This window comes from Pteropus medius, unplaced genomic scaffold (genome assembly GCF_902729225.1).
Source record: "Pteropus medius unplaced genomic scaffold, Ma_sr-lr_union100, whole genome shotgun sequence".
In the NCBI taxonomy this organism is placed as follows: domain Eukaryota; kingdom Metazoa; phylum Chordata; class Mammalia; order Chiroptera; family Pteropodidae; genus Pteropus; species Pteropus medius.
The window spans coordinates 118,282-262,460 of record NW_024340700.1 but is presented as its reverse complement, the minus strand read 5'-3'; the positions used below and the strand labels follow the sequence as shown (position 1 = coordinate 262,460).

Genomic DNA, 144,179 nt, shown 5'->3' with positions numbered 1-144,179 from the left:
GTGAAAAAGGTGAAGGGATTAAGAAGTACAAATTGACAGTTTCAAAATATTCATGGGGATGTAAATTACAGCATAGGGAATATAGTGAATAATGTTGCAATAACTAAGTATGGTTTCAGCTGAGCACTAGACTTACAGGTGGGACCATTTTGTAAATTATATAAATGTCTAACTACTATGCTGTACACCTGAACTAATAAAATATTGAATATAACTATAATTGAAAATATTTTTTAATTTTTTTAAATCTATTTTAAAAAATCACAACTCCTTAATTATATTTCTCCCAAGAATTATCCCTGGGTTGGCTTGAAGTTTCAATTAACCAGAATAATGTTTTTATTCAGTGAGCTATCCTGTGTGCTCTCACATTTACCTACAACTTGCTTAGGATGAGACGAGTGGATAGATTTTGTGTTAATGCTGTATTTGTTGAGAGATGTTAATGACATGTAAGACCCTGCTACAATGTAATAATATTAATATAACTTGCTTAAAATTTACATTTTTATACTTAGAAAAATATTGTTTAATATAAACAACAACCTAAACAAAATCATTATGCAAGAAAAAGAAATTATCTTACTACCTCTTAAGAGAATAAATTACAAAATTTAAAAAAGGAACCTGGTAGAAGTCTTTCCACTTTTTCATTGCCTTAGGGAAAGATGACTGACAAGTAGCAACAGAAAGACAAAACTTCTTCTGATCTTTAGGTGGTGGCAAAAGTAGGACTTGGTCTGATGATATCCCCATTATTCCAGAATCAACCGCAGCAAGGAAGGGTAACGCACAGAGAAAGTAATTTAGGTCTGTAAAAGCAAAATACCTATTATTACTACAAGTACTAATAAATGTGATAGAGGATATTTTTAAGTGATCTGTAAACTGTTAAGCAAAAACTCACAGATCAAGAAATATATGAAAACAATTACTGCCAAAAGAATTGAAAATCTCCATAAGGATTATATATGAATATAATTTTAACATGGTTTGTTAATAAACCTATAATCATAAATAAATATGATTAAAGTAGTTGACTACGATATTTTAAAACAAAAGTAATTGCAATAGATTTAGTAATATTCATTTTTCAAAGTATTAACTAAAAAAGGAAGGTAGGTATCTACCTGTATACAGAATGATACAACACCTCTAACTGAGGTTCTACCGTGAAATGTGATTTTTAAAAAATATTTTAATGTGGTTATAGCATTGACATTTTATATTTTATTTAACCAAGTTTAATGTGCAATCATAATGTCACAAAGTCCTTGTCTTATAGTAGGTCATTAAAGCAAAAATGTTGGATAAATGTTTACAATAGACTTTTGGATAACTAAATTGAAAATGAATTAAGTTTTTAAAAATTTCTCTCTACACATATTCTACTCCAGCAGATTTAAACATTATAATATAGTTGGTTATAACGATTATATTGATTCCCACTGGTAATGCAGAACATTCTTCATTATTAGACATGTATTCATGAATACAGTCCCACACCCCGGAGTAGCAGGCTAATACTTCAAACCACTAAGTCAATCTGAGAATAAAGAAACTGGTGGCCATGACTATCTGTGGGTCTTTGAAAAGAACCAATCAATGTCTTATTAGAAAAAGATACGTAAAGGTATATATGATGTGTGTCACTCCAAGGAAGAGAAATTTAATGTGGTCTTGTTTCTAATTGTTGAGACTCTCTCTAAGACATTGTCTATACATTAATTTCACTACTGGAACATGAAATAAAATTAAAGTATTAGAAAATACTTTCTGATTATTTTAATATTAAATATCTGAAGGCTTAAATTACTGATTGACAAAATGATTTGTGGTAGATTAATCTCATATTTTTACAGGTTTAAAAGTTAAACACATTTGCTCTGAGAAAAAGGAAAAAAAGTATTTTCTTGTTCTCTTACTTCTCACATTTTCTCATTCTGAGACTCTCCATCACTAGTAGGACCTCCCACCTAACTGCCAGTGCTGGTCTGTCAGAGGCCATCATCCTTAGCAGTTCCTTGTTTCAGTCCTTCTGTGAAAAGCAGATTATGTCCTAAGGAATTATTATTGATATTGTGGCTGTTAAGTCCTAGAATATGACGTGAAGGCCACAAGGTACATGATGAAATAGATTCTTTTTTACAAAGAAACAGAACTGTTTTTATTTTGTCTCTTTCCATAAGATTTTATATTGAAACTTTTGTGGAGAGTTGGATAAAAATTATCATCTATTTCACTATTTAAATCAACCTACCAGCCCACCAGCTGTCCACAGAGATGCACAAATGATCTCCAGATTCGTAGCCACAGTCTGTGCTCTGGCTGGGATCAGCTAATCTGCCTAGAAAAGAGAGGATGCACACATTATTTATTATGCACATTTTGAAACTGGTTATAATTGTAACTTAATTTTGTACATTTTATTTGCAAAGATACACAAACATTTATCTTTTTTTTTTATTTTTCAATTACAGTTGATATTCAATATTATATTAGCTTCAGGTGGAAAACATAGTGGTTAGACGTTTATGTAACTTACAAAGTGATCTCCCCCAAGTCTAGTACCCATCTGACACCATACATAGTTATTACATTACTGGCTATATTCCCAATGTGGTACTTTATATCCCTGTGACTATTTTGTAACTGTCAGTTTGTACTTCTTAATCTCTTCACCTTTTTCACCCAACCCTAAACCCCCTCCCATCTGACAACCATCAGTCTGTTCAAACATTTATCTCCTGATTTCTTCTGATTTGTATTTATCTTCCTATCACTCTTTATATCCTTCATTTCTTGTTTCTGAACCAGTTTTTTTCGTCCTCTAGTATCACCACAATTTTCTGCTTTGAATTATTTGTCTTGAATATTATCTACTTTTGTATTCTTCTCTCTTCTACTACCTTCTCTTCTTCCCTTCGAAATTAGGGAGGCAATATGCACACATATTAAAAGAGGTCTACTGTCAAACCAAATCTCTGCTCTGTCATCTACTAGGTACATCTACACTAAATAACTTCGCACTTATGCCTTAGTTTCTTCATCTATAAAAGAAGGATAATAATATTAACTACAGCAAAAGGTTATGTTTCAAGTGATAATGAACATGAAAAGTGTTTCTTCCAATGAATATAGTCTTTCTTTTCCTCAGTAAAAGATGATTGATATTTTCTCAGTCCCTCTCTTTGCCTTTTCGAATCAATTTCGAATCCTACCTCCCTTGCTCATTCTTTGTTCATCTTCCTGATTCTCTATCATATTTTGCTTCACCTTTTCAACTGACTTCCAGTCCAGTTTTTTGTTTTGTTTTACTTTGCCTTTGCTCTTTTCTTTCTTTACTCATCTACAACTTATTCTCTCAGTTCTGCTAACGTCTTCTTTTCCCTGGCTCCCAGTAAGTCAGTCAAGGACTCATTCTCATTGACTTTCTCCATCTGTTCCCTTGCCTTCATGCCTCTACTGATCAATATGTTGTATCTTCTACTTTTGTGTCTACGCCTTCTCTTGTGCACTCAATTTCTTTTCCTTCCATTTCTCTACAATTTCATCATCTTTATTCTTTGTATGTGAGTGTGTGTATGTGTGTGCGTGTGTGTGTGCGCGAGTTCTGCTCATCTTTTTTTCAGTTATATCTTTGGGTTTTTTTTTCATTTATTGTTCTTTATTAACTAGTTTTTCTTAAGCTGCTCATTCTCAAAGCAATGATTGATAAAGAACTTGTCAATGCTATTAACCTGGATGAATTTTAGAAGTGTGAAATTTTTTGACTGTTCCCCAGACTGTTAAATATAAGTCTATAAAATTCCTCTGTTTCTTCTCTTTCATTTCCTTTGGGAGTTGCTCTGCCTCCTCTTTCCATTACTCCATCTCCTTTGGATGTCACTTACTCTCTCAAACAATTCACCCTGTATGACACTTTCGAATATCACCTTAATGTTGGTAACAATTATTCTTCAGCTCTAAACTCTCACTTGAGCATATGTCCTATTCAATCTCTTCTCATCTCCAACTGAACATAGCTGAAATTGTACACAGATTTTGATACCCATGCAAGGTTAAATATCTCTTTCTCTGTCAGAGGAATAAAATTTCTTATTCTTTTATTTCAACAACTCAGTTCTTCCCTTTCCTCTGTATCCAATCCGAACCCATGTCATGTTATTTTCCCCTTTGAAGAATCTTTCTAGTCTTCACCATGGACATTCACTCATCCACATTCTTTATTTTAGATCTGGATTATCTCTACATTATCTGACCCAGTGCAACCAATACCTTGCTTTAACCCATATAAACCAAATACTCAACAAGGCTTATAAAAACACTTTTAGTAAAATCATACTTATTCAAGAAACTAAAGAAGTTTTATACTTCTTAAAACCTCAAACCTAAATCTTAAGCTAAATTTACCTAATATTCCAATAAAATTAATTCTTAAATATCAGTAAATATTTTGCTTTAATTTACTCTTTCATTGATCACCCAACAACACCTTCCCCCTCAGACCCTCTCTCTGGGTCTTCTCTTCCTTTTCCTGACCCTTTAACACACATACACACACATCCACACGTACACTCAATCACACATACCTATAACATGCTGTTTCCAGGCTCTGTCCTTTAGTTTAATTTCTCATATTATTAAATCAGAAAAAATTTCTAGTGGTGGACCTAGGCACTAGTATTTTTTTTTAAATGTGAACAGTTATTTTCAATAAGCAGCAAAGTCTTCTATTTTCCCAGTGAAATTCTGTCCACATTACAAGTCATAGTTCAAATTCATTTTTTTCTGATTCCTGCAGCTAATTCCGCTGTTTCTTGTCTTGCACTTTTAACTTTTATCCAAGAATTATTATTTATTGTTCTCTGTTTAATTTTTGATATATTTCTTGTTCCAGTTGTGTTGTAAGATCTTTGATGTCAGAGAAACTGTCTGAAATATTTATTTAAAACCCTGCCACCTTTACTGCTCTTACAAAATGCTGGGCACATATAAGCCCATCACTAAGTGAGTTTAGTCAGGCTTGATCCTAATGTGTAAATGTAATAAAAGAGTAAGAAGGGCATTAATCTACCAGCCAATTCATTCTCCAACTACCACAGACCTACAGGCACCTTGGACCATGGTCTTTTTGACTCCAAGGAAAGCCAGATAAATAGGAGTAAGTCTGAGTTTCAAGACATCCCCTGACAAAGATGAATAGCTTACCAAACTCAGTAGATCCTGTGTGTGACCCCTGCTCAGATCTCAGATAAACTTGGATCTCCCCATATTTTTTTTTCCATTAGAACAGAACTAATTTATTGGTGGTATTATCAGTATGAAATGGGCAAGAGTCACACTGGAATGTACCATATTTTCAAAATGATTGAATTATTTGCAGAGAAACACCCTTATGAACATGATGTCTCTTGTTGCCATCACCCCCATGATCATGTATAGGTAATCACAATTAGAACTTCAAAGGATTCAAATTAATTTTACATCATATTCTGTTTTTAAAGTATATCTTCTTTACTGTTTTGTTCATCCAGTGCTTATAATGGAGTCTGGCATTGAGTAGAAGTCCAATAAATACTTGTACAATGCTTAATAGATTAGATGTAAAGTCTTTTGTGTTTGACAACTATACTATGTGCCCCTTTGAACTTTCTAGTTAAAACAGGCAACACATAAAAGCATTTACGGAGAAAAAGAAGGAGAAAAGGAATGGTTATGTGGGAGAAGGAGGGAAAAGAAAATAATCAATTTTCAAAAACATTGTGTGGTATATACAGAGTCCCATTTCCCAATTACTACATGGTTATACTGGTAGATTATTAGAATAAAAATAAAAGTCATTCTTACCTGAACTATATTGCCAGCCGTGCTGCAGAGGCAATCCCCATAATAGATTTAGTTCATTTTCTGGTGCAAATTTTTCAAAATAACTGGCTGTCTTGTTCAGTAGGATTCTATATGCCCCTATTCTGTCAGGATATACCCAAGGATTAATAATGTGCTTTCCATTCTCCACCCTGTAGTCACTGAACTGGCTAGGACTCTCCTCCCACAGAGGGGGATACAAGTCTGAGAGATTGGATGCTTCTGCTAAAGAAACAGAAAAGCAGCCTGCCAGTACAAAGACCCAAAGAGGAAGGAAAGCCATTATGACAAAGCTAGAAATTAAGATTGTGGCAGGGCTTTTTATTGGGAAATGGAGGAAGAAGTTTGGTATTTATTTTTTATTGTAGGCCAACATACCAACACTATGTTGTTTTCCCTGGAGACAATAGAGATAAGAATGCCTTCCCACCGAAAACAAGATGCCTTTCTTGTGGAATAACATTACAAATACAGTTTGTCATTTACATAATAGTTTTAAAAAGCAATCAAAAACTTTAATATTGAATGAGTAAATATTTTAAATACTTTTAGAAACTTATTATATTTACACTGTATTTTTATGCTTATTAAGTACACTCCTGCAGATATATCTTGACTTTATTTATCTGGAAATTTAAATATGTAGACATGTACTAATCTTTGCAGGAAAAAATTTATATAGCAGGCCTGAGGTTGCTATCGATTAAAGAAAATCTACTTGCAAGGTTGATCTTTGGCTGGCATCTGTGTGCTTGGCCTTCAAAGTTCCTAATCAACAGTTAAATGACAAGAGTAATTCACTGTTCCTAGTCTGTTCAATCAATATGGTGTATACTTAACATCTGCTTTCCTTGCAAAGTCTAAACTTTTTATATGTGATCAACTCCCAATAAACCAGAGGATGTCTACCTGATCAGTCCCCAATAAACAGCTTGAGCACTGTGTCTCTAATGGGCATCTCTGGGCAAGCATATCACACATATGTTGCTATAGTTTTATTGCTGAAAAAAATAGTGTGACCATTTAGGGGAGGGAGAGAGCATATGAAAACCTACACATGTATTTCTCCAGACTCACCTGTGTCTTTTTCCTTATGATTCTGCTATGTATCCTTGTTACAACACTGTAAAGACTCTTAACTATGAGTATGACTATATGCTGAGTCTTGTGAGTACTTCTAACGAATGTTTGAACACAGATCCCGATCAAAAATCTTCAGAGACCCGAAGTTTTGGTCAAGATGGCAGAGTAGGTAAACACTGTGCTTGCCTCCTCTCATGACTATATCAAAATTATAACTAACCTACAGAACTTAAAGTCTATTTGAAAAGAAGTCCTATAACTAAGGTTATACAGAAGAAGAAACATTGACACTGGTAGGAGTAGTGAAATGGTTGATGACTGAGAATCAGGAGGAATATCTCAGCTGTAGAGGGCCCAGCTTCACACTCAGGTCCCCAGCCCAGAGCCGGGAATAGAATTCTTCACAAACTCTGGCTGCGAAAACCAGTGGAGATTGTGGCTGAGTGAAATGGAGGTCTGTGGAAGTTCTGGGCACTCCTCCTCAAGGGCCTATGCATGGATTTACTTGCTGACAGGCTCACTCACTCTGATCTCCAGCTCTCAGGAAGCAGCTCAAAGGTACCAGGTCATCTGGGAAGAAAGTGAATTGTCTGACTTCAGGGTGAGGGCTAGGAGTGGCAGCTTTCTGCCACAAAAGTCCTGGCAGAGGACATTGTTCCTTTGTTGCACCCTCCCTCATCCCATCATGAAGATCATGCAGACACCATATCTGAATTTCCATCAACCTGGTTAACACCATTAGCCCTGCCCTGGTGATTCCCTAAGATCCTGACCTACCCAACTTGTGGGCACACCAAAGCCACTTCCAGTGGCTTTTCCATACAAGCAGACTGTCTTGGATCATGCTGCGGACTTTTCTATAATCTCTCAAAGGTTCACAAACCCTAAACAAGTAGCATGTGTCCTTGGTGTGCCTCATACCTCTTGCTAAGCATCCCCAAGCCCAGTACTAGTGGCAGCTGGCCTTAGTTTGCAAGTGTGCCTCTCCCAAGCACCTTCAAGCTTAATGCAGGTGGAAGACATCTGCAGATCACTTAATGGCTCATGCCAGGTGGCTCCAAGCAGGGCACAGGCAGTGGCTGAACTTAGTCTGCAGCAAGGCCCCTCCCAGAAGGCCCCAGGGCCAGACCACCCAGTGGCCACTTCTGACTGAGCTGGAACACCACCTGGCCACCTCCATAAATGACACACCCAAAAGTCAGACTCATCAGGCACCAGAGCCTTGTTAAAGTGAATCCTGCTCTGTAGAGTCAGCCCCTTCACAACAGCTCCTTCAGTATAGTCATGGCCAGTCCTCACAATCAATCAGCATGTGGGTCAATTCTTCTCATTGACATGCAAACAACAACCAATATGAGGCCATTCACAGCCCGCAAAAGGAGGACACACACCAGGTGATCTGAGATACTGCACCACTGGGCCTCATAGAACACCTACTACATAAGACCACTCTAAGACCGGGAGACATAGTAGCTCTATCCAATACATAGGAACAAACACAGGAAAACAGCCAAAATAGAAAGACAAAGAAATATGTCCATAATGAAAGAACAAATCAAAGCTTCAAATAAAGAACTAAACAAAATGGAGACAAATAATTTATCAGATGCAGAGTTTAATACACGGGTTATAAGGATGCTCTATGATCTCAGTGAGAACTTTAACAAAGTTAGGAAACATAAAAATGGAGATTGAAAACATAAAAGAACCAATCAGAAATAAAGAATGCAATAACTGAAATAAAGATTACATTAGAGGGAATTAACAGGAGATTAGAAGAAGCAGAGGGTTGAATCAGCAATTTGGAAGCTAAAGTAGTGAAAAACATCCAATCAGAATATCAAAAAAAAAAAAAATCCAAAAATATGAGGTTAGTTTAAAGAGCCTCTGAGACGACATCAAGCATACCAACATTCACACCATAGGAATACCAGGAGGAGAAGGGAGAGCACAAGGAATTGAAGAGAGGGAGCAATGAATTGAAAATCTATTTGAAGAAATAATGACAGAAAACTTCCCTAATCTAGTGAAGAAAATAGATAGATATACAAGCCCAGGAAGCACAGAAAGTCCCAAACTAGATGAACTCAAAAAGGCCCACGCAAAGACACATCATAATTAAAATGCCGAAGTTTAAAAAAAAAAGAGAGAACCCTAAAGGCATCAAGAGAAAAGCAGTTAGCTACCTACCATAGAGCTCCCATAAGACTGTCAGCTGATTTCTCAGCAGAAACTTTGCAAGCCGAAATGGATTGGCAGAAAATATTCAAAGTGATAAAAGAAAAAAAGGACATACAACCAAGAATACTCTACCCAGTAAAGCTATTATTTAGAACTGACGAACAGGTAAAGAGCTTCCCAGACAAGAAAAAACTAAAGGAGTTTATCACTACGAGAACAGTATTACAAGAATGTTAAAGGAATTTCTTTAAGAAAAAAAAGAAAAAAGTAAAAAAATGTGAATAATATTTATGTAAACTCAAATAGAATCTGAGTCAACATCTTATAATCAAACATATTAAAGTTTGTGCAGTGAAATGTATGAGCATTCACACATAAGTTAAATAAAGACTATTAATAGTATTGTGGTTTATTTATATAATATTAGACCATTAAATGAAATGGTAGGATAACTATTGATTATAAATATTCTAGTACTTCTTATTTTTTTAATAAAAAACATAATTCAGGTTTAATCTAAGATCTTTAAATATGTGTAGGTTTGATGAATATTTAATGAATAAATACTCATTAAACATAAAAATTTATCTAAAATACTCATTAAATCTTGATGTTTGAGAACACTGAGAAATAGAGTTCACCAACGTTGACATAATCATTGTCGTTAGATTGTTATTAGATATCTGACGATATACCAGAAACAGGACTTTCAGGTATGGAACAGCACTTGATAGGCAATCTTCTTAAAAACTTCTTTCAGTGCCCTCTATTTATTGATCAACACAGGTTTATATCTATGCTGTCTCTCTTCAAATAAACTTCTGAAACTATTTTCTTACTAAAAGCATATTTTTCAAGGTCAGCAATTAAATTATTATACATATTCACAATATAATCTATTCAATTTTTCCAGTGTTTTAAAAAAAATCATCATCAAAACTATCTTCATAATTATCTATATTAACATTAACATTTTTTCAGAAATTTTTCTGTCAGTCAAAGAATTCAAAATAGGAGTGTGATTGCAATCTTTGTTTTGTTATTATTGAGGTATATTTATCATGTAACATTATGTTAGATTCAGGTGTGCAACATAATTCAATATTTGTATATATAGGAAAATGATCACCACAATAAATCAATTATTTATATATGTCACATTATCTTTATTCATTCATCTATCTTTAGTATTTTATATTTACATTAAACAATTAAACCAAGTTCACATAATAACAAAGCTGCCTGGATGAATCAGTCTTTTCATATATATTATATTCTAGAGATAATGCAATAAGAAAAGAACCTAATTCAGACTAAGAGTCATGAAAGACTTCTTTGCAGAATATTCAAGAATAAGTAACTAAGCATTTTGGAAACATGGCGAAGAATAAGTAACCAAGCAAAATTAGAAAGAAAACATTCCAAACGAGAATTCTGAAAACTGCAAAACCCTAGGATATTAAAGACTGAAACACTACTGAGATTTATTAATTTTTCACCATTAAGGTAACTATAAGGCATTTGGAAAAGAGGAGAAAGAATTCCTAGTGAGTCAGTTTGGGACCATTCTACAGAATCATGATTTCAAAGTCACTTTTCTTAGGATTTCAAGATTTTTAATCAAACTTCTTTAACTCTAATGTTTCAGTTTGGTATTCAAGAATGCCATATTCTGGGCTTTAACACTTTTTGAAAAGTACCTCTCTCAATCAAAGTAAGCATTATGTTTCCCATACATGCTGAAGGAATGCTTTCCTTTTGATTAGGATACTTTTCTTTGCGGGACTTAGCTTCCTTTCTGCTCACCATTTTAAAATGTTAACCTACCTTTAACACACACCACAATCAATTCTCCTCTCTGAAGCTTCTCATGTCTACACTGGGAATTATTCTCCTTTTAAGCTCAAGTAATTTTACCACCATTTGGCAACTTTGAACATACATTGTTACAGTGCCATTTATGTTCATATAAGGTCTGGCTTTCATGATGTTGAAATATAAACAGAATTCATAAATAAATCAATCCATATTCATATGCAACCTAAAGTATATTATAAAGTGTCAATGTATACAAATTCGTTCCATTACAAAACTATTATATGTAGTGTATTTCATTATTTTTAAGACTTAGTTAGATTTAATTATGTCTGATTATTACCATTCCATATATGAAATGTGTTTTCTGCTGTTGTGTGTAGTGTTCTGTAGACTTGAGTTATGTTCAATTGGTTGATAGTGTTGATTAATTCTTCTGGGTTGTTCTTAATTTTCTTTCTAGTTTTTGTACCCATTATTGAGAGTGTGATATTGAAATTCTAGCTAATATTGTTGAATTGTTAATTTCTCCCTTTAATTTCATTACATTTCGTTTCACATGTTTTGGTGCTCTATAAATATGTGCATATTTATCATTTTAAATTAATTTCCATTTCTTTCTAATAAATTCACTCTTTTGTAGTTTCTAGGAAAAGTCTGCTGGGATTTTTAATTAGGACTGCATTGAATTTGAGAATTGAAATTTTAACCTTACTGAGGTTTCATTCCAATTGATAATTATGAGAGATCTTTTCATTTATGACTTCTCTGATTTTCTCAGCAATACTTATCATTGTCAGTATTTATAGTTTGCATATATTTTAATAAATGTATCTCTATTTGACATCAGGGATACTAATGTGAATAGATTTTTAAAATTAATATAATTCTACAATTGTTCATTGTTAATATATAGAAATATAATTCACGATTGTGTATTGCTTTAATATCTTTTGGTCTTGTTAAATTTATGTAACAGCTTCTTTTTAAATTTTCTTAACATTTTGTGTATGAAATCCTATTGTCTAAGAAGAAGACAATTTATTTTCTATTTCCAGCCTGCACAATTTTATTTTTGTTATTTTATTATACAACTTCCAATAAAATATAGATTAGATGTAGTAAAAGTGAACACTTTTGCTCTGATTCTGGTCCTAAGTAAAATATAATTCTTACCCTTAAATATAATGTTACCTTTAGATTTTTCACAGATCTACTTTTTCACAATGTGAAAGTACTCTTCTATTCCTAGTCTCCTTATGTGCAAAATTTTGTTAAGTGATATTTCTAAACCTATGAAGATAATCTTACTTTTTTCTCCCAAATCCTGTTAATACAGTGAATTATATTAATTTCAAAGATTAAATTAAGCTTCTATGCTGGAATGAGCCGTATTTGTTCATAATGTAGGACCCTTTTTGTATATTGCTGGATTCAGTTTGCTATCAATACAATTAGTGTTTCTATATCTGTTCAGGAAGCACACTGGTTTGCAATTTTCTGTTCTTGTTTTTGGCGATGATAACGGGATAATGTAGGCCTGATAAATGATTTGAGAATTATTGTCTCTTCTGTTATTTTCAGAACAAGTTTATGTAAGATGTATTATTTTTCCATTAGATGTCTGAGATAATTCGCTAATGAAAATATCGGGGCCTGAAAAGTTTTTATTGGGCGTAGGTGAAAAAAATTTTTTTTTATTTACTCCTTCAATTTCTTTATTTTGTATATGGCTATTCAGATTTTTTCTTTATTTTTATGCCAGTTCATGTTTTAATATTTAAATAAATGTATCAGCTTTTTTCTGTTTCAAACTTGTTGGCATAAACTTTTTCATGTTATTATTTTTTAAATGTCAGTAAAATATGTAGTGATATCCCATCTTAGTTCTGATACTGGGCATTTGTGTCCTCTTTTCTTTAACAATTAAACTGCATATTTATCAATTGTATTGATATTTTTGAAAATTACTGGTTTCATTGATTTTCTCTGTTTTTCATTCATTTTGTATTTAACTGATTTGCACTCTTTAGTGTTTTCTTTTTTTAAAAATTTACTTTGTGTTTAACTGCCCTTTTTACAGTTTCAGAAGACATTTTAGATCATTAACTTTGGAACTTTCAAAATTTTTTACATAAGTATGTATTTTCTTCTAAGCACTGCTTTAGCTTCTCCCTACAAATTTTGATATATCATGCTTTCATTTTTATTGACTACAAAATTCTTTCTAATTTACATTGTTTTTTTCTTTTGGCTTATGATATATTTAAAAGTGAGTTTTTAATTTTTTTTACATATTTGGTGAATATTACAGATATCTTTCTTGTATTGTTTTCTAATTTAATTCTGCAATCCCTAAAATTGGCTATTTTAAGGAATATATGGCATATTTTAAGTCATTTTATCTATATCAAGACTAGTTTTGTTTTGTTTTCAGTTAACTATATGGTTTATCTTTGAGAATATTTCAACAGTACTTGAAAAAGAGGTGTATTCTGACAATATTGTATGTACTGAAAAAGGACCTCACAGCAACATAACTAAGGTATATTTCAACATTAAGGGCTTCTGTTTGTTCTTTCATCCAGCTCACTAAATGTCCCAAGTATAAAATGTAATTGCTATGATTATTCACTGAAAGACATGAATGATAGGACATAGGAATTCTATATATCTCTGTTAATATTCCAAGTCTGTCTTCTGCTATAGAAGTATTAAGTGAAGTCCTCATCGTCCTTCCAGTCTGGGAACAGTTCTTCAAAAGCACATGAATTACGGCAAGCTCCTGAGAGAGGATGAGCTCCCGTTTGAGCAGCTTTCTCCACTAGACAGATGCAGATTTCCTCTTCCTGTTTAGTAGCCAATTGCATTAGATGAACTGCTGCAGAAGGCCCTGTCGGACATTTCATCTGCAAACCTCTCCATGTTCATTCCCCATAACTTGTCCTTATTCTGAGGATAAATAGTATAGTTGGGAACAACTTGAAGTTCAACAGAAGTTGAAGACTGGTTTGTATCACACAGAGGTAAATAATTTTTCTTGATTTTTAAGGCATGAAAGTACTGATATGCCAGGAAGGACACCTTGGCTAGTGGCACCCATGTGTTCATGGTAACCAGAATTCTCTAGGTTGGACACAACTGGAGGATAGTCTATGGCTTGCCACTATCACCTACACTCTCTCGTACAACCATGTTCTGGCCACCTCACTACCCTTCCATGGCCTGCAAACACACAAAGTACTGAACGGTAGACACTTTCAGTCATGCAGTGAGCAAAGAAAAAGAATTGGACTCCAAGTCCCAGAATGCCCCAGGCTTCAGGTGACATATATGGTCTACGCTTGCTTCTCATCTAGTGGTAGTGAGACTACTCGAATAGGGTGGGAGAGACCCAACATCTCTGAGCCTTTGTGCTACTCTGCTTATACATTTTACTTCTACATATGTTATAATCCCCAAACTAATTATTATTTTTGATTTAAACAGTCACATTTTAAAGGAATTTTTTTCAAATGAAGAAAAAATTGTCTGTTATAGTTTCTGCATGAATACCATGTTCAGTGCTCTTTCGTCCTGGAAATTATTAAGCTTCGGCTTTCTTCCTAGAAATTATTAATCTTCAGCTACCTGAAATTGTTTTTGCCCTGCCTTTTGTTGTTTAACCTTAGGCTTGCCTAGGTTGTATTAAGGAATAAACTCAGGAGAATACCTATGCAGATTTCTAGAGGCCTCTCTGAATAATTTCCTCCTCTCTGATACTCTGCTGTGTAAGTTCCAGCTGCCTTCTCTTCCCTGAACTCTGTCATCTGCCTCCTCTACTCAGCTAGATTGTCATAATCGGGTTCCCTTTATCTACTGTGCTTTGTGGTAGAAAACACATAAAAGCATAGATTTTAGCAATTATCCTATTATTTTATACATAGTTCTAAATGTATTTAATTATTATCAGGAATACAAAAAATCAAGGAAAATAAAAATGAACTGTTGTCAAGAGATAAATTAATCGAAACAAAGAGACTCAGAGATGGCATAGGCATTAGAGTTATCAGAGAAGGACTTTAAATATATTTGATGAATATGTTAAAGAATTTAAGATGGAAAACATTTACAAAGAAATGAGGAATTTTATCAAAGGCAGGGAATTTTTCAAAAGCTTAAATGGAAATGCTGGAAATAAAAAGCATACTATCGGAGATGAAGAATTTCTGAAATAGAACTGCTATCAGGATGAACAACGGCATAAGAAAAAATAGTAATTGAACTTAAAGATAGACCGATAGAAATGGAAAAGAAAAAAAGACGGAGAAAATGAGTTAAAAACAAACCCACGTGGCATCTAGGATAGCATCAGAGAGCTCAGAGCTTGCAGTCTCGACAATTAAATAAATAAAATTTTGGACAATAAGTCCTTCTAAGGAGACAATTTCAAATGATCCTCCATATATCTAATTGGAGTCTCAGAAGAAAAGAGATAGATAAAGAGAAATAAGAAATATTTAAATATTTAGATAATAGCTGAGAATTTTCAAAATTAGAGATACCAAATCACAGATTCAGGGAAATCAGAAATCACAAAGTAGTGTAAATACAAAGAAAAACACAATTTGGCATGTTGAAATCTAAAGATAAAAACTAAATTTTTATATGCATTTGCTGTTTTCAAACATTTGTTTTCATGATGATAGTGGTGGATGAAATAATAAACTTTTACTTTGTGAAAACTAATAATTTGAGACATTCAGTTTGTTCTTTTTTTCTGGCAGTCATACAGATATGTGAAAGAAAAATGTATCTTCTTCTGGCTCCAAAAATTACTACTTTAGTGTGGGACAAAAGAGAAATTCTAAATGTTTAAAAAGACAAGACCAATTGCCCTACTACCACAGACTGTATAAGATGAGCTCTGAATTGGGGAAAAGGTGAACAGCATTGGAGGAATATGGATAGAAAATCAGATGATGCGAAGTAGTAGCCAATCCTCCCAATATCCCAAATTTTTCTATGGGGGAAGGATAGAAACTCAAAAATTTTCTCAGTGTCTCTCATCTGTAGAAATACGCCAAGCCAGCAAGATATGAAGGAGCTACCCGTGAAGACATTTATAAGTGCCAAGTTGAGATATAAAATGATTAGGAAGCATCCCATCCATCCTATACCATTACCAGGATTTGAAAAATTTCTTAACCTAAGTAAGGAAGTCAAATTTCTCAGAGGAAGACTCATTGTGCCTGCACTGTCACTTGTTCGGTAAAGAGAATGTCAATTTAAAAAATGATGCTACTTATAATATTGGTGAATACCTAGAGGAGATTCAATATCTTCACTAAAGGAAGTTGAAGTGAGACACACACTTAACTCCCATTTACATCAAGGATTTAAGTGAGAGTTCATTTGTATAGCTACTTGCATAGGATTGACCCAGATTATAGAACTTAATTACTTCCACTAGTTTACCAGGTGTACATGGAGGGATGTGGGCTTGAAAGTTTTCAAGAATATACATTTGACCTTGAGAGGACAAGGAAGAAGAGAATACCTAGGAAGAAATTTTTAATCTGGGTATTATCAAATTGATAAGAAATTAATAAATTGGGCAGAAATAAAATCTTTGGCTTACTAAATTAATTTGTTTGCCCTTGACAAGGCAATTTTTATTCATCTCTCCAATCTTTATATATTATTTATATTTATTTATAATTATACTGATTAGAACCTCCAATAAAATGCTGAATTGTATGGGGGATATGACATTCTTATCTGGTTCCTGAATTTAAATAGAATATTTCCATTATCAGTAATCATGTTTACTATAGGCCTCAGGTAAAGGAAATTCATGTTTATCACAAAAAGGAAATTCATGTTTACTCAGTGATTGTTAAGAACACTTGTATTGTTTATTGAGGTTGAATATTATCCAATGATTTGCATCTAGTGTAAGTTATTTTATTCCTTTAACCTATAAATATAGTGAATTAAATTAATGCATTTTTTTCTAATGTTAAGCAACTTTGAACATTTAAGATGAGCCTAGTTTTTGACATGTGGCCCCATTTTACCATAAGAATATTTTCAAAAGTTATAATTAATTTTATGAACAAAAGCAACTGGTAAGATTGTTTCTAATTTTAAAAATATGATGATGTTTTTAGGCAGGACATTAGGAAAACTAAATTTAAAACAGAAAATTTTATTTAAAAAAATTTATAAGCTAAGAAAAGTGCAATACAAATGTGAAAGAGGAAATGACACAGAAAAGTATTCTGTAAGAGCAGTCCAGTTTAACTAGTGTCTTTATAATAAGATTTAATTTTTCTCTGGAAAACAGATTGTGATGGGATGAAGAAAATATAAGTAACTCTATAAAATGGGATTTTAAAACTACACGTATCAGATAAAGAACAACTTTAGTAGACTGCAAAAGGACTTCTTTTACTATATTTTATGAAATATTTAAAAATAGGTATTTTATTCATTACACAGTATATAGGTTTACGTGGAACAGCATCATATCAACTGGCAAGAAAAAATTCTGAAATGTCCTAAATTAAATTACCAGAGAGTGGAAGGAAGCCAGAGAGTGGAAGGAAGACAAAAAAAATGTTAATCAATTAACAACTGCTGTGCAAAAACAACAAAAGATTGCTCACACTCCTTCTTGCATGTTGGAATTATAAAATTTACCTCCAGGTGGCTGTTTCTGAGATTATCTAAAAAGAGAAAATAGCCAGGCGCCATCAAACCTCAGGAGGCTCCGTTTCTTATTTACACATGCGTTTATAGTCTCTGGTATAGACTCTGCTACGCCTATCCCAGGACAAACCCTGCTTCATCTTTTCTTACCCACTTTGTCCATTGTAAGTTCTTTCAGAATGGCTTACATCTTTCTCCCCACTATTTGATGTATAAAAAATGCTTGCAAAACTCCAGGACAATGGACATGTTTGTCTTCCCGCCGCCCCACCCCCAGCCACGAGCCACGCTCCTGGTAGTTTAGATGCCATGCCCTAAAACCAGTCTTCTTTTTTTTGCTAGCAATGGCCTAATAAACCCTTTCTTCTAAAAAGACTTTCAACCATGGAAGTTAAAATTTTTATTTAATACAACTATAACAATGATCTACAAATCTTTCTTTACTATCACTTTCATCGATTCACATGGTGTTGTTAGCTCAATGTCATAATGGTGACAGTTCAGGGTTTATTACAATTTTTATAGGGTAGTAATGGAAACTTAAATTATACATTTTTCTATATTTAGATCTTAATCTTCTAAGTCAGCAGTCCCCAAATCTTTGGCGTCAGAGACTGGTGCTCCTATGAGAATCTAATGCCTGAGAATCTGAGGTGGAGCTGAGGTGGTGATGCTAGTGCTGGGGAATAGCTGCAAATACATATGAAGCTTCGTTGGCTGGCTATTCACTCACCTCCTGCTGTTGGAGGTGAGTTCCTAACAGGCCATAGACCAGAACCAGTCCACAGCTTGTGGGTGGGAACCCCTGCTCTAAATAATAGGGAACAATCTTGACATTCTGGTCAAGACTGACCTGATCAAATTTTGCTTTAAAAGGAATATTTTATACTGATAAATTCAATGCAATTCCAACAAATCCAAAAGTAACCATTTGGGAATTTGGCCAATCATTATAAAATTCATGTACCAGAACAAGCATGTGAAAATAGCCGGAAGTTATTGAAATGTAAGAGTTCTAGTAGAAAGACACTGTTTTTTTTAGTCTGCAGGCTTTGAGATATATTTAGACATTCAAAGTAGAGAATATTTTTCTAGTGTGACGACAAAAGAATTGCTTGCACACAGAGTCCGGAATGAGTCTGAGTATTGGCAATGATTCATTTCATCCACTAGATGAAGGTTAATTTACATACACACTCACACACACACATGCATTCATCCTATAAAGCATGTCTATAATTGGTGATGAAACTCTATGTATGGTCTGCCTGTTAGAGAAAAATTATTCTGATACTTCTTAAAATGGTAAGGAGGACTTTCTTCAAGACTATTGCAAAGAGGTATTTCAATTGAGGAGAGAGATAAAACTCAACTTAGAATACAACTAAGTCAGCAGGAGATTTGTAGCAATTGGAATGGTGTCAATGAATAGTAAATTACTAAGAGGAGACATCATGATAGGAGGATTCTTGCTAAACTGACTTAACAAGATTCTTGCTAAAGACAGGCCTATAACTTAGACATCAGAGGAGGGAAATGATGAACTTGATCAGATTATCAAGAATAGAGGATTCTTTCTAAGCCGATTTAGGATTCTTGCTAAAATTGAACATAGCAAAGAGAGATAGATACCAAAGGCCAAGGTTAAGGCCTAGTGGGGAAGAAGGCTCAGAGGAGCCTAACTAAAGTTTGGTCAAGGGGAGAATCTTCGTCAAGCCCAATACATCATGGTTCTTCACCATTATAAAACTTCTTCACTATACTACAGAAACCTGAGCTTTCCTACTTTCAGGAGTGTACCCTCTAGTCTCTATCAAAGTAATAGTGACTAGAGCAGCTCTTATTACACTCACTGTGTCTGTCTGTGCCTCACGTATAACACTCACAAGTCTTACAAACATTATCGCAATGAATCTTCCTAAACTTTATAAGCAACGTATTTTATCCTCATTTCATGCATCATAAAACTAAATTTTAGAGAATTTAAGTAGCTTGTATAAGATCATATTAGGTGAATAAAACTGAAATTTAGAATGTCTGACCAGAAGACATATTTTCTTAATTTCAATTGACCCAATGATTTTTAAAATTTAATTATTTTAGCATACAGTCATCTCACACAATATTTTCACCATAAAGTACAAATTTAATAGGTAATACAAAATCTGTTTACCATAACATTTCACCACACTATAAGAAAACCAATGTAAAAAGTCTTTTAAAGACTTTAAAAATTAATATTAAATGCATGCACTACAGATATTTTTAAAAAGCAAGTTCATTTTAGGAGAATCTTTTATGAATAAATTTTAGTATCATGCAATTATAATATTAAGGATTAGTCAAATAATCAAGTCTAGGAAAGCTGCATCATCAGATGGTGAACAACAGATCATCATTCATTCATTCATTCATTCATTCATTCATTCATTCATTCATACCAGACTAGGTGTTAGGTACCAAGAAGAGATTGTGAACAAAAGAATTATGTACTATCCTGCCTTGGGGCACCTCACATGATGACAATCTAATTTTCTAACTAAATATACAGTTCTTCTCCCTCACCCACTCACACCTTGAAAACACATGTATCATATTTAATTTCAATAAGAGACAGCAGGAGTAATTTAAGAATTAAGATTATTAACACTGTCTTTTAAGATAAGAAAAAAACATGATTAATTGTAGAAAATATTACTATTACTGAAATTTATTCTGAAGATTGCTAATTTTTTGCTAAGGCTTTTCCAAAATTTAAAATATTTTTCTAAAACACATAGAAGTTTTATACATGATGTAGGAGTTCAGACTAGCCCCCTTCAAAATGTGCCACTTTAACATGTGAATTATTGTGAGCTGAAAGCAATCATGACCCTGCAGGCTCATAAGAAATTTACCTCTTCCTTAAAGAATTTAATTTAGAGGCTTTGCCCATAAGAGTTATCACCAGAAATAACTTTTTATGATTCATCTACAGAGCAAGGCAAACTTCTCATTACTGAACATTTGCTATTCTTATGGTCCTGCCGTGACCCTTTGAAGCCTTTACCTTTTCCTTAGTTCAGAATGTCATATATACCTCATTTTAACTTTCTGTCCCTTGAACCTCTCATGTATGTGGTGTTCCCAAACACACATAGGTATTAAATTTGGTTATTTTCCCTTTTAATCTATCTCTTGTAGATTTATTAGACCAGACTAAGAAACTTAAAGGTTGAGAAAAGTCTCTTTTTTCCCAACAATGGCAATAGGACATTATATGTTTCCTTCTGGTACAGCAGGTATTTTCATAGGAAGGCATTACACAGCACATCAGTCGTGGTACAGCAGTTTCATTTAGCCACGTCTTTCTAATCAGACTGCACCCACCAAGCTTTTGTCTAAAATTGTGTTGCCCAGGAGAAAATGAGCAGCAGTGTTCAGATGCTGCCACCATGTGGCCAGAGAGAACAGCACTGGTCTCAGGTGAAACAGGAGAAACACAGAGGCCAACTTAATTGCAGGTTTTGAGAAAGTTTTTCCTCCTCCTGCATTAAAATATCTAATGACTTTATATGCAAAGTTATTTTCATTAATAGTTTTCCTTAACATAGTTTTCTAATCATGTTATTTGGGAAAAATGTAAAGAATAATAATATTATTTAGAAAGTAGGTAAATTAAATGTTTGATCATCTAACTTTGATTAATTTATTTTCTTAATTATTTATTTATTCATTTAGGCCAGTGGTCTTAATAATGATAAAAATAAAACCCAAAATTTAACAATTTAGTAAAAAAATTTGGTAAAAATCCTTAATATTTTTTCAGATTCATATTTTAAAATTCTTTTATCAAAATGGTGTCATATTATAGTTTTTAAAATTACTTTTACATGTAATTTAACAGTATTAAATAACCCAAAGATGTTCATAAATTTTTAAAATTCTATACTTATAGGCTTACTTTGTTCTTTCTAAGGTTAACATAATACAACATTGTAAGTACATATGACCAGCCTCTTAACATGAAATTTTTCATTGATTATGATTTCTATATTACCACTTTATTCCTAGTATTTCACATACTGTCTGGCACAAAGTAGTTCACAATCAATATTTGCTAAATAAAACATGTGTATCTGCAATAAGTAACTTTCCTTTAGGTCAAAATATGTATAACTTTAAATTTTGAGAGGTGTTATCACATAGAACTTGAGAAAAGATATATTAACTTACACAACTCATTAAATAAATTTTGTGCACCCCAGCAACTCTAAGCAACAATGTTATAAAGTGTTGTAATCTTTGCCAATATAACTGATAAAATAAAAATTTAATTGCTATATTTAATTTTTTTTTTTTTTTAGTAAAATCAACAACCTTTGCAAATGAGTTTTAGCCAGTTCTCCCCTCTTGGTTTAATTGCCTATGACTTTTGTTGCCTGTTTTCTGAACTATTTTTTTTCTTAATGATTTATAAAATCCACTTATATAATATGGTCTGGATATTAAAGTTTTTCTCTGTAATGTGGAGTAAATACTTTAATTTTGATTATGTTAATTTAAATAAATATAAGGATTATTAATTTTTTCTAATAAAATTATGTCTTCATTGAAACTAGTATATAAGACAACATGAATTATCATATCACAAATGAAAGAGAGATCACCACCACTGATTCAGAGGGCAAAGAGGGAATGGCATGAATAACAGTGCCCTCAAATATGAAAACTGAATGAAATGGATCAATTTCTTGAAAGACACAAACTATCAAGATCCACTCAAAGAGAGAAGAAAAACCTTAATACCTCTGTACCTATTAAAGAAATTAACTTAATAATTTAAAACCTTTTTAAAAAGATGGTTTTACAGATGAATTATATCCAACAATTAACAAACAAATAATAGCAATTCTCTCTCTCTCTCTCTCTCTCTTTCTCTCTCTGTCTCTCTCTCTCGTCTTGGGTAGACTTACTAAAGCTTTATCTAATTTATTAATCTTTTCAAGGAACTAGCTTTTGTTTTTATTTACTTTCTATATTGATTTTTCATTTTCAACTTTTAAATTAGTACTCTCGTTTTTATTATTTGTTCAGATAACAAATTTAAAATAAGAGATTTCAGACAAAGTATGTTTTCAGGTCACAATGGAATTAAACTAGAAATAATAACAGAAAGTAGAGTAGAACCACCCCCGCCCCAAACATTTGAAGATTAAGCAATACACTTCTAAATAACACAGAGGTCAAAGAAAAAGTCTCAAAAGAAATGAAAATATATTTTGAATAAAATTAAAATAAAAATAGTTAATAAAAATTAACATAATACAGTAAAAATGGTGGTTAATAGTGTATTAACAACTTTAAACACATATATTACAAAAGAAGAAATCAGAAAAAATAAAAAATTAGTAACTTACAATTTCACCTTAGGAAAACAGAGAAAGGTGTGATCAATTAAATTTTTTAAAGAAAAGTAATAAAATAATAAAAATGAGATCATAAATTTAAACAGCAGAGAACAGTATTGAAAATAAGCAAAAACCAAAGACAGTTTTCTGTAAAGATCGCTAAAATACATAAATCTCTAGTCAGGCTAACCAAGACAAAATCAAAGAGTAAATTCTAAGCAACATCGAAAATATTTTAAAGATCTTGTATGTAACAACTTGAATAAAAAATGTTGTAACTTTGTTTTCAATTTTTAATTGAGATGAATTATGTAGAATTAAAGTGATTCCAAAAATGTTGGAATGAATTTTAGCTTTTGGTTTCTGAATTAATTACTGTTATATAAAGTGGCCTAATAGCATCAGATGAGCTCAAACAAGAAGACTCCTGGAGTAATAACAAAGGTTTCTGCTCCACTTCTGTATCCCCACCCACCATAAGAAGTTTAAGATCAACTGTTATAACAAGGTGTATTTTTGCTTCAGAAGTCTGAGCAAAAGTTTTTAGCTTCTTATGGCCTTCTATTGTCCTACCACCTTCTTCTCGTATATTTAGGTTCCTGAACTTTCCAGTGACTCAGTAACTAGCCTACTTGTCCAGTAGCTCACAGGGGCAGCCTGGGCAAAAGAGAAGATGGGAAAAAAATAGAAATTCTGCTATTCAAGTGTGGTGAGTTCCAGACAATCAAGAATTCCAGTTTGTTTTTGCATACACATTCTAGACTTGAAAAATAAATAAACTTTTCCCTGTCTGTGTTTTAACTTTAATTAAATGACATTTTTGAAAAAAAAATTTTGATACTGTCTGAATATTCAGGGATTAGATACCTTTAAATCTCCTTATTCAGAGAAACAGTAAAAAGTGAGGCACGCCAGAAATTTCTAGTCATCCAAGGATAAAGGTCTCTGTACCAAACTCTAGAAACATAGCCTTTTTAAATTCCTTTTCTAACTTCCTGGCTTTTCTGACTTTCTGGTGACCTCAGGCCTGTCATTTCCAAACGAGGTCAATACGAGGAAGATCATTCTATAATCCAAACATGATGATTGCTGTCTGGACTTGATGTTAGGAAATGGCCGAGACAGTGTATCTTTTCCCAAAGGAAATTTACATCTGGGTTTGATTAATAAAATCTTCTGGAAGGAAGAATGGGTTGCTATTTTAACTTCTAATCACCAAATAATAGACATAAATTAAATGGTCTGGAGGAGAAAAATAAAATACATATATAAGCTAGGACTTAATTTGCTAGCATTCTTGAGTTGGCAGTTACTTTGCCTGTCTTGTTCCCCATCCCAGCAGCCAATGGACCGTGAAAGTGAGTTAAAAACAAATAGAGAAGAAAGCTTGAAATAAACAAGAGTTTTAATTTTAGAATATGAAGTGACATGAAAAAACGTATAATCCAAAACATTCATTTTATGTCCTAAGGAACTGAGGTCTTGTCCAGAGACATTGATTTGCCCAAAATTACATATTGAGTCAGGAATAGAATAAGGCTTAAAACCCAGCTATTACAGCTTTTTCATGTGGCGCATTTGTTTGCAAGAGATGTGCCCCTACATTGAAAAGTCTATAGCAATGGACCAATGGAGAGAGCAAGCTGGAGATGATTCTGAAGAAATAGTTCTAGGAAACAGAGAGGCCTTTCCACCGGCAGAGTGGCCACACCAATGAGGCCATCTGCCAGTAGGGATCACACAGCTGCCTTTTTGAAAAAAATTTGTATCAGCTGAGACGTTTCTAAGATGGTAAATCTTACTAAACGTGGTCTGTGTTATTGAAGACTGCTTGTTTGGGGACTTTTTAGAATTTTAAGATATTGAGTTACTTCAATTTGAAGCTTTGGAAGAGGAAGATGACATTTGCAGACTCTTTTTCTACTTTAATAACACCTTGGTTATTGCTTCAGTATGATGGAAAGCATGGGAGTTGGTGTAAATGTCCAGGCAGTTTAGGGAAGAGACATGTCAAACCAAGAATTCTGTCCCTGAAAAATAGCACAGGTCCTTGATATTATTGCACATTCAATATAGAGTCACAATAATGAATCAATGTGAGATTATAGCATAGAGAAAAAGAAAAAGGCTATGGCTAGATTTAGAGTTAGTTTGACAAATCAGCCAGCTTTTACCTGAAAATCATGGAAATTAGAGAAAAAATAGGAGATTCTGAGCGTGCGATGATGACAAAAAGAGCAGGTTTAGATGACAAACCAAAGTGCTATTTTCCATTGAAGGAATAAAATGCAACTATAAGGTGTCTGAAGATGTCTGGGTACGAGAACTAATGTGGGGTGTAATGGTATAGATTGAAGGCAACATTCAAATTTATTTTGAATTTTGAACTATATTTAAAAGCACATAAACAAATGAGAAAAGGGTTTCTCAGTGTTATGTGGTATCTTTTTGTTGCAAGAAGCTAATATTTTTTGATGAAGCATTACAGAACTTTTTTATCTTCCTGTCACACACAGGGGCAAATTTCCTACACACAGAAACAAAAGTCAAGCATAAGCTTTATAGATTTGTCTTCCTCCTTTCTCAGCTTCCCATGATTTCCATGGAATGACACAGAACACTATCCTGCCAAAAATGTGATTCAAACAATGATAATATTTAATTGTAAAAGACACAATGAGACCTAGCGCTGTAAAACATAAATCAGAGTAGTAAATTTTTTGAACAATCAGGCATTGGCATACACAAAGTTACAGTGGCCCCACTGGAAAAATACTTGTTATTGAGAGAATAAAAGAGAAAGTTTGTTTTTTTTTCTAATTAGTATGCAGTGTTGATCTAAAATGCAACATTGTTTCTTAGGAAGTTTCTTTGCAAACATAAAAATGGAAAATAATTCATGAAATAATTAGAATAAAAAACACTTTCAATACATGTGCTTAGTGTTCATTCTTTTAGAAATAGACAATTTATTCATATTCATATTTTCACTTTGAAACTACTGTTCTTGATCCAATGTGCATTAAATTAAGCAGGGTAATAATTTTAAGAAAGCTACCACTACTGATGTGTGTTAGAAGCTGAGTTTTAATGTATTATTTCCATCTGTCTCTATTATTCCAGAAAAAAATAACTTATGTTTTGATACTTGAAAATTGAAAATGATAGATTTTATTTTTAAAAGAATCATTAACGATTTCAAGTTGGTTGGCTGAGATGATTTGTTTACTTAATTCCCAATGACATTCCAAAGGGATGTTTTAAAAAATTAAGAGAAATCAGAAGCGCGACTTAAAGCAACTTTTGGAAGATATGATACTGGTAAATTAAACTTGGCAAATGGCAAACCACCCAGAAGTTCATTAGCCCACCTAAAGGGTCAATGGTCAGTTTTCAGAAAGATCTGAAAACACAGTCAAGCTCCATGGGGCAGGGAATTGAGGCAAACCTAGCCTGAAGCTGGGCTGATGATAAATGAGGAAGGGAAAAAGAAGTTCTCAACCTACCTTGCACACCTCTTATAGAAATTCATGGAAGCTGGTTAACATGCTATTATTATTTCTATCTTGTATTTGGCACAGGTAGTATACTAGTAAGTAAATCCAACAGCAAATATTGTACTTGACTGAAAAACAAAGCAAAAGCAAGCTTAGCTGTTCCCATTCAAATCAAGAAGAATGTAATATAAATGAGATGAGATGACACCATTGGCTATTGTTGTTTGGCATTGTTGAGAATTTTAAACAAGAAAGTGTAGGGTTTCAAAATGAGTGACCCCTGTTGGAAGCTAAGCAGAGTTGGGCCTGGTTAGTACTTGGAGGAGAGACCACCTAGGAAGACCAGGTGCTGTAGGCATAAATAATAAATAAAATAAGGGATTATAAACTGACAAGGTCCTTGCAATCTGTGAGATCAACCAAGGGTTGTCTCACCTAAAAAAATAAAAAAAAATAAAAACAAAATGAGTGGCCCCAAGATATGCCACTGTGGTGTGCAAATTATTTTGAGCTGAAAGCAATTGAGACCCTGTGGGCTCTAAAGAGGCTTCTGCCCCTCTATTTACTACCGAGAAGAATTTAAATTGGGGGTCTTTCCCAGAATGAGAGTTATTACCAGAAATAAATTTTTATAATCTATTTATATGATAGAACAAACACCTTAATATTGAACATCTGTTCTTATTCTTAGTGTCCTGTGAACTGCCTTCCTCCCCATTTGAAGCCTCAGGCCTCTTATCCCATTCCTTAGCTCAAGTTGTCATGTATACTCCATTTTACCTTTCTGTCTCTGAACCTCTCATACATGTGCAGTCTCCAAGTCTCTTATGTATATGGAGTTCCTGTGTGTATAAAATAAAATAATTATTCAACCGGCCAATAAGATCATTTAACTAGAAAATCCAAGATAATCGAATAAAGAACAGTCAGTGCAAATGAGAGAGTTTAGAAAGGCGATCTGTTCCTAAAATAAAAATACAAAATTCAAAGCTTTCCTATATTTGAGAAAAATAAAAGAAATAAAAGATAAAACCAAACAAAGAAAATAGAAAAATAAACAAGACATTTGTTGATGGCTACTGAACGAAGAAATAAATGGAACAGAAAAAGAAGACCAAAAATTGTCCCAAATGTTTGAAACAATTTGGTATAGGACAAAAGAGAAATTTCAAAACCTTTTGATTTTCAAATAATATATTGATCTAAATGATAAAAATCAAGATAGACCACTACTTTCAAAAAACACATCATGAAAGAAATGAAGAGTTAATGAAAATGTATAATTATAGAAATACTGGAATGAAATATTGGTGAATAATCCCAGGTCGAGAGAAGCCTGCTGAATTATATCACCAAAGGCAGAATCCAACAATGAACTTGTAAAGATTTTTTTTATTCAAAATAAATTGTTAAATATGAAAGTGAAGTTAGAAAAATGGGATACAAAAACTCACTGAAATTCATAATTTTTTGGATATCTTTAATTTGAGATCCTTTCCACTCCAAGTGAATGAAGATTTTGTCTGTTTTTTGCTGGTGACTGAGCAGTAGGGTCATGGAACCAGTGAAACTAGGAAGTTCCACTACAGACTTTCAGATACATGTTTCTTAGCTTTGGAACAAATATGGTCCTGCTGTAATCTGCCCAAAAACACTTGGTCCAGGGGCCATGCAAGGCAGTCTAAAAGGATATATGATTTAGATAAACAGTGCTTCTGGTGTTTTAGAAGATCACACAGAATCTAGTATGTCAGCTGTCAGAAAAAAGTAGAACATAAAAATGTCACTGGGAACTTGTATTTTTCAGGAATTTCTTCAGATATGTTTTAATTCATTTACATCTTGGATATTAATATATGTTTCCTAGAGGTCTGGCTTTGTGAAGGTCAGAGCATTTAAGAGCTGATCTAGATGAAGATTGATGAAAGTCACTATTAGTCTCTTATGGCAAAGAATTAAGGATGAAGAAAACCTGTTAGAAACACAGTATCCAATTTTCTTCTTCATGGTATTCATTGGAGGAGCCCAAGAGGAGATGAATAGTACATGATTGATATATAGTTGTACAGATGTATACATATGACCCTGTACCATGTACTAACTGTGGAAGAGAAGGATGATGAAATCCCATAGTGAACAATTTGTTTCCTCATCGCACTCACTAAGAATCCAAAAGAATTTATAAAACAATCCTTTAATTCAGGTTTGAATCACATTTTTCAACCTATACACATTTAACAAATGGTGAAAAGTCAGAAGTAGTTTTTTCTGCCATATACAAATCATGCCCAAATCATTAAAGGGCCTGAGGTCTTTCATCTAGTCTTAGAACTACACAATATGACCACTATCTTTGTTTTCAGCAGGGAATAAACATTTTCCTCTCTGGGCCCACTGTCTCCTCTCTTCTCTGTTCTCAATTCTGTGTGTCTTTTGGTTCCTCTGCTACCTCTTAGGTTCATGCCTCTTCTCCTTAGCCTGTCCTGGTACAGATTGTCAAGTGTTCCATTTCATTTATTTCTAAGGACCTAGAGTTATGGGTGGATCACTGGGGAGCAAGCAGGGACCAAGAAGAGTCTCTTCCTTGCATGTCTTCTAGGGGTTATTATGCTAAATTTGTCTCTGCCTCTTCCCCTGCTTTACACTGCATTTCCAAAAGCCGACTTTGTATCCAAGATTTGGTCCCAGGAAGAAGAGTCGATATGGAAAACATGGTCACCAGGGATTGCAAAAGCCCCAATCACAGGCTCAGGGAATGAGAACAACAGTTGAGTAAAAAGGCTGTCTCCTTTGCACACTCCCCGGGTGAGGAAAGTCTTCCACCTCTTGGTAAATGGCACACTTAGAAAGTAATCCAGGTGCCTAACATGGGAGTAGTGATGTGGAATAGAAAATTACGGGCCAGCAGGAAGCATGGGAAGATGTATGCAAACAAGCAAACAAAAAAATAGTTGCAAGTTCATTTGGAGGTTTTAGATCAGGAAACTGAGGACTGAGGAAAATGTGGGAGAGTTCACTCATTTGGAATGGTCCTACATGATGGGAATAAAAAGACGACATAAAACCAGAAACTTGGTTCACAAAATGAATTAAAGCACACCTCCTTAATGGCTCCATCCCTTCTCTTTGAATTATCCTACAGAAGTTCTGGAGAAAGAGGCTTACTCTTGTTTCATCTGGTTTCCATCATAAACTAAATTAGCAAAGGCTGGGTCCCTGTCAGCATTGGCAGTGGGCTCAATCAATCTCTCTTTATAAAGACTGGCTTCAAGCAGAGTCATGGAGGCAGCTGTACTTTAAATCTTCAGCTCAGGTTAGAGGCAGAGCCAGGCACAGCTGACTCAGGCACGGACGATTTCACTCCACTAGAACTTGGAAGAAGACCCCGACAGTGTGTTGGAGATGAGCACACTCTCCCTAGCCCTTAAACATACCTGCTTGGATCCCCTTCTAGCCACACTTGAGCTGACTTGTCTCTTAGTGTCACTGAAAAATTTGCAAAACTGTTTCTAGTTACTGCCAAGAGCAGGCAAGGCACAACAAAACATGCTTATAACATGACCAGGAAACCTGTATTCTGCTTGGACACAGAGAGGCTCTCCAATACACTTCCTCCAATCAGGAGAATATAACCAAATGCCACACTTTCAGGATTCCCAAGATCTTGAGCCTAATCATGTTATACATCATGATCTCCAATGAATCTCTAAATTTCTCTATAAGGAGCGAACGATGTAGAGGGGGCAATAGTGCAGGAGCTGATGCTTTCTATCTCCCTTAGGAAACATTTTTTTTTTTAATTGATACATTTTAGAATAACTACTAGAAAGCCAGATGGTTTCAATAAATATTCCAGATATACTTGGTAAAATATATTACCCACACATTTACTATATGTGTGTGTATATCTATCTATCTATGACTACAGGTATACATTTTATAATTTAAGACACTTGCTTCCATACAAATGAGATTTACACTCAAAACCTACCTAATTTTAAATCTTACGACTCACACCATTGCATTAATCAGCCCTTAGTTTACCAATGCCACTAAAAATTGTTCCCATGATGGCGGTTAATATAAGAATTGAAAATCAAACTAATTAACAAGCTGGAATAGCAGTTCTTTTTTTTTCACCTGGGGAGAAAATAGAATGATATTTCCACAAGGGAAGAGAATATCATGTTCAAGTTATCTACTTTCTCATGATTTTTCCTTTTGTGGATTAGAACAAGATTTAAATGACCTTACTGAAGAACTGGAGAGTTATAAATATTAGCCTAATTCTAGTCTTATGGAGTATGAACTATGGTGAATTCTCTAAAGGTATACAAAATCTCTTCTTACACATCTAGTGCTACAGGGACAAATTTATTGATCACATGCACTATGAAATATCATTTCTACAGTAGAAAAATAAGTGTATACTAAAATTCATCAAATGATATTAAGCTAAGTATCTTAAAAATATTTTTATATAAGGATATCAGGTTTTCTTTACTTTAAAATTGGGGTATAGTAGAAGCATTATTCATGGTGGCCAGGACATGGAAGAAACCAAAGTGTCCTATGATAGATGATTAGATAAAGAAGCTGTGGTGGATATATAATGGAATATTACTCAGCCATAAAAAGAGATGAAATACTGCAACAACGTAGATGAATATCGAGATACTCATGCTAAGTGAAATAAGCGAAATAAGCCAGACAGAAAAAGTTGAAAATCACATGATATCACTTATATGTGGGATATAAACCTAAAAGCAACAAATGAACAGGACAAACAAACGGAGACTCAGGGACATGGACAATAGACTAGTGGTTACCAAAGGGTAGAGGAGAGAGGAGAAGTAGATGGGGTAAAAGGGGTCAAATACGTGGTGACAGAAAGAAATCTAACTATGAGAGGTGAATACACAGTATAAATATATATATGCCTTACTGTTAAAATATACAGCTGAAACTTATTGGATTTCGTTAACCAATGTCACCATAAAAAATAAATTAATTAATAAAAAAATCAAAAAATAAAATAAAATAGGGCTATAGTATATAGAATATAAATGCTAAAATTATATTATTTTAAATTACACATATATAAAAGGGAACCACATACCTATACTGTGTCCAAATGGTTGGTGGGACCAGAGTGGACATGTGGATTCAGAACCAGACTCTGCACCCTGTGGCTCCCTCTCTCGTAGCCCAGCAGCACACTGCAGAAAAGGCCCTTAGTGCTTACCTACCTTTTATTTCATTCCTAGTAGTAACTATTTGTTTCACAGAAAAAAAGACCATCTGTCTTACCAGGCTGTCTGTTTAAAACCTCAAAATTTGGCTCACTTTATACTGCATTTGAAAACAAATGGCTATTTTCTGCAAAAGAATTTATTCCAGATTTTTAAAATTTCAAAATTATTCTTGACATCAGTGCTACAAAGCTGGTTTCTCGAATATCAATTAGAATGATTCTTTAAATATGTGCTGTTCTTTTACTGACCCCATAAAAAATATAAATTTATTTTGAATACATTTCCAATTTATGATACCTTTTTAAAGATTGCTTTGAGCAACATAAAACTTCCTCAGTTATTACAGAGTAAAACATGAATAATGATGAAATCCTCTAGATCACCACTAGATGGTACTATAAAACCTATTAAATATAGCCCATCCCTCTAGTTTTGCTGTTCTTTGTTTCAGGATCTTTCCAGATGGCTTTTTAATGATTGCAAGTTCGATTATAACTAATATTTATTTAATGGCTTCTACAGAAACCAACAAATTGCATTGTGCTAGATGACTAACCTTGGACAAGTCAGTTATCCTCCTTGTACCTCAGTTTCCTCATTAATGAAATGAGCAAAAGACTGGTCCTCATGGAGAACCCCCCAACATGGCCTCTTGCCCTTGGCTGAATACACCAAGGGCAAGCCTATGACATAAAAAGAGTGACTCAATTCTTCCATTTTTTTGTTTGTTTGTTTGTTTGTTTGTTTGTTTTTTCAAATGAGAATTAGGAAAGGTAACCCAGTGACTCCCTGGTAGTGGGAGCAGCAAGATGTGGGATGCAGGTGCTGGGGAAGCAGCACAGAAAGCTGGCCTCAACTAGGAAAAAATAAAGTGGAAAGCAGAAGAGGAGAGAAAAAAAGGCCAAGATAGAGAGTCTTGGCAGTGTTCATATTCCTCATTCCCACTATTCCTGGAGTCTGTGACAGCCCTGTCCTCCTAGAGGTTGATTAGCCAGACTTCTTTAATCACATTTGAGAACAAGGCATCCCTCCAATAAATATTCCTTTTTGTCCCAGCTAGTTTGATTTGGGTTACCATCACTTTAAACAAGAGAATTCTTCCTAATCCAGGTGGTCACTCATCCTACCCATTCAAAAGTGTAGCTGAGCAGTTTAAGTCTTACCCTATATCTATTCAAGTCTAACTCCCATTGTATTTAAAAATATCAAAAGAGAAAAAATACATAGAGCAAAAGGCAAAAATAAGGAGAATAAGTTCAAATTCTTTTTCCTATTAAGACTAAGTAGTATCTTGAAGGGGATACACCTCCTCAGAAATGCCACACACTTTGCAAATGGATGTCACCTTTTATGGCCATCACTTCAGTCCTACATGTCTGAATGGCTTAGCCCTTCCACACATTCTGATACTGGTGATTTCAATAGTTTTTGGAGGGTAGGTGAGTGGTATGACTTTATTCCATTAACTTATAGTGATCTTGACTCCTCCTTTATAAACTAATAGGATGAATATGTATTTCTCAGGTACATACATTCTCAGAAATTCAAGATAATAAATTTAAGATACTAGGATTCTAGTGCAACACCTCAAAACAACAATCAGTTTGAATCTTGATCTCTCCCTCTCCCTCGCTCTCTTTCTCTTTCTCTCTATCTCAGGGTAAAAATGTAGCATCTTGAAATCAATTATGTCAGTGTGCTACCTATGAAGACAGAATCCTAAAGTGAAGACACTACTAGGAGGGTAGAGCCAGAGAGAACCTAGGGATTTACCTACTACTTTTTTTGACTATTTTAGACTCAGCAGGAATATACCCTAAATTAATTTAGAGCAGTACAGAATCACTCCTCTGCTGATTACTATTCCGGTCAAATTTCAGTTGTCAGGTATGTAGAGGAACAATATAAAACAAAAAAAAGTAAAACATGGTTTGAAAAAAAAGTCTTTTTATAACTAAAAATTTTGTTTTCTTTCATCCTTCTTTACATCATTGCAATAATGGTACATATATATATAATGAAATAATACTCAGCTAAAACAAAGTTGAAATCTTACCATTTTCAACAACATGGGCAGACCTACAGGATATTATGCTAAGTGAAGTAAGTCAGACAGAAAAAGACAAGTAACATATGTTTCCACTTAATATGTGGAATCTAAAGAACAAAATAAATAAACAGAACAAAACAGAAATAGGCTCACAGATAGAAAGAACAACTGATGATTGCCAGATAGAAGGGGGATGGGGGCCTGGGTGAACAAGGTAAAGGGTTTAAAAAAAAAACTATCGATAAGTCATAGCCCTATTTCCATTTCTTTCACCTTTTCCCTTTTTAGGAGTTGCCCAACAGTGTCTAGATCTCTAAAATGACAATATTAAGAATGTCTATGAAATGTCACTTTCCTCCACCCACTATACTTAATTCAGCCAATTCAATTTTTGTCCTATTTAAATTCATTACTTTTTCTACACTTCCATTACTATTTTCTTAAAACAGATTCCAATGACTTCATACTGGATTAGAGCATTTCCTCCCTTACCCTCTTTGTCTTCCTCAGATTTTTTTCCTCTCTCCGACCTCAGGTAACTTCTACTCCCTTCTTCAAGTATCCACAGAGTATCTCTGTTGCTTTTCATCTCAAAGCAAAACTCTGTTTTGGCATTTGAAACCTCCAGGAAATTATTTCTGATTTACTCATGTATTTATTTTTTTACTTATTCATTCATTTATTCAAATAAATAAAAATATTTTTATTTATTTGCTATATTAAAAAATATTTTAATATATTTATTAAAAATATTTTAATATATCAAATAAATAAAAATATTTTTATTTATTTGAATAAATGAATGAATATATTAAAAATATTTTTTAATATATCAAATAAATAAAAATAAAAATATTCATTTATTCAAATAAATAAAAATATTTCTAAGTGTGTCATCTGTCTGGATAGAGCAGGAAAAACAAAAACAAAACAGAAAACAAAACTCTCCTGTCTTGGAGCTGCCATTATAGAGTGAGGAGGTAGACAGGAAACAAATCAATTAACACAGAATATGTTAGGTGGAGATAAGTGCTATGAAGAAAAACATAAAGCACAGAAGGGAGAATAGAAATTGTTGAATGGGCACAAATTTGTATAAAGAGTGAGAATATTAGGATAGTCAGAAAAGGTGACATTTGAAAAAAGACCAAAGTGTGGAGATGAGATAAATGGCAATTTGGGGTGGGGAGCATTCTTAAAAGAATGGGGAAAATACTTCAAAAATCATGATTCATGAGTGTGCCCATGGTGAGTCAGAAGCATCGAAGAGGCCAGTGTGAAAGGGGAAAGGGGGAGGAGAGCAAGGCAGGGAAAGGGAGGCATCCAGATCATGTAGGGTTCTGTCATATACATGCCTTGGGTTTTGCTCTGGAAGAGGGGCCAAGACAATTTAAGGTTGAGCAGAAGAGCAACATATGTTTTGACTTATAACTGAAAAAATCAATTGGGTCACCATATGGATTTTACTTACCTAAGAGAACAAGGGTAGAAAAAGGGAGATTCTTTCAGGTAAGTGATGATTTTCCTTTGGACTGTAACTGACAGCAGCAAGAGTGGTGATATATGAGTCTATTTGGAATTTATTTTGTATTTAGGGCTGACACGACTTCCTGATTGCTTGAGGTGGTGTATAAGAAGAAAAAGACAATTCAAGGATTTTGAATTAAATAACTAGAAAAATGGAGTTTCTGTTAACAATGTAGGCAAAGTGCTGAAGATACTCAACAACTTTGGAACAAAAAGATGCTGTCTTTCACTATGGCCTCCTTCCTTGACTTCATCTTTATCTCTCATTTCTTTTGTTTAGTTTCTTCTTCCAACCACACCATTCTCATTCAAGTGAGAGAATTTATGAAGCACTGCAATAGGAACTGAGAAGGATATAAAAATATGTAACCTGTGGCCTCACACATTCCTAACTATCTCTATGAATATAATTATAATGTTATATAGAAAAAGTCTAACAGCTATATGATTGAAAAATGCATCTATATATTAATTTAAAAATGTATGCATAACACTATAAAGTCAAAGCCAAAAGATAATAATAAGAAAATATTTATGAATAGATTACAGAAAAAATTAGTATCCAGAGTATAAAATCTCCTAAAATCAGTAAGAATAATTGAATCCAATAGAAAAATAAGTAAAAAATGTGAAGAGGCAATTCAAATACAAATGATATATAAAAATATGTTCAATATCAAATAATCAGAGAAATGTATATTAAATAAAAATGATACATAACATTTATATAATATACTGATAACAAGAAGATAGTTTTAAAAAAAAGAGAAAAAAGCCTTCTTGCAGTTAGTAAGAAAATGCACTAGTAACAACATTTTAGAGAGTAACAAAGCAAGTCTTAAAAAGTTTAAAGGAACATATATTTTAATCAGAAATTCACTTCTGAATATCTACTCCACAGAAAACACAGGTGCTCATGGGCATATGTACAAAGTGGAATTTTTACATTATTATTCGTAATAAGAGTTAGAAACAATATGTTAAAATATTTTAAAATATTCATACTGTAGTGTACTAAACAGCAATTAGAAAATAAGGTAAATCCAGATGTCTTATAGGGAAATGTCCAACTCAGCATAATAACCTCTAGGTCTATCCATTTTGCTGCAAATTTCTCAGACTTTTTAATATTTTAAAAATAAGGTAAATATGATATGGTAATCTTAGTAAGTTTATTTATATTTTCTTTGTTATTAATTAGGTCAAATATATTTTCTATATTTATGGGCCATTTATGTTTGCTCTTTTATGATTACTTATTTGTGCCATTCACCATTCTTTTCTATTAATCTTTTTCTTATTGATCTGTAGGAATACTTTGAAATATTATAGATACTAATTTGTTGTTATATATTTAAAATTGCTCTTCTGAGTTTGTGACTTGTTTTTTCACTATATTTTCATTATCTTTCAATGAGCAGAAACTCATGTTTAATAAAGTCTAATGTGCTTACTTTCCCATTTGTGATATACACTTTTGAATCTTATTTTTTAATTTTTGTTATTCCAAACCAAAAAATTAAAAATATAGTCATCTAATCTTTATTTTTAAAGCATTAAGGATTTGCCCTTTATATTTTAGTCATAAACCAATTGTCAAGTGGTTTTTGTTTATGATCCAATATAGTGATCCAATTTCTTTTGTTTCCCTAGACTTAGCCATTTGTCTTACTACTATGTATTAAATAATCCATCATTTCTCCAGTGATTTTAATGCCACCTCTATTACTTACCAAATCTGTTTCTTCGGTTTCTCTAACCCCGAGCCAATAGCATACTAAGTAGTAAAGGTTAAATATCAATATCTCGTAAGGCACATTAACTTATTTTGTGTCATGGTTATTCTTGGCCCTGACACTTAATATATAAAACTAAGAATCAAATTGTTAAAGTTCAAAAAATTAATCTGTGGACTTTTTATTAATATTCTTTGAACTATTAATTTCCTATTAATCAATTAGGAAAAATTGATGTATTTACAACACTGAGTCCTCCTATTGACATTTATTAACATCAGTCTCTTAATTGATTTAGGCTTTATTTAATTTTCTAAATAAGAGTTTATAATTTTCTTTAAATTATATACATTTTTATTAGCTTGATTGATAGACATATATTTCATTGTTATAATAATACATATATCTTTAAATAATATTTTATGTTCTTTACTGGTATAATGACATGTATTATAAGTTTATCCTTTTATTTCACAGAAATAACTCCTAACTCTAGTGTCAATAATTTATCTGAATTCTTTAGGATTCTTTTTGGTGGATAATATATCAATCATCATATCATCTAACATGATGACCACTTTTGCTTCCATTGCAATCCTTAAACTTATTTTTTTCTTTTATTGTTTCACTGTAAATCCTCTAGTACAATACTGAATAAAAATAGCAATAGTAGTCTTTCATGTCTTGATTCTAATTTAAATGGAAAGTTTTTAATGAATCATCATTAAGTATGCTTTTTCTATGGATTACTGTTGAGAATACATTATATCAAGATAAGAAAGTTCTCACTTATTCTTAGTTTGGTAATATCTCATTATAACTATTTCTATTCAACATTGTACCAGAGTTCCTAGCCAGTACCATAATAAAAGAAAAAAATTAAGGCAAAGGATTATAAAGAAGGAAATTAATGTTATTTTCACATGATATAATTACTTAAAATTATTCTACAGAAAAAAATATTGGAAACGATAGAAGAAAGGTGGCAAAGTGTGTGCATATAGATCATTATACAGAAGTCCATTGTCATTCTATAACAATTAGAATGTGTTTAAAAACATGACACCTTTAGCAACAGCATAAAACTATCGAATACTTACAAATAAATCTAAAAAAGGGTGCATACGCTCTCTGGAAAAAAACCGAAAAACTCTGAGATTTAGAAAGACAATTTAATTAAATAAAAAGTTGTACAATGTTAATGTAGGGGTAAAACTGATATAAAAATGATGATCCCTTCAATCGATTACTATGCAATTCCAATGAAAATATTCACAGAGAAAATTCATCACTAGTATTGGAGAAAGAAATCAAAATGTATTTTTTTTTCTGAAAGCAGAGAATTTAATATCACCACCATACATGAAAGATGTGACTTTGTGAGAAACATAGTAATTTTAAAGTCTTTAAGTTATCGATAACATCGTTGCTTATTGTGCTAAATATCTTACATTTGACTCTTTTAGATCTGCTTTCCAGCCTGGAGACTGGACCAATCAATGGAGTCCCAGTAGGCCAGATGCACAGAGAATGAGATCATCTTACACTGACTATGTCACTCAATATAGAAAATCACTGTTTTCAAGGTGGCATGCTCTACACAAATCTCTTTTTCAGTGTTCCAATGACCACTCTGTACCCTCAGCTATTTAATACTATTGCCAATAGTGTGTTATTTTTTTTACAAAGTGTGGTAATGGGTCATCTCTGTTAGATAACACCAGGTTACTAAAATATCCATGTGGTTTCTCCTACATCTGATCTCTCTCTATCTCATAAATTATCCTACTGTAAATAAACCCTCTTCAGATTATCTTAAATTGAGTGTGCTTGAGTGAACACAAATAAATATCACTAAGTAAAGAATAAAGTCAAAGTAATCTAGAACCCTGTCAGATAAAAGAGTACTCTGATCTTTTCATAGCATATTATAATATTTAAAACTTTAATGACTAGACATTAAATTAAAACCTCACTGATATTTAATAACAATAAGAAAAAAGATATTAGAATGTAAAATGTAGGTTGCATTTTGCTTATTTTTTTCCATAACTGGATCAATTAAATATAAAACATAACCTTTGCACTTTTACTTAACAAATATTCAGTATATAATAATATTAAAAAACTACCAGCTTTATTTACAGTTAATGAAATCTTTACTTGATTATGTCTATGCAAAGAACCCTTAGACTTTTTTTTTTTCAGACAGCATGGTGGAAGGAAAGTAGTAGTAAAAATGAAAATTTGTACTAGAATTTCCTAGCGAAGTATAGAGTAACTTAGGATGCCATCCTTGTTGGTCTGGCACAATGAGAATTAGCTTACTGCACTCATATTAGAGTAGTTTAATTATTGATGAAAGAAGATTTAAAGTAAGTGAGATAAAGTATTATTAGAGCACCGCTATAAAAATTTGATGATTCTGAATTATGACACTAGTGATATTAGGGGAAATTTAATGATAATCGTAAATGTGTACAGCATTTACATAATAACTACTTGAAAACAATCCACTAAAATTAAGATAAGATTAAAAATGGGGCTAGGTTGAAATCAGACATCCAACAGCATTTTGGCGATAATGAGTGGCTAGACATTGGCTTAAATTACCAGAGTGAATATTTATGAGCATTTACAGAAGTAATGCAACATAATTTTGACTATGAAATATCCAATTGCCAACTTACACAATAGTAAAACCATGAGTCACTAAAACATCCATAGTAGGGTAATAATTTCTGTCATTCACAAAGCAACCTTAACCCATCGTATAAACTAAATAATTTGTCATAATGTTAAGTTTATAACATGTGTACATTTACTTTGGGAGATTGTAGAAGAGACATTATTGAGATGCCTGAAATAAGCTAATCTTAACGTAGCTTGTTCAGAGATAAAAAGATTAATCATAGTGTTTACAATCCACAGAGTCTATGATGCATAAATTATTATCTAAAAGGTAATCCAGAGAACAAACGTGGCTTGTGAGTGCATACATGTCATTAAAGATCAAGACAATGGCACATTTTCAAGCTAAATTACTTTCCTAAAGCAGAGAATAGACCTGAAAACATCAGATTTTCTCTGTTGCTAAAAGTCTACCAATCAATCCAGCCCCCATACTGACCAGCCTCCATGTGCCTAACTTCCTACTGGAGCTAATGAGGGAAACAGGAGTATTATTTGAAGATATTTACCATCTGGGTGAACAATTATAAAATAGCCAAGACTAACCAAGTGTTTCTAACAGTATGACATTATTTATTAGTTCTATAGAGATTCAAGAATTGTAGAATTTGGTGCAAACTAATGTAATAATATTCTTAAAATATGAATAAGTGACAATAATAGCTAACATTTATTGATAGCTTACAATGCCATGCAAATAACAATTATCACTTATCATTTGTTATGATTACTGCATGTCCATGTACTGTGATAAGAATTATCTTCATTATTTTATGATAATAATTACATAAATTAGGTACTATTAATAACACGAATTCAACAATACATGTTAAATGTATAGATAAAAGAATGAATGAGTGAGTGTAAAAAGAACTGAGGCTCAAAAAGTTTAAATAACATCATATGGCAGAAGGATTTGAAACTTAAACTGAGCCTTAGAATATGAGTAGCTTTTGGACAGAAAAAGAAGTGGAATATGACAAATATTAAAATAAGGCAAGAAGAAAAGTATGCAAGCAGAATGAGCCCCACATGCTTATGGGAAAAAGAGATAATAAATCTAATTAGGACAGAAAGTATATGTGGTGAAGTATTAGGAAGTACCTTTTGGCAAAGGATAGAGATAGTGCAGTTTCTTGAAGTCTAGGAAGAAGAGTTTGAAAATAATGCAGTGACTGCAAGCAGAGTGACATGAGGACATTTTAGTTTAATAAAGCTGTAAACTGGCAACACTGGGTAATGTGGATTTGGCAGAAAGAACTTATCTAATATAGAAAGAATTTTCAATAGTCTAAACACAGAATTATGAGGGTTTGGATTTGGGTAGTGATTGCACAGGAAATAAAAAAGAAAAGTTAGGTCTAGGAAATGTCTTGGGGGAAAAAATGGCTATAGAAAGGAAGGGAAAAGATTAAGGAATGAAGAAACCAGTGTTTAATGGAAAAATATATCAAATGATGATATCACTAAAAATAGACATAGAATGTATTATTTACCTTCATTAAAAGAAAAATAGAATCAAAATCAATATCAGTTTGAGAGAAAAGTTTCATGTGGAGTTTGAGGTGATAGTGTTATCTCCAAATATAGTCTATGCATAAATGAAAAGATCAGACTAGGATACAGATACAAAATCACCCTTAGAAATACAGATTTTTAAAGTCTTGCCATGAAAAGGAGTCACATAGGAAGAATATAAAAATCAGATTTAATGGAAGAGAGGATCCAAGTTCAAGTTGATTATTAAATTGAACTTGAGTAAGTCATGTAACACCTCTGAAACACAGTTATTCCATGTTTTATGGAGAGAAGGTAATATCTACTTCACAGTATTTTGAGCACACGAAGTGGAAGGGCCTTGCAAACTGTAAACTATGTAAATAAAGATACAGTTACACGGTTAAAGTCATGAAAATGAAAGGGTAGACATTTTAAGCTATGTTTTTCTTATAGACTTTGTGTTTCAGACGTTAACTTTCTTCTCTTGATTAAAGACTCACATCTTACTGTTAGAGTGGATGATTCATTATTACAGACACTAAAAAAAGGTTATGAGCCTGCCCACTCCTAAAACACAGTAAAATCTATGCCTTTCTAAATTCCGACAAATCACTGAATAATCATCTTTGGGGTTTGCTTAATTGGAGATATATAATTTTAACTAGCAAATAAAAGAATAAACAAGATAAATTTCCAATTAAAAAATTCTTCTTGTAGCATATTTACTTGAATAAAGAAGTACCTGAAATATTACTTATACTTATTTTTTTAGTTTTCAACCTTAAAATTGCAAATTATTAAATTATAAAGCAACATTTAAGCACACTGACTGCATGATAATCGGTTCTTCATTTTATGATTTTTATAGTTATCAATTGCATTGAAATAAATAATACTACTTTGGGAAAAATTTGAACCATAGATGCCTGAACAGTGGACAAGTTTCTAGAGAAGCAGAACCAGATATGTTTTGTGTTCTTAGATTGTTTATAATATCATTTTATTTTTAAAAATTAACCTGAAAAACTATTTTTATTCATTTTGATCGAATGAAACCTGTGGATCTTAGTATTTCTTAAGAGAATCACAACTCAAATTTGGGTACATAATGACAAATTGCCTGATATAAATTTTAAATAAGTTGTGATTACATTTTACTCTTTTAAAATTAGTTTTTGTGTGCTGGTCAGGCTCTGAGCTATTAATTATAGTTGTCACTGATATCACAATTTTACCTTCCAAAAGTATCCAAGAGATTATATGGAGATTATTCTAATTCTCACCAAAACATTTGAGCCTGTCAAACAAGGACTATTTAATTTAATTTTTTCATAACCAGGACCTTGGACAGTGCCAGGCATCAAATAGGCATTTATTATCTGCTTGGAGCAGATGAATACATGGGTGATTTTGTCGTGAACTATTGTCTTATATATCGCTGGAGATACTATTCACCAGGGTTTGAACGTCTTTTTTATTTTGCTGTGACGATATTGCTTGTGTGCAAACTCCTAACTTGTTTTAATTGTGTTTTTAATTCAAGATGTTACACTTGGAAAATAAAATCTTACGACAAAAATTCATGTTAGCATAAACAACTATTATTTCAAGATATTGATGTAAGAGAAATTTAATTTTTTAAAAAAATGCCCTTTCTAAAGCAGTTTATTTTTATTCTCATCTTCAAGTTCACTAAAGAATTCTTAGAGGTAAAAGGAAGATCTTCATGCTTGCCCCCGCACCCCAAAAAAATGAGAGAAAAAATATTTTTTCAGTCTGATTTTTAAAGTATTATTACTGTGGAACAGAATGGATTGTATACGTCTTAAAGGCATGTATTCCGAATTCCCCTTCCCCCACTTCTCTTTAAGCTCATATCATATAAATATACTCTTGATGATTCCTGTTACCCACATGCACTACTATTAAGATTCCTGTTACCCACATGCACTACTATTAAGATTATGGATTCTAACAAATTTTTCCTTGTATTCACAGTAGAAACTAGAACTTGGTAGAGAGGAAAATGCACCAAGGGCAAACAGGTCTGTAAATGATCTCTGTAAACCAGTATTTACACGGTTTGCCCTAAATTAGTCAAGGCAACACAAGAACCCTTTGTCTGTGAGACGGTGGGTCTGGCAACCATTATCTACTCGTGGAAACGACATCTGATGACTCCGCCTGGGTTGGGGGTGGGGATCGTCGTGCACCGCGTGGAGAGCCTGACTGAGAATTAAAGTGAACGAACAAAGAGAACTCCCAGCAGCCGTCCGCCAGCGCCTCGCAGCTGCATCAGGAGACATCAGTCAAGCCTGGAAGCCTGTTCTCATCCGTCTCCCCGAGAAAAGAGCTCAAATAAATAATTGATAGAGATTGATCGAGCCCAGGAACAAATCTTTGCAGAAAACCAGTGCATCCGATTTCGAGCGGTTTTGGAATCTTCTGCCAAGTACGGGATATGGGAGTGCGGCAAGGACTTTGAGCGTGGCTACTGATCTTCCATCACGGGCGTGGCTGTGGCCTTTTTGTCTTCTTGCCCCCCCCCGACTCTATCCCCATCCCCGCCTTCTTCTCTTTCCTCTTGAAAGTAGCCTCTCTTTGGTTATTTCTGCACTGCCCTTCCTTGCAGTCCCGCCCCATCCCTTGTCCAGTCCGGTGAGGTCAGCTCATGAATATCAGTGCATTTCCCGGGGAGCGTCTGGCACCTCTTGGTACTTCCCGAGTTCGCCTGTTCCGAGCCACAGCATCAGCCGAGCCGCGGACCGCTGAGAAGTAACCCGCTCTGGGGGCCGCAGAGGCCACGCGTTAACGCCATTGTTCGGGGAAATCCAGTGGGCGTGGAACTGGGACGAGTGAGTCCAAAGTCGTGCATACAATACTATAAAGTGAAACTTTCCTCGTCTCTGAAAGACTGAATAAACCCTGAGGTCGCCAGAAGATTAGAAGAAAAGAGCTATTGATTTGCGTCAACTTCGAAACATCGCCTCTGCAGAGAAGTGAGCAGTTCTTCCGGATTTCTAAAGGGATTGGGATGAGAGTTGGGGTGGGTCTATTGGCAGATTAAATTTGAGATTAAAAGTGGCTTGGGCCGTTCCGGGGTTGCTTGGTTGGCGATTTCCACGGGGGAAGCCTTGAAGAGACACAGCATCTAGTCATTTTGGGAGAACCACGCGACAGCAACCAGGTACCTTTGATTGTGGAAGCTGAGCTTTCTCCTGGGTTAGAGCTGTCTAGGGGCCGAGATTAAGCGTTCTCCGGTGGTTCTCAGCCCTGGAGTGACTCTGTCTAATTCAAAATTAAAATAAGGTTGCATTGGCAATATAGCTTGTTTGTGTGGTCCACGTTAGTGTGACCCCGGCCGATGAATTAGGCCAGACATTCCAGGAGCATGCGGCTCCGGAACAACATGTTGAACAACTTTTTTTCCCCTGTCTTCTTTTGTTCACTATTTTTCAAACTGAGTTGGAAGGAGATCCCAGAAAGAGAAAAGGAGGTGGAGAAAGAGCTGTCCAGTAATATTTCTTTACAAAATGAAGAATCACTGAACATTGGCTAAGCTATACTTAGACAGTAACAGGAATAATGCTAGTAAAGTAACTGTCAAGCATTTCCTCTCCTAATAGGAAGAATTTTTTTCTTTAAAGAAGAACTTTCTGCCTAGTCATGCCCTCTCAGTGCTTTATGAGAAATTAATTATAGTTCTAAGGAAAAGGCACTTGACTGACTGCTGACTAGCTAGCTGGATCACTAGGGAGAAAAATCCAGGAAACAGTGGCTTGCTATTTTCAAGATTTTAAATGCCAGTGATGGATTTATTTTGAGGAAAAAAATACACAATAGAAGTTGATCTTATCTCCATGAGTCAGGATGCACCAGCCTTCTTGGGTGCAGGGTCGTTCTGTCTCAGAATTTGGGTCCGTAGGATGGACTGGGCACTTAAAAATTACAACTTCGCCTATGATACATCATCTAAGAAGATTCTTAAGAATAACTATATTTTCTATCTAGCAATTACACTTAAAATGATTTGCAAGAACTATGAAATTTGGGTAAGTGTAGGAAAGTCGTCACCCGTTATTTAAGAAATTGTGCAGAACCGCCAATAAACTTTTTCAAAAGTATTTAAAAAATTATTTTCGAAAGTTAAAAAATCCTTTTAGAGTTACTGATGACTAAACTATATAGATGATTCTTAATGCCATTATTTTCTTGAAACTGAAGTTTATTTAAAGTCTTTCATTATTTACATTTTCTCTTAGTCATAGTCTAAAGGAAATTGAGTGCATTTCTTGAACCAAGAACAACATTAAGGGTTAGAGATGTTTGGGGAAAGTGCCATTTATCCATAGAAAGTTTTCTTCAGAAACCTCCATTACAACCCCTTTTCTGTAACTCACAAGGAAATATTAACTAAATAAAACTTTCTCCATCAAATTAGGCTTTAAAATGTAGATTAGAGGTGAGGAAAACCAAAGTTGAAAAATTCAGAGTATTGACAACTCTAGCATGTGGACATTTATTCCTCTGAAACTTCTTGACCTTATCCTCTTTTTTTAATCTCCCGTCCCATCAATTATTTTCTGACTCCACGACTCACGTTTGCCCGAACTCGCTACCTTGAAAATGTTCATTTCGGCTGCTTTCAGATCATCATACAGAGGCGGAGTGAGATGAAAATAGCGCCTTCCTGGGCCAAAACGAGAATTGACAATTCTGCATCTTATTCCTAAAGTCAAAGCTTCTGGTAAACGCCTTCCAAATCTCATCATTCTCTAGGGCTTTCTTGACAGGAAAATCACCCTTTGCTCTGTAACAATGCAGACATGCTGTTTGCTTTCCTTCTTTTGTTTCTGTCCCAGATTGTAAAGGAAGTTCAGTGGAGGTGTGGAGAGAAGACAATGATCTGATGATGGACCGTTCTAAATTGCAGCCGGTAGATTTTTCCTAGACAGCCATGAGTCAGCCACCGACGGGAGGCGCTGCCTCTGCCACAGCCGCAGCTTCTGCCGCCACCGCTGCCACCGAGGCTCGCCTGCACCCGGAGGGTAGCAGCAGAAAGCAGCAGCGTGCTCAATCACCCGCTAGACTGCGGGACAATACGGTCCGACAGACTACCGCGACTACCCGGTCTCCAGTAGGGGCAAGCACTAAACTCAATTCTGTTCGGCAGCAGCAGTGGCAGCAACAGCAGCAGGGCAGCAAGACTGGGTGCCGCGCGGCGCCTCCGGCCAGCGCCCGAGGAAGCGGAGGCGGGGCAGAGAAGGTGTTGCCGCTGGCTCCCAAAGGGGCTGTGCCGGGAGCTGTCCAGCCCGTGGCTGGTGCTGAAGCTACCCCCGCGGCGACCCTGGCCCCGGTGGGCGGCAGGAGGCCTTGCCCACCGGAGGAGCCGCCCCGGGAGCTAGAGCCTGTGTCCTCTAAACTTGGGGAACCCCCTCCGCTAGGGGAAGGAGGAGGAGGGGGTGGAGAAGGAGGAGGAGTCGGCGGCGGCTCGGGAGAAAAGGAGGGGGGCGCTCCTCAACAGCCGCCGCCGCCGCCCAGGGGCTGGCGAGGGAAAGGCGTACGCGCTCAGCAGAGGGGTGGCAGCGGCGGGGAGGGGGCCTCTACTTCGCCATCCTCTTCCTCTGCGGGCAAAACCCCGGGCCCCGGCAGCAGAAACTCCGGAAGCGGCGTTGTGGGGGGCGGCAGCAGTGGTGGAGGGAGCTACTGGAAGGAAGGATGTCTGCAGTCTGAGCTCATCCAGTTCCATCTCAAGAAAGAGCGGGCGGCAGCGGCAGCGGCAGCAGCCGCGGCTCAGATGCACACTAAGAACGGCAGCAGCAGCAGCCGCAGCTCCCTGGTCTCAGGCGCCTCTGCCATTTGCGAGCCTCTTACTGTCCCTTCCGCTTCCCCAATGGCGGCGGCTGCGGAGGGCCCCCAGCAAAGCGCAGAGGGCAGCGCGAGCGGCGGGGGCATGCAGGCCGCGGCGCCCCCTTCGTCTCAGCCGCACCCGCAGCAGCTCCAGGAGCAGGAAGAAATGCAGGAGGAGATGGAGAAGCTTCGAGAGGAAAACGAGACTCTCAAGGTGAGGAAGGTGGGGGGAACCGGGTGGGGGAGGGGATGTGTGGGCCTTGTTGGATTAGGGCGTGTCTCCGCAGGGGTGAGAGGCTGCTATCCTGTTAGGGAGCTTTAAAGAGGGTGGCGAACAGGAAATGAGGGGAGGGGGTTCCGAGGCCATTTCCGGATTTAAAACAGCATAATATTAGTAGTGTTAGGTTTTAATGTAAATCAAAATCTGGGCCTTCGTTTCTCTAATTGTCATGGTTTGTCCCACATTTTCATGGAAAGAGCTAGAAGGAGAGCTAGAGAAGGCCTAAAGAGGGCCCGTTTTTCTAGTTGTTCTATGTCACTCCAGTCTCCTAAAGAGGGGGCAATGAAATTGAGAATTTGGAGTTGGGATGAGATGTACACGGTGTATGTCAGAGGGGTGGGTGTGGGGCGAGGCTAATTTTGACCGGTGGCCTGTCACCTTCTCAGAACGAGATCGATGAGCTGAGGACCGAGATGGACGAGATGAGGGACACTTTCTTCGAGGAAGATGCCTGTCAACTGCAGGAAATGCGCCACGAGTTGGAGAGAGCCAACAAAAACTGCCGGATCCTGCAGTACCGCCTCCGCAAAGCCGAGCGCAAAAGGCTCCGTTACGCGCAGACGGGGGAAATCGACGGGGAGCTGTTGCGCAGCCTGGAGCAGGACCTCAAGGTCTGCGGCACTGGGGGTTCGGGTGCGCAGCAGTGGCAGTGGTTAGGACTCTGGTCAAGGGCTTTGCGCTGAAAGGTCTTCAGTGAGGACTGGTAAAGAGCTTTAGAGACACGCAGTTTCGCAGCTCTGACCACAAAATATCAGTCCTAGAAGAAGGAGAAAAACAGACAGGTGGATCTGAACAATCAAGTGTGTGTGGAAGGCCTTGCGTAGTCCGCGATCTATGGGGTCGCCTGGGAGAGTAACTGTGGCTCTTCAGAGGTGGTGGGAGGAGGGCGACTGTTTTCCTGGCAGAAATAAGGGTGTGGCAGAGCGCAGGCTCTGGCCTTGATCTGGCCTCCAGAATCTGCCTTCCAAGTGAGGGCTGGCCAGGTGAAATCAGGCAGGCACTCGAGAGCAATGCAGTGAGGACTCCTCCAGAGGAGTTGAAGGCCTGTATAGAAACAAACAGCACTGGGAAGATATCAGAGTTGAGATTTCTCTCTGCAAGTCCCCATCCCCATCTTCCAGGACCTCTTCCTTTCTGTCCAACTTGAGAACCCCTTTAGAAGTAAAGAGACAGTGAAGTAAATGGAAAAAAACATTCCACATTCTTTTTTAATGTGAAGTTGCTTCGGAATCTCCCCCAGTGGAAAATTTTCAACTTTGAAATGCATTTTTTGTTTGTTTGTTTTGTTTTTTAGGCAAGTGTGCTCTGTTTAGTTCAGTTTAACTGTAAGCAGATTTATTGACGATGTAAAACAAGTATAATCTTCATGGCCTTGAACAACCAACCAAATAAAATTTTAATTGTATTAACTTCAAGATATAAAAATCAAGTGCAATTATTCTATATTTGTTCAAAAGTAAGTTCTGAAAAAGCATTTTATGAAAGTCATTGTATTATTTTTTTCTTCCTTTTTTAACCTTTGTTGAGTACTCACAATGCACTAGGCACGGCAGCAAGCATTGTTACATATATTATTATGTCACTTAGTTCTCAAGGAAAAAACTTATAGAGATTATTGATAGCATCACTTAACAGGTGCCTAAGCTGAATCTTCTACAGAGGCGAAATGCCCAGTCTCCAGTTTTGGAACTTGGCTAGTAGGTAGCCAAGCTGGCTTCCCACCCAGTCTAAAACACAACCTGTGTCCTGAGCCACTACATTAGACTGCTCTACTTTTCTTTCAAACCCTAAAATTTCCAAGATAATCTCTAAAAAAGGATGCAAAAATGCACACTGTTATTTTTTTTTTAAAAAAAAAAACAGTCTCAAGGACTAAAATATTTCCTAAAACTAAGCATCTGGAAGTACAAGATCAAAATTCATTGCCCACACTCCACTTATGAAAACTTTTTTTCTAGTCTTTAAAATGAGTGATAGAAGTGTCCACCTCATAGTTTTGTTGCAAAATTAGAGGAGATATGTGAAATTTCTCTATAAGTAATAAACACAATTGAACATTTATTACCATGGTGTGGTGTAGAGGTTAAAGGAACAGAGTCGAGAGCCAGAATACCTGGCCACTTGTTAGCTGTGTGACCTTGAGCTTATTTACATCTCTGAGACTCAGTTTTCACATCTATAAAATAGAAATAATAGTACCTATCTGATGAGATTGTTGTGAGGATTAAATGGCTTATGTATATGAATAGCTTATATATAAAGCATCTGGAATGATGTCTGTATACAGTAAACACTGTGTAACTATCAGCTCTTAGTACATTTAATATGAATATAACTTTAGCCCACCTATTTTGTAGTCTTTAATTATACTTTGTTACAAACGTTTCAATTTAGGTTGCAAAGGATGTATCTGTAAGACTTCACCATGAATTAGAAAATGTGGAAGAAAAGAGAACGACAACAGAAGATGAAAATGAGAAATTGAGACAACAGCTTATAGAAGTCGAGATTGCAAAGCAGGCTTTACAGAATGAACTGGAAAAAATGAAAGAGGTTAGTATTCAATTATTTCATGGTGTGCTATTTATTTTTAGCTCTTTAGAAAAGAATTTTAAGGACTAATGTGACTATTAAAATAATTCCATTCTTATGATTATAAAGTTTGTTATTCTCACTCAATATAGTAATATAAATGAGTTTCTAGTAATAAATCCATAGCAAAGAAAAAGTTTTGACTTCAGCCCTGCTTCTAACTTGATATATACGAGCTATGACTGATATTTTATCCTGTGTCATCTAAATGTGTGTTAATGAAATAAATAATGTACCTGTACCAAACTCATAGGGTGCCAACAGTATGAAGGAATAAGTTTGTGTTAGAGAGGAAGAACTAGTTGTGTGAATTACTCCTGAGTTCATAGAACCACAGACTTTAACAATGAAAAAGGCCATAAAGTCCACTCATCTCATCTAATCTATGTAATCTAATCTTTGCTGGAATCTTTCATATAACAAAGCCTCCAAATGTTGAGATGCTTAGAAAATCACCAGTGACTAACCCTTAAAAAATCTTGTGCAGTAGCCAACGCTATCACAGCATACCTCTGTTTAAAGGGTTTCTTTGTTTTGAGTTGAAATCTATTTAATTGCAAATTGAACCAATTCATTTTAGTTCTACCCTTTAGGGTAGATTTTGCCATGTTTCCCCTGAATCTTCTCAAAGAACAAAATCGGTATTGGAGAAAATAATTAGAAGAGAAAAGAAACAGAAGAGGTCTATCAAGAAATAATTAGCTTTGTGATAAGTAACAACTTGAATTAAAATATTCTTTTTTGAAAACTGCCTGAGTATACAGTGCAACTTGCAAAAACTATTATTGAGAATTACCAAATAGGCATGTGGTCCTCTGAACATTTTCCTTTGCTTAAATTTGCAGAAGTTAAATAAAAATCTTAATCTTTCCATGGACTGAGTGAGATGTTGCGCTTTTCCATTGCTGTTCTTATCTCAAAATGGTATAAAATATATATACCATGTAATTGTGAGAATATCAATAGTCTGATTAAGATATGTGTCAGGAATTGTAGAAAACTGTTTGAGCGGGGTAAACTATTTTATGATCTAAGTTTCTGCTTATTCTTATATTATCCTGACTTTAAACATTTTTTAACATGACATTTTAATGATATGTAATTTTTGGCTAATAGCTAAGGATAGCTGTGCGATACAGTAGAAAATCATAGAGACTGGGAGCCATGCAACTGACTGTCTTCACTGGTAACTGAGTAACTTAAAAGGCCTCTAACTTCTCCTTGCCTCAGTTTATTCAGCTTCAGGGGTCATGGTTTTAATCATGAACCCCTGGACATTACCATTAAAGAGCAGCATAGATCTTTTCCTAAAGTTAAGAGATCAAATATGAAATTAATATAGATACATGTTTCTTCAACAGTAATGCACAGTTAAAGTGTGTCAAAAATTCAGTTTTATTTCCAGGAAAAAAATAAAGAAGGTAGCTGTATTTATTTGCTAGGGCTGCCATAACAAAGTAGTACCGCAAACTGGGTGGCTTAGCCAATATTTTCTCACAGTTCTTTAGGCGAGAAATGTTGGCAGGATTGACTCCTTCTGAGGGCTATGAGGGAAGGATCTGTCCTAAGCTTCTCCTTTTGGCTTATAGATGGCTATCTTCATGTTCACATGGCATTCTCCTTGTAGCTATCTATGTTCAAATTTCCCCTTCTTATAAGGACAGCAGTCACATTAGCTTACGGCCCATCCTCATAACTTCATTGTAGTTCAATTCCCTATGTAAAGACCCTGTATCCAAATAAAGTCATATTCTGAGGTACTTGGGATTAATACTTTAACATATGAATGGGGGGAAGACGGCGAGGGGACAAAAAGCGACCCAGAACAGTAACTTTAAATACCTTCTTATGGGCAAGCAAAAAGAAAGTTCGTTGTCAATCCCATTGGCTCCATTCTATGATCATACCTCACTTGTCTTCTCCCATAATCTTTGTTTATACAATTAAAAACACTAAAGTCAAAACAACATTTGATTACCAAGGATAAAAGAGAAACAGCTTATGATTTGATTCAGTATCATGTAAATTTTTGTCAAGTGAGTATCTGTTAAATGGGTCTTAAGAATGGCATAAGAGCTTTCTGAATTTCATCCTGTATCCAGGAAAGGAGAAAATGCCTATAGATTAGCTATACATTAGCCAAGCAGATGAGACTACTCCCATCTTAAAATAAAAGCCCAAATAATCTGGCTACCAGGAAGAAGGGCTGGAACCTGGGAATTTCTTCAGGAGAATCACTATAAAGATGCATTCCTTGATTCTGTTCCTCATACCCTTCCCTATGACTATTTCCTCCTTCAGGGCTCTAATTCTAGATTAGGAAAACACTCTTGCAGCACCAGGCAGTGTAGGTATATGTGTTCATGCCAAAGGGGTAATTCATAGTCTCCTTGGAGTTAATAAAAGCCAACTTCTAATCCCTGATTAGAAACTACAACAGTAAAAGTGTAAGGAATTTGGGAGCAGGTATGTAGCACATCAGCTTTTAAAGTAACCTTTAATTAAAAAGATAGACTCTGAAATAGTGCATATAGTTTGAGAAGATGAGATAGGAGAGAAATAGAAATAGAAAGGAAGGGCAACAGAGTGGAAAATAAAGATCTGAGAGATTCTAAATGTAATAAAGGGGAAATAAAAAATATTCTGGTAGGAAAGTTCCATAATCATTTGAGGTTGATCTTTAGTGTTCAGAAAAGTATCAGAAACAGAAAAAGTAGTTTAAAAATATGTTTAGAAAGCAGAAATGTTTCATTTAAACAAGATGTTTATAATGGTAGTTTTGTTACCCTCCAAGAAGATAAATATTAAAACTGAGCTTCAATAATAACCGGCTCACTTTGTAGGGTAGAAGCTGTGAGTTTGAAGGCTGACTTGTCCCTGTATGATTGCAACAGCTTCAGTTAACCATCTGCTTCCTTGGTTGTAAAATGAAAGCATATTCAAGTCCTTGGTGAGTGATAACCACATGTTATCCCTTTGTGGCATTCAACCAGTGGTGAAAATAGAACCAGGCCAAGCTTTCCATTATGAAGAGAAGAAACTAGTTATGGAGTAAAATCATAAAATGTTACATAGAATATATTAGAGAAAAGCAATCCTCCAGCTCTCTGATTTTAGTTTTTTTATGTAGAGTCATATAGATGTTGAATAGCACAGCTGAGACCAATAGGCCATCTGTTGGAGTTTGGAAACCATTTACTAAAGGTTTAACTGGCTTCAATGGTGTTAACCAATTGGTCTCAAGGCTGGTGGCTGCGCAAAGTCCTGTACACCTGCTCACATCCATCTGCTTATCTTGTCTTCCTGAGAGTATGGAGTAGGCACCAGGGGGTAAGAAGAGTTGAGTAGAGACAGGATGGAGGTAATTAGTTGAGTCTACTGTAGTTCATTGCTTGTATTGAAACAGCTGATATTCTGCCAACTGCAAATAAGAGGGACCTCTTATGATGCTGCCTTAGAATCTAATGGCATTCTCATCCTGATTATAAAACATTAATGTACTAGCAGTGTGCTTTCTTATAGTAGAAAAATGCCTTTACCTTTATGTATCCTGGGAAAAATGGTATTCTATCTTACAGTATCACAATCAGAGAGACAGAGGTTTTAGTAAAAGCTATTTCATGGGAACTATGACTAGTTCTTTGAATGCAAGGACAGGTTAATGCACAAATAGCATAAAGTGATGATCTGGAGAAGGCTCTCTACAATACAATACATTATCTGTGAAGGGTGAGTCTTTGCTCCATTTAATTGAGGGTCACTCCCCTTCATGAAGTCCTGTTGCTGTAGGAAGAATCTTTATTTTCAAAGCTTCGAAACTCCTGTGCTCTTTAAAAAAGAGGGGTCTTCTCATGTCATCTTTAAAGTCTGATGCTTGGAGAAGAATTGATAACAGACATTTGAGCAAGTAAGTAACCAGCAGAAGACGTTTGAAAACAGAAAGAAAAAAAGTTAACTAAGATGACAATGATAAGAACAGTTTATTAGATCTTTTTTGTTTTAGAGTCTGTACTCTGTGTTGTCTCATCCCTCACCCTCACCCAAGAGTTTCAAAAGAAAATGATTCTCTTAATTTTTCCTGGTCTTTGCTCTAGAGGGCTCTCAACTGGCCTACTACAATAGCACCATCTATCTTGGGATTTTTATTTTCTGTGTATTTAGTGAATATAGTTTATCTGTTTTCATGAACTTTCATTCTAGAATGAAAAAAAAATTAATGCTATAAATTTCAATAGTAGTGTCTCTGTTTTTTTTTTGTCTCTACTATACAGAGTATATCTGTATACTCAGACTATTACAGAACACATTAATAAACAATTGCTTGTCCTGCATGATTATAATTACCTATTTATTTTCTTATATAAAGAACTGATTGTAACTATACTTGACTTTAATAGAACATGTTTATAAAGTGCAAAAGAGAAATGATGAGTGAAAAATAGCAAAGAAGCAGCTCAAGAGACAGTTTTAATGGAGAATTTCTTTGGCATTTTGAATATTTCCTCCAGGTTCTGGTAGTTTCCTTATAGTTTTAAAAGAAAATGGAATAGTAGTCAGTGGTATTTTAAAATGAAATTGTCATAAATATTTTGAAATGCATCAAAATATTTCAGAGACAATATTTTCTTGAATAACATAGGCAGGAATAATAGAGACTAAATTAAAAACAAGGAAGAGTGTGCCAAGCAAGCATAGAAAGGCTTGTCTTTCAGGAGGTCACCATTTATTTTTAAAGATGTATTTATTTAGGAATTATAAACTTTGTTTGATGTTTTTCCGTGTGATTACATATGCAGTTGCAGGCACTGTGAAGTGATCCCCAAGACTCAGTCTTGGATAAGCGGCTGTTTTCTTTTACTGAGATGCCAAGCCCCAGCAAAAGCAAAGTAGTACACAGATCCCTGGTGGTGGATTATTTTCTGAAACGTTTAACTTTTATTATAAACTTCAAATTTTTAGATAAAAATACATGTCAGTATAATGCACCCTAAATAGCTGATTAGATCCCAGTTCCTTTCTTGGCTGGAATTTCGGACTTTATGTTCTCAAAACAGCAAGGCACTGGAAATATACAGTTTTTACCTGGTTAAGCATCTTCTATTGAGTTGCAGTTTCCAGTTGAAATATCCATTGATTTCGATGTTTGCAGCATTGTGGGCTTCATAAAAAGTATTTAAGCACCATATATTGAAAGGTTTGTTGCATTTGCTGATAAACCATATCTATGGGAGTTAAGTTTCCAACCCTGGACTCTCCCAGTTTAACAGAGGTTCTGGGGCTGTAGGCTGAACATTGAGTGATCACCCCTGAGACATAAGCAGCGTTCTTGTGTTTAAATATATGCTACCTACAGATTATTGAAGAGTCTTTTACGTCTCTATCGAACCTGCCATAAAAAGGGATTTGAAATGATTTGCAGTTAATCATAAATATTGAAGTAAGGTTTTAAAAATTTGGTCAAGTAAGAATTCTGGGAAGATGAAGGCAAATTTAATCCAAGGATGTACATTATTATGAATAGATCTGAGTTTAGTAGCAATCAAGGTAGGGAGAGAAATAATGAAAAAATTCTTTCCTAGCTGTGATCAGATATGGAGGAAACTTGAAGCTTCCTCTGAGGCCTCCAAAGCAACTATGAAGAAGATTAATTAACAGCAAAATGTTGACAATTATAAACACGTTATTTAAATAGCACCCAATGGACTGGTGAACCTTCTAACCAATTGTCAGTTCTTGTCTCTACAAGCAATAAATTAGGAATTAAAATTTTTCAGAAAATAAAAATAAAGCACTTTGTCGGTAGCTGTGAATTTGAGTATGGTTTCTTAGAAAGCGCATATCAGGGAGGCTGCAGATTGGCTTTGAACCTTACCTCTCATTCCTTGTGACCTCGAGAAAGTACCTTGAAATTTTAGGCCTCACTTTCTTTATTCATAAGTGCAGAAGTTATACTAAATGCTCTCAACGGTACCTATAAAAATGTCATTTTTTACTTTTTCAGTTGTCCATCTCTGTTCTCCCAAAAAGTTTTATTCATAGTCAACTATGCCATTCCATTTCATTATTATTATTTTATTATTATATCTTTTTTATTTATTCAATCAACACATATTTAATGAACAGTAATTTATTAACTGCTGTAGTATGGCCATATAGATACCACAGAGGATACAAAGATATAGTTATCAGAGTGTTGCATTAAACTGCGTTTGCACTCACTGAGGGCACTGCTGAAGGGTTTTGAACCACAGGGACTCACTTGCAATGCCTTCTGGTAGTTGCTACTGCTCAGTGTTCAGGGCCTGGTTTAGTGAAGAAATCAGAACTGAAGACCCAGTGGTGTGCTAGGCTAGGACAAGTGGAGATTTCTGAATAATCTGAGTCATGCTTTCAGTGTAGCCTTAGCCATCCACATTAAGCCACAGAGATCTTGTGATGACCACAGAATTCATTTTCTTTTATGATAAGAAATAAACCAGAGTATTAAATGATGGTACCTAGGCATTCTAATTTGTGCAGAAAGCCTCTGAGGTGGGTTCTTTAACTATACAGTTCTCTAGGGTGAAATCTGCCCCTGGAAGGCTGCCAGGCTCTCACCATAGGGGTTGTGGCATGTTAGTTAATGAGTGTTGGATATCAGTTAAGCATCTAAACATTTGTACTTTGTTATTATTGAAATTTAATTTATTTTCATCCCCCTCATGATTTCTCTGATATTTTTTGAAGGTGAAAGTCTCCATTTCCACAATCTAATAAGAATCTCTTAGGGGTTAATTGGCTCTGTGTATGCATGACAGAGAAAAACTTCCTGTAGAACCAAACTCCATAGAGGAACTAGTTCCTTCCTTAAGGGATTCTGAGGGTGAAGCTGTGATGTAACTAGTCCACATTATGCCTTCAGGCTTTAGGAGCAGTAATTAACATTCTCTACCACTCCTCTCCACCCTGAGCAACCTTGCTGCCTGAGAAGGGCCTTGTTCCTAGAGGGGGCCGAAAATAGCCTTTTCCTTGAGGCCAAAACCCAAAAACTTTTATCGGGCTTTTAAAGCAAACACTTATTGATCATATATCTATGTCTATATCTATATCCATATCTATCTATAGATATATACACACACCACGCATAACAGTTAAATGTCACTATGGAAGTAGTTCCTGACCTTAAGTTAATTATTTTTTGATAAACAGCAGCCTTGTACACGTTTTATTTTGACAATAGTTAACACATATGCATCACTCTACTGAATACTTGGACATACATTATCTAACGACAGTCAGCTCTGTGAGGACAGGGCCCATACCTGTTTTAAATACTGTCACACCCTCAACATCCATCCAGTTCGGTGCCTGGCGTGTATCAGTTAGACCACATTCTTCTGTAAAACAATAACACTGTTATCTCATCTTTCATTTGCATACATATTTTTCCTGTACTAGACCATAAGTACGGACCCGAGAGTAAGGACCGAGACTTTTTCATCATTGTGTCCACAACAGTCAGAGGTCCTTGACACAAAGTTGATGAACGACAAATAATTTTGAATGATACAATGAATGGACATTAAGAGAGGTGTTTCAGGTCCTCTTTTGCAAAGAAAACAAGAAACTTGACTCAGAACCAGGGCTTTTCCCCACCGTGCTTAGTGCAACACAAACAAAAAGAGAAGGAAGTACACGAGTAACTCCAGCCTCAACCCGCTTCCAGGATTTGAGGTCTCTCGAGACTTTGCTACTTCCTAGAAACTTCCAGTTCTTCACCTTGCTTCTCTCAAACCCAAGTTATTCCCCAGAAGCAACAAATCTTCCTTGGAACCAGGTCTTGTGGGCTTCCTGGCAAGGAGAGTAAGGATAGGAGTTCAAGAACAAGAGGACAGCTCTGACACCTTGGATACCAGTTCTGCAGTTTAACTTCTATGTGCTTTGCTGAGAAATGCGAAATGCAGGTTTTGAGAATGAGATAAGACTGCAGATACTGTCACTCCCAAAGATTATTCAACTAAATTTGCTTTAAATCTTCAATGTTTGGGACAGTCAGTTCAGCAGTTAATTTGGCTAGAGAGAGAGATGGAAAATGACCCCGGGGCTGTGGTTGCTGGATAACCACCAGTGTTTAGTGCTAATTATAAGCCAGTCACTGTGCCAGGTACTTTATGTATAATTACGTTGCTAATAGTTTCATTTTAGAGATGAACACTGGAGGCTCAGAAATATTTAATAAAACGAGTAAGCAGGCCAGGTCCACAACCATCTGTGTGCCTCCAAGCCCATGGTCTCCACTGGCCAGTGCTACACAGCCTCAAAATAGGGACTCAGGCTGCCTTTTTCACGGTCACTTCCATCTCCTTCCTGATCCACAAATGATCTGCCTTTTTTAGTGACCTCAATACTCCAAGAATCTCAAGTTCTGTACCTCTACCACACATGGGAATGCTCTGAGCAAGCATTGAGAGGACTGCCGAGAAGCCTACATTAAAAATCTGTTTATAGAAAGGGAATCTATAGACCTAGAAACATAGGGCTAGAAAACTATTTTCATGTTTGTTGATTCTATTTCCCTTTTTTACAGACTTAATACCTATGTTATTTCAGATAGGTCTCTTAATAATTGACTCTCAATTTAGTAACTTTTTAAAGGAAAATAAATATTTTTATTATCCACTCTATTCACAAAGATAATTTGAAATGATGTGTGTGAAAAGTGCTTTATAAATAGTAAGGTTTGATATAGACATCAAATGTTGTTGTTACTATTACCACATAGCTCTAGATTAACTGATTAAGGCTTCACTCTTAGAAAGAAATTTAAGAGATTGAAATTTTTGATTTATCTAGGACTCCAATTCTTTTATGCAGACAGGCCTTTGAAATATTTTTGCTGTCTATTTCCCCATGCGTGTCGTCTACTCTCTGAAGCTCCGCTTCACATCTCACTTCACCATAAAGATGTTCTTTCACCCGTCTTGTTCCCTCTTCTACTAGGCATGTCCTTAGTTCTTTCTACTTAACCATCCATTAACTGACATTTGCATATGTTTTGCGGGATGTGCAGACAATTTGTCTGTGCTATCTTACCCTGCATTCATCTATGGGGCTGATGATGTCAATTTGTCTGGATAAATGTCTTTCTCCTACCTTTGCTGCTCTATAAATATTCTTCTTCAACATTTTAACAGAGAAAGGACAAGATACTTTAGATTGTTTTGTAGCTTTTATTGACTCCACATCTACATTCTGTGCTCTCTGAATTTAAAAACCATATTTATTTTTAATTCATACACAGAGACTGTTATACATACCAAAACTATCAATAAATGCTTGGGCAAGAGAAGAATTTTTTAAAAGATGTGATTGCTGTCAGAAGAGCTTATCTTTAGCTTCTTAAATTAGAATTTATTTGTTTCCTTTGTTTTCTAATACTTCTGTTATGTTTGAGTAAATATAACAAGTAATTTCACTATATACTAGGAAGTCTATTTTCCAAATTGAAAATTCAGTAGTATCTTGATTTTAGACTTGATTTCATATTAATGGAAATACAATCACAATAACTTATTTGATATCTCTGTTCAAATTCCATTTTTACATTTCAGGGTCAGTTAAACTGATCTTTATCCGGATAGTAAATGACATTTGAAGATGACATTTAAAGATGTCATTTAGTTTCTTTCCTGACATTTTCCATTTTATCCTTATATATTTCAATTAATGGGGCCATTTATATTCAGCATGATTCAACTCAGAAAAGCTTAAAATTAAAAATTCAAACTATTCTATATTCATCTTTTGGCTAGCTCACTTATTCCTAGTTTTTCTAACCAATTAATTATGGTGGCAAGTGGTTAATAAATTAACTACATTATTTTTCTTTCCTTCACAAAGTAAGCATTCTTATACTTACATTGGGCCAATAACTTTGAATAATAGAGATAATTAGAACAATTGATTATTATATTCAAGTACAAAATGAGCTACTAATATGTTGGTATATGTTTGTATCCACTGCCTCCTTACACATGGAAGAAGGGATTTTCATAGAACTTTATCAAGCAGTAGCCATCTATGTGTATTTAGGAGGATCTGTTATACGGAATGTATATCTTTCAAAGATAAAATACAGCTGTTGGAATTCAGTTATTTAGAAGTATGGCTAGATTTAAATTAGAATAATTATGTTTTGAAATGATTTGGAAAGTAGTTATCCTATTTTTGATTCTACTAGTGTTTATTGTAAGATTTTTTTTTTTGTAATACATGTATAATTCACAGTTTTTGCAATTACCAAGATCAAGAATGAAACAAGGAATTAAGAATTTTTTTGGTAGTATAACCCTGTGATTTACTGTCTTGTCTTTGTTATTTAATATGAGATTAAATAGCTAAGATTTTTACTATTAAATTATTCATTGTTATAGTACATAGTTTCAATTTAAAGAGTACCTTATGCCTCATATATAAATATATAGTCCTATAAACAATTCTGTATATTCAAACAATTTCAATTTATATTGCCAATAATTTTAAATCACAACTTCTACATTTCTGAGACCTCGATTTTAAATAATCTTTCATTAATTATAATGCTTTTAACTTTTTTCAGGAAAAGTTTGTATATATTATATTTTTTGAGCCTTCGAATTTTTGAAAATAGCATTTGATTGACACAAGAATGGCAGAATGGAATTATTGAGTCAAAAATTTTTCTTCTAACATTATGTATTTTATTCCATTAGCTTCTGGCATTTGTTTTGCAGTGAAGTGTGAGATCAGTCTGACTTTGATTTCTTTGTAGATCAAATTTATTTAGATGATGATGATGATAGATAGATAGATAGATAGATAGATAGATAGATAGATAGATATCGATATTTTTCTTTACACTTTGTATCAGGGTCCTCCAGTTGGAAATAAATTTCACCCTACATGGATCAATTACTCACAGTGGTGTGGGCAGGGTTAAGGGAACATACTCTTAATTTGGGCCAGTGAGGCATTCAGAGAAGATTAGCTATACTTGGAAACTGTCACCACCTTTAGAAATGAAAACACTGCTGAGGAAATAGTGTTTCAGGAGCCAGTGAAAGCTGGAACTCTGGAGAAGGGTGCACCCAATGGGAGCTGTCTTTTGGAGAGGTCTTAGTTATTGCTACAGTGTTGAAAAAGCAAGGAAGTGAGGAGAAATACCCTGAACTATCTTTTCTCCTACCCTTCATCCTTTAGCATGTCTACCAGGGCCTTCTACTGACCAAACCCAACTAGAAGACAACTGGTAGGGAAGGGGGCCTGGGTAAAACACTACATAGAGGTCAGCCTTCTGAAGCACAGAGCAGGGCAGAGAAGGTGCATTTCGGTAGATAAAGGAGAATAACCAGTTCAAAAATATTGCCAAGACATATCTAGATGATGGTCTTTGTTTATAGTATGTTCAGACTCATAGACTCTTTCATCTGAAATTTAACATTTTTTTATTATCTCAGAGGAGCTTTCTTATAGTACAGGCTTGATAATCACTACAAACTACTTTTTCTTAGGATTTTCTTCACTTTGTACTACTCATTACTGTCTTCTCGTCCTTTCACTTTCTTTTTATCCTTTCCACCTGTGTCCTTGGACAATTTAAGTTTGCTCTCAATATCATTGAATTAATGTTCTGCCATGTCTGTTGTGCTTTTTAAAGACTCCAGTGCAAAATTTAATTGTCGTGTTGAATTTTAGCATCCTTGGTGAGTTTTCTTATTCCGAACAACAACCTATTCTTCAGAACTTAGAGTGTCCTCTGTGAATTTCTATTTTTAATTCATAGTGGCCATATTTATTATCCCATTAAGAACATAATATTTTCAAAAGCTGCCCTCTGTTTTTCAGAGTAAATAATTTTCAGAGTAAATAATTTTCAGACATATTCTTTAAATTTTTTTCTCTCTCTTTAGGTGAATACTTCTTTTTAGTGACCCAAAACATTTTAAGAGCTTTATTGAGGTGTAATTTACATACCATAAATTCATTTGTTTTAAATACAATTTAATGGTTTTTAGTAAATATATCATCATGCACCTATCTCCATTATACAATTTTAGAACATTTCTATCACCCCATAAAGATCCCTACCCATTTGAAGTTTCCTATTCTTACCAGTAACCTCAATCTGTTTTCCAAATCTATAGCTTTGTATTTTCTGAATATTTCATACAATTGTAGTCATAGAATATGTTGACTTTTGCATCTGGCTTCTTTTACTTCTCCAGTGTTTTTTGAGGTTCATCCCTGTTACAGCATATATCAGTACTTTATTCCTTTTTATTTTCAGATAATATTTGGTTATATGTGGATACTACATTTTGTTTTTTCTTTCATCAGTTGAGGAACATCAGATTATTTTCCATTTTTGTGAATGATGCGCTATGAACATTCACATACAAGTTTTTGAGTGAACATATGTTTTCATTTCTCTCTGGTAGAGATCTAAGAGTAGAATTTATGGGTTATATAATGAATTTACGTTTAACTTTTTAATGAAACTGCCGAACCCTTTTCCAAAGCAGCTGTACCATTTTACTTTCTCACCAGCAGTTAATTGGGGTTCCAATTTATCAACATCCTGCCAACACTTATTGTCTTTTTTATTATAGTTATTCTATTGAGCATTAAATAGTATATCATTGTGGTTTAAATTTTGTTTCCCTGAATTTGAACATTTTTCATGTGCTTATTTTTCATTCATTATCTTCTTTTATGCAATTTCTATTCAATTTTTTGGTTTATTTTTAATTGGATTATTTTTCTACTTATTCTTAAGTTCTAATTTAAGCTATATATTCTGGATACAAGTCTTTAATCAGATGTATGATTTGCAATGTTTCCTTCTGTGGCTTGTCTTTTTACTTATTTTCTGGTGTCTTTCGAAGTGTAAATTTTTTAAGTTTGGTGTAGTCCAGTTTATAAATTTTAAAAAATCATTTACACTTTTGGCATCATATCTAAGAAATTGTCGCTTAACCTACAGGAAAATTCACTCTAATATTTTTTTTTCCTACGAGTTTTCTAGTTTTAGCTCTTACCATCAAGTCTACAATTCATTTCAAGTTAATTTATGGTGGGTTAAGTGTCTAAATTCATCTTTTGCATATGGAGCCTCAATTATCTCCATGCCATTTGTTGAAAAACTATTATTTCCCTATTGAAATGCCTCAGCCAATGCACTTTCATCTAATTCTGGCCTATCCATCTAAAGTCTGCTCCTACTCCCTCAGGCCCACCAGCTATGAGGAAATTTGAATCTTAGAAAAATTTGAAGCAACTCAGAGAAGAAAATACTTGAGATGTGATCATTCTATTTTATTGTTTGGGGGTATTTAATATAGAAGATAAAATAGATTTATTCTTTGAATCACTTTTTAAGTGATTTTTAATTTTAAATGGATTTGAAATAAAAATAAAGACATTTTATCCATTAAAGTCATCTGTAAAAGAGATTGTTTTGTCTGCCTCATGTTGAAGCAAGTACCTAAAAAAGAACAGGCAGGGTCTAGGAGTACAGAAAGGATTCCTGTAAGACACTAACTGGAAGATTGGGTTTCTTAAGTTCCTTCCACATATATAACTTTAGAAGTCCAAGGCAGAGTTCGAACACTCCTCTTGTTACTAAAGGCCAAGTAGGTTATATAAATGAGTAAAGCCATCTGTATTAAAAATGATGAGACAAACTGGATATTATATATCTCAATATTCAGTTTCAACTCAAGGTTTCCAGGACCAACTTTATCAGGTCTTCCAGTTTTTCAAGAGAAACTGGATGTCTTAATTTTTGAAATGTAACTTGTCTATGTTTTAAAATCTGGAAACAAATTACAAAGTTTTAAAGTGTAATTGTGGACTTTCACTTTTTAATCTAATCTAGGAATTAACCCCAAAAACTTGCTTCTACTTCCTTCCACTGTATTTTGGGAATTATTGAATACTCTGACCTTTAAAATTTTATCACAAAGTACCTTAAATGTGTAATTGTAAAATAAGTTTAAAGCACTTTTGTATACTCACTCCTTAGCATCTTGCTATTTTGTAATGGCAATTTAGCGTATTTCTTACAAGATTCTGAACTTGATAACAGCAGTGATGTTAATATCACTGCATTAATAAAGTAGAAGCTAATTCAGACACAATATTAAAACCACTGGACAAATACTCATTTTAGCCTATAAATGCTGGCTGCTTCAGTTTTTTGTTTTTGTTTTTTCCTTTACCTCATTGTAGAGAATATTCATAAGGAACTGCTATCACTAAAGACTGCTATGACTGCTTGCCATAATTTACTAAATGCATTTTAATTGCTAAATGCAATAGTGCTTAGAACCCAATTCATTAACTAGAGAAAATTAGAAGGAAATATAAATCTTTGCATTTTCTGATGACATTCATAGCTTAGTAAGCAAACATTTACTGTGGGTCAAGTATCTAAGGCATACAAATTTTAACAATTATTATTTCAGAAGTTATTAATCTGGTTCTCAAGTTAAAAAAAAAAAAAAAATCTCAGCTGAGAAAGTTTCCAGTCTTAAATCCCTTTGCTTGTGTAGGGCTTTCTGAGGTCTTTGCATTGTATCTATCCAAGTGTAATACATGATATGACTATTAGAGAAACACTTATCCTGTTGCTTTTGTTTTCTAAAAGAAGAATGGTCTTGCTTCGGGATTCAGGTCATTATTGATAATTTGGAAAACCCTCTCACAACTATATTCTGCACCAAAAGAGGATTTTTGCAATGATGTAAGAGCTTCCTGTATTAGCAACTCTCTAACCAGTAACTTTGTCCCCCTTGAGCGTTCTAGAGTAGCTTAAAGAATACAGAGTCATTTTCCCTGAGGATCTAGAGATTTTTTTTAATCATATAGTTTGAACCACACATGGAAGGCAGGCAATTATTTGGTCCAACTTGACTTTTAAAAGGAATATTTTTCACAAAGATTTTATAAGCCCCAACTTATACCCAGTTTCTTTCCGATTGTACTTCCTCTGAGTCTATGGCAACCACATCCCAGAAGAGAAGCCTCCACTTCTTTTCTTCTTTCTGAAAACCTGTAGTCCTTAAGATCATGAAAGATAGAATTTCTGGAGTAAATTTAAATGTTTTGCTTTTCAAGTTTCTGGCTTAGTTAAATTTCACTGTACTCGTCATGGAAAGCGAGTTGCAATCTAAAAATACTTAAGCGCTATTAGCAAGCAATATGCTAGGAAAAGAGCAGAAGTCTTCTCAAATAACTGTTGGCATCGAAGAACTTTTAAAGAGGAAAGTCACTATGCAACTCTAGAGCCTTTCAAAGCCTGAAGAGATAATCCTGATTCCCGTACAAAGATTCAGAAGTTTCCTCTTTCATTGGTGGCCTGGTTTGAGAGCATGCTCTACAAAATTCACTCATTAATATTCCTTAGCAATAAAGAATTCATAGACCTCTATAGTCAATCTGACCTCTGCATCAGCACAAAAGGAGAAGGGTTGGAGGAACTAAGAAAAGGAAATCTCACTGAATTCTTTTATTGGAAAAAAAGAAGAAGAAGAAGAAGAAGAAGAAGAAGAAGAAGAAGAAGAAGAAGAAGAAGAAGAAGAAGAACAAAGAATATGATTCAAATCATTTTAATTTGGCATTGGTTCTAGGTTTTTAGAGCAGGATAGCTTTTTGCTTTTCCAGATTTTAAAGTGTTTATTTAGGCATTCATTGGAGATTAAAAAAAAAAGTTTGGAAGCCTCGTAACTCAGAAAATAGGAATTAGGCTTATGGACAGAAGTAGATAAGCTTCTGACAGAGATGGTTGAGTTATTCATTGCAAGCATGGGGCTCCACCTCTGTAACACACTTGTGTATACTATTTACACCTCTGCAACTTTGTGATGTGTACCTTATGATGAAATCCAAAAGGAAATCACCATTTTCCCTAGAATAAAAAATTTAGACACTTTTTATTTATTAGTTTCTTCTCAAAATAAATTATGATTTAAAATGATCAATTTTCTTTTTCATATCTTTCAAGATTGTTTCTTGGAGTAAATAAATAAATGAAGACTTTCTTTTTCTCTCACCTCCATTCTATTCTCTGATAAATTCTGACCTTCTTAATCAGTGAAAATTTGGAAAATCTAATCCTTAAATTATAGTAGAGAATTTTCTGAGTACAGCTTCTTTAGAATTTGTCTTTATGGAATCTTGTGAAATTAAAGATATTTTTCTTCCCCAACCTAGGAAAACTCTAGAAACAGGACAAACAGAATTTGCTAAGACTAGGGGCAGAATTGACAGATATAAAGTAGAAACCTACATCCAGGGAACACTGTAAAGATGTATACGTGCATCACTTCTTCCTGAAAAGGAAGAATAAAAGCTAAGTTCAAATAGAAGAAATACTTCAAAAATGTGTTGAGCCAGATTCTATAATAAACTTGACTGTTGGAATGAATTTTATTAGCTTTATTAGCACCTTTCGTGCTAATTGAACATCTACTTTTATTAAAAGAAGCATCTGCAATTTAGAACCAAAAGGTGTGCTTTTGTAATCATTTATTTAAAGCACAGTTTTATTTAAAATTTTTTATGAAACTAAAATATTGACAAAGGTAGGGGGAAAATAGAAACAAGGAAAGTACATTGTTTCATTTTTTTTTCTATTTTCGATAATCCCCTTCAACTCTTTTTCTTGAACTTTTGCATGTATCTTTATGATGTCTCTAAGGGAGAGTGAGCAAAAGTGTGCAAGATCTCTTGAGGGTAGAGTCAGAACTAGCATGTCATCTCTCTTACCACATTTTACTGCCACTATATTTTGTTGGTCAAAGCAAATCATAAGGCCAGCTCAGGCTGAAGTGGTATAGAAATAGACTCTGCCTTTTAATGGGGCATACTGCAAATGGACTGCCCACTGAGAGGGAAAATACAGCAGTTTCATAAACCATTTTACTATTGGAAGCTTTACTTACTAATAAGAGTCTTATGTCTAATGTATAATAGACACTGACTGGGGCCCACAGCATAGGAGATGCTCCTATGCTCATAATTTCCAGATTATTTATTGTAAGCCCTTAGGGAATTCACATAGAAAGTAATTTAGCCGACATCACAATTATCACACAGATATTTCCCCAAAGCTAGGGAAAGTGAAGGAGTCAGGAGGAATGTCATTGACTTGGTTCCTCCCATGATTGAGAGCAAAGAAGAGGATAATAAGAAAGCAACTTGGAAAAGTGTGACCTGAACTTGAGGGAAGGAAGATAAAAGCAGAGGCTCTGAGACTTGGAGGACCAGGAGCAGAAGAGAAAGTGTGGGAGAGAAGCCCATGAATAGAAGCCAGAAAGACAGATAGTCCATCAAAGGATGTTGGTACCAGATATCTTTTACAAAATAATTTCGTGACCCAAAATCTTAATTTGAGACCCTGGGGAAAATGGATTGCTAAAAATCACGAAAAGTAGTAAAACAATGAAAAAATATCATACGTCCGATTTTAAATACTTTTTGGCTCACTCATTTTTTGCTCTTTAGTCTTTTGTTTAAAAAGTCGAGGCATTTTTATTTTTCCAAACTTTAAATGGAACTCTGAAGATGGTCTTTTATTCGTTTTAACCTTTTACCAACTTGTTGGGTTGGAATGCTTCAAAAGCAAATCTATGAAAGAAATAAAGTTGAAATAGCCATTTTCTCATTTATCTGAGATTGCCTGAGCAACTACTTTGTGCCGGGTGTAATTTTAAGAGCTGGAGCTCTAACAGAGAACAATACAGAGAGCCTGTGCAAGTGAGCTCATTCCAGAACAAGGAGACTGACATGAAACAAATACCCAAGTCAGATGACGGGAGAAGCTATGGAGAAAAATGAAGCAGGGATAAGAAGACAAGGAATGTGTGGAGCAAGAGGAAAGAATGTATTTGTTATTTTATATGAAGTTGTCTGGGAAGGTCTTTCTTATTAAGGACCCTGAAAGAGCTATGAGAATGGGTCGTGAGAGCATATTAAGAACAGTGTTGCAGGCAGAGGAAAGGCCCCACATTTGGAGCATGCCTGGCATATTTGAGGAACCACAAGGATGTTTGTAACAATAGAGCAAGGAAAAAGGGATGAGTGTGTTGGGAGATGAGGTCTGAGAGCTTGTTTGGAGTGGGAGTGGGGCTGACTACATAGAGCAGGGCAGTGGTTCTCAGAGCCAGCTGCACATTATACTAATCCTGGGAATTTGGGGAAAAAAATGCCTGGGCCCAACCCCAGAATCTGTTTTAATTGGTATGGGTTGAAGCCTGGTCAAGTCTTTTAAAACATTATCACTATAGATTCAGTGTGTTATTGAGGCCTCCTATGGCTAAGTAAAGCAAAGCTCTGACTCTGAGCAAGATGGAAAATGGCTGGAAGATTTTGCACAGAAGAATGACATGACCTGATTATCCTGGCATGCCTCCTTCGCCCACACTTCCCTTGGCTCCCAAGATCATGCTTTAGTGTAGAGCTTCTTTCTTGTTCAACCTTTTTAGGGGAGAGAGTGAAGAATGTGGTCATCAGCAAGATCTCCAGGCACCCTCACATGCCCTTCCTCTGCCAAGCTCTCTAGTAGGTGTCAGGGATGTGAAAGAAAGGAAGGAAGAGGTCTTCTAGGGACAAGAGCCCCTCCTGTTCTATTCCCAAAATGAGTTGGAATCAGTCTTAGTCTATTATGGCTGCTATAACAAAATACCACAGACTGTGTGGCTTATAAACAACAGAAACTTATTTCTCAACAGTTGTGGAAGCTGGAAGTCTAAGAACAGGGTGCCAGAATGGCTTGGTGGGGGCCCTCTCCCAGGTGGCAGACTTGTTATATCCTCACATGGCGAGAGAGGCTAGGGAACTCTGTGGGGTCTCTTTTATAAGGGCACTAATCCCATTTATGAGAGCTCCACCTTCATGACCTAAATACCTCCCAAAGGCCCCACCTCCTAATACCATCACATTGGCATTAGAAATTCAACATATGAGTTTTGGGGAGACTCAAACATTTGGACCATAGCAAAGCCAGAGTTTCTGCCTCTTTGCTTTTCCCTCCAGCCTTCAGTCAGAAAACCCCATGCCTCCCTCCCAATGTTGCCCCGAAGTGATAAGTATTTACAGGATGACTGTGAGAACCAGTGAGTGTGTATATCTGCTGACCTCTGTGCTGAAAATACAAAAACACATTGCTCACGTGTAATATATGTAAACTAGTGCTGCCAGGCCCATGTAGCCAAAGCATGATAGCATGGAGAAAGATATGCTCAGAAATAATATAACCCTGTACTCTTCTTCCTGTGGAATAAAAGTGTAAGGTGGTTATTCAGAGCAAGAGTTCTAAAGCTGAATAACTTGCATCCTGTTTCTAACACTTACTAGCTGAGTGATTTATCCTTTGTGTGCTTCAGATAATGGTATCAAACTCATAAGACTTCTAGGAATAAATGAATGGATACATATTATGTGCTTTAAAACATACATGGCACACATTTAGTGCTCAATAAATACTAGATGAAACATAGTTATAGTTTCCTTCTTGATTTAATCACCATACCAAGGGATCTCTTTAATTTTATCAAAAACATAGGAGACTTCCATACATATAATATATCTTTCAGTAGCATTTTTGACAGGTTCTTCTCTGTTTTTTAACTGTTGAAAACATAAAGATGCTGCATATTAAAAAGTGGACCAAATTTGAGGAAGAAAGGCAGTCTCGAAACGTTTTTAGAACACAAACAAATCAATTATACGATTGTTGTGCAAACATAATTTTTGGCAAAACTCTCTAATTCCTGGCCTTCACATGGATAAAAAGAACAGCAGCCTCTTTTGGACAAAGCTGAGGCTGGGAATGCAAAGAATTAAAATGTAAACAAGACACTTTTTCAGTGTTTCTCTAAAGAACCATCTGAAGTGCCTACTTTGCAAACAAAGATGAAAATCTGAGATTTAGTTCTAGCCTCTCAAACTATTCCCCTTTCAGAGGTTTCTGGATTTAGTGGATGAAGGTAGAGCAAGATGACAAAGAGGGAGGTGAGGAAATTTTGTCCTCATACGAAAGGGATTGTTTGGACTTACATTATGTCTCCAACTTTCTCTGACCTAAATGAATTGCTCATCTCTGTTTTATCAGAGTCAGAAATTTAAAAAGAACTTACTGGAATATAAAAAGATGATTAAATATTTAGTGAAAATTTAAATATGATACTTAAAGGTATTAAGTCGTATAAACACCTTAAAGGCAGTATACCTTTATTTAAGGGAAAATCTTATTTCATATTTTTATCTGAATTCGACACCCCACCTGAGTGATATTTAAATACAAGTAAAATAGAAAATTCCTCTTAGAAAAGAATGGCCTAGTTTCAGCATTTCTCCTACATTAATTCAGAGAGTTCATTTTAACATTGCCCACAGGATAAAGTCTAAATTTCTCAGCTACACAAGCTGATCTCAAACTTTTCAGTGTCTTCTGCCTTGTCTCTATATTGGCTCTATTTCAATTACTTATTTTCGGAAGTCAGTGACTTATAAGGCACATTCATTCTCCAAGTCTTTTCTCCTACTGTTTACTTGTTTTTGTTTGTTGAAATTTTGCACATTCTTCGATAATAAGCTCTCTTGGATGATTTTCTGTGATTTCCTCAGATCTGGAACCATAGCTGCTTCTTTTCTCTCTCAGTTCTTTGTTAGTTCTTCATTTCATGCCCTTAGTTAATTCTGCCTTATATTTTAGCTAATTATCTGCTTCCTTTTTATCATTGTAAACAGCTCTTTGAAGGGAAAGCAAAATATTTGTATGCCGTACAGTATCATATATATGCTAGAACTCAACAAATATCTGTGGAATTAATGAAACACAAAGACTAGGGGAAAAAAAGTTCTCAGAACTGGAGTATACTTTTTCTCATTTTCTTTGCATATGTAGTCCCTCTACCTCATGGGCATTTTACTTTGCCACCTTTGTGTCTGTATATCTTCCAGAGTAGTCTGATCGTGGACTCTCCTTGCTTAAAACCCTTAATACTCCTAATTTACCTTAGAACAATAATTTGACCTTGGTGACATAAACTCCCAACTTTATTCAGTGTCTTTCAAGAGATGACTTACACCAGCAGCAAATCTCACATCGCTCCTCTCCTCATACTTTGTTACAGCCATATCAAATTTCTGTGTGTCCCAGAAACGGTCTTTCTACACGGAATGTTTCATTGTTCCATTTCTCCCCTCTCCATCTTCCATGGGCTGACTCTTCATCTACCAGATGCAAAATAAGATGTTAACTTTTTTCTGGAAATCATTTCTAATTCCCCATACCTTCTCCAGCCTCAGATGGGAGTAAGTCTTTCCCCTTGGTGATCTAATAGATAAAAAAGATCAGAAAGGCTTGGGTCAGGACATAATTCCGCTTCTTCCCAAGAAGTGACTTTAGACCAGTGCCTCCCAAACTTTATTAAGCATCAGAACTGCCTGGAGGGCTTGTTAAATCATAGCTCACTGGGCCCCAACTCCAGAGTTTCTGATCCAGTAATTCTGGGATTAGTCCTGAAAATCTGCCTTTATAACAAGATACCACGTGACAAAGATGATGTCTTGGGTATCATACTTTGAGAACTCCTGCTTTGGATAATTTATTTAACTTCTCTAAGTTTTAGTTTATCATCAGCAAAGTGAGGCTAAATGGGATGTTTTAAGAATTAATTGAGATAATGTCTGTAAAGTGTTTGACATGAATTAGTACCCAATCAATATTAGTTGATATTGTTTTTACATTATCATTGCTTTCATCACACTATGAATTGCAGACTGGACAGACTATTTGCCAAGTGAACTAGGAACCCCACAGAGAGCAGAGAGTATATTGGTTTTCTTATCGTTGCATCACAAGTACCTTATGAAGTGCATTAGTAAGCACTAAATAAACATATGCTAGAATAAATGCAAATTAAAAGCATTCAATAAATAATAAATAAAATGAAGTTAGGTGCTTCTTTGTAGGTAAGATTCCCTAGTTCAGCTCACTATATTCTTTGTTTTCCAGGGACTGTTTTTGCTTACTGGTTCCTAAATTACTTTTGGTTATGGCGAATCAATCCTCACAGCTTTTGTTTCTCAGGAGATTATACAGGCAACATAGAGAACATCTTTCTGTAAGAACTAGAAATAACCACATGGACTATTCGTGTGGCTCTGTATTTTCAGTTTCATACTGAGTGAAAGCAGTTGCAGCAATGTATTCCTCTGCCTTCTGTGTCTGAACATATGCCTTCATTTAACACTGGGTATGGATTAGAAATTAAAGTGAAGAATTTAATTTGTAGTTCTTTGCAAATTCATGATGCCTCCTCTTTTGAGAAGCCTTTCCTAATTTTACTGTTAGTCTCTACTCTTGGCCTCCTTGACCTCAGAACTTTGTATTTTATATTCACTCATTAGTTCAGCAATTTTTTTCACTGTCTGCCATGTGGCAAATATTATTCTCATGGTGGTGATGCCACAGTGAGACTAAGTCCTTGCTTCACGAAATCTAAATTAAAGCATGGTGTTTACCAACTTGTACTGTAACTGTTTGCTTCCCTGTCTCCCATGCTAAATCGCAGACTTTCTAATGGTAGGTATATTATCTGATTGATCTTTGGGTCTCCAGCTCAATGTCTGGTATCTGATAGATATTCATACATATATGGATTATTATTGAGAGAGAGAAAGACCCTCTTTGTTACACTGGTACTTAGAAATATACTGCTAGTTCATGAAATGATTTGGCACTAGATATATATTATTTGACCTACAAGGGGATAACTTGTTTGAATTTCGATTAGGGCCAAGCAGAAAAACGTGAAAGATTTTACATAACAATCCAGGTTTCCAGCCTCTCTTTTCGAAAAAAGCCCTCATTTCTGTGCTGCACTAACCTGCTGAAGCTAATTCCTCCTCTGCCCGCTCCTTTACATGGCGTGTGCCTTCTTCATGTCATTACAACCTCTACTATTCTCTGTTGTATTACACAGGTTGTATGTGTATATATGTGTTGTGTGTGTTTGCATGGATGCGTGGTGAGGAAAGAAATTCTTCATATTCTACATAAATCTGCTTAAAGTTTCCCTTTATAGCTTATAACAACCTAACCCCAATTGGAAATAGTACTTTATTTCTGCTTTTTTTCTTTAGTGATGTAGAATACCAACAAGGATTTGCTTTCATTTAAAATATCTAGCATATTGAGTAACGATCTAAATTTTCTCCAAGTTGTTTTTCTGCATTTTCACAGTAGGTTTCTTGTATTTCTTAATTAATTAGATAATTGCCAGCTTCTCTTTTACGTGATGAGTATCCCAGTCCAAAGTAAAAACATATCTAAATCTATCTGTTTGGGTTTTTTTTTTCCTCCTTAATGATTATTGAACTAACACTTTTCATTTGGCTTGGTTTTGTCATATGAGATTAGGACACTTAAAAACATACAAGTGACTTAAAATTATAGTTTACCAAACTAAATATATTAATGATTTGTTTCAGCTATCCTTAAAAAGAAGAGGAAGCAAAGATTTGCCAAAATCTGAAAAAAAGGCTCAACAGACTCCCACAGAGGTAGGTATTAAAATTCAACTAGTAGAGCAAGCACTTCTAAATGTATATATTAAGCTACTTCTGTAAGAAGACATAATAGCCAGATATACTCCTATAAAACAAAGTTAAATTATGCATGTTGATTATGTAGCTATAGATGTGAGCAGTATAAAACTTTCAGTATCTTTGCTTACATAGCTAGGACTAATATCTCTATTATTATTGCATGGACACTGTAAGCACATGGCAAAATAGCATTAGTGCTTTATGTGTTCTCATGCTGGAGAACTGTACCCGTAGTGCTAATATTATTCACTCATAATTAATAAGGTCAATAGAATGGCTGTTCCTATAGTGTCAGGAATGAGTAAAGAAAGGAATGTGGTAGGCAGAGATGGTGGAGGGGAGAGGGGCTCGTAATGGCTTTAGCGTCCTAGACTGAAGTAATTATCAGTACTCATGACTGGGGAAGCAAAAGAAAGGCAACGAAAGAATAAAAATAAAACTTATAAGTTGTATTCAACATGGGCTTATTAAGAACCTTAGAAACATAGCCACTGTAAAGGCTAGTTCTGCTATTGGGGTGAGCAGAAGGTGCTGATGGACATAATGAAGGAAATTTTAAAACAGAAAAGGAAGTACTTGGGCACAGAAGTGACATTATGGCTCTCCAAAAACATTTGGCTAGATATTGACTTTTAAATTTAGTTGGAATCTATAGTAATATAGTATGCTTTAAAAAAAATTCTTACAAGGGTTTTTCTCTTAGTAACTTTAACTAAAGCAATATGTAAATATACAAAATTTGAAAAAGTTGAACTCAATTATTTTTTTAAAGTAAAGCTTATTAAATGTTTATTTTCCCTTTTGCTCTCTCCCTACTCTATTCTTGGTTTATTTTCCTCCTGGTACTTGCATTTATAGGCCGGAGTCTCCTACCAAGATTGTTACTCTTTTTTGTACCATTTTTTTCATTTCCCTAATAAATTCAAATGTTCTCTGTCACTACACCTTTCCTACTCTGTCTGTGCCATAACTTTAGCTACCTCACTCTAAATATTTTGCTGTGGGTCATTTCACATATTGCCATGCATCTTCTTTCCCATCTTATTTAGGGAAAAGTTGCTATGCGCTTGTTCTAAAACATTAAGTCAGCTTTAGTCAGTTTATTTTTTAAGAATTCACATTTGATCTATTGTCTTACTACCCACATTGACCTTTGCTTATTCTTTTCAACAAAATTCTCTACTCCAGGAGTTTCTAACTCTTTGCTCCTGGCTCTATGGACCCCGCCCACACTATGTGCATGTGAGCACCTTTCTGAAAAAGACATCCACAGCTTTCATTAGTTTCACAGTGGGACCTGGGACTGTACAACAGTCGGTATTTGCAATCCATCAGTTTTTATTTCATGAGCACAAACATCCTGGGAAATTCATAAGTATGCTGTTGTGGCCTTTGAAGTCTCTGTTATCTTTTCTAATTCATTTATTTTTCGAGGTTATTACCTATCTTTTTTCAAAAGCCTACCCCAGCAGATTGATCTGAATTGGCCTGGCTAGGAGATCTTAATTATAAAGTAGTCCATAGATAATTCTATTGCTCAGTCAAGGCTGAAGACCATTGATTCACATAATTTATCTCCTGTACTTAGCCAGGGCATATTGTAGGCAAGGACCACTTATTCAGCTTTGACTTGTCAGTGTTTAGTGTCTGGCACTCTGCAAAATTCTCAGTACACACTTCTGAAAACATCTCCCATATCTCCCTTTTCATGTAGCCACATGAAATTGCCAAGATGCTATTGATTTTATCTACATAAATGGCAATTTCATTTGGCTCAGTCTACTATTGTTTTGTGTAGCATAGCTTTGTATTTCATTTGTTTATTTGCTTCAGCTTCTTTGATGTATTTCTTACATGTTCCTATAGCAGCCTAGTGACTTTATGTACTGAGAAATGGTATTGCATAGCAATTAAGAATAGTAACTTAAGGGACAGGTTGCCTAGATGGAAATCTCTGCCACATAAGCTCTATGGCCTTAAACAAGTTATTTATTCTTTCTAGGCTTCTGTTTTCTCATCTATAAAATAGGGATCATAATAGATAGTTGTTGCACAGATTAAACGAGTTAAAATATGTAATTTTGTAGAGTGCAGTTTAGCTTCTAGTAGTGGCTAAGCCAAAGCTAGGCTCAGCTCACGTCTTTTGGTCCTTCATCATCTTTATGTTCCCCCTCCTCATACGTCTTTTGTATCTTCTTAACAGTGAGTCTTTCAGGTACACGAAATTAAGAGACAACTTGCTTCCCATCTCAAAGCATTATAATGTTTCTTGGCTAGCATTCGCTGTGAAAATAAAAGCATTCAGTTACTATCGATGAGGCACTTTCCATATAATCTCTTATTTAATGATTTCAACATTTATATATGGTATTTTAATGCCCAGTTCTAAATGCAGCCTACAGTAGTTACAGGATGAGGATGCAAGGCATATTGGCATAGAGGGTTCTTAAACTCTTGCCATTGTAAAAACTATCATACTTTATGTCTTGAAAAGATTCCCTCTTAAATAAATAAAATAATGATCATGCCTATCATTCTCCTTCCTGCTAATGATTTTGTTACATGCGGTATATGTTCAAATCTTAAAATAATTTTTATGTTTCATTCGGTTGGGAGAAGAGCTTATATATACACAAATCAGATATCCTTCTCTTTTTGCTTAACATAGCCCAGTCAAGTGTTATTCTGCTCCAATCTGTGACTTATGTCACACCCTCTGCTGTTTTGGTTAGATTCAAACTGTAGCATTATACCTTTTTCTTTTTCTTTTTCTTTTTACTAGCGAATAAAGGCCTTGCCTTCTAGTCAAAGACTTCTACCATACATGTAGCCCAACCTAGCTTCCCAGTCTCACCTACTCTTCCTTCTCAACAAAACCTAGCCTATGTAAAAAGATGTTTGATAGTCATATTGTTGGTCACTTTTCTATTCAAACTTTTCTGTTCCATTGTAATTCTTGGCTTACATGACCTTTGACTCTCATCCCCTTCCCCACCCCCAAACCTTTAACTATTTCTTATCTGTCCTCCTTTTGCTTTCATCTCCTCTTGGGTTGCCTCTGAAACCATTGCAATAGCTTCATCCATCACCTCTATGCATTCCATTCTCATGTGCTCCCCACTGGACCTGAGCTCTCTACAGGCCCAGAAATGTAATCTTCGTAGTCTTCCACATGGCTGTTTCCACTAGGTATGCCTCCATTGATACACCTCAAAGATAGCATTTTACATATTTAAACCCATATTTTTTATGGGTTTAAAAATCCATATAAAACCTGCTCCTCTTTGTTCATTCTTTACCTCTGTTATTGGCAGAATAATCCATGAAGACATCTAAAGTCAAAACGTCATCGTTATCTTTGATTCTTCTGCTGATATGGTATTAAACATTGAAAATGTTCTTGATTTCATCTTCACTGAATTAGTTTGAGGGTCCCAACACATAGTCTCGTACAGGACAACTTCTGTCTACCTTGAGAAATGGATTCTCCCATCAAATCTTTCTGTGATATAAATTCTTATCCTTCCCTCTCTCTATGCTCCTGAGTTTCTCTCATCTCTCTGTGCTCCTCTCCTTTCTTCTAAAGTTGTTCTAGACAAAAGTATACAAATCAACACATCTGATTTCTTTTATTTCACCATCACCCTACTTTTCTCCTCTTGCATTTTTCTAGAGGCAACATGTGCAATGGAAAGAATATGAGTTTTGGAATCAGCCTGAATACAGATGTGCTCTGTCAATTATTAACTTGTGCTCTACTATGTTAATAAACATCTCTGAAGCTCAGCTGCCTTATCTGTAAAGTGGACATAGTATCACCTTCCTCACAGGACTTATGTGAGGATGTAATGATATAAGGAATGTTGATGTTCAGGCTCTACCACCCAGCAGCTCTCAAACCCTTCCTACTCATTTTCATTAGGAGATGGGAGGAAAGGAGACCTGTGCCCCGTTCTCCATCTTCTTCTATCTCAAAGGCTCTGGGTCATATTTACTGAGCATCTCAGGCAGCAGCTCATTATTCTTCTCACCTTCACCATCAATGGCTGCTACATCTTTACCAGAATTCATCTCCAAAACAGCTGACTCAGTGCTGGAAAAGGAAGGCATTTTTATTCCTATTTAAAATGAGGAATCTAAAGTCCACAGAAATTACATGGTTGGTCCAAAGTACATACTTAAAAAAGAATTTGGAGAAATTATCCTTAGGAAATATGTCCTTGGACATAATAAGGTGCTTTTATATTAGCTCTCAGAGAAAAAGTTGATTTCCATTTATCTGTTTGTACTTTTCAATTTAGTTAATGATTAGAGTTTGAAAGTTGTCCTAAGAATGTGTGAGAAGACCTTCAATAGGGTCTACTCCATCATCCTTTTATCAGGCAGAAGCAACTCTCCATTTCTTCCTATTCTAAGAGTAATCTAGATGGAACCTACCTATATCTCCTTGCATGGGCCATTCCAGCATTAAACTTTACCTACTTCAAAGACCTTTAAAAACAATTCTCCCTTGAATGAAGATGGAGGGCAATGACTTTCTGTGTGGCACAGTGACTTTCTTAGTGTCAGACAGAACTGAATTCAGATTTCACCTTTGTCCTTTGCTACTTATCAGCTGTGTAACCTTGAACAAGTTACTGAACATTTTTAAAGCAGATATTTTAATACCTACTCATAAGTTTACTCTGCACATTAAATTAGGTCCTTCTTGTAAAGAATTTCACAGAATCTGGCTGCTAATCAGTGTTCAATCCACAGCAGTGAGTGCATACTAACCACATGTTCCTTCCAGGGAATAGGTTTCATATGAATTACAGTCAGGGGGAATTTAAACCGCATAAACAAACAAATGATAGCCAAATAGTTGTGTGCAGTTACAACATATGATAATCTCTGAATAGTGATGACCACTTTTTTTTCTTTTCTCATTTTATTTCCGGCTTGTAATATTGTCCTAATCTTTATTTGTCAAAGAATTTAAATGATTTGGAGAAGATATAAAGCATCTACTTCTCTTTCTCCTCTCATTAAATCTTAAGTACAGGAAAAAGGAATAATTTGTGCAGGTGTCCTCATTCGGTTGTTTTCTTGATTTACATAAAAATGATCTCCCATCCTCTTCCCCTCTTTTCCCAAATAAGGAGGACAATGAAGATCTGAAATGCCAGCTGCAGTTCGTGAAGGAAGAAGCTGCTTTGATGCGAAAGAAAATGGCCAAGATTGATAAAGAAAAGGACAGATTCGAACACGAGCTCCAGAAGTACAGATCCTTTTACGGGGATCTGGACAGTCCTTTGCCCAAAGGGGAAGCTGGGGGGCCTCCCAGCACCAGGGAAGCTGAGCTCAAGCTACGGCTGAGGCTGGTGGAGGAAGAAGCCAACATTCTAGGCAGGAAAATCGTCGAACTGGAGGTGGAGAACAGAGGCCTGAAAGCGGAACTGGACGACCTGAGAGGCGATGACTTCAACGGCTCCGCCAACCCCCTCATGAGGGAGCAGAGCGAATCCCTGTCGGAGCTGCGGCAGCACCTGCAGCTGGTGGAAGACGAGACCGAGCTGCTGCGGAGGAACGTGGCCGACCTGGAGGAGCAGAACAAGCGCATCACGACGGAGCTCAACAAGTACAAGTACAAGTCCGGTGGCCACGATAGCGCGCGGCACCACGACAGCGCCAAGACAGAGGCCCTGCAGGAGGAGCTGAAGGCGGCGCGCCTGCAGATCAACGAACTGAGTGGCAAGGTCATGCAGCTGCAGTACGAGAACCGCGTGCTCATGTCCAACATGCAGCGCTACGACCTGGCCTCGCACCTGGGCATCCGCGGCAGCCCTCGCGACAGCGACGCCGAGAGTGACGCGGGCAAGAAGGAGAGCGACGACGACTCGCGGCCGCCGCACCGCAAGCGCGAAGGGCCCATCGGAGGCGAGAGCGACTCGGAGGAGGTGCGCAACATCCGCTGCCTCACGCCCACCCGCTCCTTCTACCCTGCGCCCGGGCCCTGGCCCAAGAGCTTCTCCGACCGCCAGCAGATGAAGGACATCCGCTCGGAGGCCGAGCGCCTGGGCAAGACTATCGACCGGCTCATCGCCGACACGAGCACCATCATCACCGAGGCGCGCATCTACGTGGCCAACGGGGACCTGTTCGGACTCATGGACGAGGAGGACGACGGCAGCCGCATCCGCGAGCACGAGCTGCTCTACCGCATCAACGCGCAGATGAAGGCCTTCCGCAAGGAGCTGCAGACCTTCATCGACCGTCTCGAGGTGCCCAAGTCCGCGGACGACCGCGGCGCGGAGGAGCCCATATCCGTGAGTCAGGTACAGTTTTGCCTATTGCGAGCCACGGTGATGGCGAGGCTGGCCCGCGGAGCTGAGGTCCTCGGTGGGGCGTCACCGCGCACCGACTTCCACGCTCCGCTTTAGGGACGTCACAGCTCAGAGCCTCACTGGGCTGGAAGCCCCACGGAGCACCTGTTCTTTCTCACTGTCCTTCAGGCCTGAGGTTTTTGTCACTCAATCACTTAGTAGTTATTTCTCCTTTTTCTTTTTTAAACATAAATTTACCCCCTCACCCAAGTTTTTGTGTAAAGATTAAAGGATTTCTAAGATTTATTATTATTGTAGGTCAACATTTTCAGCATTACTCTACTAATTCTAATAGATCAAGCTGCAAGAAGATCCCGAACAGGAATCTTCAATTGTTGACTTGTGATTTTCGAGCCAAGACTCGAGTTTAAAATAATTTTTAAATATGAAATCAGCAGTAAAGAGAGATGATATTGTGTCTAGAGCCTATCAAAAAGAATAAATGAAAGCCATTCCTTTGCCACAAATTGAAGTAACATGATTATTATTTCTAGAAAATATCTCTATCAGCTTTGTAGTGCAGACTCTCGAGACTACTGAACGAGTGTTATACTTTAGCTTTAAGGCAATACTAATTTGGGAAACCAGCATTTTTCCCTCATCCTAATTTGTAGCGGCACACCCGATGAATTGGACTGAGCTGCTCTAGCCAGGTATGGTGGCCAAAGACCAATGCATTTTATCAAGAGTTAATCACCTAATAGATAATTCGTAAAACGAAACAGGCAGTGCTACCCTCTCTGGCAAGCCTGGTGTCCTGTATCTATTGGAGAACCTGTGGAAGTACAGCAGCATGCATGGCTTTTAAAGACACACAGGAAGTTTAAATTTAAAAAATCAGTTTATACACAGAAGCATGACTGACATTAGATTAGCTGCCTGTTAGTCACAACTAGAAAAATTGCAACCCTATTGCTTATTGATCTTGCATGTTGCTCTGCTTTGCTATGGAAAAAAATATATATTTATGATAAGACTGTTAGATTTTTAAATGTTGAAACTTATTTTCTTCTTTTTATTGTAGCAAATAATTGGTTTTTAGTTTCCTTGTTGCAGCTTTTTGGATACTTAGAGCATGTGATTTTTCAGTTATACTCTCAGGGGTAAAAATAGAAGTCAGAGTGAGAGAAAACACTGTGCATAATAAGCTTTCAGATTTGGTAAATAGAGGCTTAAGGAAGAGTTCTGCTTTATCTGAATTTGAATGAATGCTTAGATTAGTTGATATAAATGTAAGTTTTTAAATATTATTATTAATTAACTCTTTTCTTTGTCTTTGCATTTACCTTCCCAGATGTTCCAGCCTATCATTTTACTTATTCTCATTCTTGTATTATTTTCATCACTTTCTTACACAACAATATTTAAACTTGTCTTCCTTTTTACGCTGTTTTTTGTACTGTAAATCTCTCATCATTTACCATTCATTATAGTATTTTCAGTTTGTTTATTTTGTTCACCCTTCAAGACAAGAAGTAAAAGAAGTATAATTTCTGTAGTAACCAATGCTATAAAAACACTGAAGACTGCTTATTTCTTTAAAAAGACCCATCTTACAACTATCAAATTCAATAAGAAGCCGAAGCACTAAAATATTTCAGGTAAGGACCTAAGTGTGACTTTTTTTATGTAAATAATTTTAATTTTTGCGTCTGTTTTTTACATCTTAATTACTCTTCTTGATAAATAATTGGCAGAATGACTGTAAAAATTGGCTAAACCTCTCAATTATTTCTCAGTAATTGAATATTGTGATAATTCAAAAGCTAGACATTCACAAATTGGGCACATTTCCAAAAATATGTAGGTTTATAAACTACCTTTGCTAAGTTGCATTAGACTAACAAGATAATTTTCATATCCAATAAATATCTATGAAAATTTTGGTGAATGAATGAAATGTGACCCTTATGGAAACTGATTAATTAGTTGCATTGATGTTGGTGTTCTGTCTAAAGAGATGTGTTTGGAAGCATGAGAGTTTATTAGGCCTTAGTTCATTGAGAAAATAATTATCCCCATCCTGCATTTGACAAGCTTTGAACCAAAATAGCACTTCTGCATTTACCTATTATACTTGGAGCCATATGTTGCTAATCGAGTTTGTTGCCTGGAGTCCTGTCCTCTATATTACAGGGGTCCCCATCCCCTGGGCCATGGACTGGTATCTTTCTGTGGCCTGTTAGGAACCAGGCCATACAGCAGGAGGTGAGCACCTGGCGAGAGAGCAAAGCTTCATCTATATTTGCAGCTGTCCCCCTGCGCTAACATCACTGCCTCAGCTCCACCTCAGATCATCAGGCATTAGATTCTCAAAGGAACACCAGTCCCCGGTGCCAAAAAGGTTGGGGACCACTGCCTATAATATATTGTCACATGGAACTGTGCTGGAGCAGAAAATATGCTAGAAATAGAGTATGTGAAATGTTTTGAATAGGGAAAACTATAGTCATTCTCTAGAATTTCATTAAATCACAAACCAAAGCCAGTAATATAGTTCGAGTCAGAAGTACTCTCTAGACATAAACTTAGTTTGGCGAACCCGAGTACCCACTTTCTCCTCCTCGCTGAAGTGGCCTGGACAGGCACCATGTACCCAGAAGGCCCTATTTGGTTCATCTCATTGGCAGTTTACCCAGTGGAAAGGTAGAATGCATCAGTGGCACCCAAGATTCATAAATTCAGGCACTCATTGAAGCCGCATACTTGGAAATACTCTGAGTAGTTGGTGGTTATGAAAATCTGTTGGAAAGTGAAGTATCTTGCACGTCAGTATGAAGAATATTATGTGGAGCGTCTTTGTTCTATTCTGTAAGGTGATACTGGTAACAGAATTTATTTTGTGACCTAATGCCCAATACCTCCATTTCCTTTTGAGTATTAATTTTAAAAAAGAAAAAAAGAAGTACTTAACAGTAGTTGAAAATTCAGTTTAAAATAACTGCTTTTGATCTCCATTTCTTTTTTATCTCTTTGATTTATATTTCATTTTGTTTTGGAGGGGAGGAGAGACCTGGAGTGAGAAGTGGTTAACCAGCAGTTGGAATCTGTCACTACACATTTCTGGCTTCTCATCTTGGAGATTCAGAAGGCTAGGTAGAACTTTATGACAAAAAAGAGTGAAAAAGTTTAAGTGCTATATTTAATTATTTATTCAAGCATTTATTTATTTAAAAATTTTATCTCAAAGAACGAAATTACTTTAAAAAACAAAATCTGTCTGTTAGATCCTTGATAAGTCTCCAGGCCAGCATCTCAGAGGAACCATTTAGGGAAAGGAACTGAAAGGAACTGTTTGAGGGCTGAAATTTATCTGAAATGTTTATTGCCTTTGGAGCCAGATATACCCAGCTAAACAGCTACCTTTGGAGTATTTGATAGTATGTGGAGATGTGGGTTGTCACATGACTGAGAAGCTCTACTGGCATTTAGAGGAAAGGGGTTAGAATTTCAAAGCATTGTCCTGCCCTGTGGGAAACATGGTTATATAGTGCACTTGTTTACTTCAGAAGTCTCATGGATACTTACTACCCTGTGTGGCTTTAGGAAGCTCGCTTCAGAATGCTAACCTTCTGTATCATGAGAGGAATCAAGAACTAAATAGTTAGATCACTGGTTCTCAACCCAAGCTGCATATCTGATTTCCCGGGGTGTTTTTAGAATTGAGGCCCTACCTAACACTAATTCCAACTGAATGTATGGACCCAGGCATTTATGTGTTTTAAAACTCCCCAGAACCACAGCTTTAGATGTTTGAATTATCTAAGACATATATATGCAGCTTATACCAAGGTTACAGTAAACTATGTGATACTAACTTTATAAAATCATCAGTTGTCTAGGTTTGAGTACACCTTAAAGTTCCAGCCATTTGGTGAATATCCAGATCCTCTCTAGAGCATTTCTATCCTTGTCATACAGCCTTTTCAATGACAAAGCAGTTCTATTTCCACACTGATGATAGTGTTAGAAAACTCTCCTTTCACTAATACCAACAAAATCGGAGAAGACAAATAGGAATAATACATGACAGAAAGGAGAACCAAGATGAAAACTGTGTGTACAGGGTCACACACACACACACACACACACACACACACACACACAGATCAGGCACACGTGCACATTGAAAGCCTCCAGATGATCCCACACATACACCTTGACAATCCACTGCTTTGTCATTATATAGTTATCTCTGCTGCAGAGCTTCTCCATGTTTATAGAAAGAGGATATGGTGTTCCACAAATCCATCAGGAATGATGTGTGCCAACTGACTCTACCCTCCAAACCAAGGTAGGAAAGAGCATACACAAGAGATATGAGAATGAAGCAAAAAGGTAGAGCATGAATCTTTGGTCTATTTAACAACCATTTTTAAGTATGTACTATTTTCAGTAAAGAGGAAAATGAGGTTCAGTTTCTACTCTTTTTGGGCCTCTAATTGGTTGATTGAGCAGGATAGACATGTAAACAGCTAACTCTAATATGTATTCTTAAAGAATTGCAAAAAAGGCCTTGTGGTTTTAATTGCTTATTGGACACCTGTTGGCATGTTAGATATTCCTAAGAAAACACAATAAAATTCTTAGGCATTCTGGGATGAGATGCCATAAATATATGCAGGGGTGGTGCATATACCCCCAACAGTATCTTATGACCTGGATTAGGAAGGATTGGCTAACCAAGCGAGATCTGGGCTAACCGAAACATGAGCCCCACCTTCAGGAGTTAAGGTCATCCTGGCAACAGGGTTGTTAATCTTACCTTTGAACTCCTAAGACATTGATTTTTCTAGAAGAATTTCATGAGAATCTTAGACTCAATCCAGGTTCTCCATATATGAACCCCAGTAAGATGTTGGGGAAAGGAAGCAGGACTGACTTGACTACTGCTCACAGACTGTGGAGGACTGGAGTTCACTCTGACAGCCCCTCTGAAGTTAGTGAGGCAACTTTACCATACAGTCAAAGTTCAGGGGAGTTCTTTCCAACTCTGCCCTGCCCACTCTGTAGCTGGCTTCCCGGAGCCTGCCTGCATGTGTGCATGTTCCTCTCACACACTGTGGTGCACAATGAGAGCTGCAAAGAATTCAGACCTGCCTCCATCTTAGGGGACTGCTGGGGGCCAGTAGGTGGGAGGTGATCTCAGCAAACTGCCAGCAGGCACGAAGTGAGTTTGTCCCTTTTCTTATTCTTCCTGGAACTTCAGGCTGTTCTGTGAATACCCAGGATCTAGGGTACATCTGTTCCTTACATTACAAGACACAGACATGGGAAGAGAAGTTAACAAAGACAGTGCCCACAACCTCAGAAAGAGTTTCCAGTATCTTCATCCTCTCCCCTTTGATCCTGTTACTTGCATTGTATAAAGCTAGTTCTAAAAGTTCTAATACCCTAGCTTCTTAATTCACCAAAAGAACAAAATCTCCCCATTATTGATAGATACAAAGATCTCCTATTTGTGCCTTTGAAGCTATATTATTTAAACATCATGTTGAAAATAAATTCAAACATCATGTTGAAAATAAATTCAAACTTTATTGTAGAAAATTCTCTCATGTGCACATTCTTAGCTGTAGGAAAGAGTGTCTTTAGTAATTTGGCCTAATTTAGGAAAAAAAGAATTCCATTGGCTATTTTTAGGCATAACTGACTCGAACTCATGAAACAAAGGAAAATTCATTGCTGAGCTTGGAATGTGTATTGGCCTGCATTCCCCAACCTTCACTTCAATTTGTGTGGCAGAGACGGGTATGGCTGTTTAATCAGCTGCCTATGAAGTTTGGAATGTCGCCTTTGAACCTCAGCCTTAATTTCAACTATTCATGCAGCGTTTGTAGCTACATCCTTGTAGAACTACAGCCGCTTTCATCAGATGCCTAATTGAATGTAAAGATTGAAAAGAAAGTGGTAGAGGATAATATCAGAAAGTGAGAAAAGTTGACTGTTTATTAAACAACTGGGATTTGGTACAGTTCAGAAACAGTATTTGTGAAGACAGTAATGCTTAAATCCAGTTACAAACCAGTTAAGTCTAGTGAAAGATAGTTTTGATTTTATGTTTGTAATTTTGGTTTCACTTTTGGGAGAGGAGGTGATCGTGTATACATTTTGATGTAACTAACATTTCCTGAGTAGGTCCTGGTATTATCAACAGCCTATCTGTAGAATTTCAGAGGGAAACTCAGAGAGTTACAAAGCTTTATTGCCTGGATATGGCAGGAAAATCTTCATAGAGACTGTAACAAATGTGCTTCACTTGTCTAAGTTTGAGTAGACCTTATGCTTCTAAACAGTGCTTTTGTGTGGATCATTTGGGAGAGGGGGCCATGGTGGTAGCTGTTTAAATGTTGCCCATTCATAGAATCTCCAAAGGTCCTTTCCATGTACCTTAATAAATATACACTTTCTCTGCTAAAAGACCCAGTCACTCTAAAGTACTCAGTAACAGTTTTAAAATAATTCTGTGGCTGTCCTGGTGAAGTTGTCAGTAATTTTTAAAACACTTCCAGGAACAACTTTCAAATAGAGTACTGTTAGAACCACACTTGCTCAGAGACTATGAGCAGCAAGTGTAACACTTATTTCTTAAAAATAAGGAGAAACTTCAGAAATGTCCACTTTTCACTGTCTACTGTTAAGTCAGGCTGTGTTACCCTAAAGAGCCTCATCTTATATCTCAGATGTTTATGTTTAATAAGCTCAAAGGTATTGACATTTTCTGAATTTTCAATTTCATTGTTACAATTATAAAAGATTTTTTAGTTTATAGTTGTATGAGTTTTCCTATAACCATTTTTCCAAATAGGGTACCATCAAAACCTACATCTAAACATAAAATTGCATGAATTTATAAATTCATAAAATTGACTATGACATGAGAATATATAATCAGTGGTTTTTAGTAATTATTTAGCCTTTTCAAAAATATTCATGTAACTTTATTGACTGGTGTATTAGAATGTTTCTTTGAATGTTGTCTAAACCAGACAACATTCAAACTCAGTTTAGGTATTTCAAACCTAGTTCATATTACTTTTCTTTTGTTTTGATGATTTTTGCTTTAAATTGTCAGTCCGTATTTAGATATCTTAAATAATTGAAAGTTTTTTATCTTGTACCAAAATAAATATTAAATAAACAGTGAATTAGAGGACTCTGCACACACACACACACAAAACATAGAATCTTTCATAAAAATTTAGAACACTGACCTATTTTACAAAATGAGAAAATGACTTTGAAGTATTCAGGAATGGTACAACTATTTCAGGAGCTTCAATATTCTGCACACTCCAGAGATGGAGCTCTGGAGGTTATCGACTGAATAAGTGTGCTTTATATGTTTATTTTCTGTAGTCATTTCTAAATGTTTTGAGTTGAGCTGCTTATTAATCTATGTTAACAAATAAAATGCAGAAGTGATTCTCAAAGGCTGGCAAACAACATTTGTACCTTTCTAAGGTTGTCCAACATAATGTACATTTAAAGTCAACAAGTCAGCTCTTTAAATTCATCTCAAAAGTACCTGCATTAACCTAGGCCTTTGAAAATTAAGAGGATGTGCGGGCAGAGAGAAGCTCATCAGTTTTCCCACTTGCCTCAAATTCTTTAGTAGGGGAGGGGATTTAAGAGCATTAAAAAAAAAAATAGAGTCTTTTCTTAAAGTCAGAAAACTCAGTTTAGTGTCTAGTTTTTAATTCTCTTCCTTTTCATGAAAATGTGCAATATTTGCACAATCCATATCTCTGTATCAATACCTCTTGAACATATAAAATAGAGTTAGCTTTTTAAATAGAGCATCCAATGTGTCAGCTCAGATCAGTTATTTAGAACTTTAGAGGAGGAGTTTAACATGACAAATCAGCCAAATTAATTTATTCTGGGCTTTAGATGACTCTTAGGAATCTGAGCTCCTTTGCCTGAAAGGAAATGTGAATCTGCTGAGATACAGGACCATTGCATGGAGAGTCTTAGCGTTACTCTAACTGCTTAGGTTCTATGTATGGAAAAAGCCACATCAAGCAGCCAAAGGAGATAATTGAAAGAAAAATGAGGATCCCGAGCATTGGACCTCACAAATCTTGAGGTGAGAAGGCCTCTAGGAGGAGAAACTTGTGTCTCTGGCCACACTCCTCACTTTAGAAGGAACGTAATTTATTCATATCTGAAGCACTGATATTTGTAGGAAGCAGCTGGATTCAAAATAACAGGGTGGATTCAAAATAACAGGGTGGATTCAAAATTGATAAGAAAAGATGAAGTTATAGGAACCTTACTGTTCAAAATATTTCAATGCTAACAACAACAATAACAAAAGACCATAGTTTAAGGGCCAAGCACAGCATCAAGGTATTGTGTTTATAGTCTCATAGGGACTTAGTGAGAGCCCTTGGTGTGTAGAATGGGTCTGGCTGGCTTTGCAGAAGTCCTCTGATCAGAGTGTGACTTGGAGCCCCCTTCTGTGCCCTCTCCAGATCTTTTATCTCAGCCTTCTCACATCATGATGCCACATTTCTTTTAAACCCTCAAATCTAGCACCGACTCATATGGTTCCTCATTCTGATCTTCCCTCCATCTCCCCACTCCATGATCCATGAATAAAACAAATTCTTTTCCTGAGCTCCAAAGCTTACCTTTATTGACTTGTCTTTTCCAGTCTTTTCTGCATGCTAGCTGTTCTTTTCTGTTTCAAGGTACAACTAGCTTCCTCTGCCAATGCCATTTTATTAGACAATTACTGAATATATAATGCTGTCACTTAATGGTGATAAATCTAACATGTCTGGTAGAAGATATTGGTGAGCTAGCAACTCTCTGGGGGCAGGAGGTGAGAGAGAGCGGTATTAATTCCTATGTCCTTCAGTTTATACTCACTAAATGGCCTTTCTTTTAGCTGTGCTTTATTGCTAGAACTTCCTGACAGAGAGAAGTGACTCAGGGTGGCCCTCTCGTGGTAGACAAGCATTCCCAAGGCCCCTTTCTGGAATAAGAGGCAGCCATACAATGATTCCTTTATTTACATTTTGTCGTCAGCATTATCAACATCTCCAAAGTCAAGAATCTGGAAATAATATGATGAGATGTTCAACACAAATTTGAAATCCATTAAGATCTGTCTCTAGTTTTAAATAGCCCACATTTGAGATTTTGTTTTTTCAGAGTACAGACCAGTTCTTAAAAAGAACAGATAGTTTTGAAACTTTTTTTTTTTAATTTTTAAAAAATATTTCTGTCATCTGGAAATGCCTGTACATAAAACCCATGACAGAGCTGCTTGGCTAAAAAACATGTTGACATGTTACCAGCCCGCAGAATAGAAGAGAGAGCCAGCATCCCATGATTCCAGGGGGAAAATGTCCAGCACTGGGAAAACAGCACATTAGCTAAAAAAACAACATTCTAAATATGTAACGTCCATGGATAATAAATGCTCTGTGTGTGACTCTCATAATTTTATAACCCAAACCAGATTTTTATAAGTATCAAAATTATACTACTTTTACTAACACAGAATCCAACCTCTGTCATTCTAGAACTCTAAAAACACAGGACCAAATTTGACAGAACCAGCCATGGCTCTTTATAAAAAATAAGAAACCTGGGCCTCACCACTGGATGGTCTCATTCAAAAAGTCTGAGGGAAGTTTCCAGCTTTAGTAATTTTTAAAATAATTCTCTGAGCGATTGCGGTGTGTGGCAAAGGCGGAGGGTCACACTAAACTGTGGTCCCATGGGTGGAATGCTGTGGTGCTGTAGAAACGAGGAGAGGCTCTCCACGTTTATTATAGATTTATCCCAACATAATGGGCTATTCAGAATGTGGGCGGGCATGCTGCAAGTTACATTTCAGGGATCTTCAGAGTTGACCAAGCTTGTTGAGGACAAGGACTGGTCTTATTCTTCTTCCAGTCCTCAGGATCTAACACTACACCTGACACAGAGTTTGTGCTTATAGACCCTTGTTAAATGGAATATTAATTGGAGTGCCCAAGACCTCTTTCTAGGAATGGAAGATAATTTAAGATTCAAGAGAGGTCTACTAAACAACTGAAATCATGTATCCTAAAGCAGGGTTCCCCAACCCCTAGGCCGTGGACTAGTACCGATCCGTGCCGTGTTAGGAACCGGGCTGTACAGCAGGAGGTGAGCAACGGGTGAACAAGCAAAGCTTCATCTGTATTACAGCCACTCCCCAGCGCTAGCATCACCACCTCAGCTCTATTTCAGATCATCAGGCATTAGATTCTCCATGGAGCACCGGTCCCTGGTGCCAAAAAGGTTGAAGACCACGGTCCTAAAATACTTTGAAAATTGCAAAGGGCTGACATTGTTCTAGAAGGAAGGATTATTTTAAATATGTTACCGATAATAGCCTCTAAATTTTAATATGTGTAAAAATGAGTCCAGTTTTTCAAGGTCTTTTCTAATTTTTACCATTTCGTTTTCAGTGAAAATAAAAATACTGCTAAATATGTTTAAAGAATAAAGGAAGAAGGGACTGAAAAACTATACAAGCAAGAAGTCAGAACCCACTCAGTCTCATACACAACCAGAGTTGTCATAGCATAAAGAGATTCAACAAATAAATGTTTTGTGATGTTTCATAATCATTCTTCAGACAACAACCTGTAAATTGTGTACCGCCATGCTATAGGAAAAATTGTGTGTTTATCCCCAGATTTTTTTCCAATCACTAAGTTAAAATTCTTTTGTCTTTGTATTGTGACTTAAGATTTATATTATTTAAGGACACAAGCCTCTTTAGATAAATAGTCATAAATTCTCTGCTATACGACTCCTGTGTTATACTTGGAAGATGGAGTATCATCTTCCTCATTTGGACTTAGAAGAAAGCTGAATTTAAAATTTGAGAAAGCCAGAAATCGACTTCTCATGCCCAAAACTCTTATCCCTGACTTCTAACCCCTTCCCTTGAATGCCATGGAATATTAAACTTCAAGGCACCAGGAATGAGAAGACCTGAATTCTATTCCTGGCATTGCTAGTAAGTGGTTTTGTGACCTTGAGCAAATGACATTAGGGCCTCTTTCTTCAACTGTAAATTGAGAAGATTGGCTAGATGATTTCAGAAGTTCTCTCTAGCTCTAAAATTCTGTAAGTCTGGAAACACCTGCTAGTGACATTTATATATTCAGTATTCTTCTTTTACCCTTTTCAAAATATTTTATTTTGTGGCTTAGTATCATTATTCATACAGACCTTTTCAAATCCTTTCCAGGATTTTTTGTTTGTTTCCTGACAGCAGCTGGTGTTTCTACATTTACTTTAAGTATTACATACGCTTCTTCATATATTTGTAATACATTGAAATAGGATTAGTATGTCATCAGATATCAGTGATTTTTCCAAACTCTCTGCAATACTCAGAGCAATAATTTGAATTAATTTCATATTTTAAGGTTTAAATATTTAAATGGCTTAAAAGTAAACTGAATTATTCAACAAATGTTGTTTTCCCCAAAAGATTTTCAGCCATTCTAACACCTGCTTAAAACTGTCAGGCACTTCAGAGTGTCTGAATATCACTATAGAGCTAAATACACTAGCATCAGCCTTTTAAAACCATTCAACTTATATACATAACAGTAGGCACTTTCCTTAAAACAAAATCTTCTTACAACAAAGTTTTTAGCGGAAAGGTTCAAAACACCTGTGCTGAATATGTATTGCCTTTGTATGCTATTATCTCATTGTATTACTTAGCATAGAGCCTTGCAGAGAGCTGTCTCTCCATGAGTAATCACTGTTATTACAGTAATTATTATTGTTATTGCTTTTAAGATTATGGTAGCAGGCTTTCAAAACATACATGATTTCATACAGTTGTCCTACATATACTAAAGCCCTACTATAAGCAGGTTATACTATTATTAAACTTTTTAGTTTTCCATGAGATATTTATCTGGAAGCAGGCAAAAATAATGCGAAAGTATTTATGTAATGCTTTAACAACCATACATAGGAAGTTCTTCAGATTTGAGGATAAGACCTTATTCTTTAAACTTTTATCTAGCTTTTTTGCTGAATTGGACACAAAATTGTTTTAGACACTTTCTTTAAGTCAGTTAAACCAAATGTGAGCAAGTTCTCACAGAAGCTGGAAATATTGCTGAGGAGGCAAGGTTGCCCAGCATTTCCAGGCTAGATCCATCTGGTCACGGTTTGGGGAGCCATATACTTAGGCTGCAGCACACCACAATCGAAAACAAGCACATGGGTACCTCGCTGGCTTTTTCCTCTCGTATTAAGTATCATCTTTTCCCACGGGCTCTGATTTCCTCTGATTTCTTTCCCATGGACACCACTATCACTGTAGATACAGGCAGCAAGTTGTCATAGAATCACAAAGAGCTATCAAGTTGGTCTTTATATGTGCCCCGTTTCTACTTTATTTAAAGATAGAAGTTTGCTATGTTTTCACAAATCTTTTGAGATTGTGCGTGTGTGTGTGTGCGCGTGTGTGCGTGCAATTGTTGTTACACATGTTGTTCTGCCACATCTAGGCACCAGGCTTTAAAGGCACTGAAAAGTGCATTCTGATGCTAGCTGGAAAGCGGAAAGTGAAAGGCGTGCAAAGAGATCATTCTTGCCTATAAAAAAGAAGTTGGCTTTTCTAGATAAAAGAAACCTAAAATTGGCCCTTGCCATCGTGTGATATTACCATCATCTCTTTTGGCAAGTTTGAAAATCCTGAGTTCCATTATAAAAGCTAAAAATGTCCTGGACCTGGAGTTGTTTACCCAGAGAAGGAGCTGCTCTAGAGTTACAAAGCTCTGGTTGGAAGAGGTGGCTTGAAGGCCGCCTCCAAGCAACTGACGTCACAGTAGTCTCAGCTGCTGCTGTGACACTGAGCTGAGCAGCTTTTTGATTTGTGAAAGTGGTGAAGGTTTCAAAGGGACTTGTCAGTACCGCTCTGTTGAATGGTTGGGCTTATTTTGCATTTCCATTTCTTGCAAAGAAGCAAGATTCATCAAACTGAGACTTCTCTCTTTAAATCAGCTAGCTATCCTTCCATTGCTAGATTGAGCAGTGGTGGAACATCCATAGGATTTCTCCCCAGAGCAAAAAGGTAAGTTTCTTTCTGAAAGTTTCAAAGCAAGTGACTAATTCTGGCAGAATATAGAGGGCTTGCTGCTGATATGCTTTAAACTTTGGATACTGTTTAAGTGGAGGGTGATTTCAACATCTGCCTCTTTTAGTGTCTGTGTCTGGGCTTAAAAACAGTGGGGCGGGGTTAGTAACGGATCTTAATGACTCGTAGGGAAAAGAAGGTTCAGCTGCTGTAAGTGGATTTCCCAACTCTGAACTGACAGTGCTATCTGTTTTCTGAGCCTGATTTTCAAATGCTGACTCTCAGTACTTCAAACAGCACTTTGCCTACCATGAGATTTCACTAAATTTATTTATTAGAATGTTATTTTTATTAGGATGAAGACTTTAACATTTATAAAGTAAAGCTCACAAGCTTTGAGATTGCTGGTATTTGAAAATTGCAACTAAAAATAAATTAATGTAGTTTCATCGAAGATGATGGTTTGCTCATCACATGTTTCAGTAATTTCAGTTGAAGTGTGTGCCATTTGTAATGGGTTAATTTTCAGTTAAGAGGTAAGGTTACCACTAAATCTTCTGTGTAAGCTGGTTAATTATAGGTATTCATATACCCAAGCCAAAAGTTTCTTTCAACACTTCTTTTTATAAGTTAAGAGATGTTCATCAGTTCATCTATATCTTGGATGTTTTCTAGTTTGAGTATATAACTGAAGAGAAAACAGAGAAGGAGAAGATAACAAAATGAGAAGGCAAAATTGATCTCTTCGGAATTGCATATGGTCGTATCTCTTTGATCCTATTGGAACATAAGGAAAATGCTGAAATAGCAAGAAATAGCAAGAAGTAGCAATAAAAATTATTCCCTTTTGCTCTGTATTAAAATCATACCATGGCTGTCTTTGGAAAGATGCATTTGCCAGGGAACAATAGAGGTCTGTTAATTAGTTAAAGTGATGTATAAATAACCCGGAGAAAGAGCTAGAGAATCTTGGAGGCAAATGGTGTATTCATCTGTTGTGTTTTGATATGAGAATTCCTAATTCCTCAAAGTTGAAAGGAAGCAAAGCATCTCCAGGGCAAATGATTCTTCTAGGAATTGTGAGATTGACAGTACCTACTGTGTGTGGCATGCCTACATTGAAATATACAACCTCCTACAAAGGAAAAATCTTCAATTACATGAAAAATAATACGTTTAAAAAGAGGAAATAGGAGAGCAAGAAACAAATACTCTGAACAAAAATCTCAAAAGAGAGAATTAGCAATAGAGTCAACTCCTTAACACTTTTTCGTTTGTTTGGCTAAAGTCCAGTTTTCATTGGGAGAGATGGAGATTGAAATGGTAATGACCAAGTAGGATTAAGAGCAATGCACTTTTCAGACAAAGAAGTGTTACCAATTGAGGCTAATATGGGAAATGAAAATGATTTATTATGAGACTCCTATATTACTCTTAAATTTTGCTTACTAGTAGGGCTGGAAAGTTAGCAGAACTATTTTCCTCCCATCACCATGCTTATGCAACCCACTCACAACTCTATGATTCTTGTTTCCGGCCTTGGAGAGGAGGGAGTAGCTTAAATGGATTATGTAATGCTAGCTTAAAGTTGTTGGGGGAAGAACGTGCGTATGACTAAGTAACACAGCTCTATCCTTTCACATTTGCTCTAATAAATTTTTATTCTGAATGAAATTCTAGAAGGAACGAAATGAGATGGGGAGTCAAAGAGACATGGGGAGGGTAACAGATAGCGGAAATCTTTTCTTGTCTCCCACATAGATTCCAATATCTGGGGGCGAAAAAGAGTGACAACTAGGAACAAAGAGAACTTTTATATTTGTCTCAGTAAAGAGCACAGAGTTTTTGAATCTGCTGAACCGCTTTACCCCATAATGTTTTATTACAGAACATTATGCTCCTACAAAGTTGCCCCATTAGTTGGATTTTTAAAGATATATCTATATATATATATATATATTCAAGGAAATTAAAACAAAATCAATTTTATATAAGATTTGTCTATTCAAATTTTTACCAGCAAAAATTTTCCTAAATATTTAATTTACCACATATCCTTAAAATACTTGAGAATACTGAGGACAGAGGAAAATCATTGAAAATTTAAGAGTTTACACATTAGACTTGCTTCTGTCAATTTTCTAATTAAATAGTGATCAAAATCATCAATTTCATTTTAAGGGAAAAATAACGAAGGGAAAAAAAGAGGGTGAGATGAAAGACGAGAAAAAAAGATAAAAGGAGAAAGGAACAAAAGGAAGAGACCAAGAATTAGGCATTTATCAAACACCTGCTATGATCCAAACAGTTTTAGGCACTTTTATTAAGCATTCTCTTGCTCACTTAATTCTCACAACAACTCTATGGCACCCACTTTATTTTTAGAGAAGAAAGCAATATATTCAGCCAATTTCATCTGACATTTATGACAAGACAGAGATGGTAAGAGAGTGAAATAAATACTCCCACAAAAATTGGCACAGATATTGCTCTATAGGAATTTCTCTCAAAGGCTTGTTTTTTATTCATAACCATTACAATTCTTGTCACTAGAATTGCTCTGGCCCTGGAAGGGGAAGCTCTGTAGATCAGCCCTTCTCTATATTGTGATGGATTTGGCCTTTTGCAATTAAGTGCAGGATTCTATCTGCTTTGGGAACATTACCTGGGTTTATGTACAGTGCAGTTACTACGAACAAGTCTGATTTAGAGTTTTTCTGGATGATCATCTTCAGGTAAATGAAAAAGAGAAGGGTCTGGCACCTTTTAATCTTGTTCTGGAAGTGGTTCAAGAGGAATAGAAATAAAAAATGGAGCCATTTGCTACACAATTAGAGGAGAAACTTTAGGATGATTTCTGAATATTCCCAGTGTTTTAAAGACCGTTAAGATAAAATATAGAATATCATAGGACCTCTTTTCCAGGTAACTTGATATCAGTCTACTGCCTTTATATAACTTCTTTGGTTAAATCTGCAACTATCTCTCGATGTCTTAAACCAACCCACTCTTCCTAAGACGTTCCAGTGTTAAATACCTGCTAATAAGCAAGATAGTTTCCGCTCACAGTTAATTACATACAGTTTTAAAGTAGTCTGCCAGTCTCTGAAAATAATCACTGTCTGCATATCCTGTGAATGGTTATTAAATGAGTCTAAAAGATTACTAGGTAATCATGATCACCGACAGATTCACCAAAATAAAAAGCAATATTCTGTATGTTCTTTACTGTCTTCATTTTATTAGGTCTTTGTGATGTGTTTATTTTGAGGCAACTTTCATTTGATATGGCAGGCACTTGTGGTCACTTGCTCATAATTTGGAGGGTAGAAAGAAAAAGAAAGGATGACAGTATAGAAAATGAGATTATAGAAAAGCATGACTAAGTGGATAAAATGAGACATGCTAGCATCTTTAATGGCTAAATCTGAAATTTCTTCTTTATCTTGACTGAATTAGCCACAGTATTATGAGTGCCAAAAAAATAGATAAAAATGATCAAAGTATCTGTAGCAAATTGTTTGAGAGAAGAGTAACATTATAAACCCCAATATTATTAGGATGTTTTTAAAGGTGGAACCCTATATATAGCACCAACATTTTTATACTTATCAGTCTGTTATAATTCTGATTGCAGCTCAGAAAATATATGTTTGGAATAGTTCACTACACAGATATGCATATTCAGAACAGTCTGACAAAATTAAATTAGTCTTCAATGTTTATCTTATTTTTGGGATGTGAAATATGCAGGCATCTTCTGTGTCTACGAAATGGGGCATTGGCTTCATTCCACAATTCCAGTACCCAGGCAGCTATTGACTCTTAAGAACTTTGCTCATAATTAGCATAAGCTACCACCTGCTAAGTTAAGGCATTTTGGCTATGGCCTACAAAACTGAAGAATTTGACTTCTTATAGGCATTGATTATCTCAGATGGAGATTCAGACATGTTAGATATGTTTTGCTACCCATTTAAAAAAGCATATGACTTTATTAATAAAAATTACAGTGGAAGTTAGAGCAAGATTTTTTAAGCAAAAAAATAGGGAAATTGTTTAAATTTCTCAAACTACTTTGCATTTTGTAAGTCATGTAATCTTTAGAACCCTGTGATTAGCCTCATTTTAATGTAAACAAACTAAACCTCAGAGATTTTAGCTGATTTATAACAGTTACTAATCTGGTATTTTAAATTGAATCTTCGAACTCTGAATGCGCATACCCTCAATGCTAGGAATCTAAATATTTTAGTCACTTCTTAATGTATTTGAAGATTTCCCTTCAAACTGAGCAAAATATTTTCTTCAATTATCTGTATTCAGCTATCTTAAATAGGTTATGGTATATAATCTTTTAGAAGGAGAAGTGAGCATGGATAAATTTTAGCATCTTGCTCCCAGGATAGTTTTGTTGCTTTTGCATTTTACTTCATAAAGTAAAATAATGAAAATTTTTTTTATGATTTAGTTTGGTTTCTCGCTAATACCCCAGTTCCATATTGACAACCAACTTCAGGATCTTAATTCAGTAATCGCATTTGGCATGGGCTTGAACTCTAATGTAAAATTGATACTCTAGTCCAGTACTGTCTCAGGACTAAGTCATAAAAATATATAATCTAGTTGCATCAGAGCAGGAGTAATTCTGTTGCAGCAGAATCTACCACCGTTACGTAGATGTGACCATACAATTGAATTTCAGACTTCTACTCTTAGATATTCATGAAAAATTCTATGTTTAGATTAGGTGGTTAAAGGAATACTTATATCTCACATCTACATTTAACCATGTTGTCCACTATAATTTTGCTGTCTGGTCTCATAACAGTGAAAAGAAACTTTGGACAATACTTATTTTTTGACTGCTTTATTTTCTTCTTAAGTAGATCTCTTCTTTTATGTCTAATTTTCCTATAGTTTATGTCAATGGTTCTTGATAAAATGATAAAATATTCCCAGAAAGCACATGAATTTGGAACTCTCTCGTTATGTTTATGTTAGGCTTTATTTTAAAGGCAAGTGAGACTGCTTCAAGTAGAACAACTTCAAGCTTTCAAGAAACAGTTAAGAGAAGGCAGAGACGAGCAGAAATACCACTTCACTAACACACGGTTGCCATGGATCTGCATAAGCAATGGGAGAACACAGAGACTGACTGGCACAAGGAAAAGATGGAGTTACTGGACCAGTTTGACAATGAACGGAAGGAATGGGAAAGCCAATGGAAGATAATGCAGAAAAAGATAGAAGAGGTACAAGTTGATTTGTTTCAAATACATTGGAAACTTGCAGATCAGAATGAAAGTTCTTTTGAAGTTCATTTTGTCTTGTAAAGTGTTTTTGTTTATTCCACTTAAGAGATGCATATCTCAGTGATATTTACTAGATATTTGCATAGGGACTAGGCTTATTTTGTAGCCCTGTATGAAAGTTAAGAACTTTAAATGTCACTTTAAAATGTATCAATTTATTATTTTCTGACTAGAGTGCCTTGGTATCAAAAGTGAGGTATGTATTTTGCATGAGTTTGCAAATACTGTGTCCAAGAGGAAAACATAAAGATATGATTGGTGAAACATATATTAGTAAAATTATAATTGGGCATTAAAATGTAGATTTTTTTCTGAGATGATTTATGAATAATATTTACTAAAGGTAATCACATACTAGATAATTCGATATAATCAAAAGGAGTGTCATATCTCAAACAGAAAATGGCAGTGGACATGATTTTTATTCTGGTAGGGTGTGCCACATTTATTAGGAAAAGAGTAATGAAAAATGACAGATCTCTGATACAAATAGTTATTTTATCTCCAATAACCATTTCTCAGCTTGTTGGGCCTGGAATATTTTCTTTAAATGTTTACATTGATGCATATTCAAGCTCCTTCCAACTGAAAAGTATTTATACTTATCTTGCTTTCTTCTGGTAACATCCGTGGTATTGACTTACATGATTTTGTGCAAATTGCCAAAATAATTATTTTAAGATTCCTTGGCCTTATTCAGAGGCAATCAAAACTAGTGCTTTATGTGTTTATACTGCAAATATTTTTTTCTTATTAACAGCCATATAATTAGTTGTGAATAAAATACAAATTGGCATGCTACACGAAAGAAGTCAAAAAAGAGTAGCTATTTAACTATTCCTCCAAAATAGAGCTGAAAAGGCAGGCATGTAGTATATGATTAGAAATTGAAAGGAGAATCCATTGCTTGTCCCTCTACAGTTTAGAAGATGTGTTTTTTAGTCTCTTAATTCTTCCAATCAGAGATCAGGTTGAATCAACAAGGAGATACCTAAGTCAAATAAGAATCCACAACTCCAATTAGAAACCTGAAGTCTTGGGTCATTGGCTCCTAAAGGTTTGTAAGGTCTAGTTAGTAACAGCTTTAGGTAATTCTAACATCCAAGCAAAACGATTAAGGGAGTCAAGATTAGTCTAGCCAATTGTTTAAGCTATGTATCAAAAACAGTCCGCTGTCTGGTTTAATCTATCCCTGTAAAGTAATTATTCTGACAGCTCTGTAGATTCCCTCTGTGGTAAACATTCGCCTTATTAATTAGCAGGCGTTAAACATACTTTATACTTAGGATGATAGTCCCTAGAAATACTGTTCCTTTCTGTATCTAGGAGACAAGGGCTGTAATGCTTTTTCTTCACCTGGAAACAGTGGCTGTAGAGCTATTTATGTCTTGCTGCTTGCAGTATACAGCTCTATAACTGAGGAATATGTTTAGATAATGTGCTTACCCAGAATACCCATAGATGATGTTCTTTAATGCCTGAATACTAGCATTGTGCTCTCCTTATCATACTAACATAGATTTTTTTGTCTGCTCCCAGCTTTGTAGACTTTAAGAAGATACATACTTCTTATAGACTACAGTGCTGGGAGTAGAAAAGATTGAGGAAAAGAGAAGGAAAATATCCTCACGTGTCGCAGAGAATCAGGACAATTTGTTTGAAACTAAAATTTAAAATGAACACTTGGAAAAATTATAACATACCATTGTATTTGTTCAACATTTATTACTGAGTTCTGTGTATTAAATCAGATGCAAATTATTCTACCATGTATTAGAGAATTTAGATTTCTGGGAGTACACATGTCCCTCTGGTGATCCTGAGTAATACTCATCTAGTGAGAGTTTCCAGCATTAGGTGTTAGTATGCTAATTGTTCTCTGTTCAGCCACTATCCATAGTCACTGTATTCGCTATTGCAAAATTAATATGTACATACTTGGATCATTTGAAATCTGGAATAATTTAGATAGAAACCCTGCACAGAGTTCATAGATGCCTGGGAATTTATTTTTTTAATCACATTGCAATCTTTCCTGCTTATCATCTTTGTTGAAATGGTTAGAATACCCTTGACAACGGCTGAGTACCAGATAATACAGATTCTCTTACGCAAAGTAAATTGTTTTCTATCTATGACATTATGTTATTTGTTTAGTCATACCTCATTTTAGTTTCCAAGAGTATTTACGATGGTATATAAAATTCTGCATAAGGTACAGTATGCTAAAGCAAAAAGAGAAAGAAGAGATAAAGACAAAAGGAAGGATCATATGTAAAATGGGTGCAGCAAATCTACCTTTCTAGTAACTAACACAAAAATTTTCAGATGTATATTTCTCAATATTCAGAAAACAAAGCAAACTTATTTCCCAGGAATAGCACGTCTGTCCTTGATTTTGAAATGAAAGCAATTTTGTTTTCACCCTTGACTCTTCAAAAAAAGGATGTTACCAATAGCATTCTTAGATTTAACATGGTACTTTTGAAAGTTGTTGCTTAAAATATCCTCAAGGTCAGCCAAAATCATAATTCACATAACAGTTCAATATAAGTAATTTTACAGGGGCCAAAGCAATTGATTCGTGACTGCAATTTGATGCTATCCTGACTTCATTCAAAGATAGATTTATAAGTATCTAGAGAAATAAATGCACTATATGTTCTTCAGGCATCAACTATGTATAGAGCTTCTCTCATCTGAGATTTAGGTAAATATTGAGAAGCAATAAATCTGTTATTCCTTAAATAATAAGTATAGCTCAGATATAGATTGTGGCTGTAAAATGTAGAGTCATTTGCTTTAATAGTTATTTGATAGTCTCCTTTGAAATGTGACAAGATCTCCCAGAACTCAAGCCAGAAGAGAAAGTCACTAATTTCCTCAGTTCAGGGATGAGCTGAATTAGTGCCTACAGGTTAAACTAAGTTCTCATCAAGAAATAATTTGGAATCTACTTTCACATAGAGAAATAGATGATCAAAGCCTTAGAGTTCTTTTATATCACATGGGATAAGGTCACATTTGTTTTAATCAGGATGAGAAACTTTTTGAATATGTATAGCTTTGGCATTTGGTATTGCCTATCCCTTACCAACGTAACTCCCAAAGGAAACATCTTTTGATTGCAAATGTCTACTTAGAGAGCAGAATGAACTGACTATATGAGATTGTCAATTATTTAGATAGTTAAATGTTGACATGCAGGTGGGATCATATGTTTAAAAACATGACTTTAGTGTTCAAGTCTTGTTTCTCACTGAAAGCAATTAGCATGGTCAGTAGTGGATTTGAGTCATTCCAATTCTGTAACAGTGCTTCTATATCTCACTGACACCTATATATACAAGTTTATTGTACATTTGAATGAGTTGATTTCTACTCAGAAAGACAGAAATTACTATCCATGCTTGACCTACTGAAAATAGTCTTAATGGTTTATCGAAGTTGCTCTGGCTAATCTCGATTTTAGAAGCACTATTCAGAGGTATAAGCATTAACACTCCAAGGTAGTATATAGTCATATGGCAAAGAGGACTCAAAACAGTGTGCTTAGTGTCAAAAAAATTGGCAAAGTGAATTAGGGGAGAAAAAAGTTTTATCTTTGTTTTCCTTACAGCTTTGCCATGAAGTAAAGCTTCGGAGGAAAATCAACATGAAGGAACGTGCTAAGGTCATTAATTTTGATCGTGAGAAGGCCATTCAAGATAAAGAGGTAGAATCTTCTCCAAATTATCTCAATTCAGGGCAGTGTGAATTTACAGGGATGAATCACAGGAATGATCTGGAAAAAGAAAATAAAACAGAGCAGAGCTTACTCAGTGAAGGAAATCAAATATGTAAGGAACAAAAAGCAACAAAAAAATCAAAAGTAGGGTTTATGGATCTTTTGGCCACAGACAATCAAAAGGACTGTGAGATCTGGCCTGACCTGAGGACTTCTGAGGAAGCAAGCAAGGGCTGTTCTGTTGCCCTCAACACAGTAAGTAAGATGTGACTGACCTAGAACTGTTTCTAAAGAAATATTTACATTTCCAACATTTCAATGTGCTAACACGCTATTGCTTATATATATAAAGGCTCTCGAAGAACTTGCCAAAGTTAGTGAAGAATTATGCAGCTTTCAAGAGGAAATTCGAAAGAGGTCCAACCACAGAAGGTAGGCTGGTACATCTCTGATTATTTTATGTTGGAAAATCAAGAAAAATACTGTTTTCAGTTAATCAGTTTAAGGTGCCACCTCCTTACACTTTGTTAATGAGAATTAACAATGAGTTATTAAAGTTTGTTATCTTAGGAGATAAAATCTTTAATTGTATATTTCTGTTTTCTAATTCTTAAAGCAAACCTAATTCTCTTTGTCATTTGATTATTAGGAATACATTTTTAGTATTTAGTTAAATAGCCTCCATAATAAATTAATATATACTTTCTAATGCAGTTCTTTTCTTTTTGAATATTTGGCCAAGGAAAAGTATAAACTGGACTAATCCACTTAAATACATCATTAGACGATGTCAGATTTACAGATGTGGTATTTTAATACATAATGATGTTCTATTGAAATATTTTATACCTAAGGGTCATTTATTTTTTTTGTATTTTTATGTATATAATGGAAACACATAATTTTCAGAACAATATATTGTAAATATGTACACACATATATACGATGCTATAAAAATGCTGTTTCAGTTCAGAAACACTCTTATACTTATAAAAGTAAGTTTTAGCTAAATTAAAAAATAAATTGGAATTTTCTACAAGTAAAGACGAATTGTTCTAAGGTAAACATTTATCTCCTAGCGAGTCAGTATGCTTCTATTAGAAAGCTGTAGCAATGTGTACCCTTATTTTTATTTAGCTGTTAGGAAGCTCAGAGAGAATTTTTGTACTGATTTACAATAGATTTTCTAATCATATTTCATACATAATTTTGGCCTCTACTTGCCCATTTAGCTTTTGCCTACTATTCTCTGTTAAGTATTTATCTGTACTTTATTGTAAGCTAACTCATAATATTTTATCAGTTGAAGACATATAAATATGATTGATATTTATCAATATGATTAATTAACTTTAATTTGTGAATCCCTACTGTTAATATATTTAGGTTTTTATTTTGATTGAACTCAGAAAAGACTTACTTGCCAGTTTTGTTTTACAAATCATATCAAATATAAAGTTTTCCTTGTTACTTCATGGCCTTTAGGGAAAAGTTCAAAATCCTTAATATGTTCAAAATCCTTAATAAATCCTCAGAGACATTACAATTTAACCTAATGTTTCTCTCTCATTTTCCATTGCCTTCCTCACTCTGCTTTATAACTCATCCATGCCAAAGTACTCACTGTTCCTCGAATACCATAATGGATTTGTTGCAGCTCACTTTGCCTATCTGCTGTTTACTCATCAAAAAAATTCTTAACTTTTCTTTCAAGCCCAAATGACACCTTCCATTTAAAATTACTCTGTCTCATTGCACTTCTATTCATATTTCTGTCATACTACTTAGAATGTTATTTCAAATTCAAGGGGGAGGAACTTGAGCTTACATGACATAATGAATAGGAATTCAGTAGGCAGAGCAGAGGTAAGGAAATGACTAGAGAAAACCTATAGAAATGGAAATGCCAGTAGCACTCACCCAAGAGATTACAAGATCTAGGCTGGATATAAGTGAAGTTTTGAATAATTAAAAAAAAAAAAAAATGAAGGACAAGATTGGAAAGAGTTTGTATGAGAGTTTGTAAATCCTTGAATGCAACAGTGAGAGATGGGCTTTATCCTACAGTAAAAAAGACTTGGAGGTTTTGACTAGGGGATTTATATAAAAATGACATTTCAAGAAATTGTGACTAATTTTCCTGTAGCAGACATTTATTGCTTAAGCCATGGGTTCTTTTAAGAGCTTATTCTAAATAAAGTTATCACTAATATACCATGTTTTCTAATTGTTTAGGATGAAGTCAGATTCTATTCTCCAAGAAATGCCAAATGTAATTAATCTGCCTCATGGAGACCACATGATCAACAATGGCCAGTACATTCTTCCAATCAATTCAGAAGATGAAAAGCAGAAAAATAGAAAGAATCTGAGCTGTGCTGATATGCTGCAAAGCAATTTTATGAAAAAATGTGGAACTGATACAGTTGATCTACAAAGAAATGAAACTCCACCTGTTCCTCCACCAAGAAGCACATCTCGTAATTTTCCCAGCTCATATTCTGAACAAGCACATGAAAGTCTGAAGGAAAGTTTAGACCACAACAGCTGGGTGGCCCATGAGGGTCAAGGTGAAAGGAACTGCAGTCCTCATTTCCTTTTGAGGAATGATGGAATGTCTACACTGTGTTTAAATGAAGGGAAGACTATGAAAGACGGTATTATGTTTTCTTCTTTGGCACCAGAAGACAAAATAGATAACAAGCCTCCATGTAATGAAAATGTTGGATGGGGCATACGGTCATGCGACACAGTGATAGGTGCAAAAAACAGCCCCTCTACCTTGTGGTTTCAGAAAACCTGCTCTACTCCCAATAAGTCAAAATATGAAAAGATGATACTAGATCACCCTGCTAAATCTCATCCTGACCTTTATCTAAGCAATGACTATAGCTCCTTGGTGACACAGAGCAGTGGCCCACTTAGAAGTTTCAGTTGTGGCTTTGATAGGACTACTAGGAATGAAAAGCTGGCAGCAAAGACTGATGAATTTAATAGAACCGTATTTAGAACAGATAGAAACTGTCATGCAATACAGCAAAATCAAAGCAATTCAGAATCATCTCAAGATCTTAAGCCCTGTGATACCTTAATTACAGGTAACATATCAGAAAATGACAATGTGTCTGACATCCTGAAAACCAGTGCCCACATGACTGTACCTAGTGAAAATGTGCCTGATAATCCCACCAAAAAATCCACAACAGGCCTAGTCAGACAAATGCAGGAACACATAAATCCTAGCAATTACAGGAATATGCTCCACGAGCATGACTGGAAACCAAGTAATTTATCTGGCCGACCAAGATCAGCTGATTCTAGGTCAAATTATGGTGTTGTGGAAAAGCTGCTGAAAACCTATGAGATGTCAACAGAATCTGCATTGCAAAATTCTAAATGCTTTCAAGATAATTGGACCAGATGTAATTCTGATGTTAGTGGTGAGGCCACGTTGAGTCACCATTTAGAAATGCTCCAAATAGAACAAGAGCTTCAGCAAAAGACATCTATGTGTGGGGTACAGCAAGTGAAGCAAGGAATAGATTGGAAAAAGATAATAGAGGTGAGAAAGCAATTAATACATTTTGGTAGAACTGCATTCATATTTAATCATGGATCGGAGTTCAATCAATTGCCCGTTCATCTAAATAGAATGTAAGCACATGTTTTGGCATCTTCTCAACTTCTTGACCCTTAATTTGTGAGTAAATATAAACCTTAGGATTGTAACTCAATGTGAACTTGTTATAGTTTTTAAGACTAGGAGTAACGCATTATAACTTAAAATTCTGAAATAGGATAACATAGATATAATAAATGGGCTTAAGAATCTCAAGAAGATCAAATGTTTGTTGTAAGTTACTTGAAAAAGTATTCTGAGTATATGTGTTTTGATTTATAGAATTTTATTCTTTTAAAGTGTTTATGTTTTTAAAAGTATATGGAAAACATATTTGTAAAATAATTTGCACTTTCAGTTATTAGCTATGATTTGTTCCGTCATTTTCAGCATTTGATTCATGTTTTCTCTCATGAGATTAGTCACATGAATAGTACATTATAAAGTTCCCTTATTTGTAGAGCTAACAGGCAGTACATGGAAATAAAAAATTATAGCTTAGATTTTTTAAGGTCATTTCTATTTGTATAAATTTTTAGCATTGAATTTGCCAAAAAAAAAAAAATGGTATTTGAATAAAGTTATCCTTTTTTTTTATTCCAGTCTACTTTCAAGAGTATAATCCTTAGAAGTAGTTCTTCTTCCCCTGATCCTCTAGAAAAATAAAATTCCAAAGAAAGAAAAAGAAAATGCAGGCTATTGTCATAGAAATTAAGGCCATCCTCATTGCCTATCTCAGATGAAAGAGCAAAGGCTTTGTTAAAAAGGTCGAAAGAACCAAAGGTATCAAATGTGTCATGGAAGTTTTAACATTTTTTTTTAATTGCAAAGGTCTAAGATTGCTTTTCTTCTGTTAAAATAAAAAGAAAAGAAGAAAGCAATGAAACAAAGAGAAGGGAAAGAAAAGATTTTCAATCATCACATGATGCCTAGTATCGATAGTAACTCTTCATTAGCAATTACAAATTTTTCGAGAGCCAATAACCATGGTTCTTGATGGGAAAAAAAATGATAGCTAAGATAAATCATTTGTTTTGTGTGTCTTTCACTAATGACCTCTAAAAGTATTAATAACTTGACAAAAATAAACAAGATTTCTTCTATAAATTATCTTTTTGTTTTTAAATAACACTGAAACATAATATTCCACTAAGAAATGTCTGTAGTTCCATCATATCAAAGTTATCTAATATGAATTTCTGAATACTGAAATTATAGTTCTAAAAAGTTATCCATTGTATTAAAATTTGTCAGTGTGAAGATATCTGCAAGATTATTAAATGCCACATTCCATATTAGAAATGAATTGCTCTGATTAAAACATTGATGACCACCAATATTAGACAAATATCTTTTTTAGTTTTTGATGCTTTTTCTTGCTGTAAATATACTAATATATTAATCCCATTGTTGGGATCCGTAAAAAATTAAGCCCATTTTTGGTGCTGGTAGAGTGAGGTGAATGTCTTTTTTTGTGTCTTAGGAATCCGTGGCCGTGAAATCCTCACAGGGAAAAGGTTTTTCCCGACCTGCTAGACCAGCAAATCGCCGTCTCCCATCCAGATGGGCATCCAGATCTCCATCGGCACCCCCTGCCCTGCGAAGAACTGCCCACAACTATACTTTTTCTCTGAGATCTGAAGCATCGATGGTCTGAGTCTCTGGCCTGGATTGTTAGATTACAAAAGTCCCATTTGCCAAACAGAGCATTCTGAGTGTTTGCAGCCAATCGTGTCTCTTATGTATCTTTTGACATTACTGGGACAAACGATTTAAATCTTAACTTTCCATCAGTCTTCAGTGTTTTTAATCTATGGAATAATTATCTTCCTGTATGTTGATTTCTTAGATCAGAACTTTTTAATGCCATCCTCATTAATTTGCCAATATGATTTAAGTAGAAACAATGTACTATATTGTATATTCTAACTTTCTTGCAAGCTGCAGAAAGCAAGGTTATGTGCATGGCCATGTGTTTGTAGGTGCATGTGTTGAAATAGGAAGTACCTTAGTATCTATTTAGATAAGAAAATTTATGTGCTAGTGTTGACTTTGAAATTATAACATGTATACATACCTATATATTCTTTGTGTTTATTTAAAATTTTTGAAAATATACGGTACTATTTATATTTTGTATACCTTTTCATAGGTATCCACTTAAGGCATTCGAGGTATGTATATTCATTAACCACTTCCTTGGGCCCAGCTACATTGAAAAATAAGACTTATACACATATCTAACATTGGTAGATTTCTATATACAACTCATAGTTTCTTAACACATATAAGGATAATACCATCAATCTCCTGTTTTACTCTTTTAAATAAAAAAAAAAAAAGTCAGTTTTAACAGATCAGTCTTCTAAAGCAAACAAAATGTTCACAAAAGCTTTTCTACATGATTTGGTAGTCTATCGTGGCTTTCGCTGTATATTTGAGCCTCAGAGCCAGTTATCATGAGTCTCCCTTATAAACAACATAACTTAAAAAATGAATTTATTTTGTCAAATTCAGTAACAAGCATTCTTTATATGGAATATAAAAAGAAATTCAATTATGTTGATTTCTACCTTTTTTGTTAAAATTGTAGTAAGCTTTAGTTCCGCTATTTTATTTGGAGTCATACATATTTAGAGGTAAGTCATTTACTTTTCCATTTTTCTAACCTTTTTTTCTAAAATTAGCAGAAAAAAGACTAGTTTACATTTTTATGAACAAGTAAGATCAGGAATGATATTTCATTGAAAGCTGAATTATAATATATTTCTTACAACGTGCTACATAAAAAAGCCTTAAACTAAACTTTGGCACCCATGATTAGCATAAGGGATAGAAATATGTATTTTGGTACAATTTCCATTCAGTGAACACATCAAATCTAAATTGAGAATGACAGAAATATGAATGTTGAGGGGACTGGGATTCTGCATGGAAGATCTTAAAAGTAACTTTGTTCTCCATTGTCTCTCTGTAAAGCCAACTATGTTATTAGATCGTAAGTCTGTTTAAGCTTTACTTTTATTACCAAAAAGGTTAAGAAATTCTTAAGACAAAAGTATTCAAAGAAGCTTCTCCTTATGATATATTTTAACAATTTAGAGAAAGTCACTTCATAATACACCATGACTTGAGGTAGTAAGTCATTTCCAAATCCCAGACTGTCCTGTAAAGCTCCAGGCTGTTGCATGGTGATAGACAGATTCATACTTTCCAATAAGGACAGTTTCCAAGAGTTAAGCTGAATTAAACTTCTAGAATGTGAGGTTGGAACAGATGGTAAGTAAGGGCTATAGATCTACTCTTTTAATTCTTGTTTCTTTCAAGAATATCTCTTTCCATAGGAAGCCTACCAGAGAAAGTAACCTAGATACCAAGTGATGTTACTCACATAATATGATTTCAACCAGAAGGGAGAAAACACTGGAGAGGTGGTAGCCTGTGGTATAAAATGATGGACTTGTTAGGAAGATGTTGCTGTGTAACACTGGAGAGCCTGCCCAAGAACTGTGAGGCATACCTGTCCCTCTTCATCACTGTATTCCAGGGAGTCTGTAATGGATCTGTGGTTTTGACCTTTAACTACAATTTTGAATATTGAGGATCTCTTTCTCAAAATTAGATTACTGACCTCACCCCATAATTACTAAAGCAAAATTTCCAGGGGTGAGGAGTAGGAATCTGGAGTCTTTAATAAGACAAAACAAAACAAAACAAAACAAACAATAAAAGCAAAGTATTTGATGATTCGGGAGAGGTGGAAGCAGTGACACTGATACCCAGATGGGCGGGTGGGTAGGCGTGTTACTTTCCTGGGACTTATCTTTGTTATCTGTACATTAAAAGGGTTAAATGTCAACCTTCACAATTTTTAGCCGCATTTTCTATTACCAGTTGATTTAAACATTGGGACACATTTTAACATCTTCTTATGTTCACTAAAATCATAGAATATTAAAGCTGAAAAAAACTTAGCATCTAGTCCAACTCCTTGATTGTGAAGATGAAAAATCTAAATCAAAGATTATTTGAATGTTCTGTTTTCTCTTTTAGAGTATTTTATAAATTTTTATGGAAAAACCTATTAGGTAAATGGAAATTAGCCTTGAAAAATATTTTTTAATGTGTTGTGATTTTTATTCAAAAGTTTTCTACTTCAGATGGGCATTTTCTTTACAATACCATACCCTTCATAATGCTGTCATTGCTGAATTTAAAGAATTTGTAAATATTTCATTAGAAACACTTGTATTAATTGAAATTTTCCATAGCAGACTTTTTTTGGGGGTGGGGAGTCTTATATTATTTCAGTTGAGGATTACTGATATTATAGGTTATTCAGAAAGGAAGAAGACTGAGGCAGAGAAAAATGCTTGATTTTCTGTGTTCGTGTGTGTCTGTGTGTGTGTGTGTGTGTGTGCATGCACGTGTGTGCTCACACAACTTTTGCATGAGTCCTCTATATTGCCTTATGTCAAATCCAAATATAAAAATATAAATGATGTTTGCATATTTACTTTATCAAAAATTATAACTTTCATTTGTTTTTACATAGACAATGAAGATGACCAGATATTATCATGCACAAAACATGAATTACTTCTTCATAGAGGAATTAGCTAGACTCTGTGTCATCCTGAGAAAACATCTGGACCTAAAAAAGACAACTTGCTTCCCTACCAAGATTTGAAAAATTATTTTAGGCACATTTGCTAACAAAAACCACCCCTTGATACTGAAATCTTCAATAATTGGAAACTGTCGAATAAAATAGGAGTGGAAACGCCCACTATGGCATCTGTATACATGGAGAAAGTTTTGATTTTCCTTCTCTACAGCGATCACCAGTAAAGCTGAGAGTTTTACAAAGTCTAAACCCAAATATGTACACAGTTCAACTTAGCTTTTTCATATATATATATATATATATTTCAATCTTTGCAAGAATTTTTGTGTTACAATGAACTCAGTACAGGATTCTCTGAGTTAATAATATCTGGAATGAAATAGTTAATTTTCAATGAAAGCCAGAGGACCATTTTCAATATTTTTAAAAGAAAGTTATATGTAGGAGTAAAAAGGGCTAATAATTTTTTTTTAAGGTGGTTAAGATTCAGAAGGCAAATCGCTGGAAATAAAGATTCTTCCTAGGAAATCTCAGACAAAGAGAGAGAAGCTGAGACCAAGCATGTCACCTCGTTAAAAAGGAAGCTGGTGGTGGATAAGCTAAGGGAGCCAAAGCTAAATGAATTCATGACATTTCCAATGAAGCTGAGACCAAGCATGTCACCTCGTTAAAAAGGAAGCTGGTGGTGGATAAGCTAAGGGAGCCAAAGCTAAATGAATTCATGACATTTCCAACTCAGCAAAAACAAGCACTAGGCTTTCCCAGGCAAATAGAGGGACTTGGAAAAGCACAATATCACAGACTCCAGGGTGGGCTATGCTCAGGAGTAAGGCAAGTGGTTATCATCCTCAAAGAGAGTCTTCATAAAGCAGCTGAAACCAGACACTGGGGTCAGGACCAGAGTAGGAAGCCTTCAGGGAAGGAAACTGGCAAAAGCAAGATACTAGATCTCGAAGCCCCATCCTGAGAACCAGCATGTAGGAAAGTTAAGAGATACAGATAGCGTCAGGGAGGGAAATTTCCTTTGGATATAGGAATGCAAGGTCTTCCCCAGCACACCAGATCTTTATTGAAGTTGGGAGCCAACAAGACTTGGATGGCAAGTGAAGGACCCGTTGGTAGTCAACTAGGAGTATAATCATCAGAAAGCTGAAATAAGCAGAGGGTCGGTGTAGCTTGAACTCTCATCTGGGATATTTTTAGGAATCAGAATTGATAGGAGGTCATCAGAGGACCTCACTTGGAGGATTTAAAAGGACAAAGATAATGAGCTGCAGATTGATGCTCACTCTTAAATGTCTGTTTGTTGTCATTTTCTTATGACTATTATCAGGATCTAAAATTTTATGTAATCAGATAAAATAAACCATCTATATCTTCATATAATAGACCATAAGAGCAAAATGAGATACCCCAGAAATGGAAAGTAATGTTTTTCTTCAATAAAAGTAAATAATAAGCACATAGCCAAATAGTAAGACCATTTTTAGGAGAACCTAGAAAATCAGACAAAATTGTATATATGAAATGGGTGAGCATAAAGGGTGAGCAAACTGCATGTGAGAATGGAATATAGTGTCAAAGAAGAAGAAATGTAATGTGATTATAACAAAAAAAGGTGAAACATAATCAACTTCTGAGCTCTGTCTGAATGAAAAGGAAATGGGCTACATGGTGCAGAGGAAAAGGTATCCTAACAGCAAAATTACCTAGTTTTGATCCACTGCTGTCCAATGGAAAAGACCAGGTCTGAGAACATGAAATTTCTGGCCACAGGACTATTCCATTCTGGCAAGGGAGCATGAGATTCCCCAGACTGATCTGTGTCACACAGGTATCCCTCCAGCTTGCCAATTCCATCAGCTCACTTTTTCCACACTCACTCAAGGAGCCTTCTGATTCTCAAAGTAACTACCTAGGTATTTAGAGAAGTAAGAAAACATCTAGACCACTGTTTCTTGAATCTTTCCGGGAAGTTCTCTAATAGAGAAAAAGAATAGCTACCTAAAGGTCTCTGATGGCATCTAAAATTCTTCAAATTTGGGGGGTTTTAACTTAAAATTTTTATATTCCTTAAATAGAGATTTTCATCTTTTTTGTTCATTGATTATGCTAAGCAGATGATAAGCTAAATAATTATTTGTTGAATAAATTAACAAAACTTTAAAATATTTTAATCACATGCTATCAGAAAAACCAAAACAAGCTTTCCTATCTATGTCTTTCCTAGCTGTGTCTTTCCTAGCAGCTAATCACAGCTGAACTGAATTTTATTTCATAAAATTGAGCCAACCTGAATTTACGTTGTATAGTAATTTCTTTTCAGTGTCACTATATTTTGAGAATGTAAATCCACTTTAAAATGTGCATGCGAATTGAAATAGTTTTGTTTTTTGGGTTTTTTTTTTTTTACTGTTTTGCAAACTTTATAAGCATAATCCATAAGGCAAGATGACTAGAACACTACCAAAGAGATAGTACATGGAACATTTGAGACAACTACTGGAAGAATTTTTGTTAAGTATCTTTTAGTTGAAAAATCGAATGACTCATGTCATATGAAATATTGTAAGGCTGCGTCTTTTATTAAGGGAAAAGTAGTTGAAGGGTCTTTTTGAAGGGGAAAAAATGTGGGCTTTTATTACATGTGCTTGAATATAAGTTTTTAAAATTTTATTGTCAATAAAGTAAACTCTTCACAATTCTCACACTTTAATTCTGCTGCAATTTTATCATACTCAGTGAAAGCTTTCACAATTTCACTTTCATAAAGCATTCACTCTTAAAATGTTTTTGCTGATAAGCCAACTTTGCGAACTACTGTTTATCATTAGGCAAAGTGATGATTGATCGTTTAAGCTCATGTTTTAGCCATTGTTATACGTCTTTAATTCTCCATTTAAAAAAGTAATTTCACTAAATTAAAAATCTGTTCTTCATTTTTCTCTGCCTAAGCCAGCACATACATAGGTCAAGAAGCAAGTTTTCAAACTCATGGTTTTGATTTGCATGTCCCTGATGATTAGTGATGTTGGACATCTTTTCATTGCTGTTGAGTTGTACAAGTTCTTCATATACATTGTAAGTTAACCCCTAATCAGATACATGATTTGCAAATATTTTCTCCCATTCAGTTGCCTTTTTTTTTATGGTTTTCTATGTGACGCAGAAGCTTTTAGTTTGATGTAGTCCTGCTTATTTAATTTTGCTTTTGTTGCTTTTTTTGGTGTCAAATCCAAAAAATCATTGTCAAGACCAATGTCAAGAACACAGTTCATTTTTAATGTTATCCACAAGAACAATGATGGTTTATACAATTATTCTTAGGCTTTTATCCATTGAAAGATATAAAGAATTAGACCACTGGCAGTTCTACAAAATTTTAGCTCATATTTAAAATATGCCTCTAAGTACATCTTATGATTTTTAGATGGAAGCTAAAATGATGAGTAGTAAAAAGATTGGTCTATGATCTTTTTCACCATCAATTTCAGTGGTAAAACTTTCTCAGACAACTGATTTATGAATGTACTAAAAATTTTAAATCATCGTTCTATTTTCTTTAATATCTAGCTTATGATCCCAACTCCCTGTATTAAATCAAATAATGTGTTTCCTATTGGAAATATAATTCTTTAAATTGTTACACTTTACACTATAAATTTAAAAAATGGTAACATCACACTCACAATACAGATCGTTTGATACTTATTTTCTATTGACTGAAAGTAGAACTAAAAGGAAACCAGCACTTGTAAACAAAATACATAATAGGAGTATTTAGAAATTCTTAAACGCCATTGTAAAACCAATGACCTTTGGTTAAGTATAATCTAAAGTTTAAAAACAAAGCACTGATTTCTGCTGTAACAAAATAATTTCTTTAGAGACTGGATGTGTGGATTTCTCAAGACATGAAGAAATCACACTTTTCAACTTTTCTCTACCAACCTGTGCCATGAGCAATCTTAGAACATTCTGTTCTTTTCCTAGTAGTATGTCCAAGTCAATTTATTGGTATTGCAATAGTAACACTACTTTACTCTCCAAGCACAGAAATACTAAATTTTTCTATCAGCAATTGAACATAAAATGTAATTCTTTTGGGGCTCACATAAAAGCAACAAAATATTCAGCAACAAAGAAAATTAGATTATTCTTATTTTCATTCAGTTGGCATATACTAAACGTATTTCTTTACGCTTTTTATTTGAAATAATAGTAGACTCATGGGAAGTTGGAAAATAGAACAGAGTCCCACACACCTTTTACCTAGCCTCTTCTGATAATGACATCTTAAATAGCTACAAGTGCTAAATCAACACCAATAAATTGATGGTACATCAGTGTTTTAAAACCTGCATTCATTTGTGTATGTGTGTGTGTGTATGTGTGTGTGTGGTTCTGTGTACTTTTCCTCACTTGTAAATTTGTATAACCACCACCACAATCAAAATACAGACTTGTTCTCACAAGATATGATGTGTATTGGTGAAAGTTCCATGGGCACTTGAAAAGAACGTATATTCTGCTTTTGTTGTATGGACTGTTCTTTAAATTTCTATTAGATCCAATTGATTGTGTGGTTCAGTTCTTCTATATTCTTGCTGTTTTTCTGTCTAGTAATTCTTTCAGTTGCTGAGAGAGCGGTGTTAAAATCCTCAACTATAACTTTGAAATTCTGTTTCTCGTTTTAGTTTAATCAGCTTTTGCTTCATGTATTCTGAAGCTCAGTTATTTGGCTCATATACTTCAGCATTCGATGTCTCCCTGGTGGATTGACTCTTTTGGTGATCTCCTTTTTTACCTGGTAATTTTATTTTCTCTGATTTCTACTTCATATGTTATTAATATAATCATTTCTGCTTTTTTAAAATTAATGTTTGCATATCTTTTTTCATTTGTTTACTTTCAACCTACCTATACGGTTGTATTTGAAGTGAGGTTTTTGTTGGGTCATTTATTGTCTTTCTAAATACAATCAAGTGAAATTTACATTAAAAAACTGTGTTGGGTTATAATATGGCACACCATTGCATTTTCATTTCAGAAGTATGAATGTGCTTCCTCATTCTTTTGTGAAACCATATACCTTCCAAAAAGCATAATTTTTGAGGTGTCTATTATGGTATCAAACACAGATATTCTGTTTGTAGTGAAGGATTTCTAGTGGCCTCTGATCAGTACTTTATCAGTTCGGGTCCAGTAAGGAAAATAGAAATGATAGAAGGAATTTAAATACATAAGAGGAAATTGATAACAAAGGTACTGGAATATCTGGAAGAACAAAATGGTAATGGGGGCTGGAGGAGCAAGAAGGAAGAAGAGGTAACACCTAGGGATTAGACATTGCTGATAGTCCTGGCTGGGGAGCACACACTTCATGCTATGCTGTTGGAAGCTCTCTCAAGGCTGATTCTGGAATGCTAAGTAAGGACCGTTCCATACAGAAAAATGCTGCTTCCATTTGCACTGCAGAGCCCCAAATCAACTTACCTCACTACCACTGCAACGACTATAAGTAATTGTCACTGAGTAGGTATTAGATGACAGAAGATTCTCTCTTCCTTTATAATGCTGATCTTCTGCCATTATCAAAGGATCCTAGAAAGTGTAATCTGTGGTCTCCTAACCCTAGCCACAAACAGTACAGGATGTAAAGGCAAGTGGGAAAATATAAAATGCTTTTGTAGAAGATAGTTCTGATGGGCAATTTGCAGTTTATTGAAATATTTCAGAGCAAAATAAAATTATCTCCCAATCCGTAATATAAGATTATTTACTTATAGCTCTCAGTAAAATGAACAAAAAAAATTTACAAGCTTAACTTGGCAGAAATTTCAAACTGCTAGAGCAGCGAATAAACAGATTTGGTTGTCCCCCACTCCACCACCAAATTAAACTCAGATTATTAACATGTTCATGTGACAGAAAAAAGCAAGGAATAAGTCACCACAAACGTATTCAATCTACATCCCCCCTCAAGCACAAAAAAGAGAATACAAGATTAATAAACCATTGCAGAAAATAGATTTATTTACCTAATATTTCTTCTCTAACTGTAATTAACACTCTAAAATGTCCATGGCTTGTTGAACAAAACTTCTATAATTATTTAAATCTCAAGCCCATTTCGAGATACATATTAGGGGCAGAATCTAATTGAAATCTTGACTTTAAAGTATTTCTTTTTCTTAACAGTTCTACTTTCTGAAATTTTATAAAAAGCAAAGGGAAAGAAAGGTGGCTTTCAGGAGGCTGAAATGAAGTGATTAGATCTTCTGACTTCAGACTGAAACTAGGATCAGAGCCTTGTAGGTCTCATAAAATATAATAAAAAGGCACATCTGGCTCTAAATCACACCACTGATACTGTCTTCAAATTCAGACAGTACATGTCACGCTATGGGAGTACGCACACACAATATTAGCAACAAGAGGCATAAAATAAAGTGGGTGTCCTGGGGAAATATAGAGGCAGGGAAAACAGCAAGGTGCACACCATTTCACTAGCCTGCATATCTGAGAGACATGTTGGGTGGGGATAGCAGGACGTGTCATGGAACATGCTCTAGAATGAGAACCTCACTAGATACTATTATTTTGCATATTGATAGACAAAGAGGGGTAGAAAATGGCTACTTGATTTTGAAAGTGTGACAAGCAGAGTTTCTTTTAACAATGTCATGAAACATTAAAAACATAGCCTTACTGGAAAGGGGAGTCTCAGATCTCAGGCGCTGCCATCAGCTTGTTGGTTTTTGTTGTTGTTTGTTGTTGTTGTTTTTAATCAAGCTGACTTAAGACCTGTGTCTAGCTGGCTACCAAAAGGAGGAGGAAATGAACTGCCAACACTAGTCATCTCAAATTGTCCCTCCTCATTATATTTGTGTACTACAAGCCAGGGGAAGAAGAATTCATAGAAGTTTAGAGGATTTAGTAGCTATAGGCACTTACTCTTTTGACTGTAGGAAAAAAAATGTGACTATATTTTATAATGGCAAAAATAATAAGATCACTTATGTCATAGAAACAGATATGTAAAAAGAAAACCAAAAGCCTTTCAAATGTTTATTTTTCAGTGTCTTAATAGAAAAATAAGTTAATTTTTTCTAAAGAATAAGAAAATATATTTTTATCTTATAAATAATTATCTTTCTATTCATTTAAATTTTATAAGCATTATTAGTTCCATTGTATTTAATCTATTAACTTATTTAAATAATATGTTATAAAATATTGAATTACTCCCCCTGACCCGGATTGCTATCCTTGAGGAAAACAGTTTCGATAAGCATAATTATGATAACCATACCTATGGGGTTATTATTCTTAATAATTAGAAATACAAAATGTCAGTTAAATTCAAACTTTAGATAAAAAACAATCAGTTTGTAACCATCTTATTGATTTATTCCACTCTGAACAAATTGTTAACAACACAAAGATAATAGAGAGAAAAAGAGATACATACATACATACATACATACATACATACATACATACATGATAGATAAATGCAGTATTTGGGACAAAATTATACTAAAATATTTTTGTTGTTTGATGCTCCTCAAAAGAGCATCAGAGGATAGAAGAAAGAAAGAAAAAATAAACATTTTGAAACCAGAAAACAGAGACCAAAGGAAAAGCTAACCAGAACTAATGATACATTGGTTACTTTGAAAAGCAGAGTTTTTAAGTTGATCTCCATGAGATGCTGGTGAAGTTCCTAGTTGCAGCAAGATGATACTAACATGTATTTTCCAGGCTTAAAACCCTAGGACATGCAGCTTAGAAGAAAATAGAACAGTCAAAAGAATTCTTGTTGCTTTTTCAAGTCAAAAGAATGTGGAGCAGAGAGAAGTTTATAGCATAAAGATAAACTAATAAAGTAGTTATAAACTGATTGTTAACAAAAAGGTGAAGAAACTATCAATTAGGAAAATAGAAGCTAATCATAAGATAAACTATCTTCACTCGTAATCATAATAAAGCTCATTTTATAAAATTTGAAATTGTTGGAGAAATTTGATTAATAATATTTTTCCAACACAAAAGGTAATAAAGAAAGAAAGCACTTTTATTATTGAATAAGCGTTAAACCAAAATGTAACATACATTACAAGTAATCTGCAAAGACAGAAAGGAATCTCACCCACTGATATTGCCAAGCTGATATAATCCATTACAGCTATGTGTTCAAGATAATAATAACTAGTCTTCAAGTAGGAGGACTGGACAACACTATTTGTCACATATAGTTCATTCTAAATTCAGCTGGTAATTAGGGTGCATCTGTGGTAGCTCATTTATCTCATCCAGAGGAAAAACAAACTTCTCATATTTTTATGACAGAAGGTAGTTTTGCAACTTTGAACAACATGCCCACTAAAGTCAGGTTCTTGCCCTCCTCCAGAAACTGGAAGACAGAGATGCTATCTCCTCTGGTGTTAACATTTCCTTTGTAGGGGGGTGAGGGGAGGAGGATGGGGTGAGCTTAAATAACAGAGATTATTTCTCACAGTTCTGGAGGCTGGGAAGTCCAAGATCAAGACACCGGGCAGATCCAGTGTCTGGTGAGGACCCTTCTTGGTTCATAGACTTTGGGTTCATTCTTCTTGCTATGTCCTTACGTAACAGAGAAGTTTGATGTTTACATTTCAAAGATATGGTTCTCAGATTTTTGAGAGAGACATCCTGGGTCATAGAGCTGACAAAGACTTATCTAGTCTTCAAAAGCACTTTTATTTCAAAAACACGAAGTACTTTTATACCTACAATTACAAGTTTTCTAAAGTAAATGTTCTGAGAAAAAGGAGAGGAAGGAAATTTCCCTTATTTTCAACAGGGAGAGAAATAAGCCTCTTGTTTTTAAATTGTATTCATCCTTACATAATATATGGAAAAGTTAAGGAGATAACTTAATACTACCTATACTTAGATATAATCCCATTAGCATTTTGGAATATTTCCTAATATTTTACATTTCACTTTGTATTTTATAGTTTTAGTTATGTAACAGAAACATAATTTTATGTCTGACTTTTGCCTCTTAACATTATCCTATGGTAAAATATCACTTTTAATGGCAGTGTTTTAATGGTTACATTATGGTTTATTTTATATAGTTGATCATACCTTAGTAAATAAAGCTTTTGTTCTTTCATATTTGCTATTATTCCCTTTTGAAAGATTTTTAGAAATGGGATTTCTGAGTAAATAAACATTTTAAAGTTTTTAATAGATGTCGAATTGCTAAAAGTTGTTTATCTAAATTACACAATATATTTTATTGAAGAGTTATTCTCGCCTTGTTCTTCAAGAAATTGTACAGTTCCTATGATTTTAAAATGACTTTAACAATTTATCTTTATTCCAATTAAATACTCCAAAGCATTCAAAACAACTGGGACATCCCTGTTATTCTTCTTTCTCTTTTTTAAGGGAAAGCCAACCCTCTTTGCCCTCACTGGAAGCACAATGAGCCATCACTTAAAATCCAAGAGCAGCTCTGAAGGATGAGAGGAATACTAGGTGAATCTCGCATTACTTTCTATTATGCTTTGAAGTCTTAATGAACACTTGTGATCATTTTGTAATCATTTGGAGAAACGAACTGCTCAACCTCATGTTAATTTCCAAAAAGGTGGCTTTTTACATAATCTATTTGGCTGTATTACATATTTTTATTGCTCTGTTCCAAGCTGTCGTGATTACCCTCGAGACCTACTGTAGTAAACTCAGGACACTCCACTGTTCCTGAAGCAGCCACTGATGTCTGTAACCAAAGGATAAAAAAAAAAATAGGTCCCTAAAACAAAGTAACTTTTCTCTTTCCCCACTCCACCCCCAGCTTTTCCACTTTTTGTCAGCTGTTTGAAAGCTCTAATTAAAGCCACTGTGTTTTGATACACAGCCAGCCCCCAATAGATTGAATTACAGGTTATCCTGCAGTCAGAGACTCAAGGCTGAGTCCTAGCTTTTAAAGCAAAAATAATGAAAAACTGGCAACATTTGATCAAGTTTAGCATTGGTTTTTCTGGCAGAGACAAAAAGTAGGGGTAGGGAATTTTTTATTAATATATAGAACATGCTTATCTTTGTCACAATGATTCTCTTTTAAATTACCCTTAATCCCCTGTGATTAACAACAACAAAATTAATTAATTAACATCTTCAAATATTACTAACCAACAAATAAGTTACTAAATATGAGATGCTCTGGAAGCATTTCATCACTGTATCAAATACAGCCCATCAATTGACAAATGTTTCTGTTCATATAGAATAAAACAGTACTTGGCCAGGCATAATGAGGAGACAAAGTATAAGAACTACACAGCACTCTCAGGGATTTCAGGATGTGGATGAGAAATAAAATACTTATACATAAAATGGTAACTAATAAACACTACCTGAAATTGAATAGAATTTATAATTTTATACCTAAGTTCTATATCTTTTTAGAGTTTACAGAGTTCGATCTTCACGACAACTTGTGTGACTTTGGTATTGTTACCACCATTCAATGGATTAAAAAAATGGAATTTAGGGAGACAGGTACTTGCCTAAGATTTCACATCCAGTAAAAGGTCTGATATCAAATTCATGATTCTGACTATTCTAGGCAATGAAATGTCTAGATCAAAATAGGAACATGGCCTGTCAGGGGAGCATTCATGACAGATGTTGGATTTGACTGGATCTAAGCACATAAGTCATGTTAAATGCAAGACAAGTTTATTGGCAAAGGCATGGCAATGGGACTTCTTGAAGCCTCCATTGGAATTTAAGAGGACAGTGAGTAGACCACCTTGCCTCAAGGGGAGGATTCAGGTGAAGCTGCAATGGTAAGGGTGTGTTTATACTTTATTCGGTAAACCAATGAAAATTTTGGAACAAGGGAGTGACTTATGTCTTTGAAGAAAATAACAGTAGGCTTCTTTAAGGAATGAGTCAGAAGTGCTTGTTTGTTTGTTTGTTTTACTTATAGAAACTCAGAAACTCAGCATTGTCATACTATGAGAGAATAAATGTTCAGACCACTAATCTTGGCAAAAATGTGGTAGTTATTGAATTGTCAAAATCCCTTCACAGATACTTTAATTCTAATTGTTAGTAGCTAAAGGATATCCACTTGTGTCAACTACTTCTTTGTAGCAATGCTCAGAAATTCTAGGAATTTTCGTTATAAGAAATTCAGGTCATTATCATCCTTAATAAATAGTTTTTGTTTTCAAGGGCTTTGAACATTTTCTGAGGCACAGTGTTGTTTCTCAAAAACCTTGAGATTTCCAAAAAAAAATGAGAAGAGTCATGGCAGAGAGGAAGTAAACAGCATAACAGCAACAACTGTTTTGGAGTCGGTGGCATGAGGCTCTGAAACGTAAATAGTTTCAGATCTAGGGTTAGGGAGCATTTCTTCTTTGTCTTTATTTTCCAGCTCAGAGCTGAAATAGTTAGCTTCCATCTTGCTGAGGTAGCAGAATAAAGGCCCACACCACTGATATTTCTTGCAACAGAACTTTGCCCCTCTCTTGGTCAAATATTGAGAGAATCAATGGGTTTGAAGGATTCACTAAAATTGTTCTTATGAATATAACACCAAATACTTTTATAACAATATATGGAAGAAAGACACGCCAGGATGAATAAGATTAATTAGTATTCTGAAAATGTTCTTAACACTTAAATAGTTGGAGACAAATGTGGAAGCAATATAACAGAAAGTTGTCAATTATTCCTTTCCTTCTATTCTCTGATTCCAAATTTCTTGCTGTTTTAAGGCATGCATAATTTGTTCTTATGTAGATCTTGAATAGCTTGGTAAAGTTGATACCCATGGATAAGATTATAATTTTAATGCCATTATTTGACTCTCATGATTAAAAGACAGTCATCGCTGCACCAATATTTATTGAGCCTCTGTGCACCATCGATTTAGACATCATAAAAACCTGGTCCTTTGCCTTTAAGTATTAAAACTTAATTATAGAGAAAAATACACATTTCTTTGAAGCATTTCCATAATTAGTAGTCAGTGAACATAATACTGTAATAACACAAATTAAATGCACACATATAAAATAAAATTAGAGTAGAAATGGCAGATTAGACAGATTGAGTAATAATATTTCTGACTACAAATGGTGCCAACATCCTAGCCAGGCTTTGCCCAGCTCCATTCTACCTAGAAGAAATAGGTCATCTTTTTTTTCAGTCTAACTAAAACCCTGGTAGTAGTGGCAGTCTTGGGGAAAAAAAAAAAGTCTTTAGCATAGCAACTCAAAATTTTCAGAGGGATGAAAAAATCTCTCTAGAGTCATAGAAATCCATAGGAAGATTAACAGCTTCTTTAACAAACTAAAAGGTCAAAAAAAAAAAATGCTAAGTACAATCATTAGAGAATAAAAAAACTCATTTATTTCATTCAACAAATATTTATCGAGCACTTTTATGTTACAGGGACTGTTATAGGTCTTGCCGAGTACAGCCATGAGCAAAACTGATCAAATCCCTTCCCTTGGTGCTTAGAGTCTAGTGGAAGAAGAGAAACCGAAAACAACTATGTATTTAACAGATATAGGATGCCACGTGATGATAAGCAGTATGTTGGAAAATGAAACAGAAAGAGAATAGGGTGCGCTGGAGTGGAATTCCATTTAAACAGTGTGATTAGGCAGGCCTCATCGAGAAGACGATATTTGAACAAAACTTGTACGGACATGAGGGGATGAACTCCATAGGTATCTGGGGAAAAGAATGTTCTAGTTAAAGAGATTAAGTGCAAATGTCCTGAGGCAGCTGTGTGTTTAGTGTGTTGAAGGCACAACAACGAGGCCAATGTAACTAGAGAAGAGTGAGCAAGGGAGAGAGAAATAGAAAATAGACTAAAGGGTAATGAGAAGCTAGATTGTGTAAGACCATCTGAGGTGTGTTAAAGACTTCCACTTCCACTCCAAGTAAAACAGAAAGCTATTGTAGAGCTTTAAACCAAGGAATGACATCTTACATGTGTTTTAAAGGGATTACTCTGGCTTGCTGTGTAGGCGATATATTTTTTTAAAATCTAAACATATAATTCCTCTTTACTTTGAAAACAAGGAGTCCATGCAAGTATTATATATCAACAAAAAAAAAAATAGAAAAAAGAAATGCTTTGTCCTTTGTACAAAAATGTGGCTAATTCATCCTCATTTGAGCATTTGTCCGGAAAATGGCGGCAGAGTTGGAACAGGGCCATCTGCCCTCGCTATTTTGGCCACTCTCATGACCAGTTGTACACATTGAAGAGTCAGCTGGTCAGGATTAGTTGCTTTCTTCCCACACTGGAGAATGAACAGAAGATGCAGGTCTCAGGAGCTTATTATTAGCAGGTGCAAGTAATGCTACTTATCTCTCTTGCTCCCACTAATCCGCTTACTCTCAAGAGCAAACACTATTTTTATTAATAAAACTAAGATTTCTTTACACCAATTACGTTCTTTAAAATCTATGGCAAAAAATCATAATAAAATGTGAAATCAGAACCTGACGTCCAAGACCTCATCAATACAGCCCTCTTCTTTCTCACATTTTCTATTTTGCCTTTCATCTTGAAAGATTCTCATTCCTTCGACTCTATGACATGCAGCTTCTCTGTTTTCTTTCCAGATCTCTGTCTTCTCCCATCAGCCTGCTTTTTCTCTTCCTCTGCTCTTCCCTTACATGTAGATGGCTCACAGTTTTCTATTCTCTTCTTTTCATACTTTTTTCTATCTTTCTCAAGAAAACTCACTCACTACTATGGATTGGATTAATATCTTTATTCTAGTTTTTTTTTTTTTCTAATGTCCCCTAGATATCTACTATGCCACCTTATCCTAAAGATATTTCTGTATATACCAGAGTCACAGGATGGAACAGCAGATTCTGCAACTCAGCAAACATCCAACTGGGTAGGTGAATAGAGATGAGGAGTGTGGAACAGACATGATAGCCTTCCTATGAGAAGGAACAGAGGAAAGAAAAAGTTTCACTGGCACCCTAAGAAAGCAATCTCTCTTGTGATCTCTAACCTATTATAGACAAGGGAGGCTAAAGGTTATCCTCTCTGCTGGAAAGCACCTTGTTGGAAAATCCCACCATGAGGATATTTAGTATAATTTGTTGCCAGACGTGAACAGTCCCTACAGTAAACATTTATTGGAGCAAAAAAGGGTCTAAATAGGTATAATCCCTTCATGTTATCCATTAATTTATTTAACAATTACTGAATGTCCTTAAAGATCTTTACAATCAAGTGGAAGGGCACATATTAAACCAGTAATTACACAGATCATTATTTAATTATAGTCTGTTAAATGTTCTGAAGGAAAAATATAGAATGTTGAGAGTACATAATAAGGGACTTTACATAATCTAGGTTATCAGGAAAGGCTTCCCTGAGAAAAAGTCAGTTAATTGCGAGGCGGAGGAAGAGTAGGAGTTAGTTAAGCAAACCGATTGGGAAATGATCATAAAGCTTGATAAGATATAAAGATTGGAAGTACGTCAGTGTGGCTAGAGGTTACTGAGGTTACAGCCAAGGAGAAGAAAGACTGAAAAAAGACCTTTATAGGTATGCTGGGACCAGATTTTGGAGGAGCCTGCTAAGGATGTTAGATCTTATAGTACGGGCAATGGAAAGCTGTTGAAGGATTTAAAGCAAGATTGCCTTATTTGCATTTTTAAAAATGCAGACCAGATTTTTTTTGTTACCAATGCCAACCCAAACAGAAATATTTTAACTCATAAAAATGCATACAAAATTCCAGGAATACATTTACTATTGTGTTGTTTCTTCTTTCTGCCAGTCAGTTGAATACACAGGTCACCATTACTTCCTCCACGAAATCCTCTTTGAGCATTTCAGAGCTCAGTGATTGGCACCTTTGTGAATTCTTAGAACCACTGCAGCCATGCAATCTCCTGCCAGAACGCCAGCTCCAGGAGGCAGGGATTCCTGTCTGCTGTTCACTGATATATCCCAATCACATAAAAGAAGGCCTGGCCATAGCTGGTACTCAGGAAATATTTATTAAATGAAAGAATGTATTGCCCTGAATGAGATTTCAAGATTCTGAACTTACGATATGCCTTTTTGAAATGAATTATATTAATTTATTATTAAGCATACTTTGGCTAAAAAAGAAATTCTGGCAAACTTAAACAAATGTGTGTGTGTGTGTGTGTGTGTGTGTGTTTAAGATACATATGTTTGTATCTTCATAAATGTTTTGCTTACATATGATTTATATAAAACAGTAAATTATACACATATGTTAAATTTATGTGTAGTTATGCAAAACAGAACATTTTGGAGATACAAACTCACAGAACTGAAGAAAATACTGAATAATCAGATTCTAAGACATATAGGAACCAGGGCATCTCTGGGGATCTCAGCCACAGAAACTCTCGAGTGGTCATTTTAGGGCCTTCTTCTCTGTGCCTCTATGACTTCACTTCAGATTTAAATTTTTCAGAGATAATGATTAGCACAATTTGGAATGTATTGCTTGCCTTCCACTCCTTTAAATTTAGCATGAAGAAGGGATCATTTCCAAAAGGAAGAGTAAGCTGCCGTGAACAGATATAAGAAAAGCCAACAAGGGAACATCTTCAAAAGATAACATGTCTAACGTATTCACTTTACCATAATGTAAAGTCTCTTCTTTCAGTTAAGTGTTGTGATAGACGACAAGGTGTAGGCACAAATAGGCTTCAACTCAACAAAACTTAGAACAGGGAACTATTATCTGTAGTTATGAAAAAGAATACATATTTATAATTAATTACTTATAATTTTATATTTCTCATATTAAAATGTAGATCAATGTGATGGATTCTAAAAATGGTCGCAAATTATATCTCTTCCAGAACTCATGTCATTGCAATTTAACTTTACAGATTCTCCCATCTAAAGGTAGAATCTATTTTTCCACCTTTGATTTGGGCATTAAGCAAAGGAGACATGAGCAGCAGAAGCTTAATAAGTACTTACATGTTAGAGTTTTCCTATGAGAACAAGCATACCTGGCTAGTCAGGTCAAATGACAGGTCGTATAGAAAAGAGACAAGCCATACTAGCTGAGACCTTCTAGACCAATCCCCAGCCAACTTAGGCTGACTGCAGATAACTTGAGTCAGACCGGCAGACTAGTGGAGACCAAACAAAATGTTATGAGCCAAAATAAATGTTGCTTTATGGCACAAAGTTGTGGTGTAGTTTGCATGAAGCTAAATCCAACTGATGTATCAGTAAATTAAACTTTTAAGAATAAGAAATAAAATTAACAAAAGCAAGTAGAGCAAATCCAACCATAATCATGTGTGTTGTCTCTCTTCCTTATTTGACCTGGATAAGTGCACTTTAACTCAACATGGTGTGTGATAATAAGTAAATTTAAAATTAACCTATTAATATTCTTTTGTTATTCACTCTCTTAATAAGAACCTGGCATCTTAGATTTCAGATAATCTAACTCTTGTTTTCAGAGTAACTTGAACCTAAACAGGTTCTAGGTTTTGTTGTTGGCTGTCGTGTTTGTTTTGTTTTAATTTACAAAATTAAAAAAAGAGAGAGGAGTTGCTCTTTTAAAAAACTGATCTTTTAAAAACAACCCTTTACTGAGCTTTCTCTCACAATTCTTTTTTGGATACAGTCTACCATCTGAAAAAAAAATAGAAAGCACATTTTCTCTTTCAGTCTTTCCTTTGCCTTCCACCTTTCAAAGTGATTGTCTCTGATGATATTTTCAGTTGTTTACAATGAAGTTCACCAATGAGCACTCCTAGTCCCAGGCACAGTTTATTATAGCCCATGGAAAATTCTTTTCTCTTCTAAAGTCTCAGCTTTCTTCTGGTTGGAAAGGAAAGTTTACAAGGCACATAACAAAGTTAACATTTGAAGACAGATTGATGAAGACAGAAGTCCAGCAGATCCAAGTTCAAATAAAAGCTTTGTTGCTTAAAAACCTTGAGCACATTATTAACATTTCCATTCTTCAGTTTTCTCATTTGCAAAATGGGCATACATTATAATTTATAGGATTGTTAAAAATATATATTTATAAAAATATTTTGATAGTGTTTGATGTAATAAAATTCTTAGGGGAGGTGTTTTATTATGGTTTTCATGTATTTAGTATTTGTCCAAATGTATTGATCTTAAAGTTATTAATTGACCATCCAGATAAAATGAAGACAAACCTATAATGTCAAAATTAATAATAATAATACATATAAGTAACACTTCAAAACGTTTAAAGCACTGCTATTAGTTTATCTCAGGTAAATGTCAATATAAATCCTATTAAGTGATTGTTATCATTCCTTATTGAATACATTAGAAGATGGAATTTGTGAATTAAAGTGTCCTATGTAAGTTCACACAGCTTTGGAGTGGTCACAACTCAAATACAGATCCATTTGGCTCTCAATCCTGTGCTTTCTGACTATAACATGCTGGGACACTCTCTGCTATCACAGAACAAGTGTCTTACATGTTGGAGTAATCGTGAAGGCAACCCTGAAAACCACGGTACATATAATCAGTCGATCCTCACTCCACTTATCACTCAAATAATGTGTCAGAGGCCCTGGGTCTTCTAAACTACTCCACTTGCTGATGCTACATCAAAAGCTTGGAAAAAGCTTTTAAAAGTTATACAATATTTTTTATAGTGTATCATACCATGCTATGCCATACCATTTCATCCCATCCCATTCCATCCCACCCCATCTCATCCCATCCCATCCTATACTTTTTTTTTGAAATATTATTAAAATGCTAAAAAGATAGAAGATCATTCTTCTCTTTTTTTTTTTTTCGCACTCAAATAGGTCCAGAAATACAAAAAGCCTTCCAGAGAGAAAATAGTACTTACTCGGCAGCACTCATTTCAAAATTGCTCCTTTGTCTGTCATAGGTGTCATTCAGATGTGCATCCCAACTATATAATTTGCATTACTTGAAATACTACAGTATCATCTTTATAACCTGCATAATGCACTAAAGAAATAAAATTGATCAAACTGCAATTTCATTTCATTGTGTAATAGCTTGTCTTAGAATTATGGTCTATTAACCTATTCCCAATCTTATCCCATCTTTGTAGTCTACTGTAACTTAACTAAGATATTTTTGATACATGAATATACAGTATTTCATTTTGAAAAACAGAAAGTCATTATTGGCTCATATGATAAAAGATTATATTAAGAAAAATTACATGTGCTGTTTCAAATTGCTTACAAATCAGTGATAAAAGCCAACTTTTACCACTGACAGTTGTGGCAGAATGCAAAGAGCTGTAACACCAAAATTGATAGGTATACTGAGTTAATGAGCAGCAGATGTCGGGTGAACAAATATAGATTTTACAGTTGCTCCCATCATTTCAGCAACACTTATTTGTGTGATTAGCACCTCAGTCCTTGTTAACATTCCCTAGAAGAAGCCAACAAAAATATTCTGATCCAGCATAGTATTCTCTGATTTACAAATTCTATTAGAGATCTCTTAGTGTTGATTTTTTTTAATCCACAGAAGTGTGATGAACTTTTTTAAAAAATGTGCTGCTCATTTGTTAAAAAGAGAATATTTTAATGTTTTTTCTCATTAGCACAGCAAGCAATAATGAGGACTATATCCAGAATGCCAGAATAAGTCTTTGGGTTATGTTTCAAATGTTAAAAATCTTTTAAATGGCTCCATAAAATGACAAAATGAGATTACTGATTCCAGAGTTGGGTCAAGAAAGGTACAAGATGAGCCCGGAATCCATTGTTGTACCAGAAATTAAGAAAGTGCTCAAACAAACAAACAAATAAACAAAAACAATGATGATATAAATAAATAAGATAGAATCCAGCCTGAAGTGTCTGTGCCTTAGCAATTTGAGACATTTTAATCATCCAAGTAAATAAGAACAGTCATCAAATAAAATTGAAATCTATAGATCCATAATGGAGACTGATATATAGAGGAGAGGAAAGGCTCTTCCTTAGAGTAGAATGACAACTGATAAACGTGGAAAGAGTGCTGTGGTTGTAAAATCATCATTTGCCTCCATCATAGTAAATATTAGTTTGTACAAGAATAATCAATGGGTGGGAATGCAGGCTGGGAGTAGATGAGTTCGATAAAGAGCAGAATGTTCACATGGTCTCAAAGTGTCTCTCCAAAGATTGTTAAATGTTTTGAGGGGGAAATGAATAACTCTATGATGAAGAAACAAAACAATACATTGACAAGTTAACAAAATTAACATCACCAAAGGAGAGATCAGTAAATATCATGTGCCTCCAGATATGACACCTTAAAAAAGGACACGACATCATTTTTGTAGTATTCTTGCCAGGAAGGCATTACCTGACTCTAACTATGAGGAAACATCAGACAAATAAAATTTGGGGAATGTTCTATGTAAAAACTTGCCTGTATTCTTCAAATGATCAATGTCATTGGTTGGCAAACTATTACAGATAATAGAATACAGAAACAAGGCAACTTCCAGCAATGTATAATCCAAGACTGGTTTCGTGCTGAAGGGAAAAATACTAATGAGCAAATTGTCAAAATTATAAAAAAGACTTTAGATTTAATAAAACTGTTGTATCGATGCTAAATATACTGAATTTGATAACTACACTGTGGTAATGTAAGTTATTCAAATTTTTTCTTAAAACTTGTCTATAAATTTGAAACAATTTTAAAATTTTAAAAAGTTTGGAAAAAGAAAAGAGTATATAAGAAATATATTATTCTAATCCAAGGGCTCATACTACTTTATAATAGATTAGGTAAATATATCCATATAATAATAGACTTTATACCACATTAGCAGAAAACCAAAATAATTACTGAAGTAAATCAGTTATCTTTTTAAAAATATATAATAGCTTGTTTTCTACTATCATGATCTAATTTATTTTTAACATATATGTTTCAACTTTGTTCAGGCTCTGCATCCATTCTAATTTAAATTATTTTAATAATTAGTATGACAAGTTATGTTTGTAACTATTTCAATTAATTAAAAAATGGATAATACTGGAAAGCTGGACCATACACACTTCTAATTGAATCTCCTGGGTTAATGAACTAAGTGTAATCAAAATGTAGTTTAGTTTTCCAGTATTATTATCAATAGCAAGAAATAGTCTTTTTTTGTTAGTATCTGTCACTGTCTTTACCTATTCTTTTATCTCTTAATTATTGAGAACACAGCAAGACCATCTATATTGGTGAAAACTGTTTTTTGTAACTACTGAAAAGGCAGAATAATAATTGTTTTACAAATGACTTCAGGGTTTCATACATTCTCGAGTATCCCAAAATGAACTCTATGCTATATTCTTGGACTTTCTTAAAGATGTATCTACTATATGCACTATTTATTTTAGTTCTTAAATTAAACAGCTTGGAGCTTCTTTTTTCTTATGTTTTTCCAAACAGCTTCTGGTGATGTTATATCAGTTGTATCTCTTTGTTCTGCTCACATGAAACTGTTCATTTCCCAAACATCGCAGATCCCTTTTATAACTTTGTGCTTTTGTATATTTATTACTTGCAAAGAAGAATCTTTCTTCTTTCTGTCTGGCCAATCTCTCTCATTCTTCAAATTCTGTCTCAAATGTCCCCAAGCATAGTAGGCAATACTTTCTTCTGTGCTCCAACAGCAATTCTATCATTTTTGTGGTATTCTGGTATTGTAATTTATCTGTTTACATGCCCGTCTGACACAGGAGACTGTGCAATCTTTCAGATTAAGGAACATATTTTAGACATATTTACATGACATCCAGGATGTGGAATGTGCATCATATAAGGTATTTGATAAATGTGAAATAAATGAATGTAAGAATAAAGAAAAGCAAACAAATGGATAAATAACAATAGAATAAGATTAAAGAGCTAAAAAGAAGGTCAGACTTTTTAGGAAATAAGAGGTAAGAATTTTTACCCATTTGAAATGGATAGAAGAAAATCAACATACATATGTGCACTGTCATTTTTTTTTTTTTTTTGAATGGAAGTTCTCTGGGGTCCAGAAGAAGAGATCTTAGATCAAACTTAGGAATAACTCAAGTCAATGGCAAAAAGAAGGCTTGAGAGTCTTGGTTTACCAGGTAAAACCAGCCAGCTATGTCTTACAGGGAAGGCCTTCCTCTCAAAGTTGACATCCCCTTGCACAGCCATTCACTATGAGCTGCCTTTCCGCCTGTGACAATTCTTAGTTTTTGTACATTTTTATGTTGCAGACCGTCTCTCTCTGTATTTTATTGTTTCTTGCTTACTACTCTGAGTCATATGCCTAAGAATTGCATTACCTTGTTTTGTATAAAACCCTGCAACCTATCATTGAATAGCCTTGTGTTTCCACCAACACCTGGCCTGGTCTCTGATTCCTCTTATCTAATATAAAGGAGAAGAACTCCAATGATCCAGAAGCTTCCATTTGGCTCTAAAATTTTGTGACTCTAATGTTAATAATATTAATATCAGGTTATACTGACAGCACAGGTTATCTGGTGAGTTGCCAGCTAAAGATCACTAGTCTGGACCATGGATAAAGATTTCTGAGGTAGATAGTGACATAACTCAATGTGATTTTTGCAGTGGTTGAGCTGAGAGAAGCTACACTACTAGCGATCCACCTGGCCTAGGTAAGCAGCTGTGTCAGAAATAAACTGTTTGCTGGGTTTTACTGGAGAAGACTGGGCCTCTCAATGTGTTCCAGCAGAATTAAAATGTCCTAGATAACTGCTATGTCACCTGGGCTTAGTTTTTGCAGATGTAAAAATAGAAGAACATTGTGGAGTGGGTCTTTTATAAATCATAAACTGCAAATACCAAAACACAAGCTTCTACTGGAAAGAAAAGGTAGGAGTTTGTTATCTGCCTTGTGTGAGGGAGGCAGCAGGATAATAAATATGCTGGTTATTTATATCCAGGTGGTGATATCATCATGCCAGTAATTTGAACTATATAAGAAAGGAGTGTTTTTAATTTCTGAATGTCTTGAATTATATTTAAATGATACCAAACATCTAAAAGAGAAAAGAAAACTTTATGTGCTCAATAAATGGGAAAATAAATGAATGCCTATCAGCTTGATGCTATACAGACAAAATAGCTATATTTTTGACAGAATGTTACACATCCACGCAGATCATTCTTGACATTACATAGATGTGCTCTCAGGCTTTGTCAGTGGTGAACTACTCAAAGGGAATTATGAGCTTTGGGAGACAGGAAGGCAAATGGATCATCTATGAGCTAGGTTGCATGGTCCATTCCCCATGGCTGTGAAGTTTCCACCTAGTTTGGTATCATGCAGTCACTGTAATGCAGTGAACACTTGTCCTGCCAATTAGTCTGTACGTGAGGATTTCCTGGCTATGTGATGACTCTGAGACAGCATAGTCTTAGTCATGGAAATAGCTACAGCATTGCAAAAATGCGTGATATTCTGTACCCCACACTATAGTTAGTGCCGTCTGTTCCTTATTCAGTCACGTTGAAGTGTCTAGGGATTCTTGGCCCTATAAAGTGTGTGTTCTCATTCAAAGACAATTTCTGGCTTGTCTCTGAACTCTTTTCACGAAAGGTATTTTGGGTTCATTTATTTTATTAGTTCTAGTAGAGAACAGAATATCAAAATTCATCTGATGTTGAACTAAATTCTAAGGAAAGTGTCGTTAGTATATTTTTATATAATGGAAATATTAAATAAGTTGGCAATATGTTCTGCCATATCTTTTTCTTCAACATCTTAAAAAACTGACATGTTCAAATTTTCCTCCCTCTCTATTTTCAATAATTTATGCCATTGATGACAATCGTAATGTAGCTCTTATAAATATTAGTTTTTTAATTCTCATCTGCCTCATAAGGGAATTATTAGTTCATTGGTAATCTACCAACCCTGGGGATTAATTTTTAAGTGAGTTTTTAGATTTTGAAAAAAACTACAACCAAAATTAAGACAAATTTGTAGGAAAGGCACATAGTAGAAAGAGCATGATTTTTAAAATCAGACATCTCTAGCTTTGAGTCCTAAGTTTGTTCCTTACTAGCTATGTACAATGTGAAAAATGACTTCATTTCTATGAACCTCTCTTTCATCATCTTAGAAATAAGAAAATATTTTGGATAGAAAATATTTTTCTGAAGATTTAGTGTGATAACTTGTCAAGTTTCTCTCAGAGTGAGCCACAGACTAGTCATCAGTTATGTTAGTCACCATCTACTCCTTCCTTCTTAGTAGCCTGAGATTGTTTTTGGTAAAAGGAATCTCTCTATCCTTTAACTTTCATAGCCAGTAGAATAATAACAGTTTCTAGGCTTTGCCCATTATTTTCTTTAGTTCCAAAGCATTTCACAAAAGAAACTGGTTTGGAGCAGCGTGCCAAGCAGTTAAACCTACAGAACACTGGGTCACCATCCTGCCAAGCACCTGCTCTGTAGCAATTCACAAATTGAATTGAAGCCAGGAATTCTCATATTTGCACAGTCCTGATGTGCAGCTGGATAATAAGAAGAATGAGAGTGAGTTAGAGTCTCTATGCTGGGAATATTCTCAGAAGCTTTCCCTGCAAAGTTGTTGCTATTCTTGTTTCTGGCCAAGAACTCAGTGAAACCGATTTCTTATTAATTACCTTATTTAGTGAGAATCTCTTTCAAAAGATTCATTCAGCCTTCCATACAATGTGTTTTTTATACAAGTTTGCCCTCAATCCAGCATTGATCTGGAGAAGGTAGGTTATGAAGTAAGGGTGTGTTATTTGTCCAAACGGATACACTCAGCTCCACAAGGAAAGGTTAGTAGTGAGCATTTGGAGAGCAAGTGGAGGTAGCAGTAGGAAGAGAGGTTATTACTACTCTTTCTGCTGTTACCGCTATTGTTATTGCAAGTCAGAGAGCAAGACAGGCCCAGGTAAAGTAGTAATAATCACCAAATCAATCCAGGAAGCAAGAGCTCTCTCTCAAAATTTACAATTAAACTCCCAAACTTTCTGCTCTCCCAAGCAAAAGGATGAGGAGTGTTAACTCAATTCTTAACTAAGTTATCTTTATAATACAGTACTTACATCCATTGAATGAGCATAGAAAATAAAATTTCATAAATCCAAAAATATCATATATGGTATAAAACACAGATGGAAACAGTCATTTCACAGTTTTCTGTCAGATCATAGCTAACTTGTACTCAAGGGATAGGACATGCTAACAAATCAAGTTAATTATATTTAATTTAATTAGGGTAAAAAAATTGAAAATGTTGATTGCCTTTGAGTAATGTACCTTGAGATGTTACTTAAAATGTGAATATTATATGCATTATATAGCTCCTTGCTATTAGGTAAGGAGACCAATGTGACACCAAGTTATATAGACTAGTAAGGAACAATTATGAGGACCATGTTAGTGACACTGTACATTATCTTAAGGGAAATAGAGAGACTTTGGAGATCGAACTAAATATCACAATGCAGATCTGACACCACAGTCAGATCTGAGATCTATTTCAACAAGGAATAATCAGTGCTATAGAAGTTCTTAAAGTTTTATTATTAATTATGTTATTTATTATATATTCTATAACACATTATTGATATAAATATATTAATTATATTAATAATGTGATATATTAATATCATTAACATATAATGTATAAAACCTAATTGGCCAAATATATAGTTCTTATACCTATACTGTATACAAAGGAATTTGTAGGTGTGAGTTTTCTGGTTTCTGCCTTAGGAAGGCAGGACTTATAGTGTGAGAATTACAAAAATAAAAGGTGTTCAACAAAATTGGCCAACCACAGATGACAAATGTCCACTCAATAGCAAAAATAGGAGGAGTGAATTTTCAAGGCAAGATGAAATTTCATCTGGAAATACTGGATTTAAATTTTAGGGAGAATAGACCATAAGACATATTTAGTAAGCTCTTTGGAGCTAAATTGAGATGTCTGAACTACAGGTATAGAGGTGAGAATATCTATAAATATTCTATAAATGTTAATGGTAAGGCAATAAGTAAAACTGCCTAAGAAAGTAATGGTGTTAAAAAATTAAAAAGGCTCATAATCAAGCTATGGGGAAGAGTTGTACTCAAAGGAAATTTAGCAATTAGCAAGGACCATTTCAATGGAGAAGAATAGAACTCAATTTCCATTGGAAGAATATGAGACATAGTATTAGGAGCTAAGGAGTTCTGAAAGGAAGATCAGATAAAGTTTTACACTATCCCTGATTGTCTGGAGAATTTTTCTTACCCTTAGCATAATGCAGAGGGTAGGAGTGGTGTGTTAGCTGAGTAGTCATTAGCTGGCCCACTGCATTATCTAGAGTGACAGCACAAGCGAAGATCTCTACAACAGATTGAAAGTATTCACACTCAGGGGTCCACTGGGTTTAATGTTGTTAACAAGTATGAGTCTTGTGTTTTACACAAGGTTTTTGTCTTAGTCTTTTTCTCTCTTCAAGTACTCTGTTTTTTGTTTTGTTTTGTTTGTTTTGGTATGAATTACACTAGTCTGTAAAAAAAAAGGCTTGACTAAATGAATTAGGTTGGTCTGAAAAATACAACTATTGTTGAGGAGAGGACACTGGTGCTGCTTTCTGATTCAGAAAAATGGCTTCATAAAATCAGGCCTGGGTATCAATGGCCTTGAATATGGCTAATTAACTTCTGAGTGGATTAGAAGTGGCAATACTAGTCACAGAGCCCTCTACTTTTACTCTGGCTGCTTCAATCCCTATGAGTTTATTTTATCTGCTTATCTGCCTCTTTGCTACATGCATTTTTAGTAACTTTGGTGCTTTTGGTACCTTCTGAGATGATTACCAGACTCGAAAGTCATCTTTCCCTGGGAGCCAATCCCAAAACCAGGAAGTAAGAATTCCTAAGGGTTATATCTGTAGAAAATATCATTGTGAACACATTTGATCCAAGGATGTATTTCACAGCCAAACTAATCAATCAGAAGATAGGGAGCCTAGGAGTTAGTTGAACTCAGTTCTTTAAATGGCAGGGAGAATCTGGACAAAATGTACACAGGCTCCTACCACTGGGTTCCTGGATCTGCCTTCTTCCTTCCTTTCTTGCATCCTGATTTTTATTTTGATTTTCTGAGATACTTCCATAGCCTTCCAACACATTCCCCGGTGTTGGCTCATGCTAGCAAGAACCAGTTCCTACTGCTCCCAACCAAGATAATTTAATGAATGGACATTAAAGAAGAGTGTTCCTTGAAGGGTACAAGGTAGAAGTAGCATTCTCTGTTATATGATGGAACCTTGAGCCAGTGATTGTGTACTGCTTCCTCATATATATTTTAATTGTCTGTTTCAGTAGATTGTAAACTTCACGGAGGAAGGGAACTTTACTGATCTGCACATCAATGAATCCTGTGCACAGGGCCTAACATATAGTAGTTGTTCCAATATTGTTTATTGAGTGAAACAGTTAATGAGCTAGACACCTTGTCATCCTTACCATGGTACATTTGGCAAAATTGGCTAAATCCATTTTGTATTTCCACAATATAACCACTAACACTATTTTCTTTTTATTTATATTAGGACTCCTACATATATATTGCCTTATAATTTTCTTCTACTAAATCTTAAACCTAAGTCAATTTCTTTGTTTTATAGAGCTATCTTTATTTGAACCCACATTATGAGCATAAGATTATGACTTTACTCAGAAACTGTTTCAAACATGAAAAATGAAGAAAAGAAATTGTAGACTGACAAAAAGTAACAAATAAGAACTACAAGTAGCTGACTCAACAAATAATTCTTTCTGATTCATTCCTCTATGTGAGAAAGAGGGGAACTGAACCTCTCAGTCAGTGGGAAATCAGCCACCTGTTCGTAGGCATCTAGTGTAGCTAATGCAGTTTGCAAAAACATTCGAATGAGTAATCTCACATTTTAGGCTTGGCTGAAAGGAGTGAGGGAGGTGAATGTCTAGTGAGTAATCTGGGTCTGTATTAAAACAGCTGTGGAACAACTGGATCCTGCTTTGTCTATTCACAAATCCTTCCCTCCTTCCTTCCTTCCTTCTTTCTTTTCTTCCTTCTTTCCTTCTTTCCTTCTTTCCTTCTTTCCTTCCTTCCTTCCTTCCTTCTTCCTTCCTTCCTTCCTTCCTTCCTTCCTTCCTTCCTTCCTTCCTTCCTTCCTTCCTTCCTTCTTTCCAAGATATAACGTGTGTAAACATCTGACCTAAGAATAAGCATTCTGAATGTTTACAATTGGCTTTCTGGAGAAAACACAAACAAAAACAAAAATCACCCTTGCTGTAGCATTTGCCGGTTTCCATGGTGTACACTGTTTCTATCATGGCCAATTTTCAGATACCAATGTGATATCGATCAGCTCAGAAAATTCTTGAATATTTGTCAATTGACTCTCATAAGCTGGTATAAGTAAACTCCAGTGCACATTGATTCTCTTCCTTGGACAGTGTTTATCATGTAACTCAGCTCATCATGGAGTTTGGTTTCATTTACTAATGCATGCATACTTAACATTCGTTTACCAAATCAACATTTATAAAGTGTCTTGTGGCATAAATGAGAGATAAAAAGATTAACCTTACCCTCTGAGAGTTAGCAGTCTAACAGAGACAAGTTTTTTAACAAAGCACATGTAATATTAGAGGTATGTACAGGCTATCTGGGACCACAAACAAGAAAGTACTTTATCTGAGGAGGCCAAGAAACATCATGCTAATTATTTAGTCATGTAATGAGCATGTTTTTAGCAATGACTATGTACCAGAAACTGCTAAGTATTTGATAATACATCAAATTTGACACTTCTATAGAGGATGTCATACTACAATATGAAAGATAAATAAGTAAATGGTAATAATCTATTGTAAGAGCAAATATGGAAGTGAATATTAGAAACAGTAATGGCATATAAAAAAACTTAAAATACACAAGCTTAGTATAGCTCACAAAACCCCCAGTCATAGGGCTCCTTCATGTTTCTATAGACTCATTTCTTCCACATCATGTCATCCATGCTCCCATATAAACGAGTATTTTGAAGCTCCTCTAAAATGTCTGCTACTCCCTGAATCTTGGACTTTCTTCTTCTAGAGCCAAGTGCTATTGAATATTTCCATATAGCTTTTTTGAAAGGAAGCACAGTAGAACAGTCTTTGTCCACCTGTCAGACTTTTTTCCTTTACTTTGCTTTTCGAAAAATATCATGTTAAATTTTATAATTTTTACATAATAGGATAACAAAACTGACCATTTTATTTGTTCAGCAATCATTTTGCATCCAAGAGCACTGGAGATGATCTTACGTCTTCTAAAATCTGTTTTTAAATGCTGCTTAATGCTGGGCTATTGGTAAGCAGTAAACTCATTTTTTATTTGTAAATATTTTTATTTTCCCTCATTATTAAAAGGTTTTGCTAAACATGAAATTCTAAGTTTAGGGTTAATTTTTCTCAATAATAATCTCTACTAAATTTCATTGTTGCTGATTTAAAAAAAAAAAAAGTCTGTTTTGACCCTATTGTTGCTGTTATCCTTCTGTAGTTTGGAATGGAAAGAAGAGCAATGGGTCTGTAACCTATTCCTCTTTCCACTTGGACACCAGAGGCAAGCTTGACCTTGAGCAGATTAAAAATACATGAGGGTCATGCAGGGGGTTCAATGTACTGATTACAGAATTGGGAATGCCTTTAGCATGGTACATTTGTTTCATCCAGATTGGTCATTGTAAATAGCCTGCAATTATTATAATACAGTTGCATTGAAGAATGGAAAGTATTTACAGTGGCTTTCCTGTGCTAACTTGGGCCATACTCAGCTCTCAACCCTCTAATACCAAGTATATACTGGTTAGGTGAATGGATTCTGGAAATGGATGTGACAGCTTGGGCTTCCTGGATACTGACATTGAACTCACCTCAGTGCTTTGTAAGCCTGCTTGAAAATTTGAGTTTTTGTAATCATGCACAGGGATCTGTTCTTCCTCTTTTGCTAATTATAAGCAGTTTTTTGTCTTTGGTGTTGTGTAATTTCATGATTTGTCTATGTATGGGTTTATTTTTATAAATTGCAACACATCTTTAAATTTGTTTTGTTTCTAGGATCTGTGGATTCATATTTTTCAATAGTTCTAGAATATTTTTAGTCATTATCTTTTTAAACATTGTTATTCTTCTAGTCTCTCAATTCTCTTTTTTAGTTTTTCAAACATATGTAAGTTAGACATTTTTATTGCATCCTGCATATATTTTAACTACTCTTTAATACATTTCTTTTCCCTTTATCCTATAACCTGTAATTTTTTCAAATATATATTACATTTAATTGTTTTCCAATTTACTGTTTAACTGTTCATTTTGATTTTAGTTTAACAAATACATATATTTTTATTTCTGAAAGTTCCACTTGTCTTTGTTTTCTAAATATGATTTATTCTTCATAGATTCTTATTGCTTGCTTATTTTGTGGAAGAATAGCTATGATCTTAAAATTTTACAACAGGGTATAAACATGATTTCTCATAGTCAGCTGTATTTATGATGAGAAGGGTGAAATACTAATACAAAGTTGACCATAATGATTACTCCACCTAAGGACTTGACACCTATCACGGGATTATTTGGGATATGTGATATTGCAAAGTGACTGTAATGGACATTTCATTTTCCAAATCCTCTTAATCCCTCTAGTCTACATCTTTGTCATAAATTAGCTCTTGATGAAACAGCAATAGTATCATATTTCTACAATTTATTGAATACTTTCTACATCCCATATGTTGCTTCAAAACAATTTTGAAAGATAAGCACTAGTATTATTCTCTAAGTTTGAGATAATATTAGTGCCTATTTTTCAAATTTAGAGAATAATACTCAAATGAGAAAACTCAAATTTAGCGAGATTAAAGAATGCATGCAACAGTTATACAACTAGCAGGGCCGAGGATTCAAAGTCAAGGTTATTCAACTTCAAATTCCAACACTATTTGAAAAATGCATGAAATTATTTACCAAAATAGTACCTAATTTACCTTACATAAGGACTGAGGTGAAAAACTCCCCTTTAAATGCAGTGTAAGAATACAATTGCCACTCTACCCAAGTTGTATGCTTTCTGCTGTAAGATACCGAGAAGTAAAACACCTCATATAACATCTTACGTGTCAGAAGACTCAAAGTAAAACAGAATATTCAAATGCAATAATTAACCACAGTTGGATGCCTGGTAATAAATATCCATTTGCTTTTATCAAATGTCTTTGCTTTGCTTTCATTCTTTTACTTTTATATTTTCTCTAATATTTAAAGAGTTTCATATATTTTTATTAAGTAGGAAAGGTATTTCTTAAAAACTCAAATGTAGTGCTCAGTATGAGAAATATATGTTGCCTCAACACTAACCACAAGTTCAGTTTAGTTTAATGAAAATTATTTTGTTGTTTCAGAAACCATCTTCAGCCTGGGGGATACAAAGTTGACTGTGAGAGAAGCTCAATCTCTGAAGAGTTTGCAGACCTCTATATGGTCAACTTGCTTCCCAATGGAGGTGTAGTCTGTTGTATTTTTCTTAGTAACATACATAAACACTACAGGTAGCAAGAAACTTTCCTTTCACCACCTACTATTCCCACTTGTATTTCCACACTTGCGAAAATTAGACCCAAAGAATGTGTATTATCATTTAGACTATTTATTTAGTCTTTGTTGAAAAAATATGCTAAAAGATGGCCATCAGCCAAGAGAAAATTATGCTTTCTATTGTTGTCATTATTAATCCATTTGTAACCTTTTAGCTTGATAACGTTTCAACTCTTTCATCATTGCTAAGTGTACATATTTTAGAATAAACTAAAATTACTTATTTTTAGATAATAAGCATTATTTAAGGGCCTATTATATCCAGATTTGTACTAGATATTATGAAATTTAATAAAGCAACTTAATAAAGCAATAAATTCAAAACAATAAAGATAAAACATATACAAAATAAACAACTCGAATATAATTCTAAAGGTGAAGGTATGTGATATACACAAGATAGAGAAGCACATTTCTGTATACAGTTTAAGTAAAATGTAGATGTGTAATTTGGTATTAATAAGACAACAAGCATTTCAGTTGATAATGAAATGATGGGAAACCTCTGGAGGGAGAACAAGATGAACAGAGAGTGTGCAAGGAAGAGTTAAGAAGAGTGATCTCTTTGAGAAATAGATCAAGGAACAGGGAATCACAAGTGATAGTAAACCAGGCAAGAGGGAAGGAGAGTGGACGACAGCATAGCACATTGGTTACGAGCCCTAGTTCTATAGCCACGTAACATGAGTTAAAAATCTTGGAGACTGATCAACAGAGAACCTTAAACTTTAAGCAGACATTTCTGAAAGATCATAAAGGGTAATATTTTATTTAAGTAATATTCAAAGTAAGTGGCAGTTTGTATCTTGCTGTCTTTCAAAATGTAAGTTGCTACATCCACCTAGACAAAAATAGTTGGTGATGAGTTTAAAGACAGATTGCACAAACACATTTTTCCCTACAAGTATGGTTTTTTTCCAGTTATAATATTGACTTTCCTGAAATTCAATTATTAAAGATCTCAAAGGAAGCATTTCTGAAGTATACATGATGACTACAGTAAAAGAAAGCACTTTGTATTTCATCTTATTGATTACTGAGTTCAACTGCAAAAGCTAATGAATTTCAGTTGCATATGGCTTCTGTCCAAATTTTATATAGCCATGAGATCAAGAGGCTTTGAGGTCAAAGCCAGCCTTACTTGTCTGAGGAGTTGGTGGCTGTCTATGCAGTGTTTGTCTGCCATTCGAAACAACTCCCTTATCTATAGACTGACTCTTGATGCCTTTACAGAGGAAGAAGCCTTTCATTATCTCTAAAAGAGACTTTTAAATGAAGATACTCTGTGCAACATAAGTTGGTTTAAATTTACTTCAAGGTATGAATGAATGAGGTTGATTGACTCATGCCAGTAGAACATTCACTTTGATTTAATGAGATTATTTGATCACATTTCTGCCCAGGGAAAGTTTATAATATATATCTCAATAACAACAAATATTCTACTTATTGAAATAACTTACTGATAGATTTTCAGCAAATACAGTTTCGATTTTTTCTACCTCCTATTACAGTATAATTTATGTACTGAGTATAATTTAAATTGCAATGCCAAACCTCCAAATTTTTAAGAACAAAAAATTTCCATTCTAAAGAATATATCTTTGACCTTTAATAAGCACCATTTGTTAGATATCAAGGACTTGATGCTATTGTAGGAAGGTATAATGTCATATGAGAAGGAATCTATAATGGACTTACTTTTAGATTCTATGTTTATTATTACAAAAAGAAGTAGCAGTTGGCACCTAAAACCACACAGCTTTCAAGGAGATCCCATATGGAATTATGAATAGTCACCTCCAGGCAAAATAAACAAAAGGGCAATCCAACAGAAGCAATTTGACAACTCTCTAAGTATCTATGTTACGAGACAAATCTAGTGTATAGTTTACAAGACAAATCTAATTATAGTTTATGAACAACACCTGTAGTTTAAGTATTACAGATGGCAAACATGAGTTCTTGTTTTAAAAAGTCTAGTAAATACACTCAGAAAAGAAATTATAGAAATGAGAAAACATGATTACATACTACTAATGGAAGTATAAACTGGTCTAAACTTTTCAGATAAAAAGTTGGAAACAAACATCTAATGCCATTAAAATTTATTCAAGACCTTTTGGCACTTCTAGCATTTATCTAAGGAATTTATCAGAGATTTCTTAGGAGATTATACAGATTTTTTTTTCATATTATTCTTCTTAAAGGCAAAAATTAACTTTATAACAGGAAATGGTTAAATAAATCATGCTATTTCCACATAATGAAATATTGTGAAGCCGATAATCATATTTTGAAAATTTTTAATATTATTTTTACAGGTTTATAACAATGTTAAATTTTTGAAAAGTGAGTAAAATTTTACATATTTGACCATCAAAGTTTGTAAAAATAAATAAATCCAATGATGATATTTCAGTTATTTACATTTTACACTGCCAGACAATGGCGGATATATATTTATTGGTGAATCAATCTTAACTCTGCACATTTAGCTTTCATAGAGCAAATCTATTTCAAGTAGTAGGGTAGAAAGAAGTTGAAAGTTGAAACTGGGTAGAGAGAGCTATCAGATGATCTGTCTACTCAACCCTAACAAAACATCACAATTTCTCTAAGTTAAACACTCCTGGTCTCATCAACCATTTCCTATGAGACATTTATTTAGTTATTCATTTAATTTATTTATTGTGTTATTATATTTATTTAATGTGTTATTATATCTACTGGTTACTCTTCTGTATGTTTATACAATGGTGAGTTAAAGTAGCTTTCAGAGTATTTACTGATCTAGGTTATCTAGAAGTTTGTGTTTTGAAGACAGGACAGAAAAAAAGAAAGAAGGCCTTGGAACATTCCAGATGGAGAGTTAAAACTGAAGTCTGCCCTCCTACTCCTGAGCAAAGCTGTTATCTTCGAAGGGATATGCCTTCTCTTAAATGATAAAGGAGGCAACAATCTATATTACCAGAAAATATGTCTGTCTTAACTTGAGCTGTGAATGAGGAAAAATTTTTCCTTGAGAATTCGTAAACACAGGCATAATTTGGGCGGTCTTAGGGATTTAATTTAAGCCACCTGGGTGGTG

The 144,179-nt window shown here is 35.0% G+C and overlaps 3 protein-coding genes across 4 annotated transcripts in view; 2 read left to right on the top strand and 1 right to left on the bottom strand.

The window, feature by feature from the left end:
- Positions 1–6,151, bottom strand: part of CUNH6orf58 (chromosome unknown C6orf58 homolog) — a 15,759-nt gene extending 9,608 nt beyond the window's left edge. Inside the window, exons 1-3 of the mRNA XM_039882241.1 lie at positions 5,851–6,151; positions 2,261–2,347; positions 628–812 (exon numbers count right to left, since the gene is read on the bottom strand). Of these exons, the coding sequence (XP_039738175.1) occupies positions 628–812; positions 2,261–2,347; positions 5,851–6,151 (573 nt within the window). The remainder of the gene's footprint in view (positions 1–627; positions 813–2,260; positions 2,348–5,850) is intronic.
- Positions 6,152–43,883: 37,732 nt separating this feature from the next.
- MTCL3 (MTCL family member 3) lies at positions 43,884–109,738 on the top strand. The gene is made up of 12 exons (XM_039881041.1): positions 43,884–44,285; positions 46,149–47,350; positions 47,803–48,027; positions 49,811–49,969; positions 73,526–73,597; positions 78,784–79,959; positions 81,302–81,608; positions 98,108–98,358; positions 102,038–102,400; positions 102,498–102,577; positions 104,381–105,707; positions 107,248–109,738. The coding sequence occupies exons 2-7, from the start codon at positions 46,244–46,246 to the stop codon at positions 81,410–81,412; spliced, it is 2,850 nt and encodes a 949-aa protein (XP_039736975.1). The 5' UTR covers positions 43,884–44,285; positions 46,149–46,243; the 3' UTR covers positions 81,413–81,608; positions 98,108–98,358; positions 102,038–102,400; positions 102,498–102,577; positions 104,381–105,707; positions 107,248–109,738.
- On the top strand, positions 81,358–107,848 carry KIAA0408 (KIAA0408 ortholog). 2 transcript variants are annotated; one of them, XM_039881053.1, is made up of 6 exons: positions 81,358–81,608; positions 98,108–98,358; positions 102,038–102,400; positions 102,498–102,577; positions 104,381–105,707; positions 107,248–107,848. In XM_039881053.1, the coding sequence occupies exons 2-6, from the start codon at positions 98,224–98,226 to the stop codon at positions 107,419–107,421; spliced, it is 2,079 nt and encodes a 692-aa protein (XP_039736987.1). In that variant the 5' UTR covers positions 81,358–81,608; positions 98,108–98,223; the 3' UTR covers positions 107,422–107,848. The 2 variants fall into 2 exon arrangements, with proteins under 2 accessions (XP_039736987.1, XP_039736997.1); XM_039881063.1 differs by lacking the exon at positions 81,358–81,608 and adding an exon at positions 92,510–93,100.
- Positions 109,739–144,179: the final 34,441 nt, after the last annotated feature.

Coding starts and splice junctions, on each gene's coding strand:
- MTCL3 (XM_039881041.1), top strand. CDS start 46,244: ATGAGTCAGCCACCGACGGGAGGCGCTGCCTCTGCCACAGCCGCAGCT. Junction 47,351..47,802: donor AGGAAAACGAGACTCTCAAG/GTGAGGAAGGTG, acceptor TCACCTTCTCAG/AACGAGATCGATGAGCTGAG. Junction 73,598..78,783: donor CTCAACAGACTCCCACAGAG/GTAGGTATTAAA, acceptor TTCCCAAATAAG/GAGGACAATGAAGATCTGAA.
- KIAA0408 (XM_039881053.1), top strand. CDS start 98,224: ATGGATCTGCATAAGCAATGGGAGAACACAGAGACTGACTGGCACAAG. Junction 98,359..102,037: donor TGCAGAAAAAGATAGAAGAG/GTACAAGTTGAT, acceptor TTTTCCTTACAG/CTTTGCCATGAAGTAAAGCT. Junction 105,708..107,247: donor ATTGGAAAAAGATAATAGAG/GTGAGAAAGCAA, acceptor TTTGTGTCTTAG/GAATCCGTGGCCGTGAAATC.